At 32.6% G+C, this 144,179-nt stretch overlaps 6 protein-coding genes, 1 long non-coding RNA gene and 3 pseudogenes across 18 annotated transcripts; 2 read left to right on the plus strand and 8 right to left on the minus strand.

Moving 5' to 3' along the window:
- Positions 1-3,884: 3,884 nt before the first annotated feature.
- LOC100261042 (cleavage and polyadenylation specificity factor subunit 3-I) lies at positions 3,885-16,342 on the minus strand. Of its 6 annotated transcripts, none has more exons than XM_019223540.2 (6): positions 16,101-16,342; positions 9,574-9,789; positions 9,366-9,463; positions 8,109-8,154; positions 7,875-8,024; positions 3,885-5,746 (listed from the first exon to the last, which is right to left on the minus strand). In XM_019223540.2, the coding sequence occupies exons 2-6, from the start codon at positions 9,718-9,720 to the stop codon at positions 4,106-4,108; spliced, it is 2,082 nt and encodes a 693-aa protein (XP_019079085.1). In that variant the 5' UTR covers positions 9,721-9,789; positions 16,101-16,342; the 3' UTR covers positions 3,885-4,105. The 6 variants fall into 6 exon arrangements, with proteins under 6 accessions (XP_019079085.1, XP_010658085.1, XP_010658084.1 ...); XM_010659783.3 differs by lacking the exon at positions 16,101-16,342 and adding an exon at positions 10,485-10,667; XM_010659782.3 differs by lacking the exon at positions 16,101-16,342 and adding an exon at positions 10,349-10,613.
- An 8,114-nt stretch (positions 16,343-24,456) lies between these two features.
- LOC100855151 (probable leucine-rich repeat receptor-like protein kinase At1g35710) lies at positions 24,457-32,071 on the minus strand (annotated as a pseudogene).
- A 10,803-nt stretch (positions 32,072-42,874) lies between these two features.
- On the minus strand, positions 42,875-49,209 carry LOC100855121 (cleavage and polyadenylation specificity factor subunit 3-I-like; annotated as a pseudogene).
- Positions 49,210-52,763: 3,554 nt separating this feature from the next.
- Positions 52,764-59,588, minus strand: LOC100855076 (probable leucine-rich repeat receptor-like protein kinase At1g35710). 6 transcript variants are annotated; one of them, XR_009467146.1, is made up of 6 exons: positions 55,563-59,588; positions 54,967-55,455; positions 54,774-54,856; positions 54,567-54,674; positions 54,366-54,488; positions 53,350-53,438 (listed from the first exon to the last, which is right to left on the minus strand). XR_009467146.1 is itself a non-coding variant. In XM_059741279.1 (4 exons), exons 1-4 carry the CDS (start codon positions 59,476-59,478, stop codon positions 52,812-52,814), a joined length of 4,791 nt encoding a protein of 1,596 aa, XP_059597262.1. In that variant the 5' UTR covers positions 59,479-59,587; the 3' UTR covers positions 52,764-52,811. The 6 variants fall into 6 exon arrangements, 3 of the variants coding, with proteins under 3 accessions (XP_059597262.1, XP_059597264.1, XP_059597263.1); XR_009467145.1 differs by lacking the exon at positions 53,350-53,438 and adding an exon at positions 54,279-54,296; XM_059741279.1 differs by lacking the exons at positions 54,366-54,488; positions 54,567-54,674; positions 54,774-54,856 and adding an exon at positions 52,764-53,033 and having other exon boundaries at positions 53,143-53,438; positions 55,099-55,455; positions 55,563-59,587.
- Positions 59,589-66,150: 6,562 nt separating this feature from the next.
- On the minus strand, positions 66,151-78,041 carry LOC100266370 (probable leucine-rich repeat receptor-like protein kinase At1g35710). The gene is made up of 4 exons (XM_059740951.1): positions 77,752-78,041; positions 77,276-77,514; positions 76,681-76,919; positions 66,151-66,771 (listed from the first exon to the last, which is right to left on the minus strand). The coding sequence occupies exons 1-4, from the start codon at positions 78,039-78,041 to the stop codon at positions 66,151-66,153; spliced, it is 1,389 nt and encodes a 462-aa protein (XP_059596934.1).
- Positions 78,042-87,790: 9,749 nt separating this feature from the next.
- On the minus strand, positions 87,791-89,198 carry LOC100249208 (cytochrome b561 and DOMON domain-containing protein At3g61750-like). The gene is made up of 3 exons (XM_019223423.1): positions 89,105-89,198; positions 88,175-88,470; positions 87,791-88,085 (listed from the first exon to the last, which is right to left on the minus strand). The coding sequence occupies exons 1-3, from the start codon at positions 89,196-89,198 to the stop codon at positions 88,023-88,025; spliced, it is 453 nt and encodes a 150-aa protein (XP_019078968.1). The 3' UTR covers positions 87,791-88,022.
- On the minus strand, positions 89,130-97,170 carry LOC109121516 (MDIS1-interacting receptor like kinase 2-like; annotated as a pseudogene).
- A 5,871-nt stretch (positions 97,171-103,041) lies between these two features.
- Positions 103,042-104,832, plus strand: LOC104881077 (uncharacterized). Its single transcript, XM_019223424.1, has 6 exons — positions 103,042-103,308; positions 103,374-103,466; positions 103,564-103,677; positions 103,775-104,152; positions 104,492-104,702; positions 104,825-104,832. The coding sequence occupies exons 1-6, from the start codon at positions 103,042-103,044 to the stop codon at positions 104,830-104,832; spliced, it is 1,071 nt and encodes a 356-aa protein (XP_019078969.1).
- A 944-nt stretch (positions 104,833-105,776) lies between these two features.
- LOC104881051 (uncharacterized) lies at positions 105,777-107,726 on the plus strand. Of its 2 annotated transcripts, none has more exons than XR_787105.3 (4): positions 105,777-105,963; positions 106,295-106,387; positions 106,784-106,886; positions 107,485-107,726. It is a non-coding gene; the product is annotated as an uncharacterized LOC104881051 (long non-coding RNA). The 2 variants fall into 2 exon arrangements; XR_002031219.2 differs by lacking the exon at positions 105,777-105,963 and adding an exon at positions 106,092-106,161.
- A 16,818-nt stretch (positions 107,727-124,544) lies between these two features.
- Positions 124,545-128,197, minus strand: LOC100247448 (probable leucine-rich repeat receptor-like protein kinase At1g35710). The gene is made up of 2 exons (XM_059741350.1): positions 125,126-128,197; positions 124,545-125,019 (listed from the first exon to the last, which is right to left on the minus strand). The coding sequence occupies exons 1-2, from the start codon at positions 128,175-128,177 to the stop codon at positions 124,622-124,624; spliced, it is 3,450 nt and encodes a 1,149-aa protein (XP_059597333.1). The 5' UTR covers positions 128,178-128,197; the 3' UTR covers positions 124,545-124,621.
- Positions 128,198-144,179: the final 15,982 nt, after the last annotated feature.

The raw sequence follows: 144,179 nt of genomic DNA on the forward strand, positions 1-144,179 counted from the left end.
ATAATTGTCCATGTTGGACTCATTTTAAAGTCTTTGCCTAGCATGAGGTCCAAATTTGTCTATGGATCAACTCAATAACTCTCTGAGTACAAAAACAATCAAAATAATTGCCCGACCCATTTTAAAGTCTTTGCCCAACATCAAATCAACTCGAAAAATGTGTAATCATGTTCCTATATTTGCTTCCAAAAAATGTCAAGGAAAGAAAAAAAAAATTGCTATCAAATAATTTTCTCATATTTTATTATACAACTAAAAATAATTTATCAACACTCAACAGTGAACTTAGTCGTGCACCCAACTTTTTTTCTTTGTTTTTTTTAAAAAAAGAAGAAAGTTTTAGGAGAATAGAAGGAAATGAATGAAAAATATAAAATAAGGTTAAGGTTTTCATAGGATGAGAGGCACTCAAAGGTTGACGAACAAAGTATTTTTGTCATTTCATATCTAAGATTTATGTGAAAAAAAGAAAGAAGATGAGGGTAGGAAGATTTAGGTCCAATTTTGATGCTTGTTTTTTAAAATAGTTTTGAAAAACGGTTTTTGATAATAGTTTTTTAAAATTGTTTTATAATGTTTTATAGAACACTTATTTGGGAATGTAAAATGTTTGAACATATTTTCTACATTTTAAAAATAAATTTTGTATGTACTATTTTAGTTTTAATTATTTTTCATATTTATATAATTATTTTTTAAGACAACTCAAGAAAATAAGGGAAAACAATTGAAAGTAAATAAATAATGTTATCTAAAAAACATCATATTTTTTGTTTTTAAGAATAAAATATTGTTTTCCATTCTTAAAAATAGAAAAGAAGTAGAAAATATAATACTATATTTTTAGAGAACATCTTGTAATTATTTTTACTTTTTTTTTTAAGTTTATTTTAAAAGATAATTATATAAATATGTAAAATGATTATCTTTATCAAATTTTTTAGAATTATTTTTAAAAAACACTTTCCAAATAAAACCTTAATAAATCTCTTTATCAAATCCTAATCCTAACTTCAATTCTAGTCATAATTATTTTCCTTCTCTTTCCTTTCCTTTCCTTTCCTTTCCTTTCCTTCTCTTCTTATACATAAATATTTAAACTAAGACATTACATCAATTTATCAAATCCATCTTAAGGATCATGTCAACAACTTTTAAACCACTTGGTGGATCCACTCATCCATCATTGATGATGGATTGATCCAAGGAAAAATAACAATATCTTCTATATGTAACTTAAGTCATCTCACCATAGCTATCAAAGAAAAAAAAAAACAAAAAACAAAATTTAATGCACAAAAATGGGATGAGGGCGTATAAGAAACTAATGAATGGTTATACATGAATAGATTGAAGATAACACAACTACCATCACAAATGATAGATGAAAAACAAGCATTACAACAATAATGAGCTTGTCCTTTTGCAACTATTCTTGTTGGGAAATATACCACACATGGGGCCATGAATTAAATTATTGTACAAAATGTCTCATAATAAAAATGTTACTTGCCTTACTATTTATATATTTTTTAATTAATTAAGTTGTATAAATATTAAGTGTCTATTTGGATAGATTTTTTATTTTCTATTTTTAAAAATAAAAAATAACAATAACTTCAATATAAAATATAAGAAGTCTTAAGAGTTTTATATAAAAAAAATGAAATGTTTTTTTTTTTTTAAAAAAAATGGATCAAATATTTGAGATATTAAAAAAGTTTTATCACCTCAAATTTAATTTTTTATTTTTTATTTTTAAAAAATGGGAGCATAAGACAAGTCTAAACCTTTTTGTATAAAAATTTCTATTTTTATATAAAAGTTTCTAATTTTAAAAAGGGAAAATAAAAAATATATCTAAATGAAGCATAAATGCTTAAATAAAATTTATTAAATAATAACATTTTACTTAAACAAGTAGCATTTGTATGTAGCCTACTGTTGTAGTTGACCTAATCATGCACCCGAAATTTTTTCCTTTTCTTCTTTGTTTTCAAAAGAAGGATTTGGTAGGATGAGATCTGGGAGGTTGAAGAACAAAATATTTTTGTCATTTCATACTTAAGATTTATATGGGAAAAAGAAAGAAATTATGTTTTGTTTAACACATTTTAGGTTCCCAAACAGTTTTTAACTTATTTTCTATATTTTTAAAAAAAATTATATGTGCTATTTTTGTTTTAATCATTTTTCATATTTATATACTTATTTTTTAAAACAACTCAAGAAGTAAAAACAACTGAAAACAACTAAAATATTTTTTAAAAAACATCATATTTTCAATTTTTAAAAATAAAAAAATTGTTTTCTATTCTTAAAAACATAAAACAATTTAAAAAAAGAAAATATAGTATTTTCAAATAATACATTTTAGTTATTTTAATTTGTTTTCACTTTTTGTATGGATAAAATGTTATTTTAAAGTCATATTTAAAAATATAAAAAATAAGTTAAAAACATTTCAAGTTATCAAATAGACTTTGTTTTATAAAACAGATAAATTAGTTTTCAAAAATTGTTTTTCAGAAATGTTTTTAAAAACACTTATCAAACAAAACCTTAACAATTTTCTTTATCAAATCTTAGTCCTCACTCTAATCCTAATCATAAGAATTTCCCATCTCTTTCGTCTCCTTCCCTTCTATTCTCTTATTACATATAAGTATCTAAATTAAGACATTAAATCAATTTATCAAACCCATCTTAAGGATTGTGTCAAAACTTTTATATCACTTGATGGATCCGCTCATCCATCATTCATTATCGATTAATCAACATAAAGATAACAATATCTTATATATATGTAATTTAAATCATCTCACCCTAGATTTGTAGATGTGAAATAGATATTAGAAAAAAACAAAATTTAATGCACAAAAATTGGGATGAGGGGGTAAAAGAAACTCAACAATGTTTACTATTGGTGCATGAATAGATTGCAGAGGACACAATTATCATTGTTTAATTAACAACTATTCTAATTGGAGAATGTACCATACATGGGTCCATGAATATACATTTAAATGGACTCATTATGGACAGAATGAGACCAACGAATACACATTCAAATGGACTGAGACCAACAAGGAAAATTATCACCATTCAAATGGATAGTGATGATCCAGACAGAATGCAAATCAGATTTGGAGGCTTAGATTTCAGTGTTTTTCGACGAGTTGGTTCACAATGCATATCATGTTCTTTAACCTGTATGTGGAGAGATACATAGGCCTATAGGTAAACAACCACAAAGAGCCCTTTTGGACTTACACAATAAATTAAAGAAACAAATATGCAAATTAAGGAAACAAACATGCGGTAAGGATACCATAAAAATAAGAGAAATATTTGAAGGAATAATTTATGTTTTGACTTTCTATTAAAATGATTTATAGAAGTCTTTGTTAAAGAAAATACAAGACATGATAATAGGAACTAAATAACTACTCCAACTAACCTACAACCAAGCTTTCTTGATTTACAAGAGTTGATTTTATATTTGCAGATAAAACTGCTAACAAATCTCTAAGAATTCAACAATATCTCCTGTAAATCTTCTATTTGAATCCCTAGATAGGACTGAGCAACAAGCAACATGGTTGTTGTCCATGGGTGGTCAAATTTATCAGTAACCCAAGACTTCCATGCTCTCAAAAGCTCCATTTTAATCAAAGGTTGCTGAGAAAATTACTAACAGGCTAGCAGAAGACCACTTATCACCAGATCTAGAATTAGCATCAAACAATAACACAACCCAGGAAAACAAAAACATTATTTACATGCTTCACTAATGATATGCATTGATAACCATAACTTCTGGGGATATGATGCTGCTCAACAAGACAATGCATTTGTGAAGCTCAGACGAATCGCAAAAATCATAGAGGAAAATCTCTTGAGCATTACCACATATAAGGTACAAGAAAGAAAAAGTCGATGTATGTGATCTATAGCTTGGGACTGAGATGGATCAGTGTTGAATATTTTCCTAAAATAAGCAGACTAATTACATTAAGAAATATTGATTGATATAGAACTTTAACCTCAACATTCAGAATTAATTAGGAAGAAGTTGAAAATACAGAAAACCTGAGGGAAGGAGCTAAGACACGGATGGAGGGATTGGCTTCACAGCATTTTGGATCCGCTGGAATGCCACTCTCACTCTTTCCTTGAGGCCTTCATTTTCGCTCTCAACATTCCCACTCTGTTTATCAAGATGCACCACATTTCCATCAACGCTTATCACCAGGTTCCCATTCCCTTCCAACTTCACATCTCCAAACAGAGAAACAAGAAGTGCGTGGATAACCTTTTCTGCTTTCTTCCCATTTTCTTCTTCAGTTTTTATGGCCTCTGATTCAACTATTACCTTGGGGATCTCAAGACTGATATTTAAAACTAGAGCCACAATGGAGTCAGAGACCATGTCACTAATAGGATCTGATGTCCAATGCAGTGAAATATGCTTCTCTGAGTCATGCTTCACTGTCACCCGTTCATGGACTCGAAAAGCTGGAACCTCAGATTCTTCATCTGGCAATGACTCAACACTCTCATATATCTGCTTCAGCCTGTGCTTTATTACACCAAAGGCACCAGTGTAAGGAATAGTAATCCTCTGGGTGACATTTGCCGTGGATAGCTGCCAGAAGACATGGAGATCGTCAGGTGCCATTATCTGATAAGTGAACCCTTTCTTTACCAGTAAACCACTGACAGTTTCACCAACTTCTGGGGTCTTTTCAGCCAGCCTCCCAATGGTTTTTGCCATTTTTTCAGAGTTGAAATACATTTCAACTGACTGACAGTTCTTTGGGGAAATAATTTTGGTGTTGCAGTCAGCAAACTGGGTGATAAGCTTCTGTTTGAGCCTCCCCATCTCATTAGCTTCTCCATGAACAAGAATGATGTTAGGTGGCATGAGCTCCTTCAAGAATGTACTTGTCTGTGCAAAATCTGCATGGGCAGAGAAAGAAATGTAATGGACCTGCATGTTGAGGGGAGCAGTAAGACCATTCATTAAAGTAACTTCCTTGGGTTCATTAATGATGGTTTTTGCCAATGTCCCTCCCACGACATACCCAGGTATAACACATGCATTTTTCTTATCAGAGCACCACATATCAAACAGTTGTCTTGACAACCCACTCTGAAGCCCACCCGGGCTCGCCATCACCACTGATGGACCTACATCATTAAAATTCTCAATGCTCTTTAAGGGTGATATGTGCTTGAAGTCAAAGGGATTCGAATTTGCAAATTGGTTGCGGATCCTCTCATTCATGGAATTGATATATGTCTGGTAAACAGCCATGCACCTTTTTGCAAGGGGGGAAGCATAATATATGGGGACGTTATGGAGCTCAGGATGGTTAGACCAATACTCATCAAGGATAAGAAGGAGTTCTTGGGCACGACCTAGAGCATATGCAGGGATTAGAACACGGCCCCCTTGAGAAATGGTTGAGTGGATGACATCTGTGAAGCGCTTTTCTCGCACATGCCGAGGCTGATGGAGTTGGACACCATAAGTGGATTCAATTATACAAATATCAGGGCAGAACTGTGGGATCTCAGCAGCACGGAGATGACGATCTTCTTCGCGAGAATAGTCTCCAGTGTAAAGTACTCGGACACCAGCAATATCAACCATAAACATGGCAGCACCAAGGACGTGGCCAGCTGTGTAACACCAAAATCGTATACCATTTACTTCTAAAGTCTGATGGAAATCAATAACCTGCAGAAGGGAGATTTAATTACAGTTACAGGAAGATTAAATGAGATAATAAAATTAAGCTACATATCTAAAGTCAATTGTTGTAAATGGCCCAACATTCTGCAATTGATCAGGATTATATGCAACCAATATTTTGGCATATGAGATACACACACACACACCATATTGCTTTTTTTAGTGAACAAGTTTTATATTTTATTAGATTAGTTATGTAACAATTTTGAAACTAAATTCAGAACAATAGAAAAATTGTTGTTGTGGAACACAAAACATGAATTAATATTAGAAGTATAGCCATTTAAATCTTAATAGACTAATTCCTACTATGTTAGTTTTATTTGTCCAGAACTGAAGACAAAACCCATCTGTTCTCATGGAAGGTGAAGTACAGAAAGCCCACATATGTTATAGAGATCTAAAACAGTAGTACTTACACTCAGGTAGAATCTATTTTTCAGGTATGAATGTCTATGGTAGAAAGATTAAGGCTTTAGGACAAGGTAGTAGACATTTGTGACACTATTAATTTCAAATAAGAGTCCCAAGATAGAACATTAGAGCTAATTGCAAATTTAAATAACCAGATTTAAGCTAATCTGTGATACATGGACCATTGTGACCATAACTTTTGTGTTTTTTTTTTTTTGATAGTTATTGTAACCATAACCTTTTTTTTTCCTGATAGACATTGTGACCATAACTTTTCAGGCCTTTGAAAAAGGAAGTGCAAGAGAAGGATTTCTCATCCTTCCCTACTTTACAAAACCTGATTTAAAAATGGAAGTGCAACTGTGCAAGGGAAGGATGAGAAATCCTTCCTTACTTTACAAAACCTGATCAAAACAGAGGAAAAGAAATACTCTCCAATAAACATCAAAACAACTCGACATTGCAATTTTAACACTTCGGATCTACAAGTTGACATCCAATCAAGTTGAGTTATGTTGAGAAATTCATGCCTTAAAACAGATAGTTACATTAAAGGCACAACCATAATCTTACATTACATGCATCCAATTATCATAAATTCACAACATAAAAAAAAAAAAAAAAAATACGTTTTGAAAAATAGAATCAAAGGCTTCATTTTTTATTTTTTATTTTTTGATAGGTAAATTTTGTTCCCATTGGGACTTGAACTTGGAACCTCCCGCAAACCCTCCCCATCCCTTTACCACCTGACCCAGGCCTGAAGGGCACCAAAGGCTTAGGCTTCATTCAACATGACATATAATAATACCTAACAAACCTTCTCAGTCAGGGTATTAGACAACTGATTAGGAACTATAGAATCATCATGCTCTTTTTAACTAAGAACACTTTCCAGGTAAGATATTATACGAGTTCTAAGAAAGCAACAAGTTCACAAAAAATTATAAATAAAAACAATACTAACATTGTCAAGGCATAAAATAGAGCAACAAACAGCATTAGGATAGTTGATGAAAGACAAAAATAATCCACATAAAAGAGTAAAACAAGTAGCATTGGATTTCTTTCATTTTATTTTTTATTTTATATATTTTTGGTTTGGGGGCGGGGGTGGGGGGGGGGAGGGGGGGTGGGGGGGGGGGGGGGAGGGGATGGCGAGATAGGCAAATAAGAATATATATGTATATAATAAATATATGTAAGAAAAGAAAAGCCCCGTATAAGTAGCATTGGAGCATTTGATGGTGAGAAATATGAAAAGATTTCCATGACTAGGAGTAATTTCTAGTCGATACTTGTTGTTTAGCTCAGTGCCTTTGGTGGAAGAAAACACATAGGATCTTTGAGGGTAAAGAGGTTTTTGAAGTTGAGGAAAAAGAAGAAGAAAAATAGAAAGTTCTGGTCATTGTTCCAAATCCAAGTTTCCATGGAATACAGTAGATGGAAGAACATTATTATATTCCTCTGGATGATAAGAAATATTAAATACAATAAAACTTAAAAGATAACATTTACAAAAATTTTCAAAACAAAAAATAAAAAGATGAAAAAAGCCAAATCAAAGTCACTCACCACCAACCAGGGAAAGGGATGCATTTAGATTAGCTTCAAAACCAGTTTGGACGTGAGGAGAAATATTACAAGCCTTAAAAAAATGGAGATTGAAACATACATCTATAAACAAAAATAAACGCACCTCAATTTTATCCATGGAGCGAAGAATGTCTTGTTCATCATACAACATATCTTCAACTGAAACTTTGCTCACTTTTACATAATCAGACAAAAGCAACTTGTAGATAGCCTTCGTTGCATGAGTCATAAAAACTCGCCCTTTGAATGTGGTCTAATGAACAAATTCAAATATTTTAGCTTATTTAAAAACATATGCAAAGTAATTGCATAAAATTTGACTAAGAAAATTGCCAACCTTCTCCAGGAAATATGGAAGGGATGCAGCATGATCCAAGTGAAAGCTGCACAGGAAATGCAACACATTACAATGCAAGAAAGTGGAAAGCACATCTAAAAGAACAGGGGAAGTTTCAGATGAGAAAGTAGAGTAGATAGACAAAAAGAAAAACTAAAGATGAAAGTTCCACCAAAAAGTTTCAAGATCTACAAAAGTTCATTGACAAGACAGACGTGCAAGATATCAAATGAAATGATTGTTAAGAAAATATGCTGGTACATGACACAACTAAGAGCACTGCTCAGAGATAAGTATGTGATTACCATAAATCCATTTACTGGGAAGAAACAATGCTGAGAAAAGCAATGGGAACTTCAACATAATCAAAGAAGGTGAATGATTGGGGTTTTTCTGAAGGAATTTTAGCTGATAGATTCAATTATTTGTAACCTCACGCGCTCTTACATATGAAAGTACATGTTCAAGTTTGTGTATGGACACTTTATGCAGAGATGCAAATGGGTAGGTCCATTAACCCTTTCATCCCTCCAGAACCCCAGAAAAGGAACCTGTAAGGCCATTGTATAGAGTGATCCCTCTAATACAGCTACAGAGAATACTCTCAAAACCATGCTTATAGTAGTAGATCACTAACTATTGATGTGCTTTCAACCATTTCAAGAGCGTTCATCAGCCATGCAGTCAGAATTTCAACTGGAGTAAAGTTGGGCTCAAGAAAGTCTACTCAAAGCCGAAAAAATCTCAAGGCCAGACAAGAGCCCAGGGATTTCAATTTTAGGAAGCTATTTCATACGAGGAAAGGAATCTCCAAGAGTTTATTCCTTGAGAAAAAAGAAATATTAGCGAATGGAATGAAGAAGCCATTGAGAAGCAGGAGATATTCAGATAATGGCTTAAAGTTTGGGTGGTAGATGTAGTCTCATTACTTTAAAGATATATCTGCAGTGCTCCTAATAGCACCAGATATTGATAAGAGAAGGTACGGATGGAGTACTTGCAGCTGGTCCTAGTCAAATCTTTATATGCTTTAACAATAGTTGTTTGGTCACTTTTTCTAAGTAAGGCCATTCAGGACAGAATTCATTAAATGATTTTTTTTTTTTTTTTTTGGCAGAAATATGACCATACCCAGGTATATAGTCCAATATAAAAGAACAATCATGATATTCTCTAAATTTCATTTCTCAATTCAGCAGATCACTAAGTTATAAAAACAAATAACATTACAATATTCAACAAGGAAAAAGAATATACTGTGTCACCAAAAGGACATCAATGGTTGAAGGATCAATCTCATCAAAGTATGGCAAAGCAGCCATGCCTGAGTATGCGGGATGAATTCCACAGTCAAACTATCATCACAGAACAGGAACAAAATAGAAACAAACAAATTATAAAAAATATCGAAAACAAAGTATAAAAACTAGCAACCAAAATAAACGAATAATGCATTATGGTATACCAATATGGTTTTCCCTTTATAGGACATGTAGACACAGGAACGGCCCACTTCATTTCCAGCACCTAGAGGGGTAATAATCAGCTGGTCTCCTCTTGTTAATGAGGAATCTGGTCTCTTCAAAGACTGTGATGGCCCTGTAGATGCCATTCTTCAACTGAACAATGCTCAGACCCCTTCAATTAACACCACTCTATATTCATGCAAAATGCTCTGCAACTGATTAAAAAATACAAAAAAAAAAAAGATTCAAAAAAAAAAAAAAAAAAAAACGCTTCATCATAAATAAAATGATACCCAAAAATAAATACAATTCCAGCAAAAGACATTTTTTCTCTTGGCAACTCCAGTTATTTTGGTGAATATATTTCTGTTAAGCTTGGGAAAAATAAATTTTGACTTTCAGTAAAATAACTCTGTACAGTTGAAATTTATATTTCCCTGAGAACATCTTCACTAGAAATAACCTATCTCCCCAATTGAAGCTCAAAATTTAAAATCCAGTACGAGAAAGCACTGTTTGTTTGCTGAGAAATTGCAGAACCAAAAATTTAAATCTTACAGCTCTCAGCGCTCATCCCCCTAGAAAGCAACATAAAAGCGCAAGATTCAATTGCTTCATTTCCCTCTCTCTCCTCACTTTTCTCAGCAACCAAACACAACAACCTTATATAAATAAGGAGAGAGAGTGAAGTAGAAGAAAGAAGAAACTCAAAACTTATAAAAAAAAAAGCATAGTATGAAGGCAATTATAAGAGATTCAAAATTTTCAACTCACTTGGTTGCATTTCCCACGAGTTTCTCGGGAACCAAACAGAGGGGAGGAAGAAAAAACATAAACTTCAGAACAAAGAAAGAAGAAATGCATAGAAAATAGCAGAGGGAGAAAGTTTCGAGAGAGTTAGAGAGGTTACAGTTATGAAATGATTTCAGACCATGCAAAGGAAGAGAGTGAACTAAAACCCCAATTTTGAGAAGATGCTTCCCTCTTTGCCTCACCCTCTGAAAGATTGATAAATACCGGGCTGGAATGGTCGGTCCGGATGTGAGCCGGGTTTGATCTGATGTGTGCCTCCGGTTTAAGCCATTTCGTTATTCTTTTACTTTATTTTTTTCCACAAAATTTTAATTTCAAAGCCAATATTAACATTTTAATAAAATATAGCCTTAAAAAATATGAGAATTATTTATTAGATATCTTTCAAGAAAAAAAGAATTGAAGGCCTCATAGCAAATATTTTACTAAAAAAATTTTTGAAAAAGAAAAATAATTATCTAACCTTAATATCTTAAAAGATAAAGAGACTTCAAGTATATGATAATTTCGAGACGTGAGTCAATAAAAATAGAAATTATAAAAAGTGAATTGATAAAAATAGAAATTATATTATGAATAATTTTTGTTTGGTATATATACATATAATGTATATGTTCGTGGGTTGTTAAGGATTTTTAAAAATATTATTATTTTATGTATTTATTGAAGTTATTAATTTAGTATATTGGTCCAAGTTGAGACCAGAATATTTTATTATTCAAGCAATTTATAAACATTCATTTATCAATGTTTTGTTTTAACTTAATGTAACATCAAAATTTTTAGGTTATGTTTGGTTTTCGGAAAATAGTTTTTTCATATTTAGTTTTACTATAAAAACTAGTGAAAAAAAATAAAATATAATTAAAATTAATTAGAATATTGTACATTTTAAAATTATTTAATTTTTATATAATGGAAGAAAATAAATTAAATGAGTTTAGAGAAGCATATAAAATAATTTATTAACTTGGACTCTATTTTTTTATTTTCCTTTACTTTTTCCTTCTTCTCACTTTTTCATTTTATTTTATTTTCATCACATTTTCCCTCAAATTTTTTGAGAACCAAACATAACTTTAAACTTTTGCATCAAATTGACAACTTATCAAATTCGCACTATCCTTTCTCAAACATGAAAGAGAATGACAGTGAAAAGTTTCTAAAACTTCCATTGCCCAAATAGGTCTTTGTCATACATCACTCGAACCCAACACAATATTCAGAGCTCCCAAGAAGAGAACAAGTCTCCCTACCAAGTGATGTTACTAGTTCCAGTACTTGCGCTGTTTGGATGTCTTGTCCAGCCTTAGAATCAATGCCATTACCCAACAAGAAGAAAACTTAGTTTTCAGCATGCTTGAAGAAAATTTATTCAGCAACTATAACTTATCCTCTAGCTTCAGCTTCTTCTAGCTCACCGAGCTTTCAGGTAAGAGAGTATTTTGTGTAGCAATCAAAACAGCCCCAGCATCTTTATTCTCAGATTTTCCACCAGTTTGATCTGAAGCTTAATCCCAGATTGGAAGGTAGAGCTTTTCTCTTCTTTCTGCAATTGAAGGTGCAGATTCTGCAAGTTCTGGGGAAACATCTCAGCTTGAGCGAATTGTAGACGTTCATTCTGTGCATGGATTTGGAGTTGCTCCAATTCTTCCTACTTCTTGGCAAGCTTGACAGTCTTCAAGGAGTTCTTGAAAAAGAATCTGAAGTACATCTATGAACAATCACATATGCATTTGGGCAATCTATAGGTTCTCCATCTGCTCTCATCGCTGAACTACCACATTCCTTCAGATAAATGGACCTGCCACCTCTGGTTTATTAAAGACTAAAACAATTTCCGTTGAACAGGTCTTTGCATAAACCTTCTTTGGGGCAGGAGACTGATGTGGAGTATACTTAAGTCGTTTTCAGATTAGTATTTGAATTGACCTTCTGAGGGGTGCCAAGTGCAATTCACCAAAATCCCAAACTGGAATTAGTCCATCTCCCATTTCCTTTGAAATACTCAACAATTTAGTTTCTTTTTCTATCAAGTTTGCCTTCAACTTTTCAATATCAGCCTACATTTTCTCTAGTTTCGTCTGTGGTTCAGCTTGTATTGGACTGGGTCTAGATTTTGCGTGTTCTACATGCTCATAAGTGCTTCCAAACTACACCATGTCCTGAACATATTCTTTCTGATACCTGACCTTGGCATCAAGAGCAGATTTTAAATGTCCCATCTTTAAGACCAGATTACTACTTATGAAGTAGTCTAGGCTCTCCTTCAAACGGCTGAGACAGTGAGCATTGTAACCACTGCCAAATACTTTGTTAGTTGCTGAAAGAAAGCTTGGGTTCCTATCTGAAATTAGAACCACATGACAATTCATCAGTAAATACTTCAGATGCTCTAGGAACCACAACCAGTTTTCTTCATTATCAGTATTAACCACCCCATAAACTAGAGGATATTAGTCATCATCTACATCTAAGGCAGATGCAGACAACAAAGTGTCTTTATGTGGCCCACTCAAGTGATAGGCGTCAACAAACAGCAACTCCCTGGAATTGACTTCATAAGTCGCTTGCACATCCATGGAATTAGCTTGTAAGAGTCCTCTGGCTTTCCAAAATTCGCTGTGCTGGAGAAAGTCCAATAGTGAGGGCTGCTGCTGAGCGAATGCAATAGTTCCTTTACATGCAGTTGAGCCACCAGCCTGTTAATTTCTCAGCTCATGGCGTAGGTGAACATTAAGCTGCTGAAGATAGACTGGCTCTCTACATCAGCTCACATTGATTTGTTTGGAGTTGCCCAATTTCTTTGGCAAATCTTCATTTTCGTGTCTCGAATTGTGGTTCAGTTTCCTTACTTCTTCTACCGCTGGACATTCCAAAACAAAACTTGCAAAAGCTTGAATGGCTTCTAAACTTTCTGCCAATTCAGAATTTTCCAACTGCAGGTTCACATTAGAGTTCTTTTAACTCCTCTGCTTCAGCAGCCTCAAAGCATTCCTTTTTAGCAGCTTCACGCTCTTCTGTTGCAAATCCTCTTTGATCACTCTCAATAATTACCAATAATTTTTGCTTGGGTTGAAGAACAAACCTTCTTGGTGTATACCTTAAAGGAATCGCAGTTTCATTAAATGTTTCACCCAGTCATTCAATAGTGAAGACCCTCAGCGCATCCCCAGCAGCAGCAACCACACCTTCAGCACACTGATCAGATGAAAATGATGCAGCAAATTCAAGTGTCTCATAAGAAAGCGGTGTCAACAGAAAATGCCCTCAGTGAATATAGCCAAGCCGAGGGTGGCTTGACAAGCATAGCATTGCACGTTGGCCTCTCACAATGACAGAGAATATCTTTGGGGCTCTTAGTCCTAAGGATCGGGAATGAGCATCAGAGAGCTGACCTGTCGCCATATCTACCACCAGTCTGAACAAAACTCCATTCTGCGAACCAACATTAAGAAAAAGACTAGCAGGGCGATCAGCACCAACCTTATCACCTACTGATGCCTGAACTTCGAGAGAGAGATTCTGGAGGAAAAGAAACACTTTGCATACTCAAAATCTGCATACAGTCATCAGGATCCAAAGACGAGATACGAATAGTGTTGTCACATTATCCGACTGCGAGAAAATGAGATCTGTCTTCCTTCAGGAACCGGGGCAATGTTAGAACAAGCCACATCCCCAGACATTTCATGCTTCTCAACCTCCATCAACTGACCAGTCATATCCACCTCGAAATATATAAGCTCTCCTTCACTCAGTGCAATAACCACTTGAAGCCTATTGGGACCAACTTTGATGGTTGTCCTCTTTCCAGGAGTTCTCCACTCGTTAATGCGCCTGCCTTCTCTTACATAACGGAAACCACTAGGGTGAACTCGCGGCAAGGAATCATCATCACCTATCGAAGAAACAGCAAGGGATGCTGTAGCATCAAGAAAACCACTATCGCTTCTTCAACCGTGTCACCAATTGAAAGCACAAGAGTAGCATTTGCAATTGAAACAACACTATATGCATCAGACTCATCATCGACATTCTTGCTATCGCTTCTAAATTTAGGATCCGGAGGAAAGGAGCCCGAATCAATGCTAAATTCAGTCAAAGCTTTCTTCTAGCAATCTCTAAAAGAGGAGCAGAAGGCGTGCACCAGTAGAACAAAGTAAATGCTGAGTAAAGCCCCTTGAAGGCCATGGTACTGTGTAAATCAATAGGCATTCCAAGGCAAAATTAGGCCATGGCAGTAGCTTGAGTACAGTTTTAGTCTCTGATTTCTCCACAGATGATCAGCAAGTTTCGGAATTTTTAATATTCTCTAAGCCAGAACAGATACATAAAAGATGAAGGTTGGACGAACTACTCATTACTGATATCAACTGCACCTGAATTTATTGATGGCCATCATTTTTTTGTCTTCAGAATCCATTTTCATTGCAGCAGTCCCATTAAATTTTTCTGATGACTCCCACATTGTCATCCCCTATTGAAGCAATTCTATCAACAATTTCAGTAATTATGTCAACACCAGTATTCCTTAATGAAAATACAACAAAAACTTTTCCACAACATTGGCCAAGGGAGCAAAAGTCTCATTCATTATTCATAAGGAATGTCATGCTGAAGCTTCTTCCACTTCCTTAAGCTTTTGAAGCAAATGGCACTGAGACCATTGGGAACATATGCGAGGGCCTTTGAAGAAGGAAGTATTCCAGCCACTACTGAAGATAGAAGGCATCAGGAAGGCCCCAATTCATGCAAAGCAGAAAAACAAGAAAGGCCATTAAGGCCAATTTTGGTCATGACAATCATAGCATGAGAGTTTTAGGATCCCGTAGAGTCTGCAGAAATGTAAGTAGTAGACCCAAGCGCCTTTAACAAAACCCACAATCCTGTACTCTTCTGTATGCAGTCTCTTTGCCAAAAGCTCTGCACCTCCCAGATTCTTTAAACAGGAAAACTGCTGCACTGCTGTTGTCCATGAGCTGCTCATCATGGGCACCATTAGATTGAACAATGAATGCGAAAGCAAGAAGGCGAATCTTGTTGCACAATCTGTAAGTTCTGAGAGGAAGGCACGAGCATATCTGATTCTGGTCAGGCGCAAGTTTGTGCTCTTCGCAGTCCTCTTGGGCATTAAACCATGTCTTGACCACTGCCTAGCATGTAGGTTCCCAGTTTACTGTTGCCTTTAGGGATCACAAGGTCCATATTTATCTCAAGTCTTGGCAAATCAGTTCTCTTTCTCGTCAACCTACTGGAATATCTCAGAGCCAATCATCCAGTAACCGAGCTTTAGCCCATTAACACTCAACCTTACAAAACTAGACAAGCTGCGATGGGATTCATGGAGATAAGGAAATAGAACCGCCGGAAGTACACTGAACATGCTGCGGCTTGCTGCAACGTTACCCCTCATATCAAACACCTCTGTCATCCCCTCAAAACGTGCCCAAATATACTAAGACTCGAACATCGTACAAGAAAGGAAACATGGAACATAGGCAGAAAATATCAATCAACATAGACAGCCCCGTTTTACGTGTCAATAATCTAGGGCTGGACAGGGGGACAATACAGAATAGGATTTAAACATAAACAGAGTATGATCAAATTCAAGTATGGGGTCACATATTTTAGAAGACACCAACGACATATAAAAGAATCAGAATAAAAAAAGGGCAAACAAGAACACAGAGAGTAACAAGAAGCATACCTGGACAGTCTTGACTGCAATCACTCCTTCCCCGCTATCGTCCACCTCCAAAATCCGTGAAAACCTTTGTTCCTCTTTCTTCATTCGAAAACAATCCCCTTAAAAAAAAATCCCCTCTGCTCTCCTCTGTTGTTGCTTTAAAAGCCTCTCATCTTGAATCTGAAATTCCCCCCCGGTAGCAAGACAAAATCTCAACTCTTTCCTTTTTCCATTGCCTTTGTTCAGATCTTCCTTTTCAAAACATGGACTGAATCTTCAGTTTTTCCAAAACCCACCAAAATAATAATAATAATAATAAAAAACTAGAAAAAAAAATATAAAGTATTAAGTCAAAATCAAAATAAAGATAAATAAATAAATTAAAAAAAATCAGGAATCATATAAGAAAAGGAAAAGAGAAGATCAATCACATGTAAGTCATATAAGTCATGCATGCTATGCAATAAGGTTATCTAGGCAAACTATGCAACCATGAAGGAAAGTGAGTCAATGCATGAACTAATGGGTCGGGCCTTGTGGTGCCTAAAGTGGGCCTAGGTGGGCCAAAGTAAACCTGAGTGAGCTTAGAAAAGTGCTATAGTGACCTAGGGTGAACTAAGTGAAATCTAACTTAAAGTGCACCCAAAGTAAAGTCTAACCTAAACTCGAAGGGTGACTAAGGTCACAATGAGGAGCCAGATAAACCCTCAACCAAAGTCTCCAAAGTGGCTTAGAGAAGACAAATTGCATAGTAGTAATTAGTTACAAATGAACCATTGTAAAATACTAAATGAGCCCTCAATAGAACATGTGCTAAGGGGACAAAATGAAGGATCTATACTAATAGAACAAAAATTCTAAAATCTTCAAATCTCAACTTTTAAACCAACATATCAACCATAGTATTTTTGTCCAAGCAATTTCAAACTAAAACAATAGCTAACAATAATTAAATTCTAATGTTTAACAAAGTCCCCAAAAAAGAGTTTAAACAAATATCCTAATAAAGCCAAAATTTTCATTCTAACCATCACTTCTCACCCGAACTTAGGGTACCTGAAAAATTAATGAGCTCAAAACTCAATAAGAAACATTAATATAGTTTCATGGATCAAATATTTTCATTCATGCTTCCAAATAGGAGATATAGGGTATAATCATTTTCATAAAACGTTTGAGTTCAAACATGCTAATACATTTTAAACAGTTCAACCAAACATTTTCATATATATCAAAACCATTTCATATCAAATCCAAATCAAATACATTTCAATTATTTTTATTTTGGTTACCAAATAATAAATGACGCTTAGTTAAGTGAAACTTTACAAATGGGTGGTTAGCTTCAAATTTGTTCCTTTTAAGGTGGACATAATCAAAAGTAACCTCTAATCAAAGCCCTCAAGGCTGGGGTTTAAATCAATTACATTTTTTATCAGGAAAATGTAAAGGTCAATTATTATATCCTGTTGACAAGGGCCGAAAAGTCAACTATTATACCCCATTGATAAGGACCAAACAAATTAAAGTCAAATTCTTTGTTTTATTTATTCAAACTTACGGAAAACATAATACCTCCATATATTCTATTATAAACAAAAGAAATGTTATAATATATTTTTTATGCAAAAATATATTTGATCCATACATAAAAGCAAAAATAACACACACACACACACACACACACACACACACACACACACACACATATATATATATAATTATCTCTTCAAATTGATAAATGGTAGTTTTTTTATTCATACTTTCATTCGTTCATGTACAGAGTATATATAGAGGGTAATCACCATTCTAAGAATGGGAAAGAATGATACAAGGAAATAATGATATAAGGAAATAACAACTAATATCCTAATATCTCAACTTTCCTAATATCTCAATATTCCTAATATCTCAACACTAAATGATATAAGGAAAGAATGATATAAGGAAAGCATTCCTAATATCTCAACACTCCCCCTCAAGTTGGTGCATAGATGTCACACATGCCCAACTTGTCTAAAAATTTTGAGAACACTTGACTTGAGACAACTTTGGTAAGGATATCGGCCAATTGATCTTCTGATCGAATCTTAGGCAATTCCACAATCTTATCATCCAAATTTTCCTTAATGAAAAATCTATCCACCTCGACATGCTTTGTACGATCATGTTGTACTGGATTATGAGCAATGTCACATGCGGCTTTATTGTCACAAAACAATTGGATTGGTTGCCTAGATAGGTAACCTAAATCCTGTAAGAGAAGTCTTAACCATAATGCCTCACAAAGTTCTAGAGCCATACCTCTAAATTTCGCTTCTACACTTGAACGAGCAACGACATTCTGCTTCTTACTTTTCCATGTCACAAGATTACCACCTACAAAGGTAAAGTAACCAGATGTAGATCGCCTATCATCCACTGCACCGACCCAATCAGCATCAGTATATACTTCTATACTCTGATGATTAACATTTTTAGTGAACAAAATTCCCTTCCCAGGAGCATTCTTCAAATACCTCAAAATACGCATGACTGCATTCATATGTTGCTCTCCAAGATTATGCATGTATTGACTCACTACACTCAATGCATAAGCAAGATCTGGTCTTGTATGAGCTAAGTACATTAATCTCCCCACAAGTCTCTTGTATCTTCCCTTATCGGTTGATACTTGATTAGACTCAACACACAATTTCAGACCTTCTTCTATTGGTGTATTAACAGGTTGACATCCCGACATTCCAGTCTCCTGTAAAAGATCTAAGGCATACTTTCTTTGAGATAGAAAAATTCTTTCACTTGATCGAGAAACTTTAATCCCAAGAAAGTATTTCAGAGGACCTAGATCTTTCATTTCGAATTCTCTAGATAGATAATTTTGTAGAGCTTTTCTTTCTTCAGGATCATTTCCTGTAACTACCATGTCATCCACATATACGATGAGTGTCGTAATCTTACCATGTTGCTTTTTCAGGAACAAAGTGTGATCTGAATTACTTTGACGATAGCCAAAAGCTCTCATTGACTTTGTGAACCTTCCAAACCATGCTCTCGGGGATTGCTTCAACCCATACAATGACTTTTTCAATTTGCACACCTTCTGACATTGCTTTTCTGGCATCATGCATCCTGGTGGAAGATCCATGTATACTTCTTCAGATAACTCGTCATGCAGAAAGACATTTTTCACATCGAATTGTTGTAATGACCAATCTAGGTTTGCAGCTAAAGACAGTAATACTCGAACTGTGTTGATCTTAGCTACGGTGCAAATGTCTCTGTGTAGTCAATTCCATAAGTTTGAGTGTACCCTTTTGCTACCAGTCTTGCTTTAAATCGTTCAATACTACCATCTGCCTTGTACTTCACAGTATAGATCCAACGACACCCAACTGGCTTCTTTCCTGGTGGACATTCTACGAGTTCCCATGTTTCATTCTTCTCCAATGATTTCATCTCTTCATTCATGGTTGCTTTCCACCTTGGATCAACTAAGGCTTCCTGCACACTGTTAGGAATAACTGCAGTAGATCATTGATTTACAAATGACTTATTTGATTTAAACAAACGATGGTTAGACACATAGTTGCTCATGGGATATTTGACTTTGGTAGACAATTCAGGTTCATATGTGGGTTTAGGAATACCTCTATTATGACGATGTGGTAACCGTTTCATGAATGGATCAGGTTCCAAATTAAGAACACCCTCAACAGACGACGATTGGTTTGGTATTTCAATGAAGACATCTTCGGACCCAAATTGTTGACCACTCATATCCAACTCACCCGCTTCCTGATTCACTAGTTCAAATTGTCCAGATTCATCTTCCTCAGAGATATGATAATCATAATCGAGAGTCTGAATTTCCTTATGGTACTCCTCCTGAAGTTCAGACTCAGATGAAAAATACATCGAATCTTCATGAAACACCACATCCATTGTAATATACATTTGTCAAGTTGGAGGATGGTAACATTGATATCCATTTTTGTGCAATGCATATCCAACAAACACACATTGCAATGCATGAGAAGTTAACTTGGTGCGTTGGTGCTTGTGTAGATGCACAAATGCCACGCAACCAAAAACACGAGGAGGTAGATTTGGGACGATTGGGGCAACTACGGCATTAGTAAGAGCTTGGAGAGGTGTTTGAAAGTTAATTGAGCTAGAAGGTACCCGATTGATCAAGTATGCGGCAGATGTGATTGCTTCTTCCCAATAAGATATCGGTGTTTTTGCTGCTATCAAGGAAGCACGAACAACCTCTAACAAGTGCCGATTTTTTCGTTCAACGACTCCATTTTGCTGGGGTGTATTGGAACAAGTAATCTGATGAATGATGCCATGTCCTTCCAAATACTTTTGAAGATCAGAACTTTGATATTCTCCACCATTATCACTATGCAGAACTCGAACCTTTGCATTGTACTGAGTTTCAATCATTTTATGAAATTTTTGAAACAACAAGTTCACTTCATCTTTGGTCTTCATCAAGCATAACCATGTCATTCTGGTACAAGCATCAATAAAAGTAACAAACCAACGTGAGCCACTCAAAGTTGGGACTTTGGATGGGCCCCAAACATCAGAATGTATAACCATAAAAGGAAACGAACTTTTATTCAAAATTAATGGAAACGAAGCACGATGGCTTTTAGCCAATTCACAAATATCACAACGGAAACCAGAAATATCACTCTTTGCAAACAAACTAGGAAACCATTTTTTTAAATAACCAAAGGAAGCATATCCCAGACGTCGATGCCACAACCAAATTTCATACTTTTTCTTCTCCCCCTCAGATCCATCTGCCATCAAGACTTGTTGCAACTTATTTGAATCCTTTGACTGCAAGTCCAAGTAATAGAGTTTTCCCCGCTTAATACCACAACCAATCGTTTGTCTTGTTTGGATGTCTTTAATCACACAAAATTCAGGCAAAAAAATGACAATACATGATAAGGTTGCAGTGATTTGAGAAACTGACAAAAGATTGTAATCTAAAGATGGAACAACTAAAATAGAATCCAAATTCAAAGTACCAGTAAGAGTTAAGGATCCTTCCCCAATGACTGGGGTTGTGTTACTATTGGCTGTGGAAACAATTTTTTGTGAGGAAGGTCTAAGGGGTGAAACCTGTCTAGAATCAAAAGTCATATGATCTGTAGCACCAGAATCAATTATCCATGCACTATTAATAACAGGTGTAAAAGTATTTAAAAACTTACCACCATGATCAATAGCGACTACCAATGCAGAGGCTTTCTCAGTAACATTAGCCTCTGTTTTTATTTCGGCAACAGTTGCAGTCGAAGTTTTCTTGGAATCCTTTTTCCGTTGATCACAATTATTATCATTAATAACAAAGTGTTGATAGCCTAAACATGATCTAAATGTCCATGGTTCAAACCCTCGGTTCCTCATTGTTTTCCTGGTCATACCAAGAGTCGTTACTTTGAAATTGTGGGATATCCAGACTGGTGGGACCAGTCTTATTGCAGTGAGTGCATTTGAAGGTTGACTTATCAATATTAGGGCTTGTCTTAGGATGGTTGATCGCTGTCGGACTACCATGGTGACAAAATATCCAGGATTTCAGTTCAATGGCTCTGATACCATCTTCAAATTGATAAATGATAGTTTTTTCATTCATACTTTCATTCGTTCATGTACAGAGTATATATAGAGGGTAATCACCATTCTAAGAATGAGAAATAATGATACAAGGAAATAACAACTAATATCCTAATATCTCAACTTTCCTAATATCTCAATATTCCTAATATCTCAACACTAAATGATATAAGGAAATAATAATATAAGGAAAGCATTCCTAATATCTCAACATTATCTTCTTTTGCAAAGTTTGTGTTAATTTCTCTTAGCTCAAAAGAGTCCTCAAAAACCTTGGAGAGAAATAATTGTGGAAAATCTATTCTTCACTTAACATAACATAATAGAAATAAATATTATTATTTATGTACAATTTAATTAATCTATTCCGTATTTAAATAAAATTAATAAATTCCTAATTTGATTCTAATAACACATTACTAATTTAATTAAATTGCAATTTTATTTCATTATAATTTTTTTTTTACTAAATCTCTTATTCTATTTATTACTTTAAACCATTATTACTATTATCTTATTTATTAACCTAGACCTAAATATTATTATTTTATTAATTATCAAATTCAATAGCCACCCAAACCATTACCCACTTGTCTCTGGCACACACAAAACAAATAAAACAAGGCAAGTTCTTCCGATTGTCATCATCATCACTATGATGATTCATTATTTATTTATTTATTCTTGGTTTTCCAAGGTCATCCTTCCATCAAATGCACACGCCTCTTTTTTATTCTTTCTTTCTTTCTTAACCCTAACATGTCTTTTTTTTTTTTTTTACTTCTAGCAATGTGCACACAAATACAATGCCTCAAAACCATAAATACAAGTATCTATATATGACCCCTCCAAAATCCAGAAATCATGTAATTCTTCTTATTATTTATTTATTTATTTTATTTTCAATCTAAAGCCTCCACTAATGACTTATTTATTTATTATCTAAATCTAAAATTTCTTTTCTTCCTCTGGTTTTTTTTTTTCATTTTAAATTTATTTATTTATTTTTCTATTCCATTGAAAATTTTGAAATTTTCCTATCTTCATCGATAAATCAACCTATATTTGAAAATTTTCAAACATTTTGATCTAAAAGTTTAATAAACAAACCCTAATTTTGATTTAGATTTAAAAAAAAAATATCTAATATGTTCGAAACTAACTAATGAATCTAAAATATTAATCTAGGGGTTAGAATTTTATCGGAAAAGTATGGACTTCAAACCCTAAACCTTCAAACCTTTACCCCTATGTGCTCCAATTCTCTGATTTTGGTTAATAAGGTTTTTTGAATAGAGAAGACAATAACAAAAATAAAAAAATCTAATTCATACCTAGGACTATTAATGGAAAAAATGACATTTTTCCCCTAATGAATTTAATTAATGTTTAATTTACTATTTTACCCCTAAAATTAATTTGGGGTGTTATAGTATCAATGGATGAAAAAAAAAAATCAAAAGGCGTAGGTCATAAATTTTATTTCAAAATCATTTAAGAATTAATTAATTAAAACTCAAATTTTAAGTTTTTTAATTTTAAATTCCTCCCTTATTCATTATTGGATTAAATTCTTTTAACTATTTTTCCCTCTTTTAACTTTATTATTTTTTTCATAATTTTTATCATTAGAACATAAGCTTTCTTGTTTCTCTTAAGATTTTGTAAATCATTTATGTGAAATTTTAAAACCAAATTAGCTATCAATATTTCTTCTACCTTTTTCTCAATCAAATGCATGATTTATTGTTGATACTTATCTTGGTTCATCTATAAGTGAGACCATAACAAAATAGACATGCTTTTTTTTTCCATTTGGAAGTCCTAAGGAATCGACATGTAGCCCATAACAAGGACTATCAAATTAATCATTTATAGTTTACAATAAAATAGAATGCATATTAAAGGGGCTCTAGACTCGCAACTGTGAATATATTGTTTGTTCTAGGTCCAACAGGTCCTCAAAATTTCAAAATATGTTTACAAGGTTAAGAGGAGTCCATACACATATAATATATATGTAAAATTGCAAGGTTAAACGTTTTTAAAGAAACACTTCAATTAAAAGCATTTCCTATAAAAACACTTTCAATCGGACATTAATTATCTTTAGTTAATTATCATCAATTCCTAAATATAAATTTATTCTCCTTATCGGGAATTTAACTAAAATGCTTTTTTTTATTATCAAATTAAACTATGCAAGTGTAGGAAGTAGTTTTGTTCAATATGCTCATATGCTCTTTAGATCATGTTCTCCTTGAGTTGCTTGTTTTTTCTTAACAAAAAAAATACAGTTTGTCACCCATTTTGAAGGGAGATAATAACGAAAAACTCATAGTTAAAAAAAAAAAAATGTGATTTCAACAGTTTTGGGAATTATCACTCTCAACAATCTATTAAAAAATTGTAAAGATTACATGTTGGATCTCCCCAGCCCCAAGGACACTTACTGTCACAAGAATAAAGGTCACAAGAAACCCATATCCTATCTTCCACCCCAAGCCTGCTTCTGCCAGTCAAAGTCCAATCACAATATTCAGAGCTCCCAAGATGAGAGCAAGTCTCCCTACCAAGTGATGTTACTAGTTCCAGTACTTGCGCTGTTTGGATGTCTTGTCCGGCCTTAGAATCAATGCCATTACCTGAGAAGAAGAAAACTTAGTTTCCAGCATGCTTGAAGAAATATATTTTGTTACTGTCGAGTGAAGGCCCAGGCAGAGTGAAAACAAACCTGAAGAATGCCAAGGAAAAACACCAAGGATCCGAGGGGTCTGTGAATCTTGAATTTGGGAATGCGATAAAACTCCAGTCCATTGTAGAGTGTCCTTCCTGCGACGACAGTAGCAAGACCCGGAAGAAAACCCACAATCTGGATCGAGATATGAAGATAAAACCATTGAGGATCATGATGCTTGAAGTATCTAGGGATGATTGCCCCAGATGGAAGGAGCACGTCCCATGCAATTAGGCCCATGTCTCCATGACGCGTCTCCAAATCTCCAGAGTTATTGACACCAGAGTTATATCCTGTGAGACACACAACAGAAATTTTCCATATCAGACTTCAAAGAGTTTTATCTGAAGCTCCCACTTTATTTCCTAGATATAAGCCCCTCGTCTAGAATGTAAAATCCTCTGTTCTCTGTTCAAATTTCAGCTTTGCAATTGGAGTCAATACATCTCGTATTCAATTCAATCCTCATCTTTTTATGGCCTCCTAAATTCTAAGACCTGTCTGGGTTGTCCAGTTTTGTGAAAAATTACATCATGGGATTTGATTCAATGTTAGGTACAAAATTTTGGAAAAATCTGCAAAACCCTCAACAGTTGTGACCACAGCTCAAGACCAAGGTGGGAATTTACAATCTAATAATGCTGATGAATGCTTCATAGACTGCTCTACGAAACTAGCGTTTGTCAGAATGCCTGTCCTTTGTTGAAAGACATGAAGATCCTCACATTCTCGAGCAGGAAGAACCTTGGCCGAAAGTAGTTGATTACTACTCAAAAAGTGCTATTTGATAGCCTATAATTAATCATTTTAAACACTTTTGAGTAGTAGTTTAGGCCTTTTAACTCAATTGGCATGTTAAGGATCCTTTAAAGCAATTTTAATCACTTTGTGCAAGTTTTGGTGTTTTTGTTAGTATTTTGATCACCAAAGCAAGTCAAGACTGAGGAGAGCTATGAGGAATCTTGGGCAAAGCTTAGAAGTCATTTGCCAAGAGTGAATCCGGATTGCAAGGAGTAAAAGCAAAGAGAATCTGCCATAAAACATATTCTTGATGACAGTCGTAGCAGCCACTTTTGGAGCACTTTATTAAGTCCAAATTATGCATGCTATATACCATTTCAAAGCTCAGGAAGTCAACAATCCAATGCTTTAAACGGTGTGCAATTCGGAGTTGAAACGAAGAAGTTGCAGCCATTGCAAGCCAATCACTCCGAGCTGAAGGAAGCATTTTGCAAAGTGTTGCGAAATCACCCTTTTGTTGCGAAGTGATTTCGCAGCATTTTTGTACAGTAAGGTGTATCTCCTTCTGACGATGCACGATTTATGCCGCGAGAAGGAAGCTAGGAACCTCAAGGTGGAAGCCAACTTTGCAGCCTGGTGAAGATAGCTTGGTGTTGCGAAATTATTTCGCAGTCCTCTTGAGTGTCTGCGAAATCTCGCAGACACCATTTTACTCCTGCGAAATGGTTCCTGAAGCCTCCCGATATTTGCTACCGACATTGGGAGATATTTTCCATTAGATTTTTGTTGTCTAAATCCCAAAATACTCCTTGTAAACCACCAATTACAAGATTCCTTAGCTTTTAAGTTAGTAAAAAGACTAAATATTTTTGTAACAATTAGTTTTATATTATGTTGATATATATACCTCTCGGGAGCCTGTTCTCGGGGAGGAGATTCTTCTGTAAAAGTTTGGGTAAGCAAGTAAAGTCTATTTTCTTTCTACTGCCTTACCTTCTCACTTTGTATTTTCATTTTATTTCTAAGTTATGAATTCTCTGAGGAGTTTTCCCCAGAGAATGAGTAACTAAACCTCTAATTCCTTGGAGCTAAGGTTGCCGGGGAAGGTTCCAAGTGCAAGAATGCAAAGCTTTGTGGTTTTAGATTTTAATGAAGAGGAAGTGAAATCCTTTAGTGATTTCTATGTTTTTAGTTAACTTAAAACACCTTAGAGTCACCTGGGCCAACACTTGGTAAGGCAAGTGATTTCCAACTATGGAAATGCACTAGTTTACCTCTTGCAAGCCTCTGGGAGGTGACTTCAAGGTAGGATTTTCTGGAATTACCAACACTTGGTAAGCTTTTGGACTCCTAGGAGACATCCATTAGTTATCTCTTGCGAGTTTGTGAAGGGAAGTCCAAGGTTAAAGATCATCTTGAATGGTAAGTGCTCGTGAGAGGCATGAACCATTGCAAGTTGCATCAGTGAGAGAATTAAAGTGAAATCTAATTGAAGGAATCTCTGTACAACACCGGTTAGAGAATTGACTATATGTTGAATCTCTAACGCGAGGAAATGAACCATCTGACCAGGGCCGTGTCTTTTGCATGAGGAACCACCCCAGTGAACCTAAATCTCCAAGGAATGCTTTTCTTCCTAAATTATTCCAAACTTCTGTTATGTTAGTTAGTTTAAGTCTAAACCTTTACCAATCAAAGTTTGTGTTTTACTTCTTAAGCTAACCGTGAAATGAAACAAGACCAATTCACTTGGAATTGGTATCATTGATTGCTTGTTAATTATTCCCAGTGAACGATCCTAGAGCCACTATACTATAGTAGCTTTTTATTTGCTACCCTAGTGTATGGTGTTATAGGTATAAATTTTGTTGATCACTCCCTCATCCAAGGAGCACCAGCTGGACATGGATCAGCTGAGACACCAATTGGGCATAAATCAGTAGTCGGCAAAGGATAAGAAGGCTGGGATCATTTCACACTGAACTTTACTCCAGCTACTTTGGTTAACCGGATTCATCCCAGAGAAACCCTGTGAAGATCGCAGCCTTGTTTGAGCTCTTTGAATAGAGTGAAATAACAGAGCAGAAGCTGATCAAACCTGGCATGGAGGGCCCCCCATTAATAAAATCAACTTCTCCAACCATCCGGTGATGCAGATTGTTTGGCAGCCTCAGAAGCTGAGACACGGTCATCGGCATTCCCACACTACTCCACGACAGCCCTGCATCACAACCAATTTACGGGTCTATTACAAATGAGAGGGAGAAAAAGAGATTTTCATGTTAATGAAATCATTCACCTTAGGATCGAACTGAAACGATAAACATCAATGATTCCGGATGATTGAATTTGAGTGCATCCCCAGCAGGCTCTTCATATTCAGTAGCCTACTTGGTTACTGATACACCTGCAAAGTTGAAAGCAACAGGAGGTAAAATCATCACATTCTTTAATAAAAATGTCATCACATACGACTCTTTAGCTGATATAGATACAAATGAACTACCTGATTGAGGGGCCCTTCAAAGGAAAATATGTTCCAAAGGTTGCAAGGACATCACATGGTGGCAGATCATGCTTCTGAATAACCTGCACATTCCACCCTTCAAATATATTAGAAAAATAATATAATTGTAGTTTTATATTATAATAGAAGTTCAAAAAAAAAAAGAGAAATTATGCACGATTGCTTGCACCCACCTCATGGATGTCATAACAGTATGCCTTCTTGCTTTTACATTTTACAGTAATAATAGATCGATAACAAATTTACATGGAGAAGTGAGAACCCTCAGCTAGTTTCATCCCCATGACCATGATCCAGCAGCTCACCCAACGTAATCACAGAAAACGGTTTTGACAATAGTGGCCACTGTTTTGAGAGTGCTCGAGCAACTTGTTGCATAGTTGGCCGAGATTGGGGATTAACACACAAACATGCAAATGCCAACTTCACTGCAACCACTACTTCCTCTGCCACTTGATTCACAGGAGGTGAGGGGCGCTGGTCTATCACATCATTCAGCAGGAAATGGCCGACCGTTGATGGTGATGCAGATGAGGAGGACGCTGATGATAACAGGGATGAGATAAGCTCTCCGGGATGCCTTCCCATAATTACTTCTAATGTCACAACACCGAAGCTATAAACATCGGTTTTATTATCCACCTTCATTGTGTAAGCAAGTTCTGCAAAAGAAGATTAGATCATGCTCTGCTCTGCTAAGCAATTAGAAACGTTACATATGACGTATAGAGGCCATTTAGAGATAAGCAAGGCACTAAGAAAAATGTACCTGGAGCTGTATAACCAAAAGTTCCTGCAAATGAAGTCCAATTAGATGAGTCTGACTTTAAAAGCCTAGCCGTGCCGAAGTCAGATACATGAGCTTCATATTCTGAATCTAACAAAACATTGTTGCTCGATATGTCTTGATGAATTACAGGAGGTGAGCAATCATGGTGCATATAAGATAAAGCTTTAGCCACGCCTTTAATAACGTTTAGCCTCACAGTCCAATCTAATCTTTCTGCTTCTTCGTCGTTGCATAGAATGTTTTGCAAACTCCCCTTTTCCATAAACTCATAAACCAAAAATGAGTTCTTTGCAAATGAACTGAAGCCATAAAGCTTGACGATGTTGTGGTGCCTTATCTGTGTTAAAGCATAAATCTCGCTTTTGAAAGCTTTCAAATCAGCCATATCTCCATCTTCTGATGAGTGAAGCTTTTTCACAGCAACAACCCGACCTGTTGGCAACTCAGCCTTGTAAACAGTACCATATCCTCCAGTGCCAATACACTGTTTCGAACTGAAATTGTCGGTCCCCTGTATGATGTGCTCATACAACAATTCCCCATCATGGCCCCATATTGCAAATAGATCTTCAACATCTGCTTCAGGAGACTTGGTTTTTCTCTTCCTCAATTTTTGGAAAAGAAAATAAATGCCAGTAATAAAAGCAAATAAGAACAATAGACTGCTCACAATAAGGAGTATTATGATCAAAATAGAAAACTTGCTGGCCTTCTTTTGACTAGCACCGCATGGCTTGAGATGAGTGACATTATTACCACACAGACCTTTATTATTTTTGAATGCCTCAAATTGAGCAAATGCTTTGATGTTGGGGAGAGGACCTTCCAACTGATTGTAGGATATATCAGCAACTGTCAGGCTTATCAAATCATAAAACGTGTGTGGGATGGTGCCAGAGAGATCGTTATGGGAGAGATTCAACGTTTCTAGGTTCTGTAATTCTCCAAGGTGCGGTGGAACCTCTCCTGTCAACATATTTTGACTAAGATCGAGACTTTCAAGATGATGCATCTTTCCAATTTCGTCAGGAATGCTATCCACAAATCTATTCTCGCTCAAGTTCAAGGACCATAATTTCCAGAAGTTTCCCAGTTGCTTGGGAACTGGACCGCTTAAGTTGTTTGATGCCAAGTCAAGGATTTCAAGATTGGATAAGTTTCCTAATTCCAGAGGAATACTTCCTGAAAGTTTGTTGTTGCCTAGCAACAATTTGAACAATAAGGGAAACATACCCAATTCTTTTGGGATCTTCCCAATTAGATGATTTGAGGAGAGATCAAGTTGTTGCAGTTGAATTGCTTTCCCAAGTTGAGGTGGTATAGCACCAGAAATTTTATTGTTGGAGATGTTCAGGTTTGTGAGCATGTGGCACTCCCCCCATTTCTCAGAAAGCTCACCATAAAAATTGTTATTGCTCAGATCAATATAATTTAGATTAGGGTATACACCAAAACTTTCGGCTATGTCTCCAGTAAGTTGGTTTTTTTCAAGCCTAACTCTGAATAAGCTAGTGCAATTTTTCAAGCTCTTTGGAATAGGACCAGTGAAATGGTTCATTTGGGCTGAAACTTTTTCAAGAGCATTACCAAGGCATATCTCTTGTGGTAGGTGGCCAATGAAGTTATTCTCAGCAATTTGCAAAGATTTCAAATGAGTGATATTATTCATTTCTAGAGGAATGGCACCACTGAGTCTGTTGTAATGAAGGGCCAAAAAGTTTAAGCCGGACAAGTTTCCAAAGGATGGAGGGATCAGACCAGTGAGACTATTATTTGCCAACTCAAGATCATTAAGTGATGTCAACAATCCAATCTCTTGAGGAATAGAACCGGATAGTTTGTTTGTATGAAGGTACAAAGTGGTTAAGTTCCTCAAGTTACCTATGGAATGAGGGATTGGACCGGTGAGATTGTTAATTGACAACGCAAGATCATTAAGTGATGTCAACAATCCAATTTCTTGAGGGATGGAACCAGAAAGCTTGTTCTCAGAAAGATCTAAAGTGGTTAAATTTCTCAAGTTTCCAAAGGATGGAGGGATCGGACCAGTGAGACTATTATTTGCCAACTTAAGATCATTAAGTGATGTCAACAATCCAATCTCTTGAGGAATAGAACCGGATAGTTTGTTTGTATGAAGGTACAAAGTGGTTAAGTTCCTTAAGTTACCTATGGAAGGAGGGATTGGACCGGTGAGATTGTTAATTGACAACGCAAGATCATTAAGTGATGTCAACAATCCAATTTCTTGAGGGATGGAACCAGAAAGCTTGTTCTCAGAAAGATATCAAGTGGTTAAATTTCTCAAGTTTCCAAAGGATGGAGGGATCGGACCAGTGAGACTATTATTTGCCAACTCAAGATCATTAAGTGATGTCAACAATCCAATCTCTTGAGGAATAGAACCGAATAGTTTGTTTGTATGAAGGTACAAAGTGGTTAAGTTCCTCAAGTTACCTATGGAATGAGGGATTGGACCGGTGAGATTGTTAATTGACAACACAAGATCATTAAGTGATGTCAACAATCCAATTTCTTGAGGGATGGAACCAGAAAGCTTGTTCTCAGAAAGATCTAAAGTGGTTAAATTTCTCAAGTTTCCAATGGATGAAGGGATCGGACCAGTAAGACTATTAGTTGCCAACTCAAGATCATTAAGTGATGTCAACAATCCAATCTCTTGAGGGATAGAACCAGAAAGCTCATTCTCAAAAAGATGTAGAGTGGTTAAGTTTCTCAAGTTTCCTATGGATGGAGGGATTGGACCAGTGAGACTATTAATTGCCAATTGAAGATCATTAAGCGATGTCAACAATCCAATTTCTTGAGGAATATAACCAGATAGTTTGTTTTTATGAAGGTACAAAGTGGTTAAGTTCCTCGAGTTACCTATGGAAGGAGGAATTGGGCCTCTGAAATTATTAAAACACAATGCTAGAACACTAAGAGATGTTAGAAATCCAAGTTGGGGAGATATTACACCAGTAAAACGATTGAAAGTAAAGTTAAGATTTGTGATTAGTTTAGAAAGATTACCAATGTTGATTGGAATGGTTCCATAAAGGGAGTTGTTATAAAGATTAAGAGTGAGAAGGTTAGGGAGTGATGAGAAATTGAGATTGTGGAGTGTACCTCTCAAACCGCAATTGTCAAGGTCTAAATTGGAGACACTTCCTGACCTGTGACAAGTCACTCCAAACCAATGATGGCAAGAATTGCGTCCAGACCAAGAAGAAAGGAAAGATTGGGTTTGATTATCAAGACTGGTCTTCCATGTTAGAAGAGCAACTGCCTCTTGATCTTGTTCAACTTTCAAAAGAGAAGTGGTAGGTGTAGAGGCAGATGTAAAAGTGACATGGAATAATGATATCGAGTACAGAAGGAAAAGGAGAAATATGAATAAGCAAGGAGTGATGATGAGTCGGGGGAGTAAGGAGTAGGATGAAAAATATTCAAGCACCATTGTTGAATTGGTAGAAATGAAGTTATTAAGAGGTTTACCTGGAGGGAAGGATGAAGACGAAACACTTATTTATAGACTTAAATGTGATACATCCAAGATTTCCATTAGTTGGTGTTGACATCTAACCATTTGCTTTGTCTACGATTAATGGAATTGAAAAGTATTATATACATGCATGAGCTCAATTCCACACTTATTTTATTTTATCAAAATGCTCTTAATTTTTTTATTAAAATTTACACCTGTAATTACATATGAAATAATTAAAAATATTCCTTTTTCACTCTATGCACTTTTAAATATAACTTGTTTAAAATTAATCATTACAATTCATTTTAAGAAGTAAGGACCAAATATACCCACGTCAACAACCTAGTTGATATAGGAAGTCCACTTTAACCAACATTACTCATTGTTTAGATTGAATTCTTTTAACTATTTTGCCCTGTGAGAAATAAACTCTTTTAACTTTATTAGTTCTTTCATAATTTTTATCCTTACAATATGAACTATCTGATTTCTCTTAATATTTTATAAATCATTTATGTTATATTTCAAAACAAAATTAGTTGTCATTTCTTCTACTTCTTTCCCAGACAAATGCATAATTTGTGGTTGATGTTTATTAGTTTTATTAAAGGTGTTTACAATTTGTAAGTGAGACCCATCATCTATGAAAAATATAGACATGCTTTTTTTCAGTTGAAAGTCTTAAGGAACTAGTATTTGGACCACAACAAGAACTAAGGGCTACCAAATTTTCACTTTGTTTTACATCCAAATAAAACACACAATCCTTTATGTATTGTCTATTCTAAGCCAAGGGGCTCTCAAGGCTTTAAAATGCATCTCTAAGATTAAGAGGAGCCTAACATATATATCATCATGAGCTTTTTTTCTCTATCCGACGTGAGATGTCATAAAAATTGTTCAACAAGACTAATGCATTTGTGAAGCTCAAAAGAATCACAAAAATCAAAGGAAGATTTTTTGGGCATTACAACATAAAAGATGCAGGACCCTTGTACACATGCATTTTCCTTATCAAACAATTGTCTTGACAAGCCATTCTAAAGCCCACTTGGCTTGCCATCACTAGTGATGGACCTACATCATTCAAATTCTCGATGCTCTTGAAAAGGCCATATGCACTTGAAGTAAAAAGAGCTTTGAATTTTTGTTAGATACTTCGTTTTTTCTATTTGGAAACATATTTTTCTTTTCTTTTTTTGTTCTTTTTTTTTAATAGAACGTTTACCCTCCTAGAGTGTAAAATCCTCTATTTTCTGTTCAAATTTCAGCTTTGCAATTAGAGTCCTAAATTCTAAACCTTGTCTGGGTTTTCCAGTTTTGTGAAAAATCACATCATAGGGACCCAACAAGATGGGATTTGATTCAATGTTAGAGACAAATTTTGGAAAAATCTACAAAACCCTCAACAGTTGTGGCCATACCATAGCTCAAGACCAAGATGGGAATTTACAATCTAATAAAGCTGATGAATGCTTCATAGACGTGAAGGTCCTCACATTCTTGATCGGGAAGAACCTAGGCCGAAAGTAATCAGCAAAGGATAAGAACGCCAGGATCATTTCACACTGAAACACTTTACTCCAACTACTCTGGTTAAACGGATTCATCCTAGAGAAAACTATGAAGATAGCAGCCTTGTTATAGACTTAAATGTGATACATCCAACATTCCCATTAGTTGGTGTTGACATCCAACTACCTCCTTGTCTACAACTAATGGAATTGAAAAGGATTATATGGCTCAATCCCATGCTTATTTTATTTTATTTTATCAAAGTGCTCTTAATTTTTATTAAAAACACTTGGAGTGCTTCTTCTTGGATAAACACTTGATGAGTATTTCTTTTAAAGGATAAGAGAAATATGAAAAATACTAATATTTCATAAAAATATTCATTTTACAAAAATACATTCTTCTAGTATTTTTATTAAAAATAATTTTAGAAATACTCTTACCAAATGGTGGAAAATTCTTAACATGAGTGCAAATTAATTTTTATTTTGAAAAAGTTTTACTAAATGGAAAAAAATTCTTCCTCGAATTTTATGTGGATATGAATTACTTGGATAAAATTGGAGCTTTGTCCATATCATGTTAGTGACTTATTTTGTTGAGATATATAGTTATAAGACAAATCTCACCCAAATATCTTTTTTTCGTAGAAGACAAAGCTCATTGCCTTGAATGATAGGATCTAGAGATGCACAAAAGTGTGCTTTTTTATTTAAAAAAATGTGTTCTATGACTAGCATGTATTTCAAATTTAAGTTCAACCAAAAAGACCGCTCAATCTCCTAAGAGCTCTTTAGAGATGAAAACCAATTTTAATTATATCAAATAAAAATATATAATTATTATTTCTTAAGATGGTATTGTTAAATTGCCAATTTTTAAAAATTTTATTATGGTAAAAAATGTTAACATTTTGGGAAAAAAATTATTACTATTTTTTTTTCAAACTAGCAGTCTTGAAATATTTTGTCTTAATTATATAAAAAATGATAATTATTTTTGTATAGACAATGATATTTAATTAGTAATTTTTAGATATTCTTAGCATGTAAAAAGAAGTAGACTTGACATTTAATAATATTTTGATACCACTTTAATCAAATATATTATTCAAAGTTATACATCTAGCTCTATTAAATTTAAGTTAAATGAAGGTATAGTCGAAATTCATATTGACAAACAAATGTTACCTAAGTGTAATTCCTATGACATTGTAGTGAAGCATAATTTTTTTTTTCTTTTTAAGTAGAATTATATGAAAACTTAATTTATTTTAAGCATGCATTAAAATAATGATTTGTCTTTTATTAATTAAAAAACTAAAAAAAAAATTGTACTATTTATTATTATTAAAAAAGATTTCTTACTTTCAATTAAAATTACATATTTACATAAGAATATAAAGTTCCCTTTCCAATTGCATGTTTTTAGTCTAGACATTTATTGTCTTTGATAGGGTGGAAAAGTCATTGCATTCTTGATTTTTATTAACAATTGTGTGGAAAAGTTGTTGTTTTCCTAATTCTTGTCAATAATTGTGTTCAAAAGTCATTGCATTCCTAATTCTTATCAACAATAGTTTTTAAGGAATCTATACCTAATATTCACATTATCAATAGTATATGAAAATGATCCTAATTGATGTGAGTGGTCTAATTAGAGTGAAGTATATAAGAATATCATTTATTAAATCTTAGTATTAAAATAAAAAGTAGCAATTGAATCCATTATATCAAGACTTGAGGAATGTGAGGAATCTAAATTAATTTTCTTTCCCTATAAGGTAGAATTTGCATTGAAACTCCATCTACTTTAATTTAAGGGATAGCACAAACAAAGTCGTAGGTGTGACATGCTTTTATGTAAAAACAATTTAAGAGTGGTTTGTGCTTTTTATAATAGGTATCATGAAAAAGAACATGCTCAAAATGTAAATTTTTTATTTTTTTAAATAATATTACATTATTTTAATTCAATTTTCAAGTTAATTAAAAGCAAAACTTAGATCATGGATTGGACATAATGACAATAAATTTCTCCTATTAATAGATTTAACAATAAAAAAGATGAGTCTTTTTTTTTTCAAGTTAATTACTAATTTCTAAAATTTTTATTATGGTAACAAATGTTAATATTTTGAAATATTTGAAAATATGTTAATTATCATTTTTTGCCAAATTATTAATCTTCAAATATTTTTATTTTAATTATATAAAATAAAAACAAATATAATAATTATTTTATTACAAACAAAGAAATTTAATTATTAATTTTTAGTCTTAGCTTATAAAAGGAAGTAGATTTAACACTTACAAGAACACCACTTTTAAACAAATATGTTATTCCAAGTTATACATATAGTTCTATTACATTTAAGTTGATGCCAGTGGTATGATCATAGTGATGTATATATTAGTATTAAAACAAAAAGTCACAATTGAGTCTTTTGTATTTAGACTAAGGAATAATTATAACAATGGTGAAACCTAGATTAATTTTTTCCATCTTTATAAGGTAAAATTTGTATTGAAACTTCATCTATTTCAAGGCATAGCACAAATGAAGTTGCAAGGATGACATGCCTTCATGTAGAAATAAAATAGAATTTCATTGTCTAAATAGGATATTTTATTATTATTGTAAACAAATTTTTTTACTTCTTCCTTTGTTAGCATCAAGAACTCAGAAAATATTTGCTTCACAATGTTGAGCATTGATGCATCTATTTAATAGTGATTTGTGCCTTTTAGATTACATATTTTGAAAAAAGATATGTTCGAAATGTAAATTTTACTATTATTTTTTTTTTCAAATGATACTCTATTATTTCAATTTAATTAAAAGGGAGACTTAGGCCATGGGTCAAACACAATGACAATAAATTTGTCCAGATGGATTTAACAATCGCAAATATGGTTTTCTTTTTTTTGAATACATATAAAAGAGAATTTATGATCTAGTTTTTTTATAGACTTAAAAGAACAAAAAAAATCAATTATTGAATATACCTACCAATTCAATTACCTTAGAAAAATTAAAACTTGTGCATATTTGTTGCTCAGTTTACAATTCTTAACAAATTAATAGAAAAGAATTAAACATTCAAGGCAAAAAAAAATAGGTCCATTCAATTTTCCTTTGAAATGATAGTGGGTTGTTTTAATGGGATTTGAAGTTTGGGTCAAACTTGATATAATATTGTTTTACCCTTGAAATTGATAACGATAATGGGTCATGTATAATGGGATTTGAAATCCAAATCTTAGTGGGATATGAACTCTAAGTCAAATAATGATAATTGGTTTGTTTAGTGGGATTTAAAATTTGAGTCTTAATGGTCTTCGAAGTCATCAAATAATGATAATTGGCATGTTTAGTGGAACTTGAACTTTGAGTTTGAATGGGGTTTGAAGTTTGAGTCAAACTTGATATAATATTTTACCCATAATTGGCCATCTTTAATAGCATTAGAAGTCATAGTCAAACTTGATGTAATGTTTTACCCTTGGAAATAATAATGATGATTGGTGGGATATGAAGTCCAAATCTTAGTGGGATATGAACTCTAAGTCAAATAATGATAATTGGTTTGTTTAGTAGGATTTGAAATTTAAATCTTAATAGGATTCAAAGTCGTCAAATAATGATAATTGGCCTGTTTAGTGGGACTTGAACTTTGAGTCTGAATGGGATTCGAAGTTTGAGTCAAACTTGATATCATATTTTACCCACAATTGGCCATCTTTAATAGGATTGGAAGTCATAGTCAAACTTGATATAATATTTTACCCTTGGAAATAATAATGATAATTGGTGGGATATGAAGTCCAAATATTAGTGGGATATGAACTCTAAGTCAAATAATGATAATTGGTTTGTTTAGTGGGATTTGAAATTTAAGTCTTAATAGGATTTAAAGTTGTCAAATAATGATAATTGGCATGTTTAGTGGGACTTGAACTTTGAGTCTAAATGGGGTTTGAATTTTGAGTCGAACTTGATATGATATTTTACCCACAATAGGCCATCTTTAATAGGATTGGAAGTTATAGTCAAACTTGATATAACATTTTATCCTTTGAAATAATAATGATAATTGGTGGGATATGAAGTCCATCTCTTAGTGAGATATGAACTCTAAGTCAAATAATGATAATTGGTTTGTTTAGTGGGATTAGAAATTTAAGTCTTAGTAAGATTCAAAGTCGTCAAATAATGATAATTGGCATGTTTAGTGGGACTTGAACTTTGAGCTTGAATGGGATTTGAAGTTTCAGTCAAACTTGATATAATATTTTACCCACAATTGGCCATCTTTAATAGGATTGGAAGTCATAGTCAAACTTGATATAATATTTTACCCTTTGAAATAATAATGATAATTGGTGGAATATAAAGTCCAAATCTTAGTGGGATATGAAATCTAAGTCAAATAATGATAATTGGTTTGTTTAGTGGAATTTGAAATTTAAGTCTTAATAGGATTCAAAGTCGTCAAATAATGATAATTGACATGTTTAGTGGGACTTGAACTTTGAGTCTGAATGGGATTTGACATTTGAGTCAAACTTGATAATTTTACCCTTAAAAATAATAACAATAATTGATCATATTTTATGGGATTTGAGATCTTAGTCAAACTTAATATAATATTTTAACCAACAATGAAAAATAAATAAGCATATGATACGAGCTAAGAACTCATTTCAAAAGTAGGGTCAAAAATGGTTTTAAATGCTTAAAAAGTGTGTTTTGCTATATAAAAAAAAATCGTTTTAACGTTAGAAAATATAGATACTTCTTCTAAAAGCCATTACAAGAAAGACATGAAAAATATTAAAATTTCAAATAAATTTTCATGTTTGAAAAACATATTTTTCTTGCATTTTTATTAAAAATATGTTCAAACATACTCTTACATGATCTACTTGAGTTCCTAAAATAATTACAAACTCTATTTAATTTTTATTTTAAAATTTTTTTACCTAAGGGTGGAAAATTCCTCCTCAAATTATACATGGATATGAATTATTTGGATGAAAATTGGAGCTAATATCATAAGAATGACCTATTTTAGTGGAATATATAGTTATTATAAGATAAATCTCACTCAACTATCTGTTTACTTATAAGACAAAGTTCACTGCCTTGTATAATGGGGTGCAAAAATACATATGAGTGGACACTTTTGACTTAAAGTATAATGAGATGTAAAAATACATATGAGTGAACACTTTTTACTTAAGATCGTGTTTCACAATAACATGTCTTAAATTTAAGTTCAAAGAAAAGTACCACTTAAACCTCCAAAGAACCCTTGAACATAACAATTGAAAATAAAGATAAACTCCCTCATATGATAATAAAAAATATTTTTCAATTGTTATAAATTGTGATCATGTTACTTATTAAGTTAAATAAGAAGTAAAAAGGATTTTATAAAAATGGTATTTTAAATGTGAAGTAAATTTTAAATGTGCTAAAAATTTTAGGTCCTCTTTGGACGTGTTTTCTAATGCTGGTTGAAAAGTTGTTTTTATGTTAAAGAACAAAAGATAGTTATTTAGTATTTTATAAAAATAAGGATGTTTGATAAGTTGTTTTTTCAAAAAATAAAAATAAGAACTTTTTTGGATAAGTTGTTTATAAAAATAATTTTCCTATTTTGATTTTGTAAAAACATTATAAATTTAATTTATGTAATATTAATTAAATTTAATTAAAGTCTTATTGAAAATAAAAAAATAGTTTTTAATTACAAATAAATTAAAAAAATAAATAGTTTTTAGTAAAATATGAACAATAATATTATAATAAAATCATAAATAAAAAAAATTATAAAAAAATATTATTTTAGTATATTTTTTATGCTAAAGCTCCTAATGGGCTTCGAAGTCATCAAATAATGATAATTGACATGTTTAGTGGGACTTGAACTTTGAGTTTGAATAGGGTTTAAAGTTTGAGTCAAACTTGATGTAATATTTTATCCACAATTGGCCATCTTTAATAGGATTGGAAGTTATAGTCAAACTGGATGTAATATTTTACCCTTGGAAATAATAATGATAATTGGTGGGATATGAAGTCCAAATCTTAGTGGGATATGAACTCTAAGTCAAATAATGATAATTGGTTTGATTAGTGGGATTTGAAATTTAAGTCTTAATTGGATTCAAAGTCGTCAAATAATGATAATTGACATGTTTAGTGGGACTTGAACTTTAAGTCTGAATGGGGTTTGAAGTTTTAGTCAAACTTGATATGATATTTTACCCACAATAGGCCATCTTTAATAAGATTGGAAGTCATAGTCAAACTTGATATAATATTTTACCCTTGGAAATAATAATGATAATTGGTGGGATATGAAGTCCAAATCTTAGTGAGATGTGAACTCTAACTCAAATAATGATAATTGGTTTGTTTAGTGGGATTAGAAATTTAAGTCTTAATAGGATTCAAAGTCGTCAAATAATGATAATTGACATGTTTAGTGGGACTTGAACTTTGAGTCTGAATGGGATTTGAAGTTTGCGTCAAACTTGATATCATATTTTACCCACAATTGACCATCTTTAATAGGATTGGAAGTCATAGTCAAACTTGATATAATATTTTACCCTTTGAAATAATAATGATAATTGGTGGAATATGAAGTCCAAATCTCAGTGGGATATGAAATGTAAGTCAAATAATGATAATTGGTTTGTTTAGTGGGATTTGAAATTTAAGTCTTAACAGGATTCAAAGTCGTCAACTAATGATAATTGGCATGTTTAGTGGGACTTGAACTTTGAGTCTGAATGGGATTTAACGTTTGAGTCAAACTTGATAATTTTACCCTTGAAAATAATAACGATAATTGGTCATATTTAATGGGATTTGAGATCTTAGTCAAACTTAATATAATATTTTAACCAATAATGAAAAATAAATAAATATATGATATCAACTAAGAACTCATTTCGAAAGTAGGGTCAAAAATTGTTTAAAATGCTTAAAAAGTGTGTTTTGCTATAAAAAATAAATCATTTGAAAAAAAAAATCGTTTTAAAGTTAGAAAACATGAATAAACACTTAGATATTTCTTCTAAAAGCCATTACAAGAAAGACATGAAAAATATTAAAATTTCAAATAAATTTTCATGTTTGAAAAACATATTTTTCTTGCATTTTTATTAAAAACATGTTCAAACATATTCTTATATGATCTACTTGAGTTCCTAAAATAATTACAAACTCTATTTAATTTTTATTTTAAAATTTTTTTACCTAAGGGTGGAAAATTCCTCCTCAAATTATACATTGATATGAATTATTTGGATGAAAATTGGAGCTAACATCCATATCATAAGAATAACCTATTTTAGTGGAATATATAGTTATTATAAGATAAATCTCACCCAACTATCTCTTTACTTATAAGACAAAGTTCATTGCCTTGTATAATGGGATGCAAAAATACATGAGTGGACACTTTTGACTTAAAGTATAATGGGATGTAAAAATACATATGAGTGGACACTTTTTACTTAAGAACGTGTTTCACAATGACATGTGTCTTAAATTTAAGTTCAAAGAAAAGTACCACTTAAACCTCCAAAGAACCCTTGAACATAATAATTGAAAATAAAGATGAACTCCCTCATATGATAATAAAAAATATTTTTCAATTGTTATAAATTGTGATCATGTTACTTATTAAGTTAAATAAGAAGTAAAAAGGATTTTATAAAAATGGTATTTTAAATGTGAAGTAAATTTTAAATGTGCTAAAAGTTTTAGGTCCTCTTTGGATGTGTTTTCTAATGCTGGTTGAAAAGTTGTTTTTATGTTAAAGAATAAAAGATAGTTATTTAGTATTTTATAAAAATAAGGATGTTTGACAAGTTTTTTTTAAAAAAAGTAAAAAATAAAAAACTTTTTTGGATAGGTTGTTTATAAAAATAATTTTTCTATTTTGATTTTGTAAAAACATTATAAAATTAATTTATGTAATATTAATTAAATTTAATTAAAGTTTTATTGAAAATAAAAATAGTTTTTAATTACAAATAAATTAAAAAATAAATAGTTTTTAGTAAAATATGAACAATAATATTATAATAAAATCATTAAAAAATATTATTTTAGTATATTTTTCATGCTAAAGCTCCTATGAAATTTTAGGTAGATACATGTCTTCTAGTGGATAATTATAGTCTTTTTCAACTCGGAGATCCTTCACGACATGAGCCACCAACCATTCCTCATACAAAATCTTGCCAAATTAACCTTGAGAATATTCCTCAACATCCTATTCCTCTTCATCTCAACCATCCTCTCCCTTTGTCTCCTCCACCTCTCTTGAACACCACTCCCCTCCGCCCCAATCTCCCACCCTCTCATCTCATGGTCCAGGTGCTAAAGTCATTGAATACATCTTGTATTGTATTCAATCCCATGTTTTTCTGGCCTCATAAATTCTAAACCCTATCTAGGTTTTCCAATTTTGTGAAAAATTATATGGATTAAATTCAATGTTAGAGACAAAATTTTGAACAAATCTGCAAAAACGCTCAACAGTTGTGGTCATAGCTCATGACCAAGATGGGAGTCTACAATGTAATAATGCTGATGAATGATTCAAAGACTGCTCCAACTAGATTTTGAAAATTGTCTATTTTCCAACATTTTTGTATTGAGCTATTCTCGTATAAACGGATTGAAAACAGTTTTTTGAAAATTTGTTTAAAAATAAGAGGACTTTTCATAAAAAAATTCAGGGTGTTTTATTAGAGCAATAGGAGACATGGAGAATATGCCGATAACTTTTGCAGTGTACATCAATGCATAATACTTTCATAGAGAAGAGACTTTTATTTAAAAAAAAAAAAAAAAAATTGACTCCTAATAGAATTTTATTACTCCAAACATTCAGGAGCTATTCTTAAAAATCGATTTGTAAAAATTATCGAGCAGACCCACAATCTGTTCGAGTAACAAATGGAAAACTTACCATTTGATCTTATTCCAACTACAATTTAAAAAAAGAAAACAAACAAACATATAAATCCTTAGACAGGACCGAGCAACAAGCATTGTGGTTTTGTTGTCTGTGGGTGGTCAAATTTATCAGTAACCCAAGACTTCCATGCTCACAAAAGCTCCATTTTAATCAAAGGTTGGTGAGAAAATTACTAACAGGCTCAAGTCTCATCTTAAATAGAAGGAAAACAAAAACATTATTTACATGCTTCACCAATGAAACATTCAAGTTATGCATTGATAACCATAATTTCTGGGGATATAACGCTGTTCAACAAGATTAATGCATTTGTGAAGCTCAGACGAATCGCAAAGATCATAGATGAAAATCTCTCTAGCATTACCAAATAAAAGGTACAACGAAGAAAAAGTTGATGTATGTGATCTTGCTTGGGACTGAGGTGGATCAATGTTCAATATTTTCCTAAAATAAGCAGACTAATTAGTGTAAGAAATATTGATTCATATAGAACTTTAACCACAAAATTCAGAATTAACTAGGAAGAAGATGAAAATACAGAGAAAACTTGAGGGAAGGAGCTAAGACACAGATGGAGGGATTGGCTTCACAGCATTTTGGATCCGCTGGAATGCCACTCTCACTCTTTCCTTGAGGCCTTCATTTTCGCTCTCAACATTCCCACTCTGTTTATCAAGATGCACCACATTTCCATCAACGCTTATCACCAGGTTCCCATTCCCTTCCAACTTCACATCTCCAAACAGAGAAACAAGGAGTGCGTGGATAACCTTTTCTGCTTTCTTCCCATTTTCTTCTTCAGTTTTCATGGCCTCTGATTCAACTACTACCTTGGGGATCTCAAGACTGATATTTAAAACTAGAGCCACAATGGAGTCAGAGACCATGTCACTAATTGGATCTGATGTCCAACGCAATGAAATATGCTTCTCCGACTCATGCTTCACTGTCACCCGTTCATGGACTTGAAAAGCTGGAACCTCAGATTCTTCATCTGGCAATGACTCAACACTCTCATATATCTGCTTCAGCCTGTGCTTTATTACACCAAAGGCACCAGTGTAAGGAATAGTAATCCTCTGGGTGACATTTGCCGTGGATAGCTGTGAGAAGACATGGAGATCATCAGGTGCCATTATCTGATAAGTGAACCCTTTCTTTACCAGTAAACCACTGACAATTTCACCAACTTCTGGGGTCTTTTCAGCCAGCCTCTCAATGGTTTTTGCCATTTTTTCAGAGTTGAAATACATTTCAACTGACTGACAGTTCTTTGGGGAAATAATTTTGGTGTTGCAGTCAGCAAACTGGGTGATAAGCTTCTGTTTGAGCCTCCCCATCTCATTAGCTTCTCCATGAACAAGAATGATGTTAGGTGGCATGAGCTCCTTCAAGAATGTACTTGTCTGTGCAAAATCTGCATGGGCAGAGAAAGAAATGTAATGGACCTGCATGTTGAGGGGAGCAGTAAGACCATTCATTAAAGTAACTTCCTTGGGTTCATTAATGATGGTTTTTGCCAATGTCCCTCCCACGACATACCCAGGTATAACACATGCATTTTTCTTATCAGAGCACCACATATCAAACAGTTGTCTTGACAACCCACTCTGAAGCCCACCCGGGCTCGCCATCACCACTGATGGACCTACATCATTAAAATTCTCAATGCTCTTTAAGGGTGATATGTGCTTGAAGTCAAAGGGATTCGAATTTGCAAATTGGTTGCGGATCCTCTCATTCATGGAATTGATATATGTCTGGTAAACAGCCATGCACCTTTTTGCAAGGGGGGAAGCATAAAATATGGGATGTTATGGAGCTCAGGATGGTTAGACCAATACTCATCAAGGATAAGAAGGAGTTCTTGGGCACGACCTAGAGCATATGCAGGGATTAGAACACGGCCCCCTTGAGAAATGGTTGAGTGGATGACATCTGTGAAGCGTTTTTCTCGCACATGCCGAGGCTGATGGAGTTGGACACCATAAGTGGATTCAATTATGCAAATATCAGGGCAGAACTGTGGAATCTCAGCAGCACGGAGATGACGATCTTCTTCGCTAGAATAGTCTCCAGTGTAAAGTACTCGGACACCAGCAATATCAACCATAAACATGGCAGCACCAAGGACGTGGCCAGCTGTGTAACACCAAAATCGTATACCATTTACTTCTAAAGTCTGATGGAAATCAATAACCTGCAGAAGGGAGATTTAATTACAGTTACAGGAAGATTAAATGAGATAAGAAAATTAAGCTACATATCTAAAGTCAATTGTTGTAAATGGCCCAACATTCTGCAATAGATCAGGATTATATGCAACCAATATTTTGGCATATGAGATACACACACACACACACACACCATATTGCTTTTTTTAGTGAACAAGTTTTATATTTTATTAGATTAGTTATGTAACAATTTTGAAACTAAATTCAGAAACAATAGAAAAAATGTTGTTGTGGAACACAAAACATGAATTAATATTAGAAGTATAGCCATTTAAATCTTAATAGACTAATTCCTACTATGTTAGTTTTATTTGTCCAGAACTGAAGACAAAACTCATCTGCTCTCATGGAAGGTGAAGTACAGAAAGCCCACAGATGTTATAGAGATCTAAAACAGTAGTACTTACACTCAGGTAGAATCTATGATTCAGGTATGAATGTCTATGGTAGAAAGATTAAGGCTTTAGGACAAGGTAGTAGACATTTGTGGCACTATTAATTTCAAATAAGAGTCCCAAGATAGAACATTAGAGCTATTCGCAAATTTAAATAACCAGATTTAAGCTAATCTGTGATACATGGACCATTGTGACCATAACTTTTGTGTTTTTTTTTTTTTTTTTGATAGTTATTGTAACCATAACCTTTTTTTTTTCCTGATAGACATTGTGACCATAACTTTTCAGGCCTTTAAAAAAGGAAGTGCAAGAGAAGGATTTCTCATCCTTCCCTACTTTACAAAACCTGATTTAAAAATGGAAGTGCAACTGTGCAAGAGAAGGATGAGAAATCCTTCCTTACTTTACAAAACCTGATCAAAACAGAGGAAAAGAAATACTCTCCAATAAACATCAAAACAACTCGACATTGCAATTTTAACACTTCGGATCTACAAGTCGACATCCAATCAAGTTGAGTTATGTTGAGAAATTCATGCCTTAAAACAGATAGTTACATTAAAGGCACAACCATAATCATAAATCCATTTACTGAGAAGAAAACAATGCTGAGAAAAGCAATGGGAACTTCAACATAATCAAAGAAAGTGAATGATTGGGGTTTTTCTGAAGGAATTTTAGCTGATAGATTCAATTATTTGTAACCTCTCGCACTCTTACATATGAAAGTACATGTTCAAGTTTGTGTATGGACACTTTATGCAGAGAATGGGTAGGTCCATTAACCCTTTCATCCCTCCAGAACCCCAGAAAAGGAACCTGTAATGGCCAACGGCCTTTGTATAGAGTGATCCCTCTAATACAGCTACAGAGAATACTCTCAAAACCATGCTTATAGTAGTAGATCACTAACTATTGATGTGCTTTCAACCATTTCAAGAGCACTCATCAGCCATGCAGTCAGAATTTCAACTGGAGTAAAGTTGGGCTCAAGAAAGTCTACTCAAAGCCGAAAAAATCTCAAGGCCAGACAAGAGCCCAGGGACAGATTTCAATTTTAGGAAGCTATTTCATACGAGGAAAGGAATCTCCAAGAGTTTATTCCTTGAGAAAAAAGAAATATTAGCAAACGGAATGAAGAAGCCATTGAGAAGCAGGAGATATTCAGATAATGACTTAAAATTTGGGTGGTAGATGTAGTCTCATTACTTTAAAAATATATCTGCAGTGCTCCTAATAGCACCAGATATTGATAAGAGAAGGTGCGGATGGAGTACTTGCAGCTGGTCCCAGTCAAATCTTTATATGCTTTAACAATAGTTGTTTGGTCACTTTTTCTAAGTAAGGCCATTCAGGACAGAATTCATTCAATGATTTTTTTTTTTTTTTTTTTGGAAGAAATATGTCCATACCCAGGTATATAGTACAATATAAAAGAACAATCATGATATTCTCTAAATTTCATTTCTCAATTCAGCAGATCATTAAGTTATAAAAACAAATAACATTACAATATTCAACAAGGAAAAAGAATATACTGTGTCACCAAAAGGACATCAATGGTTGAAGGATCAATCTCATCAAAGTATGGCAAAGCAGCCATGACTGAGTATGCGGGATGAATTCCACAGTCAAACTATCATCACAGAACAGGAACATAATAGAAACAAACAAATTAAAAAAAATATCGAAAACAAAGTATAAAAACTAGCAACCAAAATAAACGAATAATGCATTATGGTATACCAATATGGTTTTCCCTTTATAGGACATGTAGACACAGGAACGGCCCACTTCATTTCCAGCACCTAGAGGGGTAATAATCAGCTGGTCTCCTCTTGTTAATGAGGAATCTGGTCTCTTCAAAGACTGCGATGGCCCTGTAGATGCCATTCTTCAACTGAACAATTCTCAGACCCCTTCAATTAACACCACTCTATTTTCATGCAAAATGCTCTGCAACCGATTAAAAAATACAAAAAAAAGATTCAAAAAAAAATAAAAAAACGCTTCATCATAAATAAAATGATACCCAAAAATAAATACAATTCCAACAAAAGACATTTTTTCTCTGGGAACTCCAGTTATTTTGGTGAATATATTTCTGTTAAGCTTGGGAAAAATAAATTTTGACTTTCAGTAAAATAACTCTGTACAGTTGAAATTTATATTTCCCTGAGAACATCTTCAATAGAAATAACCTATCTCCCCAATTGAAGCTCAAAATTCAAAATCCAGTACGAGAAAGCACTGTTTGTTTGCTGAGAAATTGCAGAACCAAAAATTTAAATCTTACAGCTCTCAGCACTCATCCCCCTAGAAAGCAACATAAAAGCGCAAGATTCAATTGCTTCATTTCCCTCTCTTCTCCTCACTTTTCTCAGCAACCAAACACAACAACCTTATATAAATAAGGAGAGAGAGTGAAGTAGAAGAAAGAAGAAACTCGAAACTTATAAAAAAAAAGCATAGTATGAAGGCAATTATAAGAGATTCAAAATTTTCAACTCACTTGGTTGCATTCCCCAGGACTTTCTCGGGAACCAAACAGACGGGAGGAAGAAAAAACATAAACTTCAGAACAAAGAAAGAAGAAATGCATAGAAAATAGCAGAGGGAGAAAGTTTCGAGAGAGCTAGAGAGGTTACAGTTATGAAATGATTTCAGACCATGCAGAGGAAGAGATTGAACTAAAACCCCAATTTTGAGAAGATGCTTCCCTCTTTGCCTCACCCTCTGAAAGATTGATAAATACCGGGCTGGAATGGTCGGTCCGGACAGTCTTCAAGGAGTTCTTGAAAAAGAATCTGAAGTACATCTATGAACAATCACATATGCATTTGGGCAATCTATAGGTTCTCCATCTGCTCTCATCGCTGAACTACCACATTCCTTCAGATAAATGGACCTGCCACCTCTGGTTTATTAAAGACTAAAACAATTTCCGTTGAACAGGTCTTTGCATAAACCTTCTTTGGGGCAGGAGACTGATGTGGAGTATACTTAAGTCGTTTTCAGATTAGTATTTGAATTGACCTTCTGAGGGGTGCCAAGTGCAATTCACCAAAATCCCAAACTGGAATTAGTCCATCTCCCATTTCCTTTGAAATACTCAACAATTTAGTTTCTTTTTCTATCAAGTTTGCCTTCAACTTTTCAATATCAGCCTACATTTTCTCTAGTTTCGTCTGTGGTTCAGCTTGTATTGGACTGGGTCTAGATTTTGCGTGTTCTACATGCTCATAAGTGCTTCCAAACTACACCATGTCCTGAACATATTCTTTCTGATACCTGACCTTGGCATCAAGAGCAGATTTTAAATGTCCCATCTTTAAGACCAGATTACTACTTATGAAGTAGTCTAGGCTCTCCTTCAAACGGCTGAGACAGTGAGCATTGTAACCACTGCCAAATACTTTGTTAGTTGCTGAAAGAAAGCTTGGGTTCCTATCTGAAATTAGAACCACATGACAATTCATCAGTAAATACTTCAGATGCTCTAGGAACCACAACCAGTTTTCTTCATTATCAGTATTAACCACCCCATAAACTAGAGGATATTAGTCATCATCTACATCTAAGGCAGATGCAGACAACAAAGTGTCTTTATGTGGCCCACTCAAGTGATAGGCGTCAACAAACAGCAACTCCCTGGAATTGACTTCATAAGTCGCTTGCACATCCATGGAATTAGCTTGTAAGAGTCCTCTGGCTTTCCAAAATTCGCTGTGCTGGAGAAAGTCCAATAGTGAGGGCTGCTGCTGAGCGAATGCAATAGTTCCTTTACATGCAGTTGAGCCACCAGCCTGTTAATTTCTCAGCTCATGGCGTAGGTGAACATTAAGCTGCTGAAGATAGACTGGCTCTCTACATCAGATCACATTGATTTGTTTGGAGTTGCCCAATTTCTTTGGCAAATCTTCATTTTCGTGTCTCGAATTGTGGTTCAGTTTCCTTACTTCTTCTACCTCTGGACATTCCAAAACAAAACTTGCAAAGGCTTGAATGGCTTCTAAACTTTCTGCCAATTCAGAATTTTCCAACTGCAGGTTCACATTAGAGTTCTTCTAACTCCTCTGCTTCAGCAGCCTCAAAGCATTCCTTTTTAGCAGCTTCACGCTCTTCTGTTGCAAATCCTCTTTGATCACTCTCAATAATTACCAATAATTTTTGCTTGGGTTGAAGAACAAACCTTCTTGGTGTATACCTTAAAGGAATCGCAGATTCATTAAATGTTTCACCCAGTCATTCAATAGTGAAGACTATGCAACCATGAAGGAAAGTGAGTCAATGCATGAACTAATGGGTCGGGCCTTGTGGTGCCTAAAGTGGGCCTAGGTGGGCCAAAGTAAACCTAAGTGAGCTTAGAAAAGTGCTCTAGTGACCTAGAGTGAACTAAGTGGAATTTAACTTAAAGTGCACCCAAAGTAAAGCCTAACCTAAACTCAAAGGATGACTAATGTCACAATGAGAAGCCAGATAAACCCTCAACCAAAGTCTCTAAGGTGGCTCAGAGAAGGCAAATTGCATAGTAGTAATTAGCTACAAATGAACCATTGTAAAATACTAAACGAGCCCTCAATAGAACATGTGTTAAGGGGACAAAATGGAGGGTCTACAGTAATAGAACAAAAATTCTAAAATCTTCAAATCTCAACTTTTAAACCAACATATCAACCATAATATTTTTGTCTGAGCAATTTCAAACTAAAACAATAGCTAACAATAATTAAATTCTAATATTTAACAAAATCCCAAAAAGAGAGTTTAAACAAATATCCTAATAAAGCCAAAATTTTCATTTCTCACCCGAACTTAGGGTACTTGAAAAATTAACAACAAAGGGGGATGAACTCAAAACTCAATAAAAAACATTAATATAGTTTCATAGATCAAATATTTTCATTCATGCTTCCAAATAGGAGATATAGGGTATAATCATTTTCATAAAACGTTTGAGTTCAAACATGCTAATACATTTTAAACAGTTCAACCAAACATTTTCATATATATCAAAACCATTTCATATCAAATCCAAATCAAATACATTTCAATTATTTTTATTCTAGTTACCAAACAATAAATGGCGCTTAGTTAAGTGAAACTTTACAAATGGGTAGTTAGCCTCAAATTTGTTCCTTTTAAGGTGGACAGAATCAAAAGTAACCTCTAATCAAAGCCCTCAAGGTTGGGGTCTAAATCAATTATATTTTTCACCACAAAAATGAAAAGGTCAACTATTATATTTCGTTGACAAGGGCCGAAAAGTCAATTATTATACTCCATTGATAAGGACCAAAAAAATTAAAATCAAATTCTTTGTTTTATTTATTCAAACTTACGGAAACATAAGACCTCCATATATTCTATTATAAACAAAAGAAATGTTATAATATATTTTTCATGCAAAAATATATTTGATCCATACATAAAAGCAAAAATAACATTTACATATATATATATATATAATTATCTTCTTTTGCAAAGTTTGTATTAATTTCTCTTAGCTCAAAAGAGTCCTAAAAAACCTTGGAGAGAAATAATTATGGAAAATCTATTCTTCACTTAACATAACATAATAGAAATAAATATTACTATTTATCTACAATTTAATTAATCTATTCCGTATTTAAATAAAATTAATAAATTTCTAATTTGATTCTAATAACACATTACTAATTTAATTAAATTGCAATTTTATTTCATTATATATATATATATATATATATATTTTACTAAATCTCTCATTCTATTTATTACATTAAACCATTATTACTATTATCTTATTTATTAACCTAGACCTAAATATTATTATTTTATTAATTATCAAATTCAATAGCCACCCAAACCATTACCCACTTGTCTCCGGGACACACAAAACCAATAAAACAAAGCAAGTTCTTTCAATTGTCATCATCATTATTATGATGATTCATTATTTATTTATTTATTCTTGGTTTTCCAAGTTCTTCCTTCCATCCAATGCACATGCCTCTTTTTTATTCTTTATTTCTTTCTTAACCCTAACACGTCTTTTTTTTTTTTTTTACTTCTAGGAATGTGCACACAAATACAATGCCTCAAAACCATAAATACAAGTATCTATATATCACCCCTCCAAAATCCAGAAATCATGTAATTCTTCTTATTATTTATTTATTTATTTTCTTTTCAATCTAAAGTCTCCACTAACGACTTATTTATTTATTATCTAAATCTAAAATTTCTTTTCTTCCTCTGTTTTTTTTCATTTTAAATTTATTTATTTATTTTTCTATTCCATTGAAATTTTTGAAATTTTCCTATCTTCATCAATAAATCAACCTATACTTGCAATTTTTCAAACATTTTGATCTAAAAGTTTAATAAACAAACCCTAATCTAGATTTAGATTTTCCAAAAAAATATCTAATATGTTTTAAAGTAACTAACGAATCTAAAATATTAATCTAGGGGTTAGAATCTTATCGGAAAAGTATGGACTTCAAACCTTAAACCTTCAAACCTTCACCCCTATGTTCACCAATTCTCTAATTTTGGTTAATAAGGTTTTTGGAATAGAGAAGACAAGAAAAAAAAAATCTAATTCATACCTAGGACTATTAATGGAAAAAATGACATTTTTCCCCTAATGAATTTAATTAATTTTTAATTTACTATTTTACCCTTAAAATTAATTTGGGGTGTTATAGTATCAATGGATGAAAAAAAAAAATCAAAAGGCTTAGGTCATAAATTTTATTTCAAAATCATTTAAGAATTAATTAATTAAAACTCAATTTTTAAGTTTTTAAATTTTAAATTCCTCCCTTATTCATTATTGGATTGAATTCTTTTAACTATTTTTCCCTCTTTTAACTTTATTATTTCTTTCATAATTTTTATCATTAGAACATATAAGCTTTCTTGTTTCTCTTAAGATTTTGTAAATCATTTATGTGAAATTTTAAAACCAAATTAGCTATCAATATTTCTTCTACTTTTTTCTCAATCAAATGCATGGTTTGTTGTTGATACTTATCTTGGTTCATCTATAAGTGAGACCATACTTTTTTTTCCATTTGGAAGTCCTAAGGAATCGACATGTAGCCTATAACAAGGACTACCAAATTAATCATTTATAGTTTACAATAAAATAGAATGCATATTAAAGGGGCTCTAGACTCGCAACTGTGAATATATTGTTTGTTCTAGGTCCAACAGGTTTTCAAAATTTCAAAATATGTTTACAAGGCTAAGAGGAGTCCATACAAATATAATATATATGTAAAATTGCAAGGTTAAACGTTTTTAGAGAAACACTTCAATTAAAAGCATTTCCAATAAAAACACTTTCAATCGATCATTAATTATCTTTAGTTAATTATCATCAATTCCTAAATATATATTTATTCTCCTTATCGGGGATTTTACTAAAATGCTTTTTTTTTTTTTTTATCAAACTAAACTATGCAAGTGTAGGAAGTAGTTCTGTTTAATATGCTCATATGCTCTTTAGATCATGTTCTCCTTGAGTTGCTTGTTTCTTCTTAACAAAAAAAATACAGTTTGTCACCCATTTTGAAGGGAGATAATAACGAAAAACTCATAGTTAAAAAAAAAAAAAAAAAAAAGTGATTTCAACAGTTTTGGGAATTATCACTCTCAACAATCTATTAAAAAATTGTAAAGATTACATGTTGGCTCTCCCCAGCCCCAAGGACGCTTACTGTCACAAGAAACCCATATCCTATCTTCCACCCCAAGCCTGCTTCTGCCACTCAAAGTCCAATCACAATATTCAGAGCTCCCAAGATGAGAGCAAGTCTCCCTACCAAGTGATGTTACTAGTTCCAGTACTTGCGCTGTTTGGATGTCTTGTCCGGCCTTAGAATCAATGCCATTACCCAAGAAGAAGAAAACTTAGTTTTCAGCATGCTTGAAGAAATATATTTAGTTAATGTCGAGTGAACGCCCAGGGAGAGTGAAAACAAACCTGAAGAATGCCAAGGAAAAACACCAAGGATCCGAGGGGTCTGTGAATCTTGAATTTGGGAATGCGATAAGACTCCAGTCCATTGTAGAGTGTCCTTCCTGCGACGACAGTAGCAAGACCCGGAAGAAAACCCACAATCTGGATCGAGATATGAAGATAAAACCATTGAGGATCATGATGCTTGAAGTATCTAGGGATGATTGCCCCAGATGGAAGGAGCACGTCCCATGCAATTAGGCCCATGTCTCCATGACGCGTCTCCAAATCTCCAGTGTTATTGACACCAGAGTTATATCCTGTGAGACACACAACAGAAATTTTCCATATCAGACTTCAAAGAGTTTTATCTGAAGCTCCCACTTTATTTCCTAGATATAAGCCCCTCACGTCTAGAATGTAAAATCCTCTGTTCTCTGTTCAAATTTCAGCTTTGCAATTGGAGTCAATACATCTCGTATTCAATTCAATCCTCATCTTTTTATGGCCTCCTAAATTCTATGACCCAGTTTTGTGAAAAACTACATCATGGGGACCCAAGAGGATGGGATTTGATTCAATGTTAGGTACAAAATTTTGGAAAAATCTGCAAAACCCTCAACAGTTGTGACCACAGCTCAAGACCAAGGTGGGAATTTACAATCTAATAATGCTGATGAATGCTTCATAGACTGCTCTACGAAACTAGAGTTTGTTAGAATGCCTGTCCTTTGTTGAAAGACATGAAGATCCTCACATTCTCGAGCAGGAAGAACCTTGGCCGAAAGTAGTCGGCAAAGGATAAGAAGGCTGGGATCATTTCACACTGAACTTTACTCCAACTACTCTGGTTAAACGTATTCATCCTAGAGAAAACCTGTGAAGATATTAACCATGACATAGACTTAAATGTGATACATCCAACATTCCCATTAGTTGGTGTTGACATCCAACTACCTCTTTGTCTACAACGAATGGAATTGAAAAGGATTATATAAAGAATTTGATAAATGTGTGAACTTCATATTTTCATTAAAATCAAATCGTATAAATAATACATTGAAGCAAAACAGAAAGCAATAACTATATCCTATATTTCAGCAATATTCAAGCTGACCTATTCTTAAAGAATACTAACAGAAAAATATTTGGAGGACTACATTCATCCCAGAGAAACCCTGTGAAGATGGCAGCCTTGTTTTAGCTCTTTGAATAGAGTGAAATAACATAGCAGAAGCTGATCAAACCTGGCATGGAGGGCCCCCCATTAATAAAATCAACTTGTCCAAGCATCCGGTGATGCAGATTGTTTGGCAGCCTCAGAAGTAGAGACACGGTCATCGGCATTCCCGCACTCCTCCACGACAGCCCTGCATCACAACCAATTTACGGGTCTATTACAAATGAGAGAGAGAAAAAGAGATTTTCATGTTAATGAAATCATTCACCTTAGGATCGAACTGAAACGATAAACATCAATGATTCCGGATGATTGAATTTGAGTGCATCCCCAGCAGGCTCTTCATATTCAGTAGCCTACTTGGTTACTGATACACCTGCAAAGTTGAAAGCAACAGGAGGTAAAATCATCACATTCTTTAATAAAAATGTCATCACATACGACTCTTTAGCTGATATAGATACAAATGAAGTACCTGCTTGAGGGGCCCTTCAAAGGAAAATATATTCCAAAGGTTGCAAGGACATCACATGGTGGCAGATCATGCTTCTGAATAACCTGCACATTCCACCCTTCAAATATATTAGAAAAATAATATAATTGTAGTTTTATATTATAATAGAAGTTCAAAAAAACAAGAGAAATTATGCACGATTGCTTGCGCCCACCTCATGGATGTCATAACAGTATGCCTTCTTGCTTTTACATTTTTCAGTAATAATTGATCGATAACGAATTTACATGGAGAAGTGAGAACCCTCAGCTAGTTTCATCCCCATGACCATGACCCAGCAGCTCACCCAACGTAATCACAGAAAACGGTTTTGGCAATGGTGGCCACTGTTTTGAGAGTGCTCGAGCAACTTGTTGCATAGTTGGCCGAGATTGGGGATTAACGCACAAACATGCAAATGCCAACTTCACTGCAACCACTACTTCCTCTGCCACTTGATTCACAGGAGGTGAGGGGCGCTGGTCTATCACATCATTCAGCAGGAAATGGCCGACCGTTGATGGTGATGCAGATGAGGAGGACGCTGATGATAACAGGGATGAGATAAGCTCTCCGGGATGCCTTCCCATAATTACTTCTAATGTCACAACACCGAAGCTGTAAACATCGGTTTTATTATCCACCTTCATTGTGTAAGCAAGTTCTGCAAAAGAAGATTAGATCATGCTCTGCTCTGCTAAGCAATTAGAAACGTTACATATGACGTATAGAGGCCATTTAGAGATAAGCAAGGCACTAAGAAAAATGTACCTGGAGCTGTATAACCAAAAGTTCCTGCAAATGAAGTCCAATTAGATGAGTCTGACTTTAAAAGCCTAGCCGTGCCGAAGTCAGATACATGAGCTTCATATTCTGAATCTAACAAAACATTGTTGCTCGATATGTCTCGATGAATTACAGGAGGTGAGCAATCATGGTGCATATACGATAAAGCTTTAGCCACGCCTTTAATAACGTTTAGCCTCACAATCCAATCTAATCTTTCTGCTTCTTCGTCATTGCATAGAATGTTTTGCAAACTCCCCTTTTCCATAAACTCATAAACCAAAAATGAGTTCTCTGCAAATGAACTGAAGCCATAAAGCTTGACGATGTTGCGGTGCCTTATCTGTGTTAAAGCATGAATCTCGCTTTTGAAAGCTTTCAAATCAGCCATATCTCCATCTTCTGATGAGTGAAGCTTTTTCACAGCAACAACCCGACCTGTTGGCAACTCAGCCTTGTAAACAGTACCATATCCTCCAGTGCCAATACACTGTTTCGAACTGAAATTGTCGGTCCCCTGTATGATGTGCTCATACAACAATTCCCCATCATGGCCCCATATTGCAAATAGATCTTCGACATCTGCTTCTGGAGACTTGTTTTTTCTCTTCCTCAATTTTTGGAAAAGAAAAAAAATGCCAATAACAAAAGCAAGTAAGAACAATAGACTGCTCACAAGTAGGAGTATTACTATCAAAACAGAAAACTTGTTGGCCTTCTTTCGACTAGCACTGCATGGCTTGAGATGAGTGACATTATTACCACACAGACCTTTATTATTTTTGAATGCCTCAAATGGAGCGAAGGCTTTGATGTTGGGGAGAGGACCTTCCAACTGATTGTAGGATATATCAACAACTGTCAGGCTTATCAGATCATCAAACGTGTGTGGGATGGTGCCAGAGAGCCCGTTATGGGAGAGATTCAACGTTTCCAGGTACTGTAATTCTCCAAGTAGCGGTGGTATCTCTCCTATTAGCATATTTTGACTAAGATCGAGACTTTCAAGATGATGCAACTTTCCAATTTCATCGGGAATGCTATCCACAAATCTATTCTCGCTCAAGTTGAAGGACCTTAATTTCCAGAAGTTTCCCAGTTGTTTGGGAATTGAACCGCTTATGTTGTTTGATGCCAAGTCAAGAATTTCAAGATTGGATAAGTTTCCCAATTCCAAAGGAATACTACCTGAAAGACTGTTGTTTCCTAATAACAATTTGAACAATAATGGCAACATACCCAACTCTTTCAGGATCTTCCCACTTAGATGATTGGCGGAGAGATCAAGCTGTCGCAGCTGAGTTGCTTTCCCAAGTTGAGGCGGTATAGCACCAGAAATATTGTTGTTGGAGATGTTCAGGTTTGTGAGCATGTGGCACTGCCCCCATTTCTCAGAAAGCTCACCATAAAAATTGTTGCTGCTTAGATCAATATAATTTAGAGTTGGGTACACACCAAAACTTTCGGCTATGTCCCCTGTCAATTGATTTCTTTCAAGCCTAACTCTGAATAAGCTAGTGCAATTTTTCAAGCCTTTTGGAATAGGACCAGTGAAATGATTTCCAGAGGCTGTAAAGTTTTCAAGAACACTACCAAGGCATATCTCTTGTGGTAGTTGGCCAATGAAGTTATTCTCAACTAACTGTAAAGATTTCAAATGAGTGATATTATTCATTTCAAGAGGAATCGCACCACTAAGCTTGTTGTGATCAAGGAACAAAAAGGTTAAGCTGGACAAGTTTCCTATGGATGGAGGGATTGGACCACTGAGACTATTAGCTGCCAAGTCAAGATCATAAAGTGATGTCAACAATCCAATTTCTTGAGGGATGGAACCAGAAAGCTTGTTCTCAAAAAGATATAAAGTGGTTAAATTTCTCAAGTTTCCAATGGATGGAGGGATCGAACCAGTGAGACTATTAGTTTCCAACTCAAGATCTATAAGTGATGTCAACAATCCAATTTCTTGAGGAATAGAACCAGATAGTTTGTTTGTATGAAGGTACAAAGTCGTTAAGTTCCTCAAGTTACCTATCGAAGGAGGGATTGGACCGATGAGATTGTTAAATGACAATTGAAGATCATTAAGAGATCTTAACAATCCAATTTCTTGAGGGATGAAACCAGAAAGCTCGTTCTCAAAAAGATATAAAGTGGTTAAATTTCTCAAGTTTCCAATGGATGGAGGGATCGGACCAGTGAGACTATTAGTTGCCAACTCAAGATCATTAAGTGATGTCAACAATCCAATTTCTTGAGGAATAGAATCGGATAGTTTGTTTGTATGAAGGTATAAAGTGGTTAAGTTCCTCAAGTTACCTATGGAAGGAGGGATTGGACCAGTGAGATTGTTAGTTGACAATTGAAGATCATTAAGAGATTTTAACAATCCAATTTCTTGGGGGATGGAACCAGAAAGCTTATTCTTGAAAAGATGCAAAGTGGTTAAGTTCCTTAGGTTTCCTATGGAAGGAGGGATTGGACCAGTGAGATTGTTAGTTGACAATTCAAGATCATTAAGAGATCTTAACAATCCAATTTCTTGAGGGATGAAACCAGAAAGCTCGTTCTCAAAAAGATATAGAGTGGTTAAGTTTCTCAAGTTTCCTATGGATGGAGGGATTGAACCAGTGAGACTATTAGTTGCCAACTCAAGATCATTAAGTGATGTCAACAATCCAATTTCTTGAGGAATAGAACCAGATAGTTTGTTAGTATGAAGGTATAAAGTGGTTAAGTTCCTCAAGTTACCTATGGAATGAGGGATTGGACCAATGAGATTGTTAGTTGACAATTGAAGATCATTAAGAGATCTTAACAATCCAATTTCTTGGGGAATGAAACCAGAAAGCTTGTTCTTGAAAAGATGCAAAGTGGTTAAGTTCCTCAAGTTTCCTATGGAATGAGGGATTGGACCTGTGAGATTGTTAGTTGACAATTGAAGATCATTAAGAGATCTTAACAATCCAATTTCTTGAGGAATGGAACCAGAAAGCTTGTTCTCAAAAAGATACAAAGTGGTTAAGTTCCTCAGGTTTCCTATGGAAGGAGGAATTGGACCAATGAGATTGCTAGTTGACAATTGAAGATCATTAAGAGATCTTAACAATCCAATTTCTTGAGGAATGGAACCAGAAAGCTTGTTCTCAAAAAAATGCAAAGTGGTTAAGTTCCTCAAGTTTCCTATGGAATGAGGGATTGGACCAATAAGATTGTTAGTTGACAATTGAAGATCATTAAGAGATCTTAACAATCCAATTTCTTGAGGGATGGAACCAGAAAGCTCATTCTCAAAAACATACAAAGTAGTTAAGTTTCTTAAATTACCTATGGAAGGAGGAATTGGGCCTCTAAAATTATTAGAAGACAATGCTAGAACACTAAGAGATGTTAGAAATCCAAGTTGGGGAGATATTACACCAGTGAAATGATTGAAAGCAAAGTTAAGATTTGTGATTCGTTTGGAAAGATTACCAATGTTGATTGGAATGGTTCCATAAAGGGAGTTGTTATAAAGATTAAGAGTGAGAAGGTTAGGGAGTGATGAGAAATTGAGATTGTGGAGTGTACCTCTCAAACCGCAATTGTCAAGTTCTAAATTGGAGACACTTCCTGACTTGTGACAAGTTAATCCAAACCAATGATAGCAAGAATTGCGTCCAGACCAAGAAGAGAGGAAAGATTGGGTTTGATTATCAAGACTGGCTTTCCATGTTAGAAGAGCGAGTCTTTCTTGATCTTTTTCAACTTTTGAAAGAGAAGTGGTAGGTGTAGAGGCAGATATAGAAGTGACATGGAATGATGATATTGAGTATAGAAGGACAAGGAGAAATATGAAGTAGTAAGGAGTGATAAAGAGTCGAGAGAGTAAGGAGTAGGATGAAGAATATTCAAAGGCCATTGTTGAATTGGTAGAAATGAAGTTATTAAGAGGTTTACATGGAGGGAAGGATGAAGATGAAACACTTATTTATAGACTTAAATGTGATACATCCAACATTTCCATTAGTTGGTGTTGACATCTAACCACCTCTTTCATCTACAAATAATGGAATTAAAAAGGATTATATACATGAGCTCAATTCCACACATATTTTATTTCATTTTATCGAAATGCTCTGAATTTTTCAATTAAAATTTACACCTACAATTACATATGAAATAATTAAAAATATTTCTTTTCCACTCTATGCACTTTTAAATATAACTTGTTTAAAATTAATAATTACAATTCATTTTAAGAAGTAAGGACCAAATATGCCCACGTCAACAACCTAGTTGATACAGGAAGTTCACTTTAACCAACATTACTCCTTGTTTGGATTGAATTCTTTTAACTATTTTGCCCTGAGAGAAATAAACTTTTTTAACTCTATTAGTTCTTTCATAATTTTTATCCTTACAATATGAACTATCTTATTTCTCTTAATATTTTATAAATCATTTATGTTATATTTCAAAACCAAATTAGTTGTCATTTCTTGTACTTCTTTCCTAGACAAATGCATAATTTGTGGTTGATGTTTATCATTTTTATTAAAGGTGTTCACAATTTGTAAGTGAGACCCATCATCTATGAAAAATATAGACATGCTTTTTTTTCATTTGGAAGTCTTAAGGAACTAGTATTTGAACCACAACAAGGACTAAGGACTAACAAATTTTCACTTTGTTTTTCATCCAAATAAGACACACAATTGTTTTTGTATTATCTATTCTAAGCCAAGGGGCTTTCAAGGCTTTAAAATGCATCTCTAAAGTTAAGAGGAGCCCAACATATATATCATCATGAGCTTTTTTCCCTATTCAACGTGAGATGTCACAAAAATTGTTCAACAAGATTAATGCATTTGTGAAGCTCAGAAGAATCACAAAAATCAAAGGAAAATATTTTGGGAATTACAACATAAAACATGCAGGACCCATGTACACATGCATTTTCCTTATCAAACAGTTGTCTTGAAAAGCCATTCTAAAGCCCACTTGGCTTCCCATCACTAGTAATGGACCAACATCATTCAAATTCTCAATGCTCTTGAAAGGCCATATGCACTTGAAGTAAAAAGAGATTGAATTTTTGTTAGATAGTTTGTTTTTGCTATTTGGGAACATATTTTTCTTTTCTTTTTTTTGTTCTTTTTTCTTTTTAATAGAACGTTTACATGGTAGCCTGCTCCAATCCCCTTACGAAACTTTTGTTATTAGGTTAGCCATACACTTCACATGTTTGTTTCTAGCGATTCACATGGTATAATCAAATGATACAAGTCTTGGATAAGAATCTACAATGCACTAGAACACCCTTGTTGATGATCCTTTACTCCGATAGTGTCTAGAGTTCCTCGAACAATATGATATCTCACATTGGGTAAATCCTTAACCCTTCCCCCTCTTACTAAGACTACAAAATGTTCTTGTGAATTATGGCCAATACCAGGTATATAAGTAGTGATTTCAAATCCAGAGGTTAATCGTACTCTGGCAACTTTACGTAAGGCAGAGTTTGATTTTTTTGGGGGTGATAGTAGAAAAGTTGACAGATAAGTCACCCTTACTAGAGTGTAAAATCCTTTATTTTTTGTTCAAATTTTAGCTTTGCAATTAGAGTCAATACATCTCGTATTCAATTCAATCCTCATATTTTCTGGACTCCTAAATTCTAAACCCTATCTGGGTTTTCCAGTTTTGTGAAAAATCACATCATATGGACCTGACAGGATGGGATTTGATTCAATGTTAGAGACAAAATTTTGGAAAAATCTGCAAAACCCTCAACAGTTGTGGCCATACCATAGCTCAAGACCAAGATGAGAATTTACAATCTAATAATGCTGATGAATGCTTCATAGACTGCTCTACAAAACTAGAGTTTGTCAGAAGGCCTGTCCTTTGTTGAAAGACGTGAAGGTCGCAGGAAGAACCTAGGCCGAAAGTAATCAGCAAAGGATAAGAACACCAGGATTATTTCACATTGAAACACTTTACTCCAACTACTCTGGTTAAACGAATTCATCCTAGAGTAAGCATGTGAAGATAGCAACCTTGTTATAGACTTAAATGTGATACATCCAACATTCCCATTAGTCGGTGTTGACATCCAACTACATCTTTGTCTACAACTAATGGAATTGAAAAATTATATAGCTCAATCCTGCACTTATTTTATTTTATTTTATCAAAGTGCTCTTGGAATTGAAAAGGATTATATAGCTCTTAAGTTTTATTAACATGAGTGCAAATTAATTTTAATTTTGAAAAAGTTTTACTAATTGGTGGAAAATTCTTCCTCGAATTATATGTGGATATGAATTACTTGGATAAAATTTGGAGCTTTGTTGATATCATGTTAGTGACTTATTTTGTTGAGATATATAGTTATAAGACAAATCTCAGCCAACTTTCTTTTTTTCTTAGAAAGACAAAGCTCATTGCAATGAATAATGGGATCCAGAGATGTATAAAAGTGTGCATTTTTACTTAAAAAAAATGTGTTCCATGACTAGCATGTATTTCAAATTTAAGCTCAAACAAAAAGACCACTCAATCCACTAAGAGCTCTTTAGAGATGAAAACAACATAATAATTGAAAACAAAAATAAACTCATTGATATGAAAATAAAAAATATATTTATTTTGTTATAAAAACTATGATATCACAGATTAATTTGAATGTGAAGTGAACTGGACTATTGACTCTTTAATTAATAAATCAATTAATTTTTATAGTACTTTTTTTATTAAAACAATTCCTTAATTGTGAAGTAAATTTTACTTATCTATTCATATGTATTTGATAAAATTAACCTTAATGGGATAGAAACATCATGCAATTCATTTTGTTTTTATCAACAATTCTTATAAAGAGATCACTTAAGGGAGAGAACTCACATCATCAATGCTGAGTAGTTATCACAAAGTGATTAAAATTTTTTTCCTAAAAAAAAAATATATTTTTATGAAAATTGCTTTTATTTAAAATCAATCATAATATAAATCATGTTTTTATTTTTTTTATTAAGTTAATAAGATTTAAAATTAAAATAAATTTTACAAAATCAGTAAATGTTTATATATATAAAAAAATCAAATGGCTCCACTCATCCATTATTCATGATTGATTGAACAATGTAAAGATGACAGTATCTTCTATGTATAATTTAAACACTCTCACCCTAGACTTTTATACATGAATAGCTATTAGAAAATACAAAATTTAATGCAAAAATTGGACTGAGGGAGTAACATAACCTCATCAATGCTTGTAGTTGATACATAAATAGATTGAAGAGGATACAACTACCATCACAAATAATAAATGAAAAATAATTAATATAACCATAATTTAGTTTTTCTTTTGTTTAAATAATCAACTATTCTAGTTGGGGAATGGATCATATATGGGGTCCATGAATTAAATTATTGTACAAAATGTCTTACAAGAAAAATGTTACTTAGCTTACGATTTATACATTTGCTTTCAATTAACTAATGGTTCTAATATATAAGTGTTCATTTGGATAAAGTTCTTATTTTCCAGTTTTAAAAATAAAAAATAGTAATAACTTCTATTGAAAATATAAAAAATCATCTAACTCTTAAGACACAACTACCATCACAAATAATAGACAAAAATAATTAATATAACCATTGTGAGGTTGTTCTTTTGTTCAAATAATCAACTATTTTAGTTGGGGAATGGACCACACATATGGGGTCCATGAATTAAATTATTGTACAAAATGTCTCCAAGAAAAATGTTATTTAGATTATTATTTAAACATTTGCTTTCAATTAATTAATTGTATTAATAATTGAGTGTCCATTTGGATGGAGTTCTTATTTTCTAGTTTTAAAAATAAAAAATAGTAATAACTTCTATACAAAACATAAAAAGTCTTCGAGTCTTAACACACAACTACCATCACAAATAATAGACGAAAAACAATTAATATAGTCATTATGAGGTTGTTCATTTGTTCAAGCAATCCACTATTCTAGTTGGGGAATGGACCACATATGTGGTCCATGAATTAAATTATTGTACAAAATGTCTCACAAGAGAAAGGTTATTTAGCTCACTATTTATATATTTGCTTTCAATTAATTAATTTTTACTAATAATTAAGTGTCCATTTGGATGGAGTTTTTATTTTTCTAGTTTTAAAAATAAAAAACAGTTACAACTGCTATATAAAAGACAAAAAGTCTTCTAGTTTTAAGACACAACTACCATCACAAATAATAGATGAAAAACAATCAATATAACCATAATGAGGTTGTTCTTTTGTTCAAATAATCAACTATTCTAGTTGGGGAATGGACCATACATGGGGTCCATGAATTAAATTACTGTATAAAACATCTCACAATAAAAATGTCATTTAGCTTACTATTTATACATTTCCTTTCAATTAATTAATTATACTAATAATTAAGTGTCCTTTTGGATGGAGTTATTTTCTAGTTTTAAAAATAAAAATAGCAATAACTTCTACATGAAATATGAAAAGTCTTTGAGTCTTATATCCAAAATGTAGTGCCTTTTAAACTTGATTTGAAAAAAAAAATATTAAAAAAAATTACTATTTGGAATTTTAAATTTTTTGAAAAATATTTTTCAAAATGTAAGGTAAGTCTATATTTTTTGTATATGAATATATGTTTTTTAGATAAAGTTTTCTTTTGTAAAAGATAAAAAATAGAAAATATATCTAAATGGAACATAAATGCTTACATAAAAATTATCAAACAATGAAATGTTACTTAAATCTGTAGTTAAAAAATTATAATAGAGAACTCGTAAGCAAAAAAGTATATATACTTAGTAAAGAGAATTAAGACTAATTAATTGCAAAGAAATTGTGACACATTCATGGGTAAATCCAACACATGTTTAGTGCATGGCCCAAGTTTGTTAAAATACTATCAAATAATAAAGTTATTATGAACTCAAGAACTTCGGATTACCAAAACCAACCTAAATAATTGGTCATGCATGACCTATTTTAAAGTCTTTGCCAATCCTGAAGTTAACTTGAAAATTGTGTAAACATGTTTCTTAGAAATACACATTTCAAACTCTCTCAATCTTTCTTTACCAAAAACTCAATACACCCTTTTTGTACCTCTCTTTACTCTTTGCTTAGTTTTTCCTTCTCTATAAAAATACTAAATAAAGTCACATATTTATGGAGTCCTATTGGTTAACCCTAGACCAATAGTTTCCCAATCCTTTGTTAAGTTCAAAAGTAACTTACCAAAACATACACACTATAAATATTTACTCTCCAAAAAATAAATATTAAAATAATTTGAGTCAATGCACTCAACTGAATCATCGATAACCATAATTTCTAGGGATACAAAATTGTTTAACAAGATTAATGCATTTGTGAGGCTTAGATGAATCACAAAAATTAGAGGAAAATCTTTTGGGCATTACCACATAAAAGATGTAGGACCACATATGCATTTTCCTTATAAAACAATTGTCTTGACAAGCCACTTTAAAGCCCACTTGGGCTTGCCATCACCATTGATGGACCTACATCATTACATCATTCAAATTCTCGATGCTCTTAAAGGTGGTATCCACTTGAAGGTAAAAGGATTCCAATTTTTGTTAGATTGTTTGTCTTTTCTATCTGGAAACTATTTTTCTTTTCTTTCTTTTTTATATCACATTTACTCTCCTAGAATGTAAAATTCTCTGTTCTCTGTTCAGATATCAGCTTTCCAATTGGAATTAATACATCTAGTATTCAATTCAATCCTCATCCTTTTCTGGCCTCCTAAATTCTAAACTTTGTCTAGGTTTTCCAGTTTTAAGAAAAAATACATCATGAGGACCCAACATGATGGGATTAGATTCAATGTTAAAGACAAAATTTTCAAATAATCTGCAAAACCCCTCAACATTTGTGGCTATAGTTCACGACCAAGGTGGGAATTAACAATCTAATAATGCGGATGAATGCTTCATTGACAGCTCTACCAGACTAGACTTCGACGGAATGCATGATAACAAATTTACATGGAGAAGTGAGGACCCTTGGCTAGTTTCACCCCCATGACCATGGCCCAGCAGCCCAGCAGCTCATTCAATGTAATCATGGAAAACGCTTTTGACAATGGTGGCCATTGTGTTGAGAGTGCTCTGTCAATTTGTTGCATAGTTGGCCGAGATTGGGGATTAACATGCAAGCATGCAAATGCTAATTTGACTGCAAGTGCTACTTCCTTAGCCACTTAATTCACAGGAGGTGGGAGCCGCTGGTCCATCACATCATTCAACAGGCAATGGTCCACAGTTGATGGTGATGAGGATGATGAGGACGCTGATGATAACAGGGATAAGATGAGTTCTTCAGGGTGCTTTCCCATAATTACTTCCAATGTTACCACTCTGAAGCTATGAACATCGGTTTTATTATCCACCTTCATCTTGTAAGCAAGTTTTGCAAAGAAGATTAGCTCATGCTCTTCTCTACTAAGCAATTGTGAAAGTTACATATGATGTATAGAGGTCGTTTAGAGATAAGCAAGGCACTAAGTAAAATGTACCTGGAGCAGTTTAACCAAAAGTTCCTGCCATTGAAGTCCAATTAGACGAGTCTGACTTTAAAAACCTAGTCGTGCTGAAGTCAGATACATGAGCTTCATATTCTGAATCTAACAACACATTGTTGCTCGATATGTCTTGATGAATTATGGGAGGTGAACAATCATGGTGCATATAGGATAAAGCTTTAGCCACGCCTTTAACAACATTTAGCCTCACCATCCAATCTAATTTTTCTGCTTCTTCGTCATTGCTAAGAATGTTTCTCAGGCTCCCCTTTTCCATAAACTCATAAACCAAAAATGAGTTCTCTACAAATGAACTGAAGCCATAAAACTCGATGATATTGCGATGCCTTATATGTGTTAAAGTATGAATCTCACTTTTGAAAGCTTTCAAATCAGCCATATCTCCATCTTCTGATGAGTGAAGTTTTTTCACAGCAACAACCCGACCTATTGGCATCTCAGTCTTGTAAAGAGTGCCATATCTTCCAGTGTCAATACACTGTTTCGAACTGAAATTGTCAATGCCCTGTATGATGTGCTCATACAACAATTCCCCATCATGGTCCCATATTGCAAATAGATCTTCAACATCTGCTTCTGGAGACTTGGTTTTTCTCTTCCTCAACTTTTGGGAAAAAAATAAAATAAATGTCAATAATAAAAGCAAATAAGAACAATAGAATGCTCACAATGAGGAGTATTATGATCAGAACAGGAAACTTGTTGGCCTTGTTTCTACTAGCACTGCATGGCTTGAGATGAGTGACATTATTACCACACAGACCTTTATTATTTTTGAATGCCTCAAATGGAGGAAAGGCTTCGATGTTGGGGAGAGGACCTTCCAATTAATTGTAGGATATATCAGCAACTGTCAGGCTTATCAACTCGTCAAATGTGTGTGGGATGGTGCCAGAGAGCCTGTTATGGGAGAGATTCAACATTTCCAGGTACTGTAATTCTCTAATCAGCAGTGGTATCTCTCCTGTAAACATATTTTGACTAAGATTGAGACTTTCAAGATGATGCATCTTTCCAATTTCATCAGGAATGCTATCCACAAATCTATTCTCGCTCAAGTTCAAGGATAAAAATTTCCAGAAGTTTCTTAGTTTTTTGGGACTTCAACCGCTTAAGTTGTTTGGTGCCAAGTCAAGAATTTCAAGATTGGATAAGTTTCCCAATTCCAAAGGAATACTTCTTGAAAGATTGTTGTTGCCTAGCAACAATTTGAATAATAAGGGCAATATACCAAATTCTTTGGGTATCTTCCCAATCAGATGATTTGTGGAGAGATCAAGTTGTTGCAGTTGAGGTGGTATAGCACCAGAAATATTATTGTTGGAGATGTTCAGGTTTGTGAGCATGTGGCACTGCCCCCATTTCTTAAAAAGCTCACCATAAAAATTGTTACTGCTTAGATCAATATAATTTAGGTGTGTGTAGACACCAAAACTTTCATCTATGTCTCCCATGAGTTGGTTTCTTTCAAGCTTAACCCTAAATAAGCTTGTGCAATTTTTCAAGTTCTTTAGAATAGGACCAGTGAAATGGTTTCCTAAGGCAGCAAATTATTCAAGAACACTACCAAGACAGATCTCTTGTATAAGTTGGCCAATGCAGTTATTCTCAGCTAACATCAAAGATTTCAAATGAGTGATATTATTCATTTATGGAGAAATGCACCACTGAGTCTATTGTAATGAAGGGCCTAAAAGGTTAAGCCCGACAATTTCTTATGGAAGCTGGTATTGAACCACTAAGATTGTTAAATGACAAATTAAGATCAAGCAATCTCAACCATTGAATTTCTTGAGGGATTGAACCAGGAAGCTTATTCTCAAAAAGATACAAAGTGGTTAAGTTTCTCAAGTTTCCTATGGAAGGAGGGATTAGACTAGTGAGACTATTTGTAGTCAACTAAAGATCATTAAGTGCTATCAACAATCCAATTTCTTAAGGAATAGAACCATATAGTTTGTTTATATGAAGATACAATTCCTCAAGTTTCGTATAGATGGAGGGATCAAACCAGTGAGATTGTTAGCTAATAAATCAAGAACATTGAGAAATCTCAACAATCCAATTTCTTAAGGGATGGAACCATAAAGCTCATTCTTAAAAAGGTACAAAGTGGTTAAGTTCCTCAAGTTACCAATGGAAGGAAGGATTGGACCAATGAGGTTGTTAGTCGATAATAGAAGATTATTAAGTGATTTCAATAATCCAATTTCTTGAGGGGTAGAACTAGAAAGCTCATTCTAAAAAAGATGTAAAGTGGTTAAGTTCCTCAAGTTTCCTATAGATGAAGGGATCAAACCAATGAGATTGTTAGCTAATAAATCAAGAAAATTAAGATATCTCAACAATCCAATTTCTTGAGGAATAGAACCAGAAAACTCATTCTTAAAAAGGTACAAAGTGGTTTTTGAAGGAAAGATGAGTTTTCAGTTCTATGCACCAAAGGAAAAGAATGAAATAGAAGAAGAAGATGAAATTTTTTTTCTCGATTTCTGAAGGAAGAGATAAGGAGTTGTTCTGTAAATGAAGCAAAAGAGGAGAAGTTGTAAGTGTTGGAGGAAAATAAAAGGAGGGGTATTTTTGTCTTAATCGAGTCATTTTTTGTATTTTTGAACGGTGGGTATTTTTACAAATATGGGGGTTATTTTGACCCCTTTAACCAAATAACACAACAAAAAATAGGAAATCATATTTGACAACTAAAAACTATTTTTTGTTTTCTGTTTAGAAAACATAGTGTTTTTAGATAACATATTTTAGTTGTTTTTAATTATTTTCACTTGTTTTTTAAAGGTTGTTTTAAAAATAATAATTATACAAACATGTAGAATGATTAAAAATAAAATATGAGATATAAAAATTATTTTTAAAACATATTTAAAATTATTAAAACCATGTTAAAAACAATTCAGGTTCTCAAACAAACTTTTGTTTTATAAAACATTAGATAATAGTTTTCAAAAATTGCTCTAAAAAAAATGTTTTTCAAACTATTTTTAAAAATAGTTGTCATGTCAAATAGGGCCTAAACTTCTTTCCTTAAGTACATTTATCTATATGAAAACTTCTTTAGATAAGGTAAAATCAATTTAGGAGAATCAAATTTGTTTTATATCCATATGAAAAACAAAATCAATTTATGAGATTTAAATATGAGGTCCTTTTGTTTAATTAATCAACTGTTCTAAGTTGGGGAATGGACTATACATGGATCCATGAATTAAATTATTGTAGAAAAAGTCTCAAAAGAAAATGTTACTTGGCTTACTATTTATAAATTTGTTTTCAATTAATTCATTTGTACTAAATAATTAAGTGTCCATTTAGATATAATTCTCATTTTCTATTTTTTTTTAAAAATAGAAATAACTTCTTATATAAAATACAAAAAATTCTTGAAGTCTTACACAAAAAAATAGTGGTTTTTATAAATTGAGGCATGAAAAAAATTTACTATTTCAAATTTTAAATTTTTTTAAAGTATAAGTTAAGTTCATACTTTTTGTATTAGAGTTTCAACTTTTTATATAAGAATTTCTATTTTTAGAAACAAAAAAACAAAAAATGTATTCAAACAAAATATAAATACTTAAATATAAAATGTATCAAGTACCGGAATTTAACTTTAACTAATAATTAAAAATGATGATAATAACTTATGAGCAAAAAACTATACTTAGTAAAAAGATTTAAAACTAATTAATTTCAAATTAATAAATTGTGAAACAAAGAGCCTAGTAATTCATGGGCAAATTTAACACATATTTACTACAAGGCCTAAGTTTGTTCACATCTTATTAAATAATAAATTGCCATCAACTCAATAACTCCCAAATAATGAAACCATTGAAATCATTCATTTGACCATGCTTAACCCATTTTAAAGTTTTTGCCCAACTTGAAGTCATCTTAAAAACCTTGTCCCATAGTTTCATGTGAATGTTGACTTGGATAGGTGTTGTCTACTTTTGAATACCAACAACAACTTAAATAATTCCTCATGCTTGATCCATTTTAAAGTCTTTGCTAACTTCAAATTATCTTAAAAGGTTTGTCTCATAGCTTTACATGCATTTATGACTTTGATAGAATGCATGACTTTGATGTGTGGTACCAATTGAAAATACCAAAAACCATCGAAATAATTGCTCATGCTTAACCCATTTTAAAGTCTTTGCCCAATTTGAAATCATCTTAAAAAAACTTGTCCCATAGTTTTCACATACATTCATGACTTTGATAGGTAGTGTCAACTTTCAAATAAAACAAATGACCAAAATAATTGCTCTTGCTCCACCCATTTTAAAGTCTTTCCCTAATTTGAAATCATCTTTAAAAAACTTGTCTCATAGTTTCACATGTATTTTTTACTTTGATAGGCCATGCCAACTTTGTGCTTAACCCATTTTAGAGTCTTTGCCCAACTTGAAATTATCTTAAAAAACTCGTTCCATAGTTCTCACATGCATTCATAAATTTCATAGGTAGTGTCAACTTTTGAAACAGAAAAATGATTTGACCCATTTTAAAGTCTTTGCCTAACTTGAAATCATCTTGAAAAACTTGTTCCATAGTTTCACATGCATTCATGACTTTGATAGGTAGTGTCAACATTGTGCTTAACCCATTTTAAAGCCTTTGCCCAGCTTGAATCATCTTAAAAAACTCATCTCATAGCTTCCCATGCATTTATAACTTTGATAGGTAGTGTTAACTTCCTGCTTGACCCATTTTAAAGTCGTTGCCAACTTCAAATCATCTTAAAAGACTTGTCTCACAGTTTTACATGCATTTATGACTTTGATAGAATTTATGACTTTGATATGTGGTACAAACTCAAAATGCCAAAATCTACTAAAATAATTGCTCGTACTTGACCCATTTTAAAGTCTTTGCCCAACTTGAAATCATCCTAAAAAACTTGTCCCATAGTTTTCACATGCATTCATAACTTAGATAGGTATTGTCGACTTTCAAATAACAAAAATGATGAAACTAATTGTTCCTGCTTCACCCATTCTAAAGTCTTTGCCTAACTTGAAATCATCTTTAAAAAACTTGTCTCATAGTTTTACATGTATTTTTTACTTTGATAGGCCATGTCAACTTTGTTTTTTTTACCCATTTTAAAGTTTTTTCCCAACTTGAAATCAACTTTAAAAACTTGGTCCATAGTTCTCTCATGCACTCATGAATTTCATAGGTAGTGTTGACTTCTAAAATAGAAAAATGACTTGACCCATTTTAAAGTCTTTGCCTAACTTGAAATCATCTTAAAAAGCTTGGCCCATAGTTTCACATGCATTCATGACTTTGATAGGTAGTGTTAACTTTGTGCTTGACCCATTTTAATGTCTTTGCCCAACTTGAAATCATCATAAAAAACTTATACCATAGCTTCATATGCATTCATAACTTTGATAGGTAGTGTTAACTTCCTGTTTGACCCATTTTAAAGTCTTTTCCAACTTCAAATCATCTTAAAAGACGTGTCTCATAGTTTTACATGCATTTATGACTTTGATAGAATGCATGACTTTGATATGTGGTACCAACTAAAAATACCAAAAACCATCGAAATAATTGTGCGTGATTGACCCATTTTAAAGTTTTGGCCAATTTGAAATAGTTTTCACATACATTCATGACTTTGATAGATAGTGTCTGACTTTCAAATAACAAGAGTGACCAAAATAATTGCTCTTGCTTCACCCATTTTCAAGTCTTTGCTTAACTTGAAATCATTTTTAAAAAACTTGTCTCATAGTTTCATATGTATTTTTTACTTTGATAAGCCATGTCAACTTTGTGCTTAACCCATTTTAGAGTCTTTGCCCAATTTGAAATCATCTTAAAAAACTTGTTCTATAGTTCTCACACGCAATCATGAATTTCATAGGTAGTGTCGACTTTTGAAATAGAAAAGTGACCCAACCCATTTTAAAGTCTTTTCCTAACTTGAAATCATATTAAAAAACTTGTCCCATAGTTTCACATGCATTCATGACTTTGATAGGTACTGTCAGCTTAGTGCTTAACCCATTTTAATGTCTTTTCCCTACTTGAAATCATCTTAAAAAAATTATCCTATAGTTTCGCATGCATTCATAACTTTGATTGGTAGTGTTAACTTCCTGCTTGACCCATTTTAAAGTCTTTGCCAACTCCAAATCATCTTAAAAGACTTGTTTCATAGTTTTACATGCATTTATGACTTTGATATGTGGTTCCGACTCAAAATGCCAAAAACAATTGAAATAATTGCTCATACTTGACCCATTTTAAAGTCTTTGCCCAACTTCAAATCATCTAAAAAAACTTGTCTCATAGTTTTCACATGCATTCATAACTTTGGTAGTGTCAGCTTCTAAAAAAAGAAAAAAAACCAAAATAATTGCTCTTGCTTGACCCATTTTAAAGTCTTTGCCTAGCTTGAAATCATCTTAAAAACTCATCCAATAGTTTCACATGTACTTATGACTTTGATAGGTATTGTTTTTAAGTTTGTGCTTGACCCATTTTAAAGTCTTTTCCTAACTTAAAATCATCTTAAAAAACTTGTCCCATAGTTCTCACATGTATTTATGAATTTGATTCACATGTATTTATGAATTTCATAAGTAGTGCCGACTTTCGAATAAGAAAAACAACCAAAATAATTGCTTGTGCTTGACCTATTTTAAAGTCTTCACCTAACTTGAAATCATTTTTAAAAAACTTGTCCTATTGTTTCACATGCATTCATGACTTTGATAGGTAGTGTCAATTTCGTGCTTGACCCATTTTAAAGTTTTTGCTCAACTTGAAATCATATTAAAAAGAAAAAAAACTTGTCCCATAGTTTTCACATGCATCATGACTTTTTTAGGCAGTGTCGACTTCCAAATAACAAAAATGAACAAAATAGTTGCTCGTGCTTGACCCATTTTAAAGTCTTTGCCTAACTTGAAATCATCTTAACAAACATATCCCATAGTTTCACATGCATTTATGACTTCGATAGGTAGTATCAAGTTCTAAATACCGAAAACAACCAAAATAATACTCATGCTTGACTCATTTTAAAGTCTTTGCCCAACTTGAAGTCATCTTTGTTTGATTGTGATCTTTGTTTGATTGTAAAGCCTTTATCAGTCTTATAGCACTATGCAAAGGCTATTGGGGGGTTGAGCTCAACTTGTTAACATTTTCTTTTTATTTCTTGAAGGATGACTTTTCCCCTATAGTTGTTATATTTAACTCTCTTATAATTTAGGATTTCGTGTGAAAGTTTAGAAGAAAAGGAGAGTATTCACTATTGTAACCTTTGTACCTTCTTTTGATTAGTGGATTATTGAGTGTTAGTACACTCTCTATTAGTGCACTCTGTAGAAGTAGGGATCATATTGATCATTGAACCATACTAAAATTTCATTTATTTTTCTTTATTACTACTCATGTGTGTGGTTGCATTAAGAATCTTAAAAAAAGCTTGACTCATAGTTTCACATGAATTCATGACTTTAATAGGTAGTGTAATGATGTCACTTATCTCCTTGAATTTCTTTTTGGAAAACATATTCTAGAGGTGACAAGAAACTTATCAAATTTCAATCTGACCTCACGTTTAGACAAGGCAATCACCTAAAGCCCTCACTCCATAAAAAGCTCCAAATTTTTGTTATTATTACTTTATTTATTTTTCTGGTTTTTATTAGCTATTTTAAATAATTATTCATAGTTCTTTATTTTAATTAAATGATAAAATAAAAAGAAAAGAAAAATGAAATAAATGTCCAAACTTGTATAATTATCTAGATATTTGTTTGCATTGGGACATTGGTTCAACTAAACATTTATAGTCATTAGAATTTATCATTTTAATTGTATTATTCTAAAAAGAGAATCTATTGATTTCATTTTGAAAACCTACAAGTTTTAATAAGCCCTTTTGTCTTTCTCAATTCCATAAATTTTATCTCATGCTATCTTTTTCACATAGTAGCAAAAGAATTTTAATTGAAATACACAAAAGAAATAAACTATATGTCCTACATACAAGTCTAATAAGAAAAACCTTTAGAGTTGGATGCCCACTAACTTCCTCTCTAAAGATGATTCTACCTTTCTAATTGGCACACAAGAGTCTTCACTTAAAAATATTAAAATAAATTGGATTAACATAAGATCTAGTGAATAGTTGTAATACACAAGAGTTATGATGAACAAAATAGATTTAGAACATGTCAAAAGTCATAATAGGATTTAAGGAATATATGACATTTAAAAATATGTAATCATGATTTTAAACATATCTATGGTCAATCTACTAGTTATACATAATTAAGCCTTTACTACTTGTGATAGTACCTCATCAACACCATTTTTAGGGTCTCATTATCTTGGATCACACTACCAAGGAACTCATGTCCTAGCCATCCATCAAGGGCACAATGGAGCATAATTTACCACTTCAAACTCTTCCATATAGCCCAGTATCGAAACCCACAATACCAGTGTATGATCCATCCCATCCCTTACTACATAAGTGGTGTAAAGTTTCATATCAAAGAAAAATGAAACACCTCATTGATATATGTGTTATGTATGATACCTGTTATATATAAATCTCCAGAACTTTAACAATTAATTTAAAATTTAACAAAGTATGTAATTGCATTATTGTACACATATGCAAGGTATTAAATGATTACTTGAAAAAGAAGTGGTATTTATTTTTGCAAACTTAATATTAATCATATGTGTTTTGACCAAATAGAAATTTCACATGTCTCATACTAATAATCAAATTGAACAAGTAATGTATAATGCATATAAGAGAGATTTATTTTAGGAAAATTTACTAAAACCATTTATATTTTAACTATTCACAAAAATCTTTGTAATCAAAATAACAACAGAATTTGCAGTATAATGGCACCTGAAACTATGGATCCTCTCCTAATTAACAAATGAATACTTTTAGATTTGGAAATTTCATAAAAGATGGCTAAGATCCTATACCCCTAATTGTCTTCTTTCACATGAATGACACCTAATAGTCTTCTGTCACCTAGACAACACCTTAGACTAAAATTGATGAACTTGAAAATAAGAATTTAGGAAAATGGAGTCCAACTTGTGTAAAACTTGAACCAATGAGTCTATCAACGGTATATATACTTTGAGAATTGATAACTAAGTCAACTTAGTCTCAGCCTCTATTAGTTCCAAATTTGCATAAATAGCACATGCTAAAACACACTTATTTTCTCGTTTTTTTACCAAATAATCCAAGTTCCATAAATTATTAAACTATCCATGTTTACTCAATGACAAGTCTAAAAATTTATAAAAATAATTTAGAAGTCTAAAACTAACTCAAATAGTAATACAATCCAAAACCCAAAACTTTCTTAGCACATAATGTTGAAAATCTACCAAACTTTACCAAATCTTTTTCCATACTAACAAAATTTGAATCAAGTTGAATTGGATTCTTTAGTTTCTTTTCAAATATACTAAAATTATTAAAAATAACTAGAGGTAAAGATTCTTAATGAAAACATTGCAAAATTGAAACTATGTTTGAAAACATTATTAAGTGAACCCACAATCTATTGAACTAACATATGGAAAACTTACCAATTGGTCTTGTTTCAACTTCTTATTACAATTTCAAAAAAAAAGAAAATAAATAAATAAATCCCTAGATGGGACTGAGGAACAAGCACTGTGGTTTTGTTGACCATGAATCAAGACTTCCATATATGCTCACATAAGCTCCATTTTAATCAAAGGTTGCTGCGAAAATTAGTAACAGTTAGCAGGACCACTCAAGTGAAGCATCGATAACCATAATTTCTGGGGATATAAAGCTGTTCAACAAGATTAATGCATTTGTGAGGCTCAGAAAAATCAAAAAAATCAGACGAGAATCTTTTGGGCGTTACTACATAAAAGATGCAGGACCACACATCCAGTTTTCTTATCAACCAGTCATCTTGACAACCCACTTTGAAGCCCACTTGGCCTTGCCATCACCATTGATGAACCTACATCATTCAAATTCTCAATGCTCTTTAAAATCAATATATGCTTCAAGTCAAAAGGGATTGGAATTTTTGTTAGATAACAGCCTTTGCTATTCAGGAACATATTTTTCTTTTCTTTTTTTATTTTTTATTTTTTATTTTATTTTATTTTATAGAATGTTTACCCTCCTTGAATGTAAAATCCTCTGTTCTCTGATCAGATTTCAGCTTTGTAATTGGAATCAATAGATCTTGTATTCAATTCAATCCAAGTGTTTTTCTGGCCTCCTAAATTCTAAACCCTATCTGGGTTTTCCATTTTTGTGAAACATTAAATCACCGAGTCCGGGATCCAACACGATGGGATTGGATTCAATGTTAGAGACAAAAATTAGTAAAAACAAATCTTCAAAACCCTCAACAGTTGTGGCCATAGCTCAAGACCAAGATGGGAGTTAACAATTTAATAATGCTGATGAATGCTTCATTGACTGCTCTACCATACTAGACTTTGACTGCTGTCGTTTGTTGAAAGACATGAAGTTCCTCACATTCTTGAGTACGAAGAATCTTGGCCAAAAGTAATCAACAAAGGATGAGAAGGCCAGGATCATTTCACACTGAACTTTGCTCCGGCTACTTTGGTTAAACAAATTCATCCCAGAGAAACCTTGTGAAGATAGCAGCCTTGTTTTAGCTCTTTGAATAGAGTGAAAAACAGAACAGAAGTTGATCAAACCTGGCATGGGGGCCCCACATTAATAAAACCAACTTGTCCAAGCATCTGGTGACGCAGAGTATTTGGCAGCCTCAGAGGTAGAGACAGTCATCGCATCACAACCAATTTATGGGTCGATTACAAATTTAGAGACAGAAAAATATATTTTCGTTTTAATGAAATCATTCACCTCAGGATCGAACTGCAATTCTTAATACACATCAATGATTCTGGATGATTGAATTTTAGTGCATCCCCACCTGCAAAGTTACTGATACACCTGAAACCTTCTTACTCTACCCAATATAAGCTTTTACAGAAATAATCAATTTATAATAAATTTACATGGAGAAGTGAGGATCCTCAGCTAGTTTCACCTCCATGACCATGACTCATCAGCTCACCCAAAGTAATCATGGAAAACGGTTTTGACAATGGTGGCCACTGTGCCAACTCAGCCTTGTAAACAGTACCATATCCTCCAGTGACAATACACTGTTTTGAACTGAAATTGTCAGTCCCCTGTATGATGTGTTCATACAACAATTCCCCATCAAGGCCCCATATTGCAAATAGATCTTCAACATCTTCTTCGGTCGACTTGATGTTTCTCTTCCTCAATTGTTTGAAAAGAAAACAAATGCCAATAAAAGCAAATAAGATCAACAGAGTTCAAGATTATGCATCTTTCCAATTTTGTCGGGAATGCTATCCGCAAATCTATTCTCGCTCAAGCTCAAGGATGATAATTTCCAGAATCTTCCCAGCTGTTTGGGAATTGGAATGCTTAAGTTGTTTGATGCCAAGTCAAGGGTTTCAAGATAGGATAAGTTTCCCAATTCCAAAGGAATACTTCCTGAAAGATCGACTGTTGTTGCCTAGCAACAATTTGAACAATAAGGGCAACATACCCGATTCTTTTCGGATCTTCCCACTTAGATGATTGGTAGAGAGATCAAGTTGTTGCAGTCGAATTACTTTCCCAAGTTGAGGTGGTATAGCACCAGAAATATTATTGTTGGAGATGTTCAGGCTTGTGAGCATGTGGCACTGCCCCCATTTCTCAGAAAGCTCACCATAAAAATTGTTACTGCTTAGATCAATATAATTTAGGTTCAGGTATACACCAAAACTTTTAGCCATGTCTCCGATAAGTTGGTTTCTTTCAAGCTAATCTCTGAATAAGCTATGCAGTTTTTCAAGCTCTTTGGAATAGGACTGTTGAAATGGTTTCCAAAGGCAGAAAAGTTTTCAAGAACACTACCATGACATATCTCTTGTGGTAGTTAGCCAATGAAGTTATTCTCAACTGACTACAAAGATTTCAAATAAGTGATACTATTCATTTCTTGAGGAATGGCACCACTGAATCTGTTGTAATGAAGTACCAAAAAGGTTCAGCCGGACAAGTTTCCTATGGAAGCTGGTATTGAACCATTGAGATTGTTAAATGATAAGTGAAGATCATCAAGCAATCTCAACCATCCAATTTCTTGAGTGATGGAACCAAAAAGCTTGTTCTTAAAAAGAGGCAAAATGGTTAAGTTCCTCAAGTTATGCATGGAAAGAGGGATCAAGCCAATGAGATTCTTAGTTGACAATGCAAGAATATTAAGAGATTGCAACAATTCAATTTCTTAAGGGATGGAACTAAAAAGATCATTCTCAAAAAGATGCAAAGTGGCTAAGTTCCTCAAGTTTCCTATAGGTGGGGGATTGGACCAATGAGATTGTTAGCCGACAAATTAAGAACATTAAGAGATCTTAACAATCCAATTTCTTGGGGGATGGAACTAGAAAGCTCATTCTAAAAAAGATGCAAAGTATCTAAGTTCCTCAAGTTTCCTATAGGTGGAGGAATCAAACCAATGAGATTGTTAGCTGACAAATCAAGAACATTAAAAGATCTTAACAATCCAATTTCTTGAGAGATGGTTCCATAGAGGTAGTTGTTATAAAGATTAAGAGCACAGAGATTGGGGAGTGTTGTGAACTTGACATTGTGGAGTGTACCACTCAAACCACAATTGTCAAGGTCTAAATTGGAGATACTTCCTGACTCGTGACAAATCATTTTGGACTAATGATGGCAAGAATTGCATCTAGACTAAGAAAAGAGGAAAGACTGGGTTTGATCCTCAAGACTAGCCTTCCATTTTAGAAAAGCAAGTGCTTCCTAATTTTGTTCAATATTCAAAAGAGAAGTGGTAGGTGCAGAAGCAAATGTAAAAATGACATGGAATGATGGTATTGAATACACAATGAAAATGAGAAATATGATGAAGCAAGTAATGATGATGAATTGGCGGAGTGAGGAATAGGATGAAGAATATTCAAGGGCCATTGTTGAATCGGTAGAAATGAAGTTATTAGGGGGTTTAGTTGGAGTGAATGATGAAAATGAAACACTTATTTCTAGACTTAAATGTGATGCATCCAACATTTCCATTAGTTGGTGTTGACATCCAACTACCTTCTTATCATCTACATTAAATTGAATTGGAAAGGATTATATATATGAGCTAAATTTCAAACATATTTTATTTTATTTTGTCAAAATGATCTTAGTTTTTTAATTAAAATTTACACTTGCAATTACATATAAAATAATTAAAAATATTCATTTTTCACTCTATGTACTTTTTAAATATAACCTGTTTAAAAATAACAATTCTAGACCAAATATGCCCACCTCAACAACCTAGTTGATACCGAAATTTCACTTGATCAACCAACATTACTTGTACATATGCCTTTATATAAACCACCTAATATGTTTGTTTTTTTTGTCAAAAATAAATATTGACTTCAATGGGAGCAATACATAAAAAATTTGCCATGAATATTTTTTTTTTTTTTGGTAGGCTTACATTCTGTATAAGATAAATATATTTTTTATTTTGTATCAAGAAATTGAAAAAAAAATGATTTATTTGTTACTCATCAAACAATTGAGATGGAATCACATCTCATTAATTCTTCATGAAGATTTGGCTTGTAAGAGTTTGATATTTAATTATAAATATGTAATATTTACTAAGTTGATTACATTTTTTCTTTGATTTGGTTTAGGCTTATAAAATTATTAGTTCTCAAATATCTTATTTTAATTATATTATATAAGAATATGTATAATTATTATTTTCACAATATTTTTAAATTACAAATTTTTAGAATTTTTAGTATGCTAACAAATGTTAATAGTTTGAAATATTTGAAAATATGTTCATTACCATTTTTTTTGGTCAAATTATTAGCCTTCAAATATTTTTATCTTAATTTTATAAAATAAAATCAAATATAATAATTGTTTTAATACAAACAAAGATATTTAATTACTAATTTTTAGTCTTAGCTTGTAAAAAGCTTAACACTTAAGAACATTTAGGTAAATAAATACGTCATTCAAAATTACACATCTAGCTATTGCATAAATAAAGTGTTAACATTCATATTAAAAAAAAAATGTTACCTAAGAGTGTGTAATAACTATGATATTATAGCAGAACACAAAAACAAATTTCTACTCTAAGTAGAATTTATATGAAAACTTCATTTATTTTTCAGATTGTATTCAAGTAAGGATATGTTGTGAATTAATTAACAACTAAAAAAAATTGTATGTATTGTTTATTATTATTATTATTATTAAAAGAGATTTCTTACTTCTCAATTAAAATTAGAGATGTAGATATGAACATAAAATGCTCTTTTTAATTGAATGTGTTTTTAATCAAAACTTTTGTTGTCTTCAATAGAGCGGAAAAGTCATTGCTTTACTAGTTTTTATCAATAATTGTTTTCAAGGAATCTAGACCCAATATTTATATTATCAATGGTAGGCATTAGTGATCCTAGTTGATGTGAGTGGTCTAATCAAAATGAAGTATATATGAGCTTCATGTATTAAATCTTACTATTAAAATAAAAAGAAACTATTGAATCCATTGTATTAAGGTTAAGTAATAGCTATAAGAATAGTGGAACCTATATTAATTTTTCTCCTTTTAAAAAGTGAAATTTGTATTGGAACTTCATCTATGTTAAGGCATAGCACAAATGAAGGGACATGCTTTCATGTAGAAATAAAATAGAATTTCATTTTCTAAATAGAGCTATTTTACCATTATTGTAAATAATTTCTTTTACTTCTTCCTTCTCATGATTCAAGATTCGAGAACTCAAAGATATTTGCTTCACAATATTTCCCATCCAAACATTCCAAAAATTCTTCATGAACAATTGGCTTGTAAGAGATTGATATATATATATATATATATATATATATATATATATATATATATACTTTTTCTTTAATTTGGTTTAGGTTTCTAAAATCATTATTTATCAAATATCTCATTTTAATTATATCAAATAAAAATATATAATTATTATTTCTTAAGATAGTACTATTAAATTACTATTCTTTCAAAATTCTATTATGGTAACAAATGTTAAAAAAAAATATTACTATTTTTTTTCAAACTATTAGTCTTGAAATATTTAATTTGTTTTAATTATATAAAAAGAACAAATATGATAATTATTTTTGTATAGACAATGATATTTAATTAGTAATTTTTAGATATTCTTAACATGTAAAAAGAAGAAGACTTAACATTTAAGAATATTTTGATACCACTTTAAACAAATATATTATTCAAAGTTATACATCTAGCTCTATTAGATTTAAGTTAAATAAAGTTATAGTCAAAATTCATGTTAAAAAACAATTGTTACCTAAGAGTAATTCCTATGAAATTGTAGCAGAACTCCAAAAAAAGGAAAAAAAAAATCCTTTAAGTAGAATTTATATGAAAACTTCATTGATTTAAGTGTGCATTAAAAAAATGAGTTGTGTTGAATTAATTAATAAACTTAAAAAATTATTTGTTATGTTTTATTAGTATTAAAAAAAGATGTCTTACTTGTCAATTAAAATTACATATTTAGATATGTATATAGAATTCTTTTTCCAATTGTAAGTTCTTAGTCAAGAGTTTTGTTGTCTTTGACAGAGTGGAAAATTTGTTGCATTCCTAATTCATATCAACAATTGTGTGGAAAAATCGTTGCATTCTTAATTCTTATCTACAGTTATTAGTCAAGACTTTTATTGTCTTTAATAGGGTGGAAAAGTTGTTGCATTTGTAATTCATATCAACAACTGTGTGGAAAAGTCACTTTATTCTTAATTCTTGTCAACAGTTGTGTGGAAAAGTTGTTGTATTACTAATTCTTATCAATAATTGTGTGGAAAAATTGTTACATTAATAATTCTTATCTACAATTCTAAGTTCTTAGTAAAGACTTTTGTTGTCTTTGATAGGGTGGAAAAGTTGTTGCATTACTAATTCATATCAAAAATCGTGTGGAAAAGTCGTTGCATTCTTAATTCTTGTCAACAGTTGTATGGAAAAGTTGTTGCATTACTAATTCTTATCGATAATTGCATGGAAAAATTGTTGCATTACTAATTCTTATCAACAATTGTTTTCAGAATTTATACCCAATATTCACATTATCAATAGTAGAAGTCAATGATTCTAATTGATGTGAGTAGTCTAATCAAAGTGAAGTATATACGAACTTCATTTATTAAATCTTAGTATTAACATAAAAAGTAACAATGGAATCCATTGCATCAAGGCTTGAGGAATAACAATAATAATATTGGGGATCTAAAGTAATTTTCTTTACAAGAGTCAAAGAACTCGGAGAGACTTGCTTTACAATGTTAAACAAAGGTGCATTTATTTAAAAGTGGCTTGTGCTTTTTACACTAAGTATTAAGATAAAGGACATGTTCAAAATGTAAATTATGTTATTTCATTCTCTTTTTTTTTTCAAGTAATATTGCATTATTTTAATTTAATTTTCAAGTTAATTAAGTAGAAAAATTAGATCATGAGTTGGACATAATGACAATAATTTTTTCCTATTCATAGATTTAACAATAAAAAAAGGGGTTTTATTTTTTTCAAATACATCTATAAGAGAATTTATACTATGTTTTTCTTATAGATATGAAGGAAATGAAAACAAAAAATAAAATAAAATTCCATCATTGAATGTACTACCCAATTCAATTTAGAAAATTTATTTTTGAATATTTGTCGTTTAGTTTACAAATCTTAAAGAAATAAATAAAAGATGGCTAAACATTCAAGGCAAGAAAAATTGATCCATTCAATTACCCATGGAAATGATAATTGGCCATGTTTAATGGGTTTTGAAGTCTTAGTGAAACTTGATGTAATACTTCAACTACCAAAGATAATAAATAAATTTATAATATTGACTAAGAGCTTATTTGGAAAGTATGGCTGAAAATGATTTTAAATTCTTATAGAGTATGCCTTATTAAAAATTAATAATTTGAAAAAAGTATTAAAGTTAGAAAATGATTCATAATGTTTCTTAAATAAACACTTGATAAATATTTTTTTTAAATATTTAAAAAATTATGAAAAAATTAGAATTTCCAATAAATGTTTATGTTAAGAAGGTACATTTTTCTAGAATTTTTATTAAAAACACTTTCAAACATACCTATATCCCTTTTTGTTTGGAGTATAACCTATGAAAACACATTTTTCAACTCTAGGATCAAGTTAGATCAAAATTTGTTGGGTATGTGAACAAATACCATGCAACCCAAAACTTGTAAAGAGAAATTAGATTATATTCTAGATTCTAGAAATTTTTGGGGTGCTCCAAAGGTGTGATATATTTTAAAACTTAGGTAGGCATCCTATTAATTAAATAGGATATTGTTCAAACAACTTCTCCCGATAAATAGTTTGGAACATGCATAAAAAAACATTATGGCATGGACCACTTCAAGTAAATGTTTTTTTTTTCTCTAAACAACTCCATTTTGTTAAAGAATATCATGACATGTAGATTGATGTTGGATATTTTTTTCTTTTTAAAAAATTTTCAAGCATTTATTAAAATTTTCATTCTATTATTAAAGTCAAGTAGACTGATTTTTATTTGAAAGTGATTTTTAATTTATTGTAAAAATCTTTGAACAACTTTTCCACTTCAAATATTTAATAGGTGTGATCATTTATAAAAGTCACAAACCCGTTTTTTCCTAGATAAAATGGTAACCTTTAAAGGACTCCAAACATCACTATGAATCAAATCAAATAATTTCGAAGCATCATAAGGTTTCGAGATATAAGTAGCACGATGAATTTTGATAAACGACAACTCTCACATTCTAATATAATAATGTTTATAAATACATATATACAACATTGTACGATTTATTTTTCTGTTTTCATTTTTTTTCACCACACGAGACTAGAAACCAAGGGAGAATAAGTCGGTGTCACAAGCGATGTGGCCGTTACAAGAGAAGAAATCGTTCCCCGGGAAAAGAGCAGGGCGGTTGGTTTGTACCTACCTCCCGGGAAGTAAAACGCGTCGTTTTGGGCTTGGGCTTTTAAAGTAAAGGGCTAAAACCACTGTTAGAAACTGGACCTGGCCCAGTTTGAGTAAGCAGAGGCATCTTACTCTTTTCTTTTGCTACATAAATAATTACTTCCATGCTAATCCATTTTAAAATTGCTTTGATTCAAAACAAAAATAATTTTAATATTTAAAAAATATTTTAATTAAATAAAAATATTTGCATGGACAAAGTATTGGTCTCTTTATTCATTTATTTTTTCAATATCTTAAATACCTAAATATTTTAAAATATTAATTTTTACCGTTAATTTTTACATTTGAAATATATACTCCCAAAAACAATAATACTTTTTTTTTTGGGTAATAAAATTGGATTCCTGTTTTTTATTTTGCAAAGTTATTTTCCTTTATTGTTTTTTTCCTTTTTTTAAAGTTTATGATTTTTGTTATAAAAATTATTACTAATAAAAATTCATCTAGTATATGATGTTAATTCATTGAGATGACGTATTAACATAGACGGTAGTATGGTAGGATAAAATAAAGTTTTTAACGTTATTAGATTTATTGCAAAAGGTAAGCACAACATTTATATATTGAACTTAAAACATAAATACGCTAAAAGTATAATGCACTATGACAAGCCTTAATTTTACTTTTTAAAAATTATAAAACAAATATTTTATTGTACTATTTTCTTAATAGTTATATTACAAAATTAAATATTTTAAAATTTATGAAATCTATATAATAAAAATTATAATAGCTTTATATTTTTAATTATCAAAATGAAACAATAATTTGTAAATTTAATATATTATATATTATATTATTATTATTATTACTATTATTTTGGATAAGTTATTGATAATTTTTTAAAATAATAATTAATAAAATTGTAATTTATAATAAATTTTTATATTATATATATGGATTAGTATTAATATTATTCTTTTTAGATAGGTTATTAATAATAATAATAATAATAATAATAATTAAAAAAGAAAAAGAGAAAATAGAGAAAAGACAAGGGAGGGATACGTTTGATTTTAAAGTGAAAAGTATGAGGGTATACTTAACTTTTTGTATTTTGTGTCACGTGGAAGACTTATTAAAGTTGGTGACCCATTTGGGACATTATCACCCATAACTCATCCTATATGGAAATTTTCCTTAAAATGTTTTACTAATGGGCAGAAAATCCCTCCTCAAAGCACATGAGGATATTTATGAACTATTTGAATGGAAATTGGAGTTAAAATCAACTATAAGAGTGACTTAGTTTAGTGGAATATATAGTTAGAAGATAAATCTCACTCAACTATCTCTTTACCTATAAGACAAAACTCATTGCCTTGTATAGTGGGATAAAAAAGCAAATAAATGGGTTCTTTTTAGTAAAAAATGTGTTCCATGATCATATCACAAATTTAAGTTAAATAAAAACTAAAAATTTCTAAATAAATTTTTTATTAAAATGATTTCTCAATGGTGAAGTAAATTAATCTTACATATTTTTGTACCCCAATTTTTTTATTTATTTTTTATTTTTATTAAAATAGGTGGAGGTGTTTAACAATTCTCCTTTTCAAATCCTAGTCCTAAACCTAATTCTAATCATTATTATTTCTCGTTTCTTTTCTTTCCTTTCCTTCAATTCTATTATATTTAAGTACTTAAATTAAATCATTAACTCAATTTATCAAATTCATCATAAGGATCATGTAAAAATCTTTTAAACCACTTAGTGGATCCACTCGTCCATTATTCATGATTGATTGATCAATGTAAAGATTACAATACCATTTATATGTAATTTAGAGACTCTCCCCCTAGATTTATACATATGAATTGCTATTAGAAAAAGAAAAAAAAAATTCAGCTCAGAAACTGGGACAAGGGGTAATAGAAACTCATCAATGCTTATAGCTAGTGCATAATTAGAATGAAGAGGACACTATTAAATAGAGCAGGTTGTCCTTTTTGTTCAATTAATCGATTATTCTAGTTGGGAAATATACCAAACATGGGTTCTTGAATTAAATTATTGTACAAAATGTCTCAAAAGAAAATGTTACTTGACTTGTTTTATATACATTTGTTTGCAATTGATTAATTTGTACTAATAATTAAGTGTTATTTCTTTAGAGCTCTTGTTTATTTTTTAAAAAATAAAAAATAGTAGCAATTTCTACATAAAATAAGAGAAATATTAATATAGTGTTTTTTTAAAATTGATTAAATAAATTAAAATATTAAAAAATTATTATATCAAATTTTAAAATTTTTGAAAAAGATTTTTTAAGAATATATAGTAAGTTTATACCTTTTATATAAAAATTTCTATTTTTTACCAAAAAAAAAAGTTATATTTAAAAAAAATAGGAAATGTATAGAAATGAAACATAAATGCTTAAATAAGATTTATCGAATAATGACATTTTACTTAAACCAATAAAAAAACAATTCAAATATTAGTTGTCTATTGAAACAATTGTTTTCATCAAACCCTTCACAACCCAATTAGTATATGAAATGGAATAGGCACATATAACAAGAATCTTCTCAAGAAATTCAATCTTTGTTAGATTTAGAAACAATATCGCAAATCCACTAAAATGTTCCATCATGTATCATAGAACAAATTTAAAAAATAAATATATTAATAATCCATGAAAAATCCACATACATGCTCATATGCACCTCGAAAATGGATAAATTTAATTCCCAAAATAGGGAAAATTAGGATTATGTGTAAAAGATAAAAAAAAATATTTTTAAAAATATGACTAACTTTTCATATTTTTAATCTAAAAGGATAAAAACATATTTTATTTCATATGAAGAAACTCTTCACTCAAAATTACACTTACCATTTTCACTACCTCTGACTCGACCTCTTCACCTTCCACCGTCTCTGTGGTAAATTACAGGTGTATGACATTTGCTGTTGAAAATGCTTTTATCGCTACTTGTAAACAAAACCATCAATGTCTTAAGCTTAAGTTGAATTTGCTCTTTCTCATGCAAGGTGTTTTGCTGTTAGTTACCATATCAAGTTACATATGATGTATAGAGGTCGTTTAGAGATAAGCAAGGCACTAAGAAAAATGTACCTGGAGCGGTATAACCAAAGGTTCCTGCAAATGAAGTCCAATTAGATGAGTCTGACTTTAAAAGCCTAGCCTTGCTGAAGTCAGATACATGAGCTTCATATTCTAAATCTAACAAAACATTGTTGCTCGATATTCATCTGCTCTTTGGATCATGTTCTCCTTGAGTTACTTGTTTCTTCTTAACAAAAAAATATGGTTTGTCACCCATTTCAGAAGGGAATAAATAAGAAAAACTAATAGCTCATGCTAATAAGCATCCAAAAAAAGAAGTGATTTCAACAGTTTGGGAATTATCACTCTCTCAAAAGCCTATGAAAAAAATGTAAAGATACATGTTAGGGTCCTAAAAAAGGTGCAGACACATGAACGAAAAACCTAATTGCATCCAAAAAAAAGGAGTCGCATCTGCCTTCTTGGATCTCCCCAGCCCCAAGCACACGTCCAAAACGGTGACTGTCACAAGAATGAAGGTTACAAGAAATCCATAGCCTGTCTTCCACCCCAAGCCTGCTTCTGCCATGCAAAGTCCAATCACAAAATTCAGAGCTTCCAAGAAGAGAGCAAGTGTCCCTACCAAATGATGTTACCAGTTCCAGTAATTGCGCTGTTCGGCTGTCTTGTCCGGCCTTAGAATCAATGCCATTACCTGAGAAGAAGAAAACTTAGTTTTCAGCATGCTTGAAGAAATATATTTAGTTAATGTCGAGTGAAGGCCCAGGCAGAGTGAAAACAAACCTGAAGAATGCTAAGGAAAAACACCAAGGATCCGATGGGTCTGTGAATCTTGGATTTGGAAATGCGATGAGACTCCAGTCCATTGTAGAGTGTCCTTCCTGCAACGACAGTAGCAAGACCCGGAAGAAAACCCACAATCTGGATCGAGATATGAAGATAAAACCATTGAGGATCATGATGCTTGAAGTATCTTGGGATGATTGCCCCAAATGGAAGGAGCATGCCCCATGCAATTAGGCCAATGGCTCCATGACGCGTTGTCAAACCTCTAGTGTTATCGACACCAGAGGTATAACCTGTGAGACACAGAACAGAAAGTTTGCATATCAGGCTTAAAAGATTTTTATTTGAAGCTCCCACTTTATTTTCCTACATATAACTATATAAGCCCCCACGTCTAGAATGTAAAATCCTCTGTTCTCTGTTCAAATTTCAGCTTTGCAAATCTTGTATTCAATTCAATCCTCGTCTTTTTATGGCCTCATAAATTCTAAACCTTGTCTGGGTTTTCCAGTTTTGTGAAAAATTACATCGGGGAGCCAGCAGGATGGGATTAGACTCGATGTTAGAGACAAAACTTTGGAAAAATCTGCAAAACCCTCAACAGTTGTGGCCATATCTCAAGACCAAGATGAGAATTTACAATATAATCGTGATGAATACTTCATAGACTGCTCTACAAAACTAGAGTTCGTCCGAATGCCTATCCTTTCTTGAAAAGACATGAAGGTCCTCACATTCTCGAGCAGGAAGACCCTTGGCCGAAAGTAATCAGCAAAGGATAAAAACACCAGGATCATTTCACACTGAACACTTTAGTACTCCAGCTACTCTGGTTAAACGGATTCATCCCAGAGAAACCCTGTGAAGATAGCAGCCTTGTTTTAGCTCTTAGAATAGAGCAAAAAACAGAGCATAAGCTGATCAAACCTGGCATGGAGTCCCCCCAATTAATAAAATCAACTTGTCCAAGCATCCAGTGACGTGGATTATTTGGCAGCCTCAGAAGTAGAGACACAGTCATCGGCATCCCCACACTTCTCCACGACAACCCTGCATCACAACCAATTTATGGGTCAATTACAAATTGAGAGAGAGAAAAAGAGATTTTCATCTTAATGAAATCATTCACCTCAGGCATTGCAATAGTTAATAAACATCAGTGATTCTGGATGATAACAAATATCATGGAGAAGTGGGGACCCTCAACTAGTTTCGCCTCCAAGACCATGGCCAAGCAATTCACCCAAGACAATCATGGAAAACGGTCTTGACAATGGTGGCCATTGTGTCGAAAGTGTTCAAGCAATTTGTTGCATAGTTGGCCGAGATTGGGGTTTAACATGCAAACATGCAAACGTTAACTTCACTGCAAGTGCTACTTCCTCAGCCACTTGATTCACAGGAGGTGATGGGTGTTGGTCCATCACATCATTCAGCAGTATGTAGTCTACGGTTGATATTGATGAGGATGAGGAAGCTGATGATGACAACCATGAGATGAGTTCACCAGGATGTCTTCCCATAATTACTTCCAATGTTACCACTCCAAAGCTATAGACATCAGTTTTATTATCCACCTTCATCGTGTAAGCAAGTTCTGTAAAGAAGATTTGATCATGCTTTGTTCCGCTAAGCAATTATAACAGTTTTATATATGATGTATAGAGGAAGTTTAGAGGTAAGCAAAGGCACTAAGCAAATTGTACCTGGAGCAGTATAACCAAAAGTTCCTGCAAATGAATTCCAATTAGATGAGTCCAACTTCAAAAGCCTAGCCGTGCCCAAGTCAGATACATGAGCTTCATATTCTGAATCTAACAAAACATTGTTGCTCGATATGTCTCAATGAATTATAGGAGGTGAGCAATCATGGTGCATATAGGATAAAGCTTTAGCCACACCTTTAACAACATTCAGCCTCACAATCCAATCTAATTTTTCTGCTTCTTGGTCGTTGCTTAGAATGTTTCTCAAGCTCCCTTTTTCCATAAACTCATAAACCAAAAACGAGTTCTCTGCAAATGAACTGAAGCCATAAAGCTTGATGATATTGTGATGCCTTATTTGTGTTAAAGCATGAATCTCGCTTTTGAAAGCTTTCAAATGAGCCATATCTCCATCTTCTGATGAGTGAAGTTTTTTCACAGCAACAACAACCCGACCTGTTGGCAACTCAGCCTTGTAAACAGTACCATATCCTCCAGTGCCAATACACCGTCTCGAACTGAAATTGTCAGTCCCCTGTATGATGTGCTCATACAACAATTACCCATCATGGCCCCATATTGCACATAAATCTTCAACATTTGCTTCTGGAAACTTGGTTTTTCTCTTCCTCAATTTTTGGAAAAGAAAATAAATGCCAATAATAAAAGCAAATAAGAACAATAGAGTGCTCACAAGGAGGAGTATTATGATCAAAACAGAAAACTTGTTGGCCTTCTTTCGACTAGCAATGCATAGCTTGAGATGAGTGACATTATTACCACACAGACTCTTATTATTTTTGAATGCCTCAAATGGAGCGAAGGCTTTGACGTTGGGGAGAGGACCTTTCAACTGATTGTAGGATATATCAACAACTGTCAGGCTTATCAGATGGTCAAACGTGTGTGGGATGGTGCCAGAGAGCCTGTTATGGAAGAGATTCAACGTTTCCAGGTACTGTAATTCTCCAAGCAGCGGTGGTATCTCTCCAGTCAACATATTTTGACTAAGATCAAGACTCTCAAGATGATGCATCTTTCCAATTTCGTTGGGAATGCTATTCACAAATCTATTCTTGCTCAAGTTCAAGGACAATAATTTCTAGAAGTTTCCCAATTGTTTGGGAATTGGACCGCTTAAGTTGTTTGACGCCAAGTCAAGGATTTCAAGATTGGATAAGTTTCCCAATTCTAGAGGAATACTTCCTGAAAGTTTGTTGTTGCCTAGCAATAATTTGAACAATAAGGGAAACATACCCAATTCTTTTGGGATCTTCCCAATTAGATGATTTGAGGAGAGATCAAGTTGTTGTAGTTGAATTGTTTTCCCAAGTTGAGGCGGTATAGTACTAGAAATTTTGTTGTTGGAGAAGTTCAGGTTTGTGAGCATGTGGTATTGCCCCCATTTCTCAGAAAGCTCACCATAAAAATTATTACTGCTCAAATCAATATAATTTAAATTAGGGTATACACCAAAACTTTCGACTATGTCTCTTGTAAGTTGGTTTCTTTCAATCCTAACTTTGAACAGGCTAGTACGATTTTTCAAGCTCTTTGGAATAGGACCAGTGAAATGGTTTCCATGGGTGGAAAAGTATTGAAGAACACCACCATGACATATCTCGTTTGGTAGTTGGTCAATGAAGTTATTGTCACCTAATTGCAAATATGTCAAATGAGTGATATTATTTATTTCTTGAGGAATGACACCACTCAAATTGTTGTGAAAAAGGGTCAAATTGATTAAGCTAGACAAGTTTCCTATGGAAGTTGGTATTGAACCACTGAGATTGTTAAATGACAAGTCAAGAATATCAAGCAATCTCAACAATCCAATTTCTTGAGGGATAGAACTAGAAAGGTCATTTTCAAAAAGATACAAAATGGTTAAGTTCCTCAAGTTTCCTATAGAAGGAGGGATTGGACCAGTGAGATTGTTAGTTGACAATTTAAGATCATTAAGAGATCTTAACAATCCAATTTCTTGAGGGATGGAACTAGAAATCTCGTTCTCGAAAAGATACGAAGTGGTTAAGTTTCTCAAGTTTCCTATGGATGAAGGGATTGAACCAGTGAGACTATTATTTCCTAACTCAAGATCATTAAGTGATGTCAACAATCCAATTTCTTGAGGAATAGAACCGGATAGTTTGCTTGTATGAAGGTACAAAGTGGTTAAGTTCCTCAAGTCACCTATGGAAAGAGGGATTGGACCGATGAGATTGTTAGTTGACAATTCAAGACTATTAAGAGATCTTAATAAACTAATTTCTTGTGGGATGGAACCAGAAAGCTTGTTTTTAAAAAGATACAAAGTGATTAAGTTTCTCAAGTTTTCTATGGATGGAGGGATCGGACCAGTGAGACTATTATTTCCCAACTCAGGATCATTAAGTGATGTCAACAATTCAATTTCTTGAGGAATAGAACCAGATAGTTTGTTTGTATGAAGGTACAAAGTGGTGAAGTTCCTCAAGTTACAAGAGGGATTGGACCAGTGAGATTGTTGGTTGACAATTGAATATCATTAAGAGATCTTAACAATCCAATTTCTTGAGGGATGAAACCAAAAAGCTTATTCTTAAAAAGATGTAAAGTGGTTAAGTTCCTCAAGTTTCCTATGGAAGGAGGAATTGGGCCTTTGAAATTATTAAAAGCCAATGTTAGAGAGCTAAGAGATGTTAGAAATCCAAGTTGGTGAGGTATTATACTAGTGAAATGATTGAAACTAAAGTCAAGAACTGTGATCAATTTGGAAAGATTACCAATGTTGATTGGAATGGTTCCATAAAGGGAGTTGTTAAAAAGATTAAGAGTGAGGAGGTTGGGGAGTGATGAGAAATTAAGATCGTGGAGTGTACCTCTTAAACCACAACTGTAAAGGTCTAAATTGGAGACACTTCTTGACTTGTGATAAGTTACTCTGAACCAATGATGACAAGAATTGCGTCCAGACCAAGAAGAAAGGAAAGATTGGGTTTGATTATCAAGGTTAGCCTTCCATGTTAGAAGAGCGAGTGCTTCTTAATCAAGTTCAACTTTCAAAAGAGAAGTGGTAGGTGTAGAGGCAGATGTAAAAGTGGCATGGAATGATGATATTGAGTACAAAAGGAAAAGTAGAAATATGAAGAAGCAAGGAGTGATGTTGAGTTGGGGGAGTAAGGAGTAGGATGAAAAATATTCAAGGGTCATTGTTGAATTGGTAGAAATGAAGTTATTAAGAGGTTTACTTGGAGGGATGGATGAAGGTGAAATACTTATTTATAGACTTAAATGTGATACATCCAACATTTCCATTAGTTGGCGTTGACATCTAACCACCTCCTTAGTCTATGATTAATGGAATTGAAAAGGATTATATGCATGAGCTCAATTCCACACTTATTTTATTTTATTTTATTTTTATCAAAATGCTCTTAATTTTTTAATTAAAATTTACATATGCAATTACATATGAAATAATGAAAAATATTCCTTTATCTCTCCAGGCACTTTTAAATATAACTTGTTTAAAATTAATAATTACAATTCATTTTAAGATCGTGAGGACCAAATATGCCCACGTCAACATCCTAGTTGATACAAGAAGTCCACTTGACCAAGACTACCTATACATATGCCTTTATATAAACCACTTAATATATTTTTTTTCAGAAGCAAAGAGAATTGGACACATATTTTATTATTAAACTATAATAAATCTACCATGAATTTTTTGGTAGGCCTACATTCTACGCAAGATATTTTTATTATTTTGCATCAAGAAATTGAAAAAAAAATAATTGATTTATTTGTTACTCATCAAACAATTGAGATTCATGTTAGAATTAATTGTTTCTCATTAATTCTTCATGAAGAATTGACCTATAAGAGATTGATATTTTTAAATATTTAATTAGAAGCATGTAATGAAATATTTACTGAGTTTATTATATACTTTTTTAATTTAGTTTAGGTTTCTAAAATTACTAGTTCTCAAATATCTTATTTATATAATTATTATTTTCAAAATATTGTTAAATTACTAATTTTTGGAATTTTCATTATGGTAATAAGTGTTAATATTTTGAAATATTTGCAAATATGTTAATTATCATTTTTTTTGGTCAAACTATTAGTCTTCAAATATTGTTATTTTAATTATATAAAATCAAAATATATATAATAATTATTTTAATACAAAGAAAGAAATTTAATTACTAATTTTTAGTCTTACCTTGTAAAAGGAAGTAGACTTAACACTTAAAGAGAACATTTAGAGACCACTTTTCAACAAATATGTTATTCAAAGTTATACATCTAGTTCTATTACATTTAAGTTGATGTGAGCGGCATTTAACTACCAATGAAAAATAAATAAACACATGTTATTGACTAAGAACTCATCTGGAAAGTAGGATAAAAAATGGTTATAAATGCCTTAAAAAGTGTATTTTACTAAAAAAAAAATATCATTTGAAAAAAAATTATAATCGTTTTAAAGTTAGAAAACATGAATAAACACTTATAAATACTTCTTCTAAAAGTCATTAAAAGAAAAACATGAAAAATCTTAAAATTTCAAATAAATGTTTATGTTTGAAAAACATATTTTTCTAGCATTTTTATTAAAAAAATACTTTCAAACATACCCTTACTTGATCTACTCTAGTTCCTAAAATAATTACAAATTCTATTTAATTTTTATTTTTAAAATTTTTTACTTAGGGGTGGAAAATTGCTCCACAAATCATACATGGATATGAATTATTTGGATGAAAATTGGAGCTAACGTCCATATCATAAGAATGACCTATTTTAGTGGAATATACTTTACCTATAAGACAATGCTCATTACCTTGCATAATGGGATGCAAAAATACATATGAGTGGACACTTTTGACTTAAAAACGTGTTTCACGATCACATTAAGACAAAACTCACTGCCTTATATAATGGGATGCAAAAATACATGAGTGGACACTTTTGACTTAAAACATGTTTCACAATCACATTAAGACAAGCATAGCCTTGTATAATGGGATGCAAAAATACATATGAGTGGACACCTTTTGACTTAAAACATGTTTCACAATCACATTAAGACAAAACTCACTACATTGTATAATGGGATGCTAAAATACCTATGAGTGGGCACTTTTTACTTAAAAATGTGTTTCATGATCACATGTGTTATAAATTTAAGTTGAAAGAAAATTACCACTTAAACCTCCAAAGAACACCCTTTGGAGATGAATATAAAAATTGAAAATAAAGATAAACTCCCTCATATTATAATAAAATTTTAATTTTCAATTGTTATAAATTGTGATTATGTTACAAATTGTGATTATGTTACAAATTAAGTTAAATAAGAAGTAAAATGTATTTTGTAAAAAGAATATTTTAAATTTGAAGTAAATTTTAAATGTGCTAAAAATTTTAGGTCCTCTTTGGGCATGTTTTCTAATACTTGTTGAAAAGTTTTTTTTTTTACGTTAAAGAATGAAAGATAGTTATTTAGCATTTTATTAAAATAAGGGTGTTTGACAAGTTGTTTTTGAAAAAAAAAAATTAAATAAAAAATAAAAAACTTTTTTGAATAAGTTGTTTATAAAAATAATATTTCTATTTTGATTTTAAAAAAACATTATAAATTTAATTTATGTAATATTAATTAAATTTCATTCAAGTCTTATTAAAAATGAAAATAGTTTTTAGTTACAAATAAATTAAAAAATAAGTAGTTTTTTTTTGTAAAATATGAATAATAATATTATAATAAAATCATAATTTTTTTTATAAAAAAATACTATTTTATTATATTTTTCCTTCTAAAGCTCATCTCAAATTTTAGGTGGATGCAGGCTTAAGTGCTACTTATCTCATTAACAAATTACCTCTCTTTTATTGGTAAGAATTCTTTGTACTTTAAATTGTTTTCGTTTACACATCTTTGGTTCCCTGTGCTTTCCATATTTAAAAATCTTAGCATGCACAAATTTCAAAAAAAAAAAAAGAAAAAAGAAAAAAGTTGTACCCTACGCTTTCTTAGGATATAGTCATTTACATAAAGGCTATGGATGTCTTCATCTCATATCAAATGAAGTCTCACTACTACAAAAAATGTAATTTATGATGCTTTTTTTCTTGACGCTTATATAAAGTGCCATTATTTATTCTCAAAAATGGGTATTAATGACGCTTGCATTATCTTGGCTCTTTAATGGGAGAAATAATGACGTTTTTAAATAATGGCGCTTTTTTAAGCATCATTGTACAATGAATTTCAAATAATGACGCTTTTTTAAGTGCCATTGTAGGAGAACCTCAACCTTGGCGCTTTTAAAAGCGTCATTTTCTGTTCATTTTATAATTACTCACATTTTTCAATTAAAAAAAAAGAGATAAATGTAATAAAGCCTTTTCCATACCCGATGCCCACACTCAAGTTTCATTACCAAATCTGTCTCTAACTGAACCAGCAAGCTCCAACCAATTTCGATTGAGAAAATGAAGTTCTTACTCCAAATCAAGAAGATAGCATTCATGGATGTTCCACCGATTTGACTATTTGGGTGCTGGATTAAGAGAAAGGAAATGAATGGAGATATGAGAGAAAGCTAGGGTTTTTTTAGATCCGTAGGTTGGGAGAGGCAAGAGGCAGCAAAGGCAGGTGCCTTCGGTTGAAGAGGTAAGCAAGGAGGAAAGGTCGAAGAACCAGAGGAACAGAGGAAAGAAAAGAAGGGAGAAGAAAAAACCCAGAAGAGAGAGTTGTCGGGTACGAGCCCATATGTTCTCGTTTTCCCATGGATTCACATTCTTCACTATTGATTTCTGGGATTTGAGTGTGAATGCTTGTAAATCTATTGTGGTTTTTGTTTATTATTAGTTATTTTCTTGGTTTGCATCTCCGATAAAAAGATACTATACCTCTGTTTTTAGGCTCAGTTGTGTCTCTCCTCTGTTTTTGTTCTCTGGTTCTTATGTTCTCTAGAAGATTTGGAAATGGTTCTGGTATTGTTCCATTTGTGTACAATGGTTCATGCCGAAAGGAGCTTGCTTTCCATGGAGTTGTAGGTACTACCTATAACTTGTTTGATGAAATGCCATTTCGAGATATGGGCTCTTGGAATGCATAGAAAGTTTTTCAACAATTTTTATTAAGGGATGTAGTGTCATGGAACTCAATAATTGCTGCCTATGAGCAGAATCATGTGGCTTTCGAATTAAATAAAAAAAAATTCTTCAGGAGGCGCTGCCCTTTTCAACCCCCGCAAGCTGACCAGGCAGCTCGACCCCCGACATCCCGAGCGAAGTGCAACATTTACTACTAATTTAAGCTTCACAATCTGACATAGGCTTCATTGCTTATGTTACAAAAGATGCTATTCAACTTCATTTTTAAATGGGTTACACAACATGTTATCTAATTAATAATAACATCATGTTTGGTTCATCTATTCAATAAACTAATTGAGATTTGACACCCCACTTATGACCACAAACTAGAATGGTCACCCCCAACATAAGTAGAACACATGTCAAGGTGCGGCTTAGCTCTACGTTAGCCTTACTTGGGAAATCTACCCAAGTCTAAGCCTAAAAACAAAATGAAAAAAATATCATGATATTATATTAATACAAATTATATGTATCTATATTGATTATCTAATTAATCAAGACTCTAAAAAATGAGTAACTTTGATAAATCATTTTGGGGGTTGGAGATGAACCAATTTTAACATGAACTTTATGTAGTGGGTCTTTAATGGATTTAGCCAAGTTTGTGAACTTAGGCCTAAAATGTGATGCTTACAAACAATATTTTCCTATTCTCACCATTGCAATTGATATGAATAATTTATAATACATAACTAGATGTAATATTTTAATAAGTATTTATGTTTTAGTTTTAATCAACTATGCATGCATGAATCCTTAGAATTCCCATTCAAGTATCATTGTGAGACAGAAGTTTCTCTTATTACATACTAAGACAATAAGTTGTCAAAATGTGAAATGTGGGTATATTTAAGCCAGTTTCAAGTTGACAACTACTAAATTTGTCTTCCATGTGATAAATATCTTTTCTCTGCAAATGATGTTTGAATTGTCCAGTTGGACAGCATAGGAAAACATGATATCTATGAAGTTAATTGCTTGTTCTTAATTCAATTTTTAGAAAATTTGGTAGTCTTTCTTCTTGTTCTTTGGGTGCATATTTGGACAAGGTCACATATTGTGCCTTATCCATTTTGTGTACTTGGAGAACTATAGGGAAATGCTGTCGAAATTTCTTTAAAATGAATTTAAGTATATTGGCAATTGACACATAGGGATTATGCATTCCTATATGGGATAGGAACCACCACCTAATTAAGGATGTTGGAGATGTTAGAATGCCTGAATCATGTATAAATCACTTGTTTCTATTCATTCGAATCTTAGTTCCATTCGTTAATTGTTTTAGTTCATGGTATCATTGTCTCATGTGGTTATGTGTTTTTAAAATTTTCAAACTTGGTGTATTCAATAATATAAGAGAAGACTAAAAGTTAGATCTTGCTTTTCATTCCTATTCATGAATAAAACAAACATCATGAATGAACTAAGATCCATTTTTTATGCTAATATTGAATAACCTAATATACTAATTATGTTTCTTGTCATATTGCTTATTGTTAGATGACTTGCACATTGTTGTTTTTTGGATTGGTCTAAGTTTTGTGACAATGTGGGAAATTTTAATTTGGTAGATTATATATTTTAAGCCTATTAATAGGATTTTATTAATAACTTTAGTTGTTGGTGGTATCTAGGAGTTGTGTTTATCTCTTGTACATCAAATGGATTGTTCTTGGATGTCAAAGGATAGGAGATCAAAGGATTATGCAGATGGGGTAGAAAGCTTTATCGCATTTGCATTACAATATTCCACATATAAAAACTCCATTAAATGTCCATGCCTTCAGTGTGGTAATATGATATTCCACACTCCTCAAAAAATTAGAGAACATTTATTCTTCTATGGAATTGATCAGAGTTACCATACATGGTATTGGCATGGAGACGCTGCTCCAAGTGGACCACCAACTAGTAGGGCAGAATGGCATCATACAGTTGAATTTAACGATGTGGATAGTACAATAGAAATGGTTCAAGTTGCATATGATGATCGTAAGAATGACCCAAAATTGTTTGAAACATTACTTGAAGATGCTCAAAAACCTTTATATCCTGGTTGTAGAAACTTTACAAAGTTATCTGCATTGGTCAAATTATACAACCTGAAAGCACGATATGGATGGTCTGATAAAAGCTTTTCAGAGCTTTTAAGTATTCTTGGAGATATGTTGCCTCTAAACAATGAGTTGCCTCTGTCTATGTATGAAGCAAAAAAAACATTGAATACATTGGGAATGGAATATGAGAAAATACATGCATGTCCCAATGATTGCATATTGTATAGAAATGAGTTGAAGGATGCAACTTCTTGTCCTACTTGTGGAACTTCAAGGTGGAAGTTAGATGGAACAGGTACTAAAAAGAGGAAGGGAGTCCCTGCAAAAGTAATGTGGTATTTTCCTCCTATTCCAAGATTTAAAAGATTGTTTCAATCCCCAAAAATTGCAAAATACCTCATATGGCATGCTCAAGAAAGAGAATTTGATGGTAAAATGCGCCATCCATCTGACTCCCCATCATGGAAGCTAGTTGATCACAGATGGCCTGATTTTGCTTCAGAACCTAGAAACCTTAGACTTGCCATTTCAGCAGATGGTATAAATCCTCATAGTTCAATGAGTAGTAGACATAGTTGTTGGCCTATTATAATGGTCATTTACAACCTTCCTCCTTGGTTGTGCATGAAAAGGAAGTTTATGATGCTATCTTTATTAATATCAGGTCCACGACAACCTGGAAATGACATTGATGTTTATTTAGCACCATTATTGGATGACTTAAAAATGTTGTGGGATGTAGGGGTTGAATGTTATGATGTGCATCAGCAAAAGGTCTTTACATTAAGAGTTGTTCTACTATGGACAATCAATGATTTTCCTGCATATGGAAACTTATCTAGTTGTGTAGTTAAAGGATATTTTGCATGTCCCATATGTGGGGAAGATACATTCTCTCACAGATTGAAGCATGGGAAAAAGAACTCATATACAGGTCACAGAAGATTTCTTTCTTGCAACCATCCTTTTAGGAAACAAAAGAAGGCATTTAATGGTAAACAAGAGTTTAGCTCACCTCCGCAACCATTGAGTGGAGAGGAAATCCTAAGGAAAATTTATGTCATTTCTAATTCATGGGGAAAAAAAAAAAACTCCCAAGGCAAGTTGAATGTCAATACTACAAATTGTTGGAAAAAGAAGTCCATATTCTTTGATCTTGAGTATTGGAAATACCTACATGTTCGTCATAGCTTGGATGTAATGCACATAGAGAAGAATGTTTGTGAAAGCATCATTGGTACCTTACTCAACATTCCAGGTAAGACGAAAGATGGACTTAATTCTCGCCTAGACCTGCTAGAGATGGGCTTAAGGTGTGAATTGGGGCCAAGGTTTGAATCAAATCTAACTTATCTCCCACCTGCATGTTATACATTATCTAAAGTGGAGAAAAAGGTTTTTTGCCAAACTTTATCACAATTAAAGGTTCCTGAAGGTTATTGCTCTAACATGAGAAACCTTGTGTCAATGGAAGACTTGAAGCTTTATGGTCTTAAATCGCATGACTATCATACATTAATGCAACAGTTATTGCCAATGTCATTACGATCCCTTTTGCCAAAGCATGTAAGGCATGCTATTTGCAGATTGAGTTTTTTTTTCAATGCTCTGTGTAGCAAAGTGGTTGATGTGTCTGCACTGGATAAGTTACAAAATGATTTGGTGGTGACATTATGCTTGCTTGAGAAGTACTTTCCACCTTCCTTCTTTGATATCATGCTTCATCTTACTGTACATCTTGTAAGGGAGGTGAGACTTTGTGGACCAGTTTACCTAAGGTGGATGTACCCATTTGAAAGATTCATGAAAGTTTTGAAAGGGTATGTACAAAACCGTAATCGGCTCGAAGGTTGTATCGCTGAATGCTATATTGCAGAGGAAGCTATTGAATTTTGTACAGAGTATTTATCAAATGTAGATGCGATTGGGATTCCTATTAGTGCCAACATTGACCACAAGGTTGGGGCACCAATACCTGGAGGTCAAGTTGTGACAATTGATTCCAATTTGTGGTTACATGCACATCATTATGTTTTAGAGAATACAACTATTGTTCAACCTTATATTGAGTAAGAACCACTAACACTTAATATTTGTGTCTGATACTTAAAATAACTTTAAGACATTAACTTTGAATTTCTTATAAATAATTACATAGAGAGCACATGGAATGGTTGAAATTGAAAAATCCTCGTCAATCAAAAAGACAAAAGTGGCTCCAGGATGAACACCTGCGGACTTTTACTTATTGGTTGAGAAAAAAGGTATTGGAATGGTGTTAAAATGTGAAGTGTTCTTTTTACTAATGTTTAACATACATAATAACTATTATTTATAATTACAGATTGAAGCTGCAATTGGTAATAATGAACCTATATCTGAAACCCTTAAGTGGATCGCTCATGGTCCTAGCCATTATGTCTCTAAATATCATGGATATGTCATTAATGGGTGTCGATACCATACCAAGGAACGAGATGACTTACGAGCTACCCAAAATAGTGGAGTTAGTATTATAGCTTCAACAATGCAAATCGCAAGTGCAAAGGATCAAAATCCAGTGTTTGGCGAGCTTTGTTTCTATGGCATTATTACCGAGATATGGGACCTTGATTATACCATGTTTAGGATACCGGTTTTCAAGTGTGATTGGGTTGATAATAAAAATGGCATAAAAGTTGATGATCTTGGCTTTACATTAGTTGAATTTAGCAAAATTGCTCATAAATCAACTCATTTCATTTTGGCATCCCAAGCTAAGCAAGTATTTTATGTGCAAGACCAACTTGATCCAAGATGGTCGGTTGTTTTGTCAACTCCTCAAAAAGATTTCTTGGATATGGAAGGAGGTGAAGACTTTGTTGACAATTCGATTGAACACCATCCCTTTATAGGGGCATTGCCACAAATTGAAGCGTTTGATGTAATGGATGACTCAGATGCAACATGTATGCGAGGCGATTGTGAGGGGATTTGGATTGAGAACAAATCCTCTATGTAGCTGTATTTTAATGCTAATGTATGAATAAAGGCCATGGAATGGGTTGCAACAGCCACAAAATAGGTAATTTTTATCCTTTCTTTATTTTTTTGCACAAAATATTGACCATTCTTTAACATCTCCCAATAACATATTTATTAAAACCTTTTCCCTAAATTGTGCATGGAAGATACTAAATTAGTTATGTTTGTGAGTAAAAAAATTATGAAATTTTTTATTATCAATATGCATGTTGTGTTTTCCAAACTTAATGTAACACAAACCGATAGTCCAAAAGCTTTCATAAGTTCTTATGGACTTGATGAACTTGTTGAAACCACGTGCTCCTTCCATGTTGATTCTTATAGGAAATTCCTACTGCAAATTTAGCTTTCTTATACAAAGGCCCTTGGGTTGCTTAAAATAAATGAAATGTTAAACAAAGCGGGACAAAAAAAAGTTTAAATGAAGTGTTATCCTTGTTATATGATGAACAATTCTAAAAAGATCTATTGAATTCATGATCTATTGCATTTCATTGTGCAATGATTATGGATTTGTTTCTTTGAAAAGTTATGTTTTACAATTATTCTTTGACTAGGTTATATGCAATATAATTTTAACTAATCTTTATCATTTTTTATTTTTTTTTGTTACAAGAATGGAGACAAAGGAAGGAGAAAAACCCATAAAAAGGAAGTACAGAGGGATGACACGGAAGCATATGATTATAAAAAACAGAAGCAAGGGGGTTAAGTTGCCGGTTAAGTACAATCTTGATGGCATTTTCATAGGAGAATCAGCAGTTCATCTAACAAGCTACTTAGGCGTGTTAGCACGCACTATGGTGCCAATAAGATATAAAACTTGGCATGTTGTACCTAAACAGTTGAATGATAAGTTATGGGACAGCATTGAGGTAACCATTTCTTATTTAAATCACTTTGATGCAAAATGTCTATCATTCTTAACCTCTTGAAATTACTAAAGTTTGGTATTAATGTGCAGACTGCTTTTTCCTTAAATCATAAAAGCAGGAGGAATTGTATGTTAACAATGGGAAAATGCTTTCGGTCCTTTAAGAACTTGCTAACAGTGAAGTACATTCTTCCTTTCGAAGACCAACCGGAGCTCCTCAAAAGACCACCAATTCAATATACTTTTATTGAGGATGAAGATTGGACAATATTTGTCAAAGATAGATTGTCTGACAACTTTAAGGTATAATTAAGACTCTTTACATACCTCTTATTCACATTCATTAATTATAAAATTTTAATTTATAGGAATATCGAGAAATTCAAAAAGAAAGAAGAAAGAGAAACATTTATAATCACCATCTAAGTAGGAAAGGATATGCCGGTCTTGAGGAAGAGATGGTAAGTGTAAGCCTATTAATTGTTTTTTATTTATTTTATGCATAATACATAATAGGGTTATATGATAATTATATTATACATTGTCCTATTTTGAAAGATGGTTGCAAGTGGATCAATTGAAACTATTGATCGAAGCATATTGTGGAAGAAAGCAAGGGAAAAAAAGGACGGCACCTTTGATGAAGTGGCCATACCAGTAATTGAGAAAATAGTAAGTGAATATTTTTCAATTTTAATTACATATATTTATAATAAGTTATTTACAATAACAAATTTGCAATTTAACTTTATAATTAATATTTTTTAAGGACAAGCTATTGAAAGAGTCTCAAGAGAATGGTAGAAGTGTTAGTGGAAGTAATGATATACTTGTGGAAGCATTGGGTACTCCTGAGTATAGTGGTCGAGTTAGGGCCAAAGGGAAGCACTACACATCTCGCCAATATTTCAATAGTGTTGCAGATCGTGCTGTCAGGGATTTCATAGCAGCATCTAAAGAAGAACAAAGAATATTTCAGGCAGAAGTGCTAGCAAAACTGTCTCAAGTAGGAGCTGTTACTCCCCAATCTGATGTTAGCAGTTCAAACATGAAGCAAAAACAACTTCTCCTACCAGAAGTAGTGGATAAGCCAATCCGTAAAGTTGAAGATGTGACCCCACCAGAAGCAATAGAACCACAGAAGAAGGTATTTATTCAGTTAAGCTAATTTGATGACAAAGTTTCCTCTAATACGAGAAATAATTTAATTTAATTTTGTTGTTTGAATTGACTTCAAATGTTGGTGGCAACATATATGGTCTTCTTTGATGTGGCAACATATAATAGGATATGTCTAAATTATGGGTTGAGTTATATGCAATGGACTAAAATGTTATCATGCAAGTTTGTTGCAATTGAATGTAAATGAAATTGCATTTATCATTGTAATAGGAGCTATAAGGTGATTGATGATGATAATGCATTTACGTTAGTTTTGTATAAACCCACTAATATTGAAGTGATTATTGTGAATTGAGTTTTGTAGGTTAGAAAATGTGAGCTGGCCATAGGCACCAAGGAAAATATAGTGGCAGGTGGAACAATTATACTTGAATGTGGTCTCAACTATTTAGTAGTTGTTGATGCTCCTTATGATTCAAGTGCACCCCTTCCCATTCCTATTCTTGGACAAACTACTACTGTTGGGGCTGCAATTGGTTACCAAGTTTTGTGGCCAACTGATTTGGTCATCATCCGTACTTCCATCTTAGTAAGTAAATTTAATTACCAAACTTTATAGTGACTTTATATATATATATATATATATATATATATAAACTAGTTAATTTGATTTGTACCATGGTTCTTAATTGTACAGGCATCTAAGAAAGCAAAGAAACAAAAAGTAAATGAAGTTGAAGTCAAATCCAAGGGTGAAAAACCACAAGATATGAAAATTTTTGAGACATTGGTTGGCCTCATGCTGAGTACATCAAGAACACACCCTATAAACTTCCCAGATGATGTTTTTGGTGAGAGTTTCGAGACCTTCATGATGAAAGAAGATATGGAAATGATAATATCATCAAAAGAAGTGTCATCCAATTGTATTTTATACTACATCTGGTAAGGGATTTTATAATTTTTGAATGACTTTTCACAAGATTATGAGATAGAAGGTTATTTTCTAATGACCTATAATGATTGTTGATAACTTGTCATGTGGGTTATAATCAGGCATTTGCATAGAAAGTTGATTGATGCAAAGCAGGCTGAACGATATGTTTTTGCCAATCCAGCATTGGTCTCAAAAGCTGGAATGGGAGAGGGAAGCAAGGAAAACAGGTCAAGGGTTATTGCAGATCGACTAAAGAATACAAAGCATGCTGAATATATGCTTATTCCATATAACCCAGAGTAACCTTTTATCCTAAATATCAATATGGTGTTTGTAAGTTAGTTTGTGATGTTTGAATTTGTGGATACTATATTACAATTTTCATTTCTTTTCTTTAGTTTCCATTGGGTGTTAGTGGCATTGGAGATGAAGAAAATGATTGCATATTACCTTGATCCAATGGCCTGTCAACCATGTGATGATCTTAAGGACATAGTTAACATGTAAGTATATATTTTCTCCTATTTTAATACAATTGATAGTGTCTAAATAACATCTTTTTAATTCTTTTTGTAGGGCAATGAGAATCAACCCACTGGAAAAACAGAAAACATCAAAGAGGGAGCCAACTTGGGTGAAAGCGGTTGTAAGTACTTATTTGTTTAGATTAAAATATATTGCTTCACCACTTAATTTATGACAAAAATTAGAAAATGGATGGTTATTAATATGATCATCAATAAGATGCTAAAGAAGTAAGAACATCATTCTAGTGTTTATTGCAATTGTTGATACTTTTCCCATAGTGCCCAAGACAACCAGGTAGTGTGGAATGTGGGTATTACGTGATGAGATATATGAAGGAAATCATTGCTAATCCAAACCAACTAACATCAAAGGTTTGCACTTGATTCAATTCATATGGTTGGTCATTTTACTATAGCATTTTTTTTTTCGGTCAATTGAACTTAGTGAATTGTATATGTCACTCCAATTCAGTTTTGCGGGAAGAAATCATATAGTGAAATGGAAATTAATGAAGTTCGATCACATTGGGTTATGTTAGTGACTCAGTTAATCATTACTCATGTTTGAAGGTACCTCTTATAACTTATAGTCTAATACAACTTCATATTCTTTTAAAGATGTAGTCAATCTTTTGTTAATGTTAATTTTATAATGGATTTATTCACAATGATAATTTGTTAATGTATATCTTTGTACTCCTAGTTGGCAGTGTTTTCAATATGGATCATTTTGGGGGTTGCTCTATTATGATTGATGTATAGTTGGCATATTGAGAGGTGAAGCCAAGTAGACATGGTAGGTGTAACAACTTTTGTATATTTCCTCTACAAATTATTATCAGTTAGATTCGAAGAAATCCTATAATAGCATAGCTACAAAAATTCCTGCATGTCCAAGCTCATTTTCGTGGAGCCTTTAGTTTCATTACATGTGCATGAATTAGGAATTTGTCTATTCTCTACAAAAGCATTTTTGGTCTTTAAGATTACTAGCTTTATAAACTTCTTTAATCTAAATTTATAAAGGTCTCCTACTATACTAATGGGTTTAAAGTATATAATATCTTGTACTTCCATTTTCTTTTACATAAAAAATAGGAAGTTAGTTTAAGACTTCTTACAAATAAGCCTATGGAAGGAAATAGCACCTCTTACTAATTGGTTGTTAAATTGTTTATTATATATTGTTCAGGTTGTACAAAAAGGCATAGGTCATTCTATTAACAACGTCACTACTGCTCTTGATGAAGGACACCCACAAACAATTCAAAATATATCATCAAAAGAATTTTGAGGTAACATGTTGTGGTTATTGTAAGTTTTATGAATCAATTCCATGTTTAGAGATCATTTCATGCAAGTTCCATATTTAGATAATAGATATCCTCATATTATTAAATGTTGATATACTAATACAATAAGAAGAACATAGATATTTTAACACAATTTTATAATTTTACATAAATATGTTAATTTACAATTTTATAATTTTTCGGACTTCTAGTTTTTTTTGTTTTTTTTTTCATTCCTTAGTTCCTTCTCATGCAAAACATCTAATGTCTTGTACAACCTATAAGAAGAATGAGAAGATGTTAATGGTTGAAGTTTCATAAATAAGATAAAAATCATACCAAAATAGTCAATGAGATAAAAACTTTTTTTTTTTTTCTGTTTTTTTTAAAAAATAGAATAAGAGTTCTAAAATATTTAGAAATTTGGTGTAATAAAATTATTGGAGTTTGTTGAGTTCTTTTGATATTTTGAAATTTATTGCAATGGAAGAAAGATATTTTGGAAATTTAAAAATTGGCATATACACATTTCATTTACAAAGTTGCTTCTTAACTATTTGTTAATACTAATAAATATGTAACCCTCTCAATTATTTTGCAGATTGAGCATCTAGAAAGTGAGTTACAACCATCCTTTTGCACTTGGAAGAAAAATGATGTAAAACTAGATGTAGTGAAGGTTATGAACAATTCAAAGTTGAAGAAGAAGTTGTAAAATTGTTGGTTTTAGTTGTTGATTATGTATGATGTTTATGGATAAATTGTAATAGTGAAAAAGGAAGACCATATTTGATACTTTTTGTCAATGGAGATTCTTAAATTAAGTTTTCATTATTAATTTAATTGTTGATAGAAAATTATAAATAGGGCATAATTAGGACATTTTAATTTCTGGGCTATTAAAATTTTATATGAGATAAGATGACGCTTTTTTAAAGCGTCATGCTTTACTTGAATAAACAGAAGATGACACTACTCAAAAGCGTCAAGTTTGATGTTAAAAAAATATGGCATTTTTTTTAGTGTCAAGGTATAAAATGCTATACGATGACACTTATTATGAGTGTCAATATTGCTCCTACAAATAAAAAGCTATAAGATGACACTTATATTGAGTGTCAATGTTGCTTCTACTTATAAAATGACGCTTTATTAAGTGTCAACGTTGCTCCTACAAATAAAAAGTTATAAGATGACACTTATATTGAGTGTCAATGTTGCTTCTGCCTATACAATGACGCTTCATTGAGTGTCAATATTGACATGAATGAAATTATTAACATATGATGACACTTATAAAGCGTCAATGTTTCAAATAATGACACTTACTATGAGCGTCATGGTTGACGTGCAAAGAAGATGACGCTTCTAAAAAGTGTCAACGTATGCGATTTAAAAAGATGACAGTCTAATATATGACGCTTTTAAAAGCGTCATCTTATATCTATCTTGACACTTAAAAAGCGTCATCTTTTGACATTTTCCTTATAGTAATCTACATTTCTCAACATGTAGTTTTTAATGAGACATGTTTTCTTTTTATCAAAAATGAATCTACCTCCCTCTCTCTCTCTCATAATCTCTCAATTACAAGTTTTTCTAATATTGATGAATGGTATTCAAGAACATCAAGTAGATAATTACAGTCTTTTCAACTTGGAGATCCTTCACGACATAACTCACCAAGACCAACCATTCCTTCTACAAAATCTTGTCAAATTTACCTTGAGGATATTCCTCAAGATCCTATTCCTCTTCATCTCAAACATCCTCTCCCTTTATCTCCTCCTCCTTTACATGAGCCCACTCTCTTTTGAACACCACTCCCCTCTACCTCAACCTCCCACTCTCACATCTCATGGCCTTGGTGCTATAGTCACTAAATACATCTTGTATTCAATTCAATCCTCATATTTTTTTGGCCTCCTAACTTCTAAACCCTATCTAGGTTTTTTGATTTTATGAAAAATTACATCATAGGGACCTAATAGGGTGGGATTATATTCAATGTTAGAAACAAAATTTTGAACAAATATGCAAAAACGCTCAACAATTGTGGTCATAGCTCATGACCAAGATGAGAATTTACAATGTGATAATGCTGATGAATGCTTCATAGACTGCACTAACTAGAGTGTGAAAATTTTCTATTTTCCAACATTTTCATATCAAGCTATTATCATCTAAATGGATTAAAATCAATTTTTTAAAAAGTTTGTATAAAAATAAGAGGACTTTTCATAAATAAAAAAATAAAAAATTCAAGGTGTTTTTTTAGAGTAAAACATTTGTCTCCTAATAGAATTTTATTACTCCAAACATTTAGGAGCTATTCTTAAAAATTGATTTGTAAAAACTATTTTTCAAAACATTATCAAGCAGACCCACAATCTGTTGAAGTAACAAATGGAAAACTTACCATTTGACCTTGTTCCAATTACAATTTAAAAAAAGAAAACAAACAAACACATAAATCCTTAGACTGGACTGAGCAACAAGCAATGTAGTTTTGTTGTTCATGGGTGGTCAAATTTATCAGTAACCCAAGAGTCCCATGCTCACAAAAGCTCCATTTTAATCAAAGGTTGCTGAGAAAATTACTAACAGGCTCAAGTCTCATCTTAAATAGAAGGAGACCACTCATCACCAGATCTAGAATTAGCATCAAATAATAACACTACCCAGAAAAAAAGAAACATTGGTTACATGCTTCACTAATGAAACATTCAAGTTATTCATTGATAACCATAACTTCTGGGGATATATCGCTGTTAAACAAGATAATGCATTTGTGAAGCTCAGGCGAATCACAGAAATCATAGAGGAAATCTCTTAAGCATTACCACATAAAAGGTACATGAAAGAAAAAGTTGCTGAATGTGATCTAGCTTGGAACTGAGGTGGATCAGTGTTGAATATTTTCCTAGAACTTTAACATCAAAATTCAGAATTAATTAGCAAGAAGCTGAAAATGCACAGAAAACCTGAGGGAAGGAGTTAAGACACAGAGGGATTGGCTTCACCAGTTTCCCATTCTCTCCAAACTTCACATCTCCAAACAGATGGTAAGACCAATAATCATTTAAATTTTAATAGACTAATTCCTACTTTGTGAGTTTTATTAGCCAATATCTACTTATGTCCAGAACTGAAGGCAAAACCCATCTGTTCTCATAGAAGGTGAAGTACAGAAAGTCCATAGATGTTATAGAGTCCTAAAACAGTAGTATTTTTGCTCTGGCAGAATCTCCTATTCGGGTATGAACGTCTAGGATAGAAAAATAAAAACTTAAGGACAGCTTCATTCAACAGGACTCAATAGTACTAACAATCATTCTCCCTTTGGGTACAAACATTCTGTTGGTTTGATTACGGTTTCAGGAAGATCAAATGAGATGGTACAATTAAGCTACATATCTAAAAGTCAATTGTTGTAAATGGCCAAACATTCTGCAATTGATCAGGACTAAATGCAATCAATATTTTGGCATATATATGAGATACACACACCATATTGCAACTAAATTCAGAAAATATTTTATAAAATACTCTGGTGGAACACAAAACATGAATATTAGACGTATAATCATTTAAATCTTAATAGACGCACTACTACAAAAAACTAATATAATGACGCTTCATATCTTGTCGCTTATTAAAAGTGTCAATATTTAAAAGAAAAATGGATTAATATTGGCGTTTTAGGAACAATGGCGCTTTTTAAATATTATAATGACGTTTCTATTACTTGGTGTCTATTCCGTGCCGCTTTTTAAGAGCGTCATGGTAGGAGCTTGTATTATGAACAGCCTTGACACTTGTTAGAAGAGTCATTTTATTTTCTCCTATATAAATCCCTTGTTTCTTTGAAACCCTCAAACCCTGATAGCCATAAAAAAAAAAAAAAAAAAAAAAAAAAAAAAAAAAAAAACTTAGGGCACATACCCACATTGGCAACCCACCACCATTGCCACGGAAGGTGACTCCCCTCCCAATGCCTTTACCTTCTACACTGCTATCTTTCTCTCTCCCATCCTCTATTCATCATGTCATTTCTTCAATTCCTTTTTCCAGTCCTCCATTCATCACGTCATCTCTTCGATTACCAAAGAAATTACAAGATCTTGCTGGGGGGGCTGCTTCCAATGAGCTCGATCTCACCAAGGCTACACAATTGTATTGTGAGAACACCGAAAGTGACTTTAATTTGGATGAGGTTTATTTTTTGCCTTTTTATTTTATTTTCTTTTTTTTTTAGTTTTTGATCTGGAGAAAACATAAATCATTTCTAACTAGTGTTGATTTCTCGTTGCTGTTCAAGGAGGATGATAATATAATACTGTTGGCCGACCCCTTTCATTTGTCTCTATTGAAGGCTTGAAGCCTCCACGAAACTAGGGGACTTTTTATTTATTTTTTTCAAATCCAAAGAAATTGGGAATTTCTAGGGTTTGATTTTGAATCTTCTCTGAAACCCTAATTTCGATTCTCTCTGTTGATTCCATGGCTTCTCGTAGGCGTATGCTTCTGAAGGTCATCATCCTCTGTGATAGCGGGTGAATTTTCAAATCTTCGATCTGGTTGGTTTGTTTGCTTGTTCTCGGTTTGATTGGTGAGTATTTAGGAAGAGAAAGTGGAAGGAACTTTTGTGTCTTTTTTATTATGTTGGATTGGTTTGGTTTTGTGAACAATGAGGTGTTTTTTTTTAATGTTATTTATCATTATCGTTATTATTATTATTTTTTTCTTGAACTTGAATTTTTCCAAGAAATCATTTTTTTCATATCTATACTAGAGAACAAATCATTTTTTTGGTTATGAAAAACACAAATCGTTTTACGTTTTTTTTAGTTTGCTTGATTTAGGGAAAACATAAATCATTTTTAAGTGGTGTTGATTTATTTTATTTTTGTTATTTATCATTATCATTATTTTTTTTAAAAAAAAAATTAACTTGATTTTTTCCAAGGATTCATTTTTCGGATCTGTTCTAGAGAACAGTTATTAATAATAAGATAAGATAACAAAAAATGATTGAGTTGCATTGGGCATCTTGTAAAGGAATGAGGTGCTCTACTCCTAAAATAAAGAAAAGAGATCCAGTTCTTTGCCCTTTGCCACCCATTAGGGCCCTTCCATGGCATCTCTCATAATTTTTTTTTTAAAATTTCTCCTTGTTTGTTTTATTTATTAGGAAGGGCCCATTTTTAACTGGTTGATTTATAAGCATCTAAAGTAGGTTTTTGATTCAAAATCAGGCCTCATCTTTTGGAAGCTCAAGCACAGTGGAGATATTTTAGCCTCCAAAATTTAGAAAAGATTGAGAATAATAGTGAGTACCTCATTTGTTAAATAATAAAAGTTACCCTTGGGATACCTTTACTTTTCTAGATCACTTACAATTTTTGCACAATACTACCTTAAAATTTTTGGTTTATTTGTTATGTTATACAAGATAATTTTAAATTACAAGGTTGCAGGTGAGAATGGTACAACTAACTGGCTCTTAGAGTAGTTTCTCATCTTAAATTGCCTCAGCCACCACCAATTGCTACAGTGTCATTAGGAATAGGAAATAAATTCCCATTTTCATTTGGTTAGGTAGGATGCAATGTTTAGTGGTCATTAGTTTGATTATAGCATAAACTAATGCTTGTTATGGTTTAACTTCCTAAAAATAATAAAAAAATTAAAAAAATTCCCAAACTATATTTTTGTTTTTCTTCATGCAATTGTGCTATTTGGAGTTGCTTAAGTTTTTTATTGAATCAAGATTTTTCTATCTAGAAATTTATTCATTTCTTTAAATCAACTATGTATATATTTCAGCAATCCTTATCTTGAGAAATGATGTCTTATAATGGGAATATGATTGCTACTAGAAGCATTGGTTAAATAAGCATAACATGCAGCTGTCTAATTCACAGGGAAAGAAAAAGCCTGGCTCAAATTGTCAATTTATGGAGTCATTCTTAGATGAAGTGAGAATGGCAAGGGAAATGAATATTGGCAGGTATTGTTTTCTTGTCATTTTTAGCTTAGACTTAATGAAATGTAAACATGGATATAAATGGTTCGGTATCACTAATAGGATATTGCACCTTATAGTCTAGCCTTAATTCTTGCAACTCTTTAACTCCTTTGCTTAAGCACTCTTTGTTGGAAGTCTCATTTTTTTTTTTTTTTTTTTGCTTTTCTTGCTTCATGTATTTCATAGTTAAATGAGCTAAATAGATAAATTTTGTATAAAATATAACTTAGATCTGACAATATCTTCTAACATATCTTGATCACATTTTACACATGATATGTAAATATCTGAGATACTAAAGGAAAATGTATTTGGGTTATCAAAGAACACTTGGTGATAATGTTGTGCTAAAATGACTATATTATCATCTTTAGTAACTAAACTCTTTCGCTAACAGTCCTGCCAGATTGAAAAACCTAAAATAGGGTGCATTTTTTAAGACTTTCCAATAGGTTAGAGATCAGGTTTTTGGATTTTGTGCAAAACAGAAAAATTATAGTATTTGCTATTATTTTTAAAATGAGACAAGTCCCAACTTGATTCAATACTGGATCAAATTTATATGAAAATTTAAATCTATTGGTATAGGTGAAGACAACTATGCTGAATTTTTTTTGTTTTGAATGAACTCTTTTTGGGATTGATTTCTTAACCCTTGTTCTTGCTATATTTGAATCCATATTTTTTTTTATTTAAATCCTTTGGAATATAGTTTCCATATTGGTATTATTTTAAAACTTTCATGGTCAAGTAAAAATTTTGAAAAATCATTCTTTTAGGACTCATCAAATTTTGGTTATTGAATTTCAAGGATATGGTGACTTATGCTTCACCATACTGAGCAATAAAGCCCATTAAACATGTGGACTTAAAAATTTTATCTATTACTGAAAGGGCCTACTTTCTTCGGGATTAAGTTCCAAATCTTGGTAGGTTGGGATGCAAATGTTTTAAATAAGATAGAATTCTATTTGTACTATAACTTTATGATTTAATTATTTACTTTTATAATTACATAAGATTTTTATGATATCTTAAATCAAGCAATGTCATGTTTCTTGGTTTTGTTAAAATAAAATATAAAAATAAGTCTATACTTCCTATCTTAGGATTTTTATCATCTAGTAAATTACAAGCTCCTCTTATTATCAAAATAAACAAAAATAAAAGGAACTAGTAAAAAATAAAAAGTAGTCAAATAAATAAAAATAATAAAAATATAAGAAATTAAAAATAAAATTTAATAATAACATAGTGATAATGTGATGGTTTTCATCATGTTTGGACCTTGGTATTTTTATTTATTGTGCATTATAGGACTTATTCTTGTATTCGGTAGTGCTTTAAGAGTTCACCATTAAATGTCCATACGGAGCAATCCTAACTCATATATACACTTTATAATAAGTGTTTGATGCATATTTATTCACTTAGAGTCTATGAGTTTATTAAAGATTTAATTTAATTGTTAACTTATACTAAAAATACAATATTTTATCCCATAAAAACATAATTTATTTCTTCTATGTTGTTGAATAAAAAATCAAACTTTTAAAAAAATTTTAAGTACATTTTTTTCCTTATTTTGGGGAAAGCATAATAGTTAGTTGAAATTGTAGTTCAGGGTATTTTGTTGATAGAGTACGAATTTATTTATTTAGTTTCAACTCATTGGTTTCATTAATGAAATGTTTTGTATGTCTAGTTTTACTTTGATGAATTCTTTTATGAGGTCTTTTTTGAAGTAATGCTCTAAAGGTGCAACATAGAGACGCCAATATATATTTTTGTCTACATTAGAATAATATGTTATATTTTATTTTGAATACACTTCATAATGTAATTTTTTTTTTTCGTATAATGAATTTTTTTTTTCTTCATATAATGAATTGAAAGGAGAATCCATGTATGTAAGAGGCTAAGGGGATTATTCATGTAAGCAAAGTTGATAACGTTAATTAATTTTGTGAAGGTTATAATTTCATTTATGTTTATTATTTATTGTACGTATATATAATTTAGATGTTTTCTACTCTTCCTTATTTTTATTTACAGGTTGCAAAGGAAACTTGTTTTCTAAAAGAAGAGAAACCATTGTGTTAAAGAAGACGAAGTCAAAAACCATGAAGATTACATCAGTGAAGAACTCATTAGGAGGTGGAACTATGCTTTTAAAGATTATGGTTTATTTTAGTAGTCTTGGTACCAATGTTTGTTCTTATGTTAGAATTAGAAATTCTTATTGAAATATTTTGATATAATTAACAAGTTTATGTGTAATTAATATATATATATATATATATATATATATATATATATATATATATATATATATATATATATATATATATATATATATATAGGTGGTTACATTAACTGTTTAAACTAGGTTCATGTATATCAATATTTAGATATATTTTAATTAATTAAATTCGATTTTATTTTATTGGTTGTAATTGTTTTTTTAATTTAATTATATAAGAAATCAATTATTTTAATAACGGAATCAAAAGATTATTTTTTAATAGAAATTGTTCAAAGATGACGTTTTTATAAGCATCATTGTTAACATGAAATAAAGAAGACATTTTTAAAAGTGTCATTAATAAGATTAAATCAAAGATGGCGTTCGCACAAGTGTCAAGAGTGATAATTTTATAAAATTTATTTCAATAAAAATGTTCAAAGATGACGCTTTCACAAGTGTCATTGTTGACATTATTCAAGGATGACACTTCTTAAAGCGCCATTGAAAGCATTAATAAAATATGGCGCTTCTTGAAAGTGTCATTGTTAATTGTAACATTTAATGACAGGGGCGGATATGACGCTTCGAGGAAGCGTCATCTTTTACCTTTCTTGACGCTTAAAAAACGTCATTATTTCACTTTTTTCTTGTAGTGACGAATTCTTTCTTTGTTAGTTTTATTCGCCAATATCTCCTTATGCCCAGAACTGAAGGCAAAACCCATCTGTTCTCATAGAAAGTGAAGTACAAAAAGTCCATAGATGTGATAGAGTCCTAAAACAGCAGTATCTATGCTCCGGCAGAATCTCCGATTCGGGTATGAATGTCTAGGATAGAAGAATAAAACTTAAGGATGGCTTCATTCAACTGGACTCAATATTACTAACAAACCTTCTTCGTTAGGGTATATTAGACAACTGATAAGGAACTATAGAATCCGATTTCTCTTTTTAACTAAGAACAGTTTCCAGATGAGATCTTATATGAGTTTTGAGAAAACAAGTTCACAAAAAATTATAAATAAGAGGACATATCCTGACAATGTCAAAGGCATAAAAGACAGCAGCAAATAGCATTCACATAGTTTATGAGAGACAAAAATATTCCACATGAAAGAGCAAAACTAGTAGCATTGTAGGAAAGCAGTCCACAACATAAAAAAAAAAAAGTAGGAAAATACTATATATAAAAACTAAGATTAGAATTTATTAATAATTTTTTATTAATTTATACAATTTACAATACATTGTAAAAGAGAATAAAATGATAATACCTTTCTAATGTCTCTTTAATGTTTATCGTTTTTTGACTTTTTCAACAACCACACCAATACCACTACCATCAATATCATTATAGATCAACTCATCTTCTATGAAATGTGAGACTATGGACCCCGTATTTCGGCTCATGCGTTCCCCACTAGATGGCAAGCTCGATTTTTATTTGAAAAATGGTTTTTATTTATTCAAAAATGACTTGGAGTCGCCATTTATTTTTATTTTATTTTAAAAGGGTAAACAAAATAAGAAAGAAAACTCTAAGTGTGACTCCTTATTTTGGAAAAGGTGATCTACGAAAAACCGGATCGGGTTCGGGGGTCAGGTTACTTATCGGGAAGATACGGTAAAGACCGTAGCACCCCTCTAAGTCCCCAAAGTTGGGTCTCTACTAATAAAATGAAGCTAGCATGGTAATCTATAAGAAAATCAATGAATACCCACAGCGAATCATGCACATATGAGGGTCAGAAAATGCATATAGACTAACTAGAGTGAGAGTGAGTGCATACCTGGGCAATGAACCGTTATGCGCTATCAAGAGAGGGGGTTAGTGCATAATTAAAGAATAATCTCATGCATGTCATAGAGCAAAACAAATCAATCATGTATGATAATCAAATCAAACAATCAATCAATCAATCATAAAGTCACCCATGTAAGGCCCCCACCACAGCCCATTTGTTTTGCATGAATTAATATCACAGATTCTATTATTTCGGAATTATGAAAAATTCATTTGTGCTTATTGAATTCAAGAGGAACAGAAGATTGTTTGAAGACCAGAATGGAATTAAAATTATTTGAGAGAAAATCGGATTTTTGAAATTTATTTGAAAAATTGGAATCTCGAAGGTTATTTAAAAATTGAAATTTTAGAGTTTATTTGGAGGTCAGACTTTTAGAAACTAAATGTGAGAACGAGAATTTTAGAAATTGAATTTGAACGAGGTTGGAAATTTGAAAAATGATTTGAGAGTTCGGGGTTTAAAATGAGTGGATAAGCGGATGAGCGAATAAGTAAATGAATGGGATGACGTTAATAATGAAAACAATCATTAAAAGGCGGTATATGAACGATGGAGCTTTTGAGATTGGAAATCAAACTTGAAAAGTCGGGTTCTTAAGAATTAAACTTTAACGATTAGAATAAGTAAATAAATAGGGAATGATAACGCTAGTTAAAGGAAATAACATTTTAAACGGATGAAAAAATGAATAGTGGAATTTTTAAAGTTTGAAAACTAAATTAGGGCATTGAATTTTTGAGGAATTGGACTTTAAAATAAATAGATGAGTATGAGAGAATGACTCTAATTGATAAAAATAAGATTTAAACGAATTGTAAAAACGATTAAATTAAGACATGAGATTTTTGAAGGATTAGACTAGATAAATATAGGATAATGACTCTATTTGATGAAAATAAGATTTAAACGGATTATTGAAAGATTAAATTACTAAATAAATATGGGATAATGATTCTAATTAATGAAAATAAAATTTAAACAAATTATTGAGAGATTAAATTAAGACAGGGGATTTTTGAAGGATTAGACTTTGAATAGCTAAATAAATACGAGATAATGATTCTAATTGATGAAAATAAGATTTAAACGAATATTTGAATGATTAAGTTAAGACAGGGGATTTTTGAAGGTTTAGGCTAGATAAATATGGAATATTGATTCTATTTGATGGAAATGAGATTTAAACGAATATTTGAAGAATTAAATTAAAACATAGGATTTTAGAAAGATTAGACCTTAAATAACTAGATAACTACGGGATAATAATTCTAATTGATGAAAATAAGATTTAAATGAATAAGTAAGAGATTAAATTAAGATAGGGGATTTTTGAAGGATTAGACTAGATAAATATAGGATAATGACTTTATTTGATGAAAATAAGATTTAAACGAATTAGTGAGAGATTAAATTAAGATAGGGGATTTTTGAAGGATTAAACTTTAAATAACTAGATAACTACGGGATAATAATTCTAATTGATGAAAATAAGATTTAAACGAATCATAGAATTTTTAGGATTGAAAAATTAAATTAAAATATGGAATGTTTGAAGGATTGGACTTTAAATAACTAGATAAATGTAGGATTATAATTCTAATTAATGAAAATAAGATTTAGTTGCATTGTAGAGTTTTTAGGATTTGAAAGATTAAATTAAAACATGGAATTTTTGAAGGATTAAACTTTAAATAACTAGATAAATACGAGATTATAATTCTAATTGATGAAAATAAGATTTAAACGGATTATTTGAAGAATTAAATTAAGATAGGGGATTTTTGAAGGATTAGACTTTGAATAGCTAAATAAATACGGGATAATGGTTCTAATTGATGAAAATAAGATTTAAATGAATGTTTGAGTGATTAAATTAAGACAGGGGATTTTTAGACTAGATAAATATGGGATATTGATTCTATTTAATGAAAATGAGATTTAAATGAATATTTGAAGAATTAAGTTAAAACATGGGATTTTTGAAAGACTAGACTAGATAAATACGGGATATTGATTCTATTTAATGAAAATGAGATTTAAACGAATATTTGAAGAATTAAATTAAAACATGGGATTTTTGAAAGAACTAGATTTTAACTATTGGAATTTTTGAAAGAATTAAACACACAAATGCGGACTAATAATAATTATAACAAGAATAATATTTAAACGGATGAAAGTAAATAGTCGAATATTTGAAATTGAAAAACGATTTAGGAAGTCGGATTTTTGAAGAATGGTTTTAAAAGACATAAGTTGTGAAGATGGGACTTAAAATTTGGATGGTAGAAAATTCATTGAAGCCAACATAAATTAATTATATAAAATTTTTCATATATGATGATTAGACATGACTAAAGCAAAGAAGATGAAATGTAAATTATTTTGGGTTTTAAAAAAACAATATTCCATCCTAATAATTTATCTTTTAGTGGTGTTTGAGTTGAGTTAACATGTTAGGTAAAAATAGAGGGCCTTTCATTAGCAACCTTTTGGGCCTGGGCTCCAGCTTAAGCCCAAAGTCCTTGCCATGGGCAAGCCCAAGGCATCCATCCTCAACATCAACTTGGGCCGGAGAGTCCTCAGACTGGGACACCTACCCACCAGGCGCTCCAGGGCAGAGAAACTCACCCCGGAGGCCAAGCAGGAAATGTTGAGGGACACCAGTGATATGCAAGAATCAGGGAAATGGGTGAGCCAATGTCCACTGAAGTCATCCACTTCACTCTCTCGCAAGTCCAGCTCTGTCAGATTCCTGCAATTTGCGGCAATGGCAGCGAGTCCATCCGTACTGAACCCTTCGCACGACGAGAGCACCAAAACCTTGAAATTCTTGAACGAGCGCGAGATCAGCTCCAAGCTCTCGTCTGTCATCACCATCCTCTTCAACCTCAACTCTTCCAACATCGGGTAAGCCATAGCCATGGCAGCGATCCACGGATAAACGTTACCTCCCCACCCATCCGGCACCAGATTAAAGTCTGCAAAATGCGGCTCCCCTTCAGCGCCACTGACCGGAGCTCCGGGAAGCGCCTGATCACTATCCCAGGGCTCGCAGCGTAACAGTTCCCGATGAAGATCCGTCGCCGGCTCCACCGCTCCACCTCATACCACGATTTGCACACCACGGATATCGCGTTTCGGTCCTTATCGGTATGAATGAAAGAAAACACATGCCCCAAAACCTCTTCCGGAAACGAGTACGCCATTGAAACTTCTTTCTCGGAGTTCCGAATTCATAAACAAACCCTAAACCGGACTTTTCGAAGTCTCAGATCTGAGATGCCATTAACAAGCTCAGTTGCAGAGGAGAGAGAGAGAGAGAGAGAGAGAGTGAGATGCGGCGTGGGTGTGGGCACGTATGCATGAGGTTGGAAGGTTGGGTTGCCAGCAGCAGGTTTCGAAGAGAGAAACGTGGGCATGGTGGTGAATACGACTGTGGGTATGGTGAGGTATGAGCATGGAAGGTGGCATGATGGAGGTGGCTACATGCATGATGATGAAAGCAAGGATTACTAGTGGTGAGATATTTGCATGGGAAGAAGGATAGGAATCATGGGTGATGAGGTGGGTGTTAGAAAATGGAAACGTGGTGTAGAGAGAGAAAAGGTGATGGGGAAATGAAGATATGAATGGGGATGAAACGAGATGCTGCAGTGAGTGAGATAAATAAAGAAATGAGTATGATGAAGGGTATGGCAGAGTATGAAGGTTGAAAGGTTTTATAAAGGTTTGATGGGCCATGCATTTGCTACTCTGGACTTTGACGTGTGTGCAGGAGAGGATACTTTGATTAAAGCCTCCAGTTGGGAGCAAGGAATCTGACTTGTTGACTGCTATAGCTTCCTCATGCTCAAACATGGAGGTCGGTGGTGAGGAACCTTGTTCAGAAACATCCTTAAAGACATTTCTGAAGACTCTCCTTGGACTGAAACTGCATTTCAATAGCTGTAACTGTGATAGCCTCTACTGAATTTGTATGTCTTCTTGTTAGTGTTGGCTCTCAAGAAGATTGAAACAGCAATAAGATCGTTGGCTGAGTCACACCTCTCTCATTAGATACCGCTGATGGCCCTTCCGAAACCCACAGTAGTAGCTGAATATATAGGGTAACCAAACTGAAAATGTGCTTGAAAGGGGTTGCATATGGATTTCAGTGACAAACGTATCCCATGAGAAGAATCTTGGGGTGCCATCCAACGGGTTTCTAAAAAAACTGTTTGTACTCCCAAATGGTTTTCAAGAATAATGACCAAAGATTTTCAAGAGCTGGAAAGGGTTCCAAAGAAAACCAAATATGTTTTAAACAAACAACCTGTTAGAATCGACTCTATTTTATGCTATATTAAATGGATCCACAGGTGGGATGAACGGTAAGCTTTTGCATATTTAATCAAACGCGAAGCTCAAAGAAAGCAAACCACACCTCAGTCATTTACAAGAGAAAACAGAGAGACTGGAGAGAGAATAAAGTAAAGTAGATGTAATGCGAGCTTAGGTTCAACAAAACTCAACAAACAATGCTTAAAATCAACGATGTCAAGGGAGTAAAACCAGTAAATCCAAAGTGAAAGTACTCATGGTAGCCATACCTGTTCCACTCAAGCGAAGATGATTCAGCTTCTCTTCTGCTCGAGCTCTTCCAGGAAATCCAGCTTGTCTTCTCCCTTTTTCCCCTCTGTTAGCTTTCTTTTTCTCCTCTCTTTATGTCTTCCTCAGCAAGCCATCACCAACCCTACTGTTCCTCCATCAGCCAGCATGGCTTCTCAACCATCAGCAGCATGGCCTCCTTGCTCTTTTGTTGCTGCCCCGTCCAATCTAGCTTTCCTCCTGCAGAAAAAGGGACCCCCCTCCTTATTTCAAAAAGAAATGCCAAGAAGTCAAGAAAACTCCCCCCGCCCCAACCCCCACCACACCCACCCCCCCCCCCCCCCCCCCCCCCCCCCCCCCCCCCGCGGGTCCCTCACTAAAAGGGGTCTACAGCGACACTACTAGATCCTAGATTTGGAATAGTAACATCTGTTGGCTATTCTAACAATTATTTCATACAAAATTCAAGAAAGATGCAATGCCCCCCAAAAAGGATGGGTTTGGACATCGAAGATTGATCAAATCCTTGTTCATAAATTGATTAAAAAAAATAAAATAATAGAAGTATCCAATTTTAATTGTTCAACAACAAATTCCACAATAGGTGTTTCGGAAGAAGACTGAAAATAAGAAGAAATAAACTAAGATTTCTTAAGACTTAATTTCTAGGAATTTGATTGAAAATAAATAAAGATATAATATTAAATATATTCACATCCTATGTTCTTTAGGTTCCTAAACAGTGAAAACACAATCCCTAAGTAAACGAACTTATGGTTCTACAAGTAGAGGGATTCAATCCCAAATAAAATAATAATAAGCTAAAGTCAAATATCTTAATTCTTTTGTTGTCCTTCATTTTCCCATAAACCAAACATAATTTCACAATTCCACTAAAAAAACAAAACTCAACTAATGCAAACAATTGTGATAATCTCATTTGAGTAGAAACCTTTAATCAACTGATTCCCAAGTAATAAAAATAAATAAATAAATAAATAAAACTAAGATAATTGTATTTCTTTCTTTATTTTCTTTTCCTAAACCTCCTCACTAGAAAACATATTTTTTTTCTTAATTTTATTTTATTTAAAGAGTCTTAATTGAGTCTAAGTTGCTGATAAGAATTTTAACCCAAAATCCTTAAATAAATCATTACTACATAGGCAAGAACAAACATGCATTCTAACCAACCAATGTTTTGAGCAACACTTAATAAGAAAAACAATTAATTCTAATATTAATTGTCCATTGCAACAACTATTTTGAGCAAACCCTTCAAGCCAAGTAGTATACAAATAGAATGAGCACATATAACAAGAATCTTCCTAACAAATCTAATCTTTCTTAGATCAAGAAAAAATATAAATAATATGATAAATCCACTAACATGTTCCATCATGTATCATAGAACAAATTAAAAACATAAATATATTAACGATCCATGAAAAATAAAATATACATGCTCATATGCTCTAAAAATGGATAAATTTCCTAAACTAGATAAAAATAAATGGGGAAAATTAGGATTATGTGGAAAAGATAAAAAAAAATATTTTCTAAAATATGATAACTTTTCATTTTTTTAATCTAAAATGGAGAAAATACGACAACAACAATTAAGATTCTTGATTCTGTAAAATTGATTCCTGACTTCATTGGATATGAGACCATAATTTAGATTCTTGATTCTGCTGCTCTTTTTTCTCTAGCACTCTGTATTTTCTAAATCATCGGGGTAAGAAATGTTGAAGAAGGATTCTAAACCAACATTTAATTATTATGCTCCTTCTAATTGGTTAGGCAAATGACTTGGATTTCAGCCCATGAATCTAGAAATATACCATATGAAAGGTCTGTTCTTTTTTGAAAAACACGATACAAGCTTTTACAATAATAATCAATTGGCAATCCTTTCCTTTTTCTCTCTTCTGAATTTGCTCTATCAGTTTTTTCAAATTAGCATTTTGTTTCCTGTGCTGAACAATACTTTGAAGCGATTGTCCAAATTAATAAAACGGAATGCCAAGTCAAAATAAAAAATAAAATCCAACACATATACATGGAGAAGAGAGAACCCTCAGCTACTTTCACCCCCATGACCCTCCGCTACTTTTGATGAATGCTTCATAGACTGCTCTACAAAATTAGAGTTTGTCGGAATGCCCCTGTTCTTTGTTGAAAGACATAAAGGTCCTCACATTCTCGAGCAGGAAGAACCTAGGCTGAAAGTAATCAGCAAATGATAAGAAGGCCAGGATCATTTCACACTGAACTTTAGTCCAGCTACTTAGGTTAAACGGATTCATCCCAGAGAAACCCTGTGAAGATGGCAGCTTGGTTTTAGCTCTTAGAATAGAGTAAAAAAACAGAGCAGAAGCTGATCAAACCTGGCTTGGAGGCCGCCCCAACCCCCCCAGTTAATAAAATCAACTTGTCCAAGGATATCCGGTGATGCAGATTATTTGGTAGCCTCAGAAGTAGAGACACAGCCATCGGCATTCCCGCACTCCTCCACGACAGCCCTGCATCACAACCAATTTACAGGTCTATTACAAATTGAGAGATAGAGAAAAAGAGATTTTCATGTTAATGAAATCATTCACCTTAGGATCGAACTGCAATAGTTAATAAACATCGATGATTCTACATGATTGAATTTGAGTGCATCCCCAGCATGCTCTTCATATTCAATAGCCCACTTGGTTATTGATACACCTGCAAATTTGGAAGCAACATGGGGTAAAATAATCACGTCCTTTAACATAGAGACAAATGAACTACCTGCTTGAGGGGCCCTTCAAAGAAAAATATGTTCCAAAGGTTTCAAGGACGTCACATGATGGCAGATCATGCTTCAGAAGAACCTCACATTTCCCCTCTGTCATCTCAACAGGAACAGAATGGGTCTCTTCGCGGTAGCACACCTATACATTCGACCCTTTCACATAAAATATAATTGTAGCTTTATATTATAATAAAAATCTTCTTACTCTACCCAATATAAGCTTTTACAGTAATACTCAATTGATAACAAAATTTACATGGAGAAGTGAATACCCTCAGCTAGTTTCACCCCCATGACCATGACCCAGCAGCTCACCCAACATAATCATGGAAAACGATTTTGACAATGGTGGGCACTGTGTTGAGAGTGCTCGAGCAACTTGTTGCATAGTTGGCCGAAATTGGGGATTAACATGCAAGCATTCAAATGCTAACTTCGTTGCAACCACTACTTCCTCTGCCAGTTGATTCACAGGAGGTGATGGGCGCTGGTCCATCGCATCATTCAGTGGTAAGTGGTGGATGGTTGATGGTGATGAGGATGATGAGGACGCAGATGATAACAGGGATGAGATGAGTTCTCCAGGATGCCTTCCCATAATTACTTCCAATGTCACAACACCGAAGCTATAAACATCAGTTTTATTATCCACCTTCATCGTGTAAGCAAGTTCTGCAAAGAAGATTAGATCATGCTTTGCTCTGCTAAGCAATTATAAAAGTTACATATGATGTATAGAGGCTGTTTAGAGATAAGCAAGGCACTAAGAAAAATGTACCTGGAGCAGTATAACCAAAAGTTCCTGCAAATGAAGTCCAATTAGATGAGTCTGACTTTAAAAGCCTAGCCGTGCCGAAGTCAGATACATGAGCTTCATATTCTGAATCTAACAAAACATTATTGCTCGATATGTCTCGATGAATTACAGGAGGTGAGCAATCATGGTGCATATAGGATAAAGCTTTAGCCACGCCTTTAATAACGTTTAGCCTCACAATCCAATCTAATCTTTCTGCTTCTTCGTTGTTGCATAGAATGTTTTGCAAACTCCCCTTTTCCATAAACTCATAAACCAAAAACGAGTTCTCTGCAAATGAACTGAAGCCATAAAGCTTGACGATATTGCGATGCCTTATTTGTGTTAAAGCATGAATCTCGCTTTTGAAAGCTTTTAAATCAGCCATATCTCCATCTTCTGATGAGTGAAGCTTTTTAACAGCAACAATCCGACCTGTTGGCAACTCAGCCTTGTAAACAGTACCATATCCTCCAGTGCCAATACACTGTCTCGAACTGAAATTGTCAGTCCCTTGTATGATTTGCTCATACAACAATTCCCCATCATGGCCCCATATTGCAAATAGATCTTCAACATTTACTTCTGGAAACTTGGTTTTTCTCTTCCTCAATTTTTGGAAAAGAAAATAAATGCCAATAATTAAAGCAAATAAGAACAATAGAGTGCTCACAGTGAGGAGTATTATGATCAAAACAGAAAACTTGTTGGCCTTCTTTCGACTAACACTGCATGGCTTGAGATGAGTGACATTATTACCGCATAGACCTTTATTATTTTTGAATGCGGCAAATGGAGCAAAGGCTTTGATGTTGGGAAGAGGACCTTCCAATTGATTGTAGGATATATCAGCAGCTATCAGGCTTATCAGATCCTCAAACGTGTGTGGGATGGTGCCAAAGAGCTCGTTATGGGAGAGATTCAACGTTTCTAGGTACTGTAATTCACCTAGCAGCGGTGGTATCTCTCCTGTCAACATATTTTGACTAAGATCGAGACTTTCAAGATGATGCATCTTTCCAATTTCGTCGGGAATGATGTCCACAAATCTATTCTCGCTCAAGTTCAAGGATGATAATTTCCAGAAGTTCCCTAGTTGTTTGGGAATTGGACCGCTTAAGCTGTTTGATGCCAAGTCAAGGATTTCAAGATTGGATAAGTTTCCCAATTCCAAAGGAATATTTCCTGAAAGAATGTTGTTGCCTAGCAACAATTTGAACAATAAGGGAAACATACCCAATTCTTTTGGGATTGTCCCACTCAAACGATTGGCGGAGAGATCAAGTTGTTGCAGTTGAATTGCTTTCCCAAGTTGAGGCGGTATAACACCAGAAATATTGTTGTTGGAGATGTTCAGGTGTGTCAGCATGTGGCACTGCCCCCATTTCTCAGAAAACTCACCATAAAAATTGTTGTTGCTTAGATCAATATAATTTAGGTTCGGGTAGACACCAAAACTTTCAGCTATGTTTCCTGTAAGTTGGTTTCTTTCAAGCCGAACTCTAAATAAGCTAGTGCAATTTTTCAAGCTCTTTGGAATAGGACCAGTGAATTGGTTTCCAAAGGCGAAAAAGTTTTCAAGAACACTACCATGGCATATCTCTTGTGGTAGTTGGCCAATGAAGTTATTCTCACCTAACTGCAAAGATTTCAAATGAGTGATATTATTCATTTCTGGAGGAATGGCACCACTGAGTCTATTGTAATGAAGGGACAAAAAGGTTAAGCCAGACAAGTTTCCTATGGAAGCTGGTATTGAACCGTTGAGATTGTTAAATGCCAAGTAAAGATCATCAAGCAATCTCAACCATCCAATTTCTTGAGGGATGGAACCAGAAAGCTGGTTCTTAAAAAGATACAAAGTGGTTAAATTTCTCAAGTTTCCAATGACAGAAGGGATTGAACCAGTAAGATTGTTATTTGACAATTGAAGATCATTAAGAGATCTTAACAATCCAATTTCTTGAGGGATAGAACCAGAAAGCTCATTCTTAAAAAGAGACAAAGTGGTTAAGTTCCTCAAGTTTCCTATGGAAGAAGGGATCGAACCAATAAGATTGTTAGTTGACAATCGAAGATCATTCAGAGATCTTAGCAATCCAATTTCTTGAGGGATAGAACCAAATAGTTTGTTTCTTTGAAGGTACAAAGTGGTTAAGTTCCTCAAGTTACCTATGGAAGGAGGAATTGGACCAGTGAGATTGTTAGTTGACAAATCAAGAAAATTAAGAGATTTTAACAATCCAATTTCTTGAGGGATGGAACTAGAAAGTTTGTTCTTAAAAAGAGACAAAATGGTTAAGTTCCTTAAGTTTCCTATAGATGGAGGGATCAAACCAGTGAGATTATTAGCTGACAAATCAATAACACTAAGAGATCTCAACAATCCAATTTTTTTAGGGATGGAACTAGAAATTTTGTTAGTATGAAGGTACAATGTGGTTAAATTCCTCAAGTTCCCTATGGAAGGAGGAATTGGGCCTTCGAAATTATTAGAAGACAATGCTAGAAAGTTAAGAGATGTTAGAAATCCAAGTTGGTGAGGTATTACACCAATGAAATGATTGAAACCAAAGTCAAGAACTATGATCAATTTGGAAAGATTACCAATGTTGATTGGAATGGTTCCATAGAGGGAGTTGTTATGAAGATTAAGAATGAGGAGGTTAGGAAGTGATGAGAAATTGAGATTATGGAGTGTACCTCTCAAACCGCAACTATCAAGGTCTAAATTGGAGACACTTCCTGACTTGTGACAAGTCACTCCAAACCAATGATGACAAGAATTGCGTCCAGACCAAGAAGAAAGGAAAGATCGGGTTTGATTATCAAGACTAGCCTTCCATGTTAGAAGAGTAAGTGCTTCCTGATCTTGTTGAACATTCGAAAGAGAAGTGGCAGGTGTAGAGGCAGATGTAAAGGTGACATGGAATGATAATATTGAATACAGAGGGAAAATGAGAAATATGAAGAAAAAAGGAGTGATGATGAGTCGGGAGAGAAAGGAGTAGGATGAAGAATATTCAAGGGCCATTGTTGGATTGGTACAAAGGAAGTTATTAGGGGTCGTACTTGGAGGGAAGGATGAAGATGAAATACTTATTTATAGACTTAAATGTGATACATCCAACATTTCCATTAGTTGGTGTTGACATCCAACTACCTCCTTCATCTACAATTAATGGAATTGAAAAGGAGTACATACATGAGCTCAATTCCACACTAAATTTATTTTATTTTATCAAAATGCTCTTAATTTTTTAATTAAAATGAAATAATTAAAAATATTCCTTTTCACTCCATGCACTTTTAAATATAACCTATTTAAAATTAATAATTACAATTTTTTTTTAGAAGTAAGGACCAAATATGTTGACATCAACAACCTAGTTGATACAGGAAGTCCACTTGAGTTAGTATTACCTGTACATATATCTTTATATAAACTACTTAACATATTTTTTCAAAAATTAATAAATATAAATATCAATGGGAGGAGAATCAGACACATAGTTTATTATTAAACTATAAAAAAATCTGTCATGAATTTGTTTTTCGTAGGCTTATGTTCTGTATAAGATTTTTTTTTTTTTTTTCATTTTGCATCAAGAAATTGAAAAACAAAAATTGATTCATTTGTTACTCATCAAACAATTGAGATCATGCATGGAATTGCATGTCATCAATTCTTCTTGAAGAATTGGCTTATAAGAGATTGATTTTTTTAAATATTTAATTAGAAATATGTAATATTTTCTATATTGATTACATTTTTTTTCTTTAATTTGGTTTAGGTTTCTAAAATTATTAGTTCTCAAATATCTTATTTTAATTATATTAGATACGAATATATATAATTATTATTTTCACAATATTTTTAAATTACTAATTTCTAGAATTTTTATTATGTTAACAAATGTTAATAGTTTGAAATATTTGAAAATATGTTATTGACCATTTTTTTGTCAAATTATTAGTCTTAAAATATTTTTATCTTAATTATATAAAATAAAAGCAAATATAATAATTATTTTAATACATACAAAGATATTTTATTCCTAATTTTTAGTCTTAGCTTTTAAAAAGAAGTAGACTTAATGCTTAAGAACATTTAGATACTATTTTAAATAAATATGTTATTCAAAGTTATACATCTAGCTATTACGTAAATGAAGTTATAGTTAACGTTCATATTGAAAAAATAAATTTTACCTAAGAGTACGTAATAATTATGACATTGTAGCAGAACTCAAATTTTTTTTTCTCGTCTAAGTAGAATTTATATAAAAACTTCACTTATTTTTAGATTGCATTCAAATAAGGATGTGTTGTGAATTAATTAACAACTAAAAAAATTTGTCTATACTATTTATTATTATTAAAAAAGATTTTTTACTAATCAATTAGAATTACTAATGTAGATATGAACATAAAATTCCCATTTCAATTGCACATGTTTTTAATCAAGACTTTTGTTGTCTTCAATAGAGTGGAAAAGTCATTGTTTTACTGGTTCTTATCAATAATTGTTTTCAAGAAATACCCAATATTCATATCAATAGTTGATGTGAGTGGTCTAATCAAAGTGTCAAAATATATGAGATTCATGTATGAAATCTTAATATTTTTAAATTACTGATTTCTAGAATTTTTATTATGTTAACAAATGTTAATAGTTTGAAATATTTGAAAATATGTTATTGACCATTTTTTTTGTCAAATTATTAGTCTTAAAATATTTTTATCTTAATTATATAAAATAAAAACAAATATAATAATTATTTTAATACATACAAAGATATTTTATTCCTAATTTTTAGTCTTAGCTTTCAAAAAGAAGTAGACTTAATGCTTAAGAACATTTAGATACTATTTTAAATAAATATGTTATTCAAAGTTATACATCTAGCTATTACGTAAATGAAGTTATAGTTAACGTTCATATTGAAAAAATAAATTTTACCTAAGAGTACGTAATAATTATGACATTGTAGCAGAACTCAAATTTTTTTTTCTCGTCTAAGTAGAATTTATATAAAAACTTCACTTATTTTTAGATTGCATTCAAATAAGGATGTGTTGTGAATTAATTAACAACTAAAAAAATTTGTCTATACTATTTATTATTATTAAAAAAGATTTTTTACTAATCAATTAGAATTACTAATGTAGATATGAACATAAAATTCCCATTTCAATTGCACATGTTTTTAATCAAGACTTTTGTTGTCTTCAATAGAGTGGAAAAGTCATTGTTTTACTGGTTCTTATCAATAATTGTTTTCAAGAAATACCCAATATTCATATCAATAGTTGATGTGAGTGGTCTAATCAAAGTGAAAAAATATATGAGATTCATGTATGAAATCTTAATATTTTTAAATTACTGATTTCTAGAATTTTTATTATGTTAACAAATGTTAATAGTTTGAAATATTTGAAAATATGTTATTGACCATTTTTTTTGTCAAATTATTAGTCTTAAAATATTTTTATCTTAATTATATAAAATAAAAGCAAATATAATAATTATTTTAATACATACAAAGATATTTTATTCCTAATTTTTAGTCTTAGCTTTTAAAAAGAAGTAGACTTAATGCTTAAGAACATTTAGATACTATTTTAAATAAATATGTTATTCAAAGTTATACATCTAGCTATTACGTAAATGAAGTTATAGTTAACATTCATATTGAAAAAATAAATTTTACCTAAGAGTACGTAATAATTATGACATTGTAGCAGAACTCAAATTTTTTTTTCTCGTCTAAGTAGAATTTATATAAAAACTTCACTTATTTTTAGATTGCATTCAAATAAGGATGTGTTGTGAATTAATTAACAACTAAAAAAATTTGTCTATACTATTTATTATTATTAAAAAAGATTTTTTACTAATCAATTAGAATTACTAATGTAGATATGAACATAAAATTCCCATTTCAATTACACATGTTTTTAATCAAGACTTTTGTTGTCTTCAATAGAGTGGAAAAGTCATTGTTTTACTGGTTCTTATCAATAATTGTTTTCAAGAAGTACCCAATATTCATATCCATAGTTGATGTGAGTGGTCTAATCAAAGTGAAAAAATATATGAGATTCATGTATGAAATCTTAATATTTTTAAATTACTGATTTCTAGAATTTTTATTATGTTAACAAATGTTAATAGTTTGAAATATTTGAAAATATGTTATTGACCATTTTTTTTGTCAAATTATTAGTCTTAAAGTATTTTTATCTTAATTATATAAAATAAAAGCAAATATAATAATTATTTTAATACATACAAAGATATTTTATTCCTAATTTTTAGTCTTAGCTTTTAAAAAGAAGTAGACTTAATGCTTAAGAACATTTAGATACTTTTTTAAATAAATATGTTATTCAAAGTTATACATCTAGCTATTACGTAAATGAAGTTATAGTTAACATTCATATTGAAAAAATAAATTTTACCTAAGAGTACGTAATAATTATGACATTGTAGCAGAACTCAAATTTTTTTTTCTCGTCTAAGTAGAATTTATATAAAAACTTCACTTATTTTTAGATTGCATTCAAATAAGGATGTGTTGTGAATTAATTAACAACTAAAAAAATTTGTCTATACTATTTATTATTATTAAAAAAGATTTTTTACTAATCAATTAGAATTACTAATGTAGATATGAACATAAAATTCCCATTTCAATTGCACATGTTTTTAATCAAGACTTTTGTTGTCTTCAATAGAGTGGAAAAGTCATTGTTTTTCTGGTTCTTATCAATAATTGTTTTCAAGAAATACCCAATATTCATATCAATAGTTGATGTGAGTGGTCTAATCAAAGTGAAAAAATATATGAGATTCATGTATGAAATCTTAATATTTTTAAATTACTGATTTCTAGAATTTTTATTATGTTAACAAATGTTAATAGTTTGAAATATTTGAAAATATGTTACTGACCATTTTTTTGTCAAATTATTAGTCTTAAAATATTTTTATCTTAATTATATAAAATAAAAGCAAATATAATAATTATTTTAATACATACAAAGATATTTTATTCCTAATTTTTAGTCTTAGCTTTTAAAAAGAAGTAGACTTAAATGCTTAAGAACATTTAGATACTATTTTAAATAAATATGTTATTCAAAGTTATACATCTAGCTATTACGTAAATGAAGTTATAGTTAACATTCATATTGAAAAAATAAATTTTATCTAAGAGTACGTAATAATTATGACATTGTAGTAGAACTCAAATTTTTTTTTCTCGTCTAAGTAGAATTTATCTAAAAACTTCACTTATTTTTAGATTGCATTCAAATAAGGATGTGTTGTGAATTAATTAACAACTAAAAAAATTTGTCTCTAATATTTATTATTATTAAAAAAGATTTTTTACTTATCAATTAAAATTACTGATGTAGATATGAACATAAAATTCCCATTTCAATTGCACATGTTTTTAATCAAGACTTTTGTTGTCTTCAATAGAGTGAAAAAGTCATTGTTTTACTGGTTCTTATCAATAATTGTTTTCAAGAAATACCCAATATTCATATCAATAGTTGATGTGAGTGGTCTAATCAAAGTGAAAAAATATATGAGATTCATGTATGAAATCTTAATATATTTAAATTACTGATTTCTAGAATTTTATGTTAACAAATGTTAATAGTTTGAAATATTTGAAAATATGTTGCTGACCATTTTTTTGTCAAATTATTAGTCTTAAAATATTTTTATCTTAATTATATAAAATAAAAGCAAATATAATTATTTTAATACATACAAAGATATTTTATTCCTAATTTTTAGTCTTAGCTTTTAAAAAGAAGTAGACTTAATGCTTAAGAACATTTAGATACTATTTTAAATAAATATGTTATTCAAAGTCATACATCTAGCTATTACATAAATGAAGTTATAGTTAACATTCATATTGAAAAAATAAATTTTACTACGTAATAATTATGACATTGTAGCAGAACTCAAATTTTTTTTTTCTCGTCTAAGTAGAATTTATATAAAAACTTTACTTATTTTTAGATTGCATTCAAATAAGTATGTGTTATGAATTAATTAACAACTAAAAAAATTTGTCTATACTATTTATTATTGTTAAAAAAGATTTTTTACTTGTTGCCCAATATTCATATCAATAGTTGATGTGAGTGGTCTAATTAAAGTGAAAAATATATGAGATTCATGAATGAAATCTTACTATTAAAATAAAAAGTGACAATTGAATCCATTGTATTAAGGCTAAGTAATAGCTATAACAATGGTGAAACCTAGATTTTTTTTTTTCCATTTTCTAAATAGGGTATTTTACCATTATTGTAAAAAAATTCTTCTACTTCTTCGTTTCCAAGAGTCAAGAACTCAAAGATACTTACTTCACAATATTTCCCATCAATTCTTCATAAAGAAAATGCTTGTAAGAGACTGTTTTTTTTTTTTTTTAACTATTAAATTAAAAAACATGCAATAAGATGATCATACTTTTTCTTTAATTCTGTTGAGGTTTTAAAATCATTATTTCTCAAATATCTAATTTTAATCATATCAAATAAAAATATATAATTATTATTTATTAAGATAGTATTGTTAAATTACAAATCTTTAAAAAATTTATTATGTTACAAAAATTATTACTATTTTTTTTTCCAAACTATTAGTCTTGAAATATTTTGTTTTAATTATATAAAAAGAACAAATATGATAATTATTTTTGTACAGACCATGATATTTAATTAGTAATTCTTATATATTCTTAGCATGTAAAAAAAAAGTGGACTTGATATTTAAGAACATTTAGATATCACTTTATGCAAATATATTATTCAAAGTTATACATCTAGCTGGACTATATTTAAGTTAAATGAAGTTATAGTTTGAAATTCATATTAAAAAACAAATTTTACCTAAAAGTAATTCCTATGATATTGTAGCATAACACAATTTTTTTTTCCTTTAAGTAGAATTATATGAAAACTTCATTTATTTTTAGCTTGTATTAAAACAATGATTTGTCTTGAATTAATTTAAAAACTAAAAAAATTTATTTGTACTGTTTATTATTATTAAAAAAGATTTATTACTTGTCAATTAAAATTACATATTTACATATGAATAAAAAGTTCCTTTTCCAATTACATGTTTTTAGACAAGACTTTTGTTGTCTTTGATAGGGTGGAAAATTCATTGCATTCCTAATTTTTATCAACAATTGTGTGAAAAAGTTGTTGCATTCCTAATTCTTGTCAACAGTTGTGTGCAAAAGTCATTTCATTCTTAATCTTATCAACAATTTTTTTTCAAGGAATCTATACCTAATATTCACATTATCAATTGTATATGTCAATGATCCTAATTGATGTGAATGGTCTAATTAGAATGAAGTATATAACTACTTCATTTATTAAAATAAAAATAAAAGGTAGCAATTGAATACATTGTATCAAGGCTTTAGGAACCACATTATCAATGATGGGAATCTAAATCAATTGAAAAGATTTCTTACTTTTCAATTTAAATTACATATTTAGATTTGAATATAAAGTTTTCTTTGCAATTGCATGTTTTTAGTCAAGACTTTTGTTGTCCTTAATAGGGTGGAAAAGTTGTTGCATTCCTAATTCATATCAACAATTGTGTGGAAAAGTCATTGCATTCCTAATTTATCAACAATTGTGTGGAAAAATCATTGCAATTGAATTCATTGTATCAAGGCTTGAGGAACAACATGATTATTGCTAGGAATCTAAATCAATTGAAAAGATTTCTTATTTGTCAATTAAAATTACGTATTTAGATATGAATATGAAGTTTCCTTTCCAATTGCATGTTTTTAGTCAAGACTTTTGTTGTCTTTGATAGGGTGGAAAAGTCATTGCATTCATAATTCATATCAACAATTGTGTGGAAAAGTGGTTACATTCCCAATTCTTGTCAACAATTGTGTGCAAAAGTCATTGCATTCTTAATCTTATCAACAATTGTTTTCAAGGAATCTATACCTAATATTCACATTATCAATTGTATATGTCAATGATCCTAATTGATGTGAATGGTCTAATTAGAATGAAGTATATAACTACTTCATTTATTAAAATTAAAATAGAAGGTAGCAATTGAATACATTGTATCAAGGCTTTAGGAACCACATTATCAATGATGGGAATCTAAATCAATTGAAAATATTTCTTTCTTTTCAATTTAAATTACATATTTAGATTTGAATATAAAGTTTTCTTTGCAATTGCATGTTTTTAGTTAAGACTTTTGTTGTCCTTAATAGGGTGGAAAAGTTGTTGCATTCCTAATTCATATCAACAATTGTGTGGAAAAGTCATTGCATTCCTAATTTATCAACAATTGTGTGGAAAAATCATTGCAATTGAATTCATTGTATCAAGGCTTGAGGAACAACATGATTATTGCTAGGAATCTAAATCAATTGAAAAGATTTCTTATTTGTCAATTAAAATTACGTATTTAGATATGAATATGAAGTTTCCTTTCCAATTGCATGTTTTTAGTCAAGACTTTTGTTGTCTTTGATAGGGTGGAAAAGTCATTGCATTCATAATTCATATCAACAATTGTGTGGAAAAGTGGTTACATTCCCAATTCTTGTCAACAATTGTGTGCAAAAGTCATTGCATTCCTAACTCTTATCAACAATTTTTTTCAAGGAATCTATACCTAATCTTCAAATTATCAGTGGTAGATGTCAATTGCAAATAATTTCTTTTGCATCTTGATTTGTAAGACTCAAGAAATTGAAGATTCTTGCTTCATAATGTTGAGCAAAGATGCATCTATTTAAGAGTGGTTAGTGCTTTTTATAAGACGTATTATGAAAAAGGACATGCTCAAAATGAAAATTTTGTTATTTAAAAAAAAATAATATTGCATTATTTTAATTCAATTTTGTAGTTAATTAAAAGTGAAACTTACATCATGGATTGGACATAATGATAACATTTCCTATTAATAGATTTAATAATAAAAAAGATGAGTTTTTTTTTTTTTTCAAATACATATACATAAAAGAGCATTTATGTCATGCTTTTCTTATAGATATGAAGGAAATAACAAAAAGAAAAGTTTCATGACTGAATATACCACTCAATTCAATTCAGAAAACTTATTTTTGAATATTTGTGGTTTAGTTCAATTCTATGACTAAATTATTGGCCATGTTTAATGGATTTTAAAGTCTTGGTCAAACTTGATGTAATATTTTAACTACCAATGAAAAAGAAATAAAGTGATAAATTGACAAAGAGCTCATTTGGAAAGTAGGGCCAAAAATGGCTTCAAATTCTTAAAGAGTATATTTTACTAAAAATTAATTATTTGAAAAAAAAAATCTGTAATCATTTTGAAGTTAGAAAACAATCAAGGGTGCTTCTTAAATAAACACTTGATAGATACTTCTTCTAAAAGATATTATAGAAAACTCATGAAAAAACATTAGAATTTCAAATAAATGTTCATGTTAGAAAAATACAATTTTCAAGCATTTTTATTAAAAACACTTTCAAATATCTTTTTACTTGATCTCCTTGAATTGTTAATACAATTGTGAACTCCATTTAATTTTTATCATTAAAAAATTGGGAAAACAGTCAGAAATGGTAGGTCATGGGTGATAATTTTTTTTAAGGGTCACCATGTTTACAAGTTCATGTTAGTCCTTTTATCTTTTCCTAATAAAAAATGTGTAATGATTTGAAAAGTTGACAATTTCATAATTCTAGTTATACCCTCTTTTTATCTTTTCCTCTTATTCCCATCTAACTTTTGCTTCTTCTTTTTTTTTTTTTTCAATTATAATTTTTTTACTCCTTTTTATTATTAGGTATTAATATTATTATTTATATATTAGTATTTTGAATTATTCATGTTATTATTAATATCATTCTTATTAATATTATCTATTATTTTTATAATTATTATGGACTTTATTATTCATATTTTTAATATTATATTAAAAATAATATTATTATTTTTTATATTAGTACTACAAAGAAACCCTAGAAGATAATTTATATTTTTTAATTCTTAAGGCTTGTAAGTTTCATTAAAAAATTATTATTATTGTTATTATTATTATTTGCCTTTTATGCTTTATATGCTACATTAAGACTAATTAAATTATTTTGGACGCCTCATTAATATTATTATTTATGATATTAGTTTTATATGGTTAATAAAACTAATATTATATCCAAGTTATAGATATGACAAAAATGCATTGATCTTACAACATTAATATTTAAAATATACAATATATTAAGACATAACCTGATTTCATTTTAATTCTTTTTTTTTTAAACAAACAATTGTGAATACTTGCTCCATACTCTTTAAAATTCTCTTTACTATAAACTATCCTTAGATAACATTATTTTTTAAAAGTTTATGATTTTTGTTATAAAAATTATTACTAATAAAAATTCATCTAGTATATAATGTTAATTCATTGAAATGATGTATTAACATTGACACTACTATGGTAGGATAAAATAATGTTTTTAACGCTATTAGATTTATTGCAAAATGTAAGCACAACATTTATATATTGAACTTAAAACATAAATATGCTAAAAGTATAATGCATTATGACAAGCCTTAATTTTACTTTTTAACAATTATAAAAACAAATATTTTTATTGTACTATTTTCTTAATAGTTATATTACAAAATTAAACATTTTAAATTTATGAAATCTATATAATAAAAATTATAATAGCTTTATATTTTTAATTATCAAAATGAAACAATAAGTTGTAAATTTAATATATTATATATTATATTATTATTATTATTATTTTGGATAAGTTATTGATAATATTTTAAAAATAATAATTAATAAAATTATAATTTATAATTAATTTTTATATTATATATATGGATTAGTGTCAGCCCCTTAGCCACTTGATTCAGACCCGGAGAAATAGGCCTCATGGGTAGGCCTTACACCCATGAGAGCCTAGGCGGAAAGCAAGGAAAGCCTGGAGGTTTGGTGGTTCAAACCCCAGGAGCTAAGTGTGGGGATCGCAGACAAGTCAAGCGCGCACTCCGGATAGGCGTTACCGAAGGATCCAGACATGTCTGCCCGAGGAAGTTGAATCGTCCTCCTCTCCCATCCGGCAACAAGGGTGTCGGATGTGAGATATCCGGAGAAGGTGGAACGTCGGCCGGATAGAATTCCGGATATGAGATATCCGGGTGGAATGAGGGAGAATTTTCGTTCGGGTGGAATGAGCGATGCCACGTGTCGCAAGGGGCCGTCTGCGTGTCCAAGGGAGAGGGAGCCACGCGGCACTTTTAGGGAGGATCCTACAGTGGGTGGTTGTGCAAGCAGTTCAGGGCGGTTCTGGGCGGTTGCATAACCACCAAGGGAAAAACTGTAGGGTGAGTCTTTTAAAAGGGCTCCTGCAGCCCTGAGAGGAAAAAAGAAGGGAGAGACAAGAGGGAAAGTAGTCTCTGAATGCTTGGGATGTAAGCATTGCTCTCTGACTCAGGGAAACAATTTTGTATCTTGTAGTTGAGATTAATACAAGTTGAGAAGGATTTCTTGTAACCTCGTTGTGTCCCTATTTCCTTTGGTTTGCTATTGTTTGTGTGCGTTTTGAGAAGGCTGGGAGAGAAGGTTGGCTAAGGAAGCGTTCTTAGCACTGCGTACCAGGTGAAAATTTTAGGGTGATTTTCGAGGGTGTGATAGTTGGTATCAGAGCAAGCACCAGAGATGGCTGGTGGTAGTGCAATGGAGGCCTTACGGGAGAGGATGACTCAAATAGAAGAGGCATTGGGAGAATGGCCACGTGAGGATGGCACAGTGGCTTCGTGGGCAGAGCACACCAAGGGAGAAGTCCAAGTGCAGAGGAGTATGTTGGAGTCCCATGACAATTTCTTTGAGGAGAAATTGGCTGAGTTCAAAACCGAGATGCAATCACGGATTGATGACTTCAAGGAGACCCTACAGTCCTATGGAGAAGACATCGCCATCCTTAAGAAGGCGGTGTTGCAGGGATCTGCCTCAGGCCCTGAAGCCCCTTCCAAAGTTCGAGTCCTAGAGCCTAAAGGCTTCAATGGCAATAGAAACGCGAAGGAACTAGAGAACTTCTTGTGGGACATCGAGCAGTTCTTTAAGGCTTCTCATGTTCCTGATGGCGAGAAGGTTTCCATCATCAGTATGTATCTGACTAGTGATGCCAAACTATGGTGGTGAACCAGGATGGAGGACGATGCAGAGTCTGGAAGGCCCCAAATCTCCACTTGGGAGACTCTGAAGAAGGAATTGAAGGATCAGTTCCTTCCCACCAACACGGCTTGGGTGGCCAGGGAGGCACTAAAAAGGCTCAGACACACCGGATCTGTGAGGGAATACGTCAAGGAATTCAGTTCCTTGATGCTGGACATTAAGAACATGTCCGAGGAGGACAAACTGTTCAACTTCATGTCTGGGTTGCAAGGATGGGCTCAGACAGAACTTAGGAGGCAAGGGGTTCGTGATCTCCCTATTGCCATGCCTGCAGCAGACTGCTTGGTGGACTACAAGATGGGTGGTGCCATCTCTACCACACAGAGACCCAGGTCAGAAGGGGGCAAAAAGGCTAAGATTGAGGGCAAGACTAAGGAGTCTAGGTGGAAGAAGCAGAACAAAAAGCCTGCTGTAGGAGGAAAACCAGTGGAGAAAACCACAAAGGTTGTGCAGCAGACCACTCGGATGACAGGATGCTTCATCTGCAATGGCCCACATCGAGCCAAAGACTGCCCCAAAAGAGAGAAGCTCTCAGCCCTGGTGACTGCAGATGACAAGGGAGACTCTGACCTAGACACTCCTCCTAGAGTCAATCCCTTGCAACTTCTGAACGTGATTCATGGTGAGACTCCAGTCCAGAAGTCTCTAATGCATATTCATGCAATAGTGAATGGTGTGCAGGTGAAGGCCTTGGTGGATAGTGGTGCCACTCATAATTTCATGGCCACCAAAGAAGTAGCCAGGTTGGGACTAAAGTTGGAAGAGGACACTAGTAGGATCAAGGCAATAAACAGCAAAGCTTAGAAAATCCAAGGGGTAGCAAAGAATGTCCCCATGCAAATTGGTGATTGGAAAGGTATGTGTAGCTTACTCTGTGTACCTTTGGACGATTTTGACTTGATCCTTGGGGTGGACTTCCTATTGAGGGCTAAGGTGGCCCTGATCCCACACCTTGGTGGGTTGATGGTGTTGGAAGAGAAGCAACCTTGCTTCGTGCAAGCTTTGAGGGCAAAAGATGGTGGCAAGGGCCAACCCGAGATGCTGTCTGCTATCCAGTTGAAGAAAGGATTGAAGAGGGGCCAGGAGACCTATGTTGCAGCCTTGATCGAGATCAAGGAGAGACAGTCTATGGAAGTCCCTGATTCAGTCGTCAGTATCCTTAAGGAGTTCAAGGATGTCATGCCTGCAGAACTCCCCAAGGAACTGCCACCACGGCGACCTATTGACCACAAGATAGAGTTGATGCCTGGAACTAAGGCTCTGGCACAAGCCCCTTACAGAATGTCCCCTGCAGAGCTGTTGGAATTACGTAAGTAATTGAAGGAGTTGCTAGATGCAGGCTTGATCCAGCCCTCAAGGTCCCCATATGGTGCACTAGTGCTCTTCCAAAAGAAGCATGATGGCTCTCTCCGCATGTACGTGGACTATAGAGCACTCAACAAGACCATCAAAAACAAGTACCCGATCCCCTTGGCTGTTGAGCTATTTGACAGATTGTCAAAAACTTCTTACTTCACCAAGTTGGACCTGAGATCAGGTTATTGGCAAGTGCGGATTGCAGCAGGAGATGAGGGGAAAACGACATGTGTAACTCGGTATGGCTCATACGAGTTCCTGGTAATGCCTTTTGGATTGACCAATGCCCCTGCTACTTTCTATAATTTAATGAATGATGTTCTGTTTGACTATTTGGATGCATTTGTGGTAGTGTATCTAGATGACATTGTTGTTTATAGCAAGACACTAACAAAACATGAGAAACACTTGAGATTGGTGTTCTAGAGATTGAGGGAGAATAGGCTTTATGTGAAGCCAGAGAAATGTGAGTTTGCTCAGGAGGAGATCACATTTCTAGGACATAAGATCAGTGCAGGACTGATCAGGATGGACAAGGGCAAGGTGCAGGCTATTATGGAGTGGTCAGTCCCTACCAAAGTGACAGAGCTACGGTCCTTCCTTGGCTTGGCCAACTACTACAGAAGGTTCATTAAGGGGTATTCAAAGATGGTGTCTCCCCTTACTGACCTATTGAAGAAGGACAATCAGTAGGATTGAAGCATGTAGTGTCAGATGGCTTTTGAAAGCCTGAAGGAAGCCATCTCCACTGAGCCTGTGCTGCGGTTGCCAGATTTGGACTTACCCTTTCAAGTGCAAACTGATGCCTTTGATAGAGCTTTAGGTGGAGTCTTGGTGCAGGAAGGGCACCCTATGGCGTTTGAGAGCAAGAAGCTGAACAATGCTGAGCAGAGGTACTCTACTCATGAGAAGGAGATGACTGTTGTGGTTCACTACTTACAGCAGTGGAGGCACTACTTGCTGGGGAGTATCTTTACGGTGGTCACAGACAATGTGGCCAATACCTTCTTCAAAACCCAGAAGAAGCTGAGCCCCAGACAAGCATGGTGGCAAGAGTTCCTGGCCGACTTCAGATTTGAGTGGTTGCATCGACCAGGGAGACATAACACTGTAGCTGATGCCTTGAGCAGGAGAGAAGTGATTGCCTACATCACAGCCCTCTCAGAAGTCATCTCTGATTTCAATGAGAAAATCAAACAAGCTGCGGAGCAGGATGCTGCATATGGCAGGCTGAAGCAGCAAGTGAAGGAGGGTGTGATTAGGAGGTATTGGCTAGAAGGTGACCTCCTTGTGGCAAAAGGAGGAAGATGGTATGTTCCTACAGGCGGCCTCAGAAAGGAACTGTTGCGGGAAACTCACGATGCGAAATGGGCAGGCCATCCCGGAGAAGAAAGGACTCTGGCCCTATTAGCCAGATCCTATTACTGGCCTAAGATGGGTGAGGACGTGCAGGCCTATGTGAAGTCCTGCTTGATTTGTCAAATGGACAAGATTGAAAGGAAGAAGACTGTAGCCCCTCCCCATTCCAGAGAAACCTTGGGAAAACATCTCCATGGACTTCATCACTGGATTTCCAAAAGTTCGTGATTTTAAATCTGTCTTTGTTGTTGTGGATAGATTTTCAAAATATGTTGTTTTTATACCTACCCCTGATGCTTGCCCTGCGGAGGAAGTGGCTAAACTGTTCTTTAGCAACGTTGTTGATTACTACTCAAAAAGTGCTATTTTGTAGCTTATAATTAATCCTTTTAAACACTTTTGAGTAGTAGTTATTGCCTTTTAACTCAATTCACATGTTAAGGACCCTTGCAATCATTTCTAATCAAATTGTGTAAGTTTTGGTGTTTTTGTTAGTAATTTGATCACCAAAACAATCCAAGAATGAGGGAGAATTGTATATAGTTCATGGAAAAGCAATGAAGAGCTCAAATTCATGAAGAACCAAGCTTTGGAGCTCCATAGCCCTTTGCCAAAGTCGTTCAAAGTATGCAAGGAGAGAAGCAAGGAGAGAGGAAAAACAGAGTGAAGAAAACAGAGGAAAGCTAGCTGCAGTCTTATTTTTCACTTTTGGAGCACTTCCTGAAGTCCATTTTCTACATTCTATATACCATTTCAAAGCTCAGGAAGTCAAGAATCCAATGCTTCAAACGGTGTGCAATTTGGAGTTGAACCGAAGGAGTTACAGCCATTGCAAGCAGATCACTCCAAAGTGTTGCGAAATCAGCCTTTTGTTGCGAGAATTTCGCAGCCTTTTTGTACAGTGCTATGGAATTCCTCCTGAAGCCACCCGATACATGCCGCAAGCTGGAACGCTGAGAACCTCAAGGTGGAAGCCAATTTCGTAGCCCTGCGAGTTTAACTTGTTGTTGCGAAAATATTTCGCAGCCCTCTTGAGTGTCTGCGAAATCTCGCAGACACCATTTTTCACCTGCGAAATGTTCCTGGAGCTTCCCGATATTTTTGCACCGACTCTTTTAGATCTTTTCTTCAGATATTTTTGTATAAATTTCCATTTTCTCCTTGTATTCAGCCACTCATGTAATTCCTTAGCTAAGAAGTATCTAAGGAAGGGTAAATTACCTTCCTATATAAACTCTCTTGCATCCACTGTAAAAGGGGGATGTGAGATATATCATGTATGTAATATAGATATCATATATAGAATCAGAGAACAGAGCACTTGCTTTGTTTTTCATATATATTCTTGTCTTCTCTTTTATTTTTCATTTCTTTTTCTTTCTAGCCAACCAAACTCTAAGGATTTTTCCTCAGAGGATGAGAGGCTAAGCTTTTTGTCTCTTGGAGTGAAGAAAGCTGGGTAAGTTTCCGAATGCAAAATTGGAAGTTTTGTTGTTTTAGTTTTTAATGAAGAGAAAGCTTGACCCGTTAATGGTTTTTATCTTTTTAGTTAACTTAAAATGCCTTTAAATCACCTGGGCCAACACTTGGTAAGGCAAGTGATCTCCATCCATGGAGATGCACTAGTTTACCCCTTGCGAGCCTTTGGGAGGTGACTTGAAGGTAGGATTTTCTAGAATAGCCAACACTTGGTAAGCTTTTGGACTCCAAGGAGACATCCATTAGTTATCTCTTGCGAGCTTTTGACGGGTAATCCAAGGTTAAAGATCACCTTGAATGGCAAGTGCTAGGTGAGAGGTATGAGCCATTGCAAGGTGCATCAGTGAGAGGGATTTAGTGTTTGAACCCATTAATGGGAAGCATCTGTACAAAACCGGTTGGAGAAGGGACTATATGTTAATTCTCTAATGCGAGGAAAAGAAACAAGTGACCGGAACTCCCTTTTTGTATGAGGAACCGGAGCCTAGTGATCTGAACTCCAAGAAACACTTTTCTTTATAAGTAAAATCAGTTACTATTTGTGGTTAGTTTAAATCTAAACC

The sequence above is a fragment of the Vitis vinifera genome, chromosome 12 (assembly GCF_030704535.1).
Source record: "Vitis vinifera cultivar Pinot Noir 40024 chromosome 12, ASM3070453v1".
Taxonomy (NCBI): Eukaryota; Viridiplantae; Streptophyta; class Magnoliopsida; order Vitales; family Vitaceae; genus Vitis; species Vitis vinifera.

What these genes read in the sequence shown, in the direction of transcription:
- LOC100261042 (XM_019223540.2), bottom strand. Translation starts at nt 9,720, where the DNA reads ATGGCATCTACAGGGCCATCACAGTCTTTGAAGAGACCAGATTCCTCA. An exon ending in GATGTCCTTTTGGTGACACA is followed by an intron (nt 8,155 to 9,365) that starts GTATATTCTTTT and finishes TTTCCTGTGCAG; the next exon opens with CTTTCACTTGGATCATGCTG. An exon ending in GCTCCATGGATAAAATTGAG is followed by an intron (nt 5,747 to 7,874) that starts GTGCGTTTATTT and finishes TCCCTTCTGCAG; the next exon opens with GTTATTGATTTCCATCAGAC.
- LOC100855076 (XM_059741279.1), bottom strand. Translation starts at nt 59,478, where the DNA reads ATGGCCTTTGAATATTCTTCATCCTACTCCTTACTCTCTCGACTCTTT. An exon ending in TTTTGGTTATACAGCTCCAG is followed by an intron (nt 55,456 to 55,562) that starts GTACATTTTTCT and finishes CTTCTTTTGCAG; the next exon opens with AACTTGCTTACACAATGAAG. An exon ending in TTTTCCTTGGCATTCTTCAG is followed by an intron (nt 53,034 to 53,142) that starts GTTTGTTTTCAC and finishes ATTGATTCTAAG; the next exon opens with GCCGGACAAGACATCCAAAC.
- LOC100266370 (XM_059740951.1), bottom strand. Translation starts at nt 78,041, where the DNA reads ATGGCTAAAAGTTTTGGTGTATACCTGAACCTAAATTATATTGATCTA. An exon ending in AACAGTCGATCTTTCAGGAA is followed by an intron (nt 77,515 to 77,751) that starts GTATTCCTTTGG and finishes CAAACAATTGAG; the next exon opens with GAAGAGAAACATCAAGTCGA. An exon ending in GATGAGTCATGGTCATGGAG is followed by an intron (nt 76,920 to 77,275) that starts GTGAAACTAGCT and finishes CCCCCATGCCAG; the next exon opens with GTTTGATCAACTTCTGTTCT.
- LOC100249208 (XM_019223423.1), bottom strand. Translation starts at nt 89,198, where the DNA reads ATGACTGTGTCTCTACTTCTGAGGCTGCCAAATAATCCACGTCACTGG. An exon ending in TTGGGGGGACTCCATGCCAG is followed by an intron (nt 88,471 to 89,104) that starts GTTTGATCAGCT and finishes TGTGTCTCACAG; the next exon opens with GTTATACCTCTGGTGTCGAT. An exon ending in TTTTCCTTAGCATTCTTCAG is followed by an intron (nt 88,086 to 88,174) that starts GTTTGTTTTCAC and finishes TCTTCTTCTCAG; the next exon opens with GTAATGGCATTGATTCTAAG.
- LOC104881077 (XM_019223424.1), top strand. Translation starts at nt 103,042, where the DNA reads ATGTCTATCATTCTTAACCTCTTGAAATTACTAAAGTTTGGTATTAAT. An exon ending in GATTGTCTGACAACTTTAAG is followed by an intron (nt 103,309 to 103,373) that starts GTATAATTAAGA and finishes TTTAATTTATAG; the next exon opens with GAATATCGAGAAATTCAAAA. An exon ending in CAATAGAACCACAGAAGAAG is followed by an intron (nt 104,153 to 104,491) that starts GTATTTATTCAG and finishes TGAGTTTTGTAG; the next exon opens with GTTAGAAAATGTGAGCTGGC.
- LOC100247448 (XM_059741350.1), bottom strand. Translation starts at nt 128,177, where the DNA reads ATGGCCCTTGAATATTCTTCATCCTACTCCTTTCTCTCCCGACTCATC. An exon ending in TTTTGGTTATACTGCTCCAG is followed by an intron (nt 125,020 to 125,125) that starts GTACATTTTTCT and finishes TCTTCTTTGCAG; the next exon opens with AACTTGCTTACACGATGAAG.